Source organism: Oncorhynchus kisutch, linkage group LG12 (genome assembly GCF_002021735.2).
Source record: "Oncorhynchus kisutch isolate 150728-3 linkage group LG12, Okis_V2, whole genome shotgun sequence".
Classification (NCBI taxonomy): Eukaryota; Metazoa; Chordata; class Actinopteri; order Salmoniformes; family Salmonidae; genus Oncorhynchus; species Oncorhynchus kisutch.
Genome location: NC_034185.2, coordinates 37,387,607 through 37,530,467, shown reverse-complemented (window position 1 = coordinate 37,530,467; position 142,861 = coordinate 37,387,607). Strand labels below are relative to the sequence as shown.

Here is a 142,861-nt window from a genome sequence, read left to right as displayed (position 1 = left end):
CCCTCTGCAACTGGATCCTGGACTTCCTGATGGGCCGCCCCCACGTGGTAAGGATAGATAACAACACATCTGCCACGCTGATCCTCAACACAGGGGCCCCTCAGTGGTGCATGCTCAGTCCCCTCCTGTACTCCCTGTTCACTCATCACTCATGACGGCCAGGCACGACTCCAACACCATCATTAAGTTTGCCGATGACACAACAGTGGTAGGCCTGATTCCCGACAACGACAAGACAGCCTATAGGGAGGAGGTCAGACACCTGGCCTGGTGGTGCCAGAATAGCAACCTCTCCCTCAACATGATCAAGACAAAAGAGATGATTGTGGACTACAGGAAAAAGAAGACAGAGCACGCCCCCATTCTCATCACCGCGGCTGCAGTGGAGCAGGTTGAGAGCTTCAAGTTCCTTGGCGCCCACATCACCAACAAACTAACATGGTCCAAGCACACCAAGACAGTCGTGAAGACGGCACGACAAAATCTATTCCCCCTCAGGAGACTGAAACGATATGGCATGGGTCCTCAGATCCTCAAAAGGTTCTACAGCTGCAGCATCGAGAGCATCCTGACTGGTTGCATCACTGCCTTGTATGGCAACTGCTCAGCCTCCGACCGCAAGGCGCTATAGAGGGCAGCGCGACTGGCCTAGTACATCACTGGGGCCAAGCTTCCTTTCATCCTGGACCTCTATACTAGTCAGTGTCAGAGGAAGGCCCTAAAAATGGTCAAATACTCCAGCCACCCTCGTCATAGACTGTTCTCTCTGCTACCGCACGGCAAGCGATACCGGAGCGCCAAGTCTAGGTCCAAGAGGCTTCTAAACAGCTTCTACTCCCAAGCCATAAGACTCCTGAACATCTAATCAAATGGCTACCCAGACTATTTGCAGCCCCCCCCCCCCCCCCCTTCCTCTTTCCACCACTGCTACTCTCTGTTGTCATCTATGCATAGTCACTTTAATAACTCTACCTACATGTACATATTACCTCAACTAACCGGTGCCCCTGCACATTGACTCTGTATCGGTACCTCCCTGCATATAGTCTCGCTATTGTTATTTTACTGGAGCTCTTTAATTACTTGTTACTTCTATTTATTATTCTTATCTGTATTTTTTTGAACTGCATTGTGGGTTAGGGGCTCGTAAGTAAGCATTTCACTGTAAGGGCTACACCTGTTGTATTTGGCACATCTGACTAATACAATTGGATTTGATTTGAATCAAGGGATTGCCTGTTTAACTGTGTAAATGACTGTACATGTTTCCCTCTGTACACTTCATGCCTTATATGTGCACTTGTTTTTCTCTTGCATGTTCTCTCTGTGTGCATTTGTCAAATAAATACATTGAAATACCAGTGATATAATGAAGGGTGTAACTGTGAGAGTGTTTTACTTTTCTGTAGGGTACGACCTGTGGGGAGTAGCAGCGACACAGACGCCTTAGACTTTGACAGAATGAAGCAGGTAAGATGGCCTACAATCAGTCAGTGGCACATATGCTTTTTCAATCTGAAGAGGTGTTATACCTGTTATGATTAACTCGTTTGTCCTTGAAACAGGAAATCTTGGAAGAAGTCGTTCGTGAATTGCACAAGGTGAAGGATGAGATCATTGATGGTACGTCATCCTCACTCACCTCGACCAGAGAATGTCTCCATGGGAAATTGAGTGCAGTTTACTACACATACGTTTGTAACTGATCAAATGTGCTTGTTATTGTTAGAGAGGGAGAAGTGAGACGTATTATCCCCCAGAGAGCATCAGAAACAGAGAAACTGTAACTAATAATGCTAATATACTATTATTGGGCTTTGACAGCACCTTTTATGTTTATGACATGGCCTGTAACACTCCTCTTGTGTGTCACTTTTCTCTTCCAGCCATTAGACAAGAACTGAGCAGAATCAGTACGACATAATCTTTCATGTGATCTCAGCTTTTGGAACCATCGTCCCCCACGCCCAACTACTGTTAGGAAGCAAGGAGAGGATCAAAGGCCCGGACTACGACCTTTTATTTATTGTACATTGCTGTGATGTTGTAGCAACGTAACAATGTTGCTGTAAGACTACAGGAATGTTACGTTTGGTTTGGAAGAATAGGACGGATGGACACTCTCACTGCTTTTCTCTGTTTCTTTGGTTTAGGTTTTCTCTCTCTTTTTCCCTTCGATCTGTCCATCGGTAACCCATGTTTGCTGTTCTTTTTTTTCCAGTCTAAAAGGCAACATTTATTCAATTCAATGAAGTAACCTCTTGTTTTGTTTTTTTTTGAGTTTATTGTTTTGTTTCAAAAAAAATGTTGTTTGGGGTTATTATTACTACCATTGTCATTATTATGACTATTATTTTTATTATTGTAGATGTAATGGTGTGAACATGAATCGTAGTAGTTTAAGTGATGGCAATAGTAAAAATGACAAAATAATCATGATAATGATATGGATGATGATAATAATAATGCATAATTTTATGTCAGCCTTTTATATTTTATATTGTATTTTTTTTTCCTTTTGGTTTTGTTTTAAAATACAATAATAAGCACATACGGATTACTTTCTCATGACCTGACCTTGAGATTTTTTGAAGAGTTTTGTATCCTTTTTCGCCAACACAGTTTTGTGTGTGTGTGTGTGTGTGTGTGTGTGTGTGTGTGTGTGTGTGTGTGTGTGTGTGTGTGTGTGTGTGTGTGTGTGTGTGTGTGTGTGTGTGTGTGTGTGTGTGTGTGTGTGGAATCACTGACTGAAAGATTTTTAAAAACAGGTCTTTAACCTGAAAGGGAGGGTGGTATATAAACTATTGCTCTTTGGATATTGCAATCTTATGAAAAGGAAAACATCAATACACCAGAGTATTTGTGATGATGTTGTTAAAAATGTTTATTGGCTGCAAGAATAAGTAATTGTTCGTTTTATTATTTACTTTTATGACCAAGTGCTTCCTGGTTTAACATTTTTAAAACGACACACACTACATTAAAAAATGAATTCAAATAAAACTGTGAACAATGACTTGGATACACAAAGTGGTCTCTGATTGTGAGTTTTGTCTGTTTGTTTTTTTTTAGTTCTGCTTGATTACCTGCTTGATTCAGTGTTCATTCTCAAGTATTCACCTAGTCAGACTATGTATTCATACACTATGGGCCACTATGTACATCATTTGGTCTATCGGTTCCTTTCGGTTTTACTTTGTAACAACACATAATACTATCCTGGGTTCGAATTCATTGGGGATCAATTTAGAGCAGTGCAATGTTTAGGGTTGAATGATTCTCTACATAAAGGAGATCCTGATAAGAATAGACTCTTGCAGGCAGTAGGCGGGATAGGTATTGCAGATACATGACTGCACCACAAGAGACAATACAATATACTGTCTGGAATGTGGATTTTGTTGGATTTTGTCCCCATGTATATACCGCCATCTGGAGGTCAGATTAGGAAAGAGGTCAAAGACCAGCTACTGTATATAGAGTAACCTACTTTACAGTGAAGGTGTATTTGTAGAAAACCCAACAAACATAAATCAAGGGCAGTATTTCCCTTTGGATGTGTAGGGTAATATTCAAAAAGTATATGAAACGGTATGAAATACATCTATAGGATTAGATGGGCCAAATACCCGTGGGTATTTGAGGTGGCCGCTTCTCTACCAGGGCTTCCCAAACTCGGTGCTGGGGCTTTTTTGCCCTATCATAACACAGCTGATTCAAATAACCAACTCATCATAAAGCTTTGATTATTTGAATCAGCTGTGTAGTGCTAGGGCAAAAAAAAAAACATGCTCCTTTTGGGTGCCCCAGGACTGAGTTTGGGAAACCTCGCTCTATGAAATAGTCATTTTCTGCATTGAGAAAACTATTTAAGTCTTATGTTGCATTACGCATAGCAGTGAGTTGGTCAAAGTCTTTGTGGCCCTTCATGTTTTAGCAACCTAAAAAATATTCACCAAGCCATTCATTTATTAATTCATATGTGATTCATTTTATTTTTTGGTCTAAACATATCCCTCACCAGACACCCTGTTCTAGAAGTCTCGCGATGTTTGTGATAAAAAAAAAATGTTGAGCATAGTGGCGACGGGAATTGGTGGTGTGGGACGGAATTGAGTTAGATAGCTATTTGCGTTATCGTAGAGAGAGAGAGAGAGAGCGAACTGGAACAGGGGGTGTGTTTGTTGGGCAAACGAACACAGCACAGGGTGCGTGAGAAGCAAGCTGGCGGAATTCAACATGGCATCCGGCGATACGCTGTATATTGAGGCGGACGGCTCGGAGATGCCGGCCGAAATAGTGGAGTTGCACGAGATAGAGGTGGAAACGATACCAGTGGAGACTATAGAGACTACGGTGGTCGGGGAAGAAGACGACGAGGACGATGATGATGACCAGCCGATGATAGCACTTCAGCCGCTGGTATCAGACGACCCGAATTCGATCCACCACCACCATCAAGAAGTGATCCTAGTGCAGACAAGAGAGGAGGTTGTTGGCGGGGATGATTCGGATATGCATGCGGACGGGAGTTACGAGGATCAAATCCTCATCCCCGTCCCAGCACCCGGCGTCGAAGACGAGTACATCGAACAGACTCTGGTGACTGTGGCCGGGAAAAGCTCGGTGGGTCGGATGAAGAGAGGGGGAGGCGGCAGTGGCAAGAAAGCGGGGAAAAAGAGTTATTTGGGTGCTGCAGAAGCAAGCGGTAGAAAATGGGAACAGAAGCAGGTGCAAATAAAGACTCTGGAGGGGGAATTCTCTGTTACAATGTGGGCTTCGGGTAAGTGGTCGGTTGTATGTAATCTGTCAATTCGAAAAGTGTATCTCGCTCCCGGCATTGTTCGTTAGCCTGTGCAAGGGGCCTTGTTGCAGGGCGTTGTCCTTCTGCACCAGTCTATTTCCTCGGGTAGTTCACCAGGCCACGGTCGGGATCACTTTGAGTTGTTTTCGGTGCAGAATTGCCTGTCGGTTAGGTTGAAATGTTTTTGTTATGAAGGGAGGCCATGTTTTTAGATGTTGATGGGCGCCGCCATGTTCCCCGAGAACCAGTATGGCGGCCCGAAAAAATGGCGATAGAGCGGCGGGGCGAAGATGGCGGCGGTTGGGGGAGCAAGCGCGCTGTTGGCTCCAGAGACTAGGCCGCGGTGGCGTAGCCAGCTAGCTATTTTCCACTCGGTTAACTAGCTAGTTGGCTATGCGGACAATTAGTTAGCTGCCGCCGTGATTATCTAGATCAGTAACCCTGTAATTTAGCACCAGTTGAGTTTTAACTTAGATTTGAAATAGCTGGGCAAATATATTTGTTTGCTTAAAAACGAGTCACATTTCTAGTCTACGCCCACGCATTGATGCACACACTTTTCGTCTGCATAACCAGCTAACGTTAGCTAGCTTAAAATATATATATATTTGAGCTCTATTACTGTTAACAAATGTTCTATAAATTACAGCTAGCGAGTTTCCAACACAAGTAAGCCGTTCCTAAACACGAAGAACCTTCCAGTATTGAATGAGCAACGTGTATCCGCATTTGGATTATGCATGATTGATACATTAGAATTATAGTCCCCCGTTCGCTTGCTAGTAAACCCATTATAATGTGGCTACAAAAAATAAATATGCGACTACCATCAGGACTAGACATTATTTTGGCTGGTGCAGGGGGATTAAGGTGATGCATGATTGTATACATTGTATTTACTTTTGGTAATAACACAGCCAGACTAGGTACACTGTCTAGAAATATTGCTGCAGTATTGTTAACATGACTGTTTTCAAACTGCGGTGGTGTACCCCGGTCTTGTAAGGCTATTTTCGGTTAAGTCCCTGCATTGTATCCTAGATGACAAAAAAGACATCGACCATGAGTCGGTTGTTGAAGAACAGATCATTGGTGACAATTCCCCTCCAGACTACTCTGAATACATGACTGGGAAGAAGCTGCCCCCTGGAGGGATACCTGGCATCGACCTGTCAGACCCCAAACAGCTGGCAGAGTTCGCCAGGTCAGTGTCTGTCTGTTTAAACTCACCTGTCCATCAAGGATATATACAATGAACATACACAACTATTGCATAGCCTAAGCTCTGACACACAAATAATTGTGGCACACCTTGTAAAGTGGTATTTAGCAAGATGCCAGGATTTGTGATTCTCTTCATGTTGCCTGGCTACTCAAGTCTTGGAAGGTAGCACTTGATGTGGCAGCTTTCCTGTAGTAGATGTCGGAGGTATATAGCCTAATCTCCTTCCTAAAGGGAGTGATGAGCTCTTTCTGACTCCCGTTTGGATGTTGTGTTCTTAGCCCCTTCAGTAACTCTGCGGGTCCCTATGGTCAGAGCCCAGTGCGGTAAGTTCTAGACTTCAACCCACGCACTGACACAGAGCACCTGGACACAGTGAAAGGAGGGAACCGGCTGTTTCAGCCATGCTGAAACTCTTCCATGGGTGCTGGTTTATATTATTTGGTTAGCAATTGAACATGGTTACTTGAATTTTGTATATGGGCAACATTATTTGAGTTATGTTTCCTGTGAATGCAATAGAATGAAAGTTACCTCCATATCTGATGTTTTCTCAGGATGAAGCCAAGGAAGATAAAAGAAGATGATGCTCCCAGGACGATAGCCTGCCCTCATAAAGTAAGTAGTCAGTTTCCAGCAGTATCTTTCCTACCCGGTCTCTATCTCAGTTTATGCCCGACTTGACAGTTGTCTTGGTCCCCATTGAACCGTAAGGCGTCCCACGTGGCTCAATAACGGAACTCTCTCACTCAGGGCTGTACTAAGATGTTCAGGGACAACTCGGCGATGAGGAAGCATCTCCACACCCACGGGCCTCGCGTGCACGTCTGTGCCGAGTGTGGCAAGGCCTTCGTAGAGAGCTCTAAACTCAAACGCCACCAACTTGTTCACACAGGGGAGAAACCCTTCCAGGTACAATACCCAGACACTCACATAAAAGGAGAAACCCTCCCAAGTACTCTGTGTTTGACACTGTAGTGTAACATTTTTGCCGCGGGGTTTATTCACAAATGTAAAATAAGTCCCTTAACTTACATTGAGGGTCTGCGTACATTTTGCTAGGACATTGGCCCAAAAAGACTAATGCATGTTGAGCACTGAATTTAACTGCACACACTTACTATTAATTCATATATCCTAATAAATGTTTCTTGTTGTCCATCCATGGTCTCCTTTCTGTGTGCAGTGTACTTTTGAGGGCTGTGGGAAGAGGTTTTCGCTGGACTTTAACCTGCGCACACACGTTCGTATCCACACCGGAGACCGGCCCTACGTATGCCCCTTCGACGGCTGCAATAAGAAGTTTGCCCAGTCAACCAACCTCAAGTCTCACATCCTCACACACGCCAAAGCTAAAAACAACCAATGAGAGCCCTCCGACCTGCCCCAAATCCCACCCCCACAGCAGCATCTTAATGACACCACACGTCAACTTCCTTTTGAGGAAAGAAACAAATGGGTGGGGGGGGGAGAAGAATAAAGACTAAAGAAATTCAGAAGGTACTGAAATTCTCCCCCCCTCTTCTTCTCCTATTGGATAGGCTGACTAAAGTACAGCGGCACTCTTGAAAAATAATAAACCCTTCTCCCATCCCCCTCTCTCTCTCCTCCCTTCATAGTGGCATCATGTTGTTGCCAGAAATATGGAACTCATGGACAAACATCAGACTATTCTTTCTACAATGGAGCTGCGAGAGGGAGGGAGCAATCTGTTTGTTTTCCCACTTTAAATGAATTTCCACTGACCGGTCTTCATATTTACTGCATAGCTTTTAATTTTCTATTTCTCCAAGTGTGCATATTGTACACTTATTTTGGGATATGTTCAGTAAGACAATTTGTGATTATTATTGAGATCCGCTTACCATATGATAGTCCCTCAGACAAGACTTACTGTACCATCACATAGCTTCAAATAGTATTTTCTGTAAAAAGTTTTGGTTTGCATATTCATCCCTACTTTTGGTTGTATTCCTTCTAACCATTAAAAAATCTTGTATACTTGTATTGTATGGCTGTATTGAAATGATGTAGACCTTGATAGAGGTGTGATTTAAAAGTGTTAACCAATTTAACTTTTAGTCATGAGTTGCTTTCTTTTATATGGATTGTCCCCTTGCAGAGAAACGTGTCCCTACCGTTGATTCACTGCGAGCCTGTCTCTGTTGGAATACTGAAACACATCAAATGAAATCGCCAGCGTGACCATCAGTTTCTTTGTTAGAATGTAATGTACAGGCGTCCGTCAGCCATGAACTTTCTTTGTTGATATTTACACCCATGTATTTCAATGGCCCACAATAAAACGGTCATCCCAAATCCATTTTTTACTTTTCTCATTCCTTTTCTAGGCCTGGGGTGTAATCATTAGTCCAAAATGTTGCATTTGCAATTAAAACACTTTTTGGGGGGGCGGGGGGACAAATTCAGGTAGGTCCCTCCCTGTTTGTTTCCTAGTGAATAGATCCCCTGATGTGAGCCCGGAGTGTTTCTCGTAAGTGTGGTTTAAAAAAACATATTGCTTGCATAATACTGGAGACATGGGCTCAATCTTAAATTGACCCCTGTGTACTTCTGGAGATCTGATTTATTGGTATAAGCAATATGGTGAAACTTCCACCTAGTCTATCAAAGGGCAAGGTGGTGCTATTGCCATAATACTAACACCTGTGATCTCCACAAGTGTATAGGGATTGAAGGAATAATCCCATTCCACTTCCAACTATATTTAGTTTTTAGTTTTTTTCAATAGTGCACTGCTGATAATAGTCCCGCATGTCAGCAATCACATTTTCAAGATCTAGGACTTTCAAAAAGTAAATTGTGATTTTAGTGGTATTTTAGTTTCTACTCTATATTTTGTAATCTGATTAAGTGTTGGTTATTTCGATCCATGGAGTTTGAAGACCAAGCCAGTTGGTTTGCTAAATCACCTGAAAGGATAATTACTTCCCACTGGGCAACAACTTGTGGAATCAATGTTTCCATGTCATTTCAACCCTAAAAAAATCTATGTGAAGCCGTTGAATCAAAGTGGAAACCTGGATATTTTTTTCACCCAACTTTCAACATAATTTTACTGTGAATTCACATTAGTTGACAACTCAACCAAATGTAAATCAAAACTAGATGTTGAACTGACGTCGGGGCCCAGTATTGTTTTGATTTGAAATAAGAAGTGGCGGAGGCTTGTTGAAATTGAGCTGCTAATCTCTCAAGTGGTTATTAAACCTTTCCTGTTACTGATGTGCAGTGAGCTTCTGGCGCCCTAGCGGCACCTGGTATCACCCAGGTTGGTACTACAGAATGTTTTAGGGAGTGGTTTACCACAGACTACAGAGAGCGGCTGGGGATGGGGTGCCTTGATCAATGGCTTCAGATCTGTCCTCCGGTCTTCCCCTCCTGCTGGAGGTGACCACAATCTCCCTTGTTCAAACCAGCTTCATCGGGGCATTCAGACAATCCAGGGACTTTGAGGGGGAAGACTGTGCTCAGATAGTGGAGTTGAGACAGTCTGAGTCTAATATCTTACCATGCAAGCCCATAAATGATCAATTACTTAATTCTTGTTTTTGTTTCAAAGCGTCTTTGAGATTCTTCTAAATTAAATAATATATGATGCAAACCGTATCATCAAGGCAAGTTACAATTTGCTTTTTGAAAGTCATATATCTTGAAAACTTGATTGCTGACATTTAAAACATTTTGGGACTATGAATAGTCCTTCAAAAATACCAAAATATTGTTTTTGAGTGGATTATTCCTTTAAGGGTCGATATGAGATTAGGCAATAGTTTATTGCTTGTCAATACTGGTGAGAAAGATTAGGCTACCTGAGCAATCCTTTTAGATACTGAACAAAAATATAAACACAACATGTAAAGTGTTGGTCCCATGTTTCATGAGCTGAAATAAAAGATCCCAGAAATTTTTCATATGCCCAAAAAGCGTATTTCTCTCAAATTTGGTGCACAAACGTGTATTTCATCCCTGTTAGTGAGCATTTCTCCTTTGTCAAGATAATCAATCAACCTGACAGGTGTGGCATATCAAGAAGCCTATTAAACAGCATGACCATTACACAGGTGCACCTTGTGCTGGGGACCATAAAAGGCTACTCTAGAATGTGCAGTTTTGTCACACAATACAATGCTACTGATGTCTCAAGTGTTGCGGGAGCATGCAATTTGCATGCTGACTGAAGGAATGTCCACCAGAGCTGTTGCCAGATAATTGAATGTTCATTTCTCTACCATAAGCTGCCTCCAATGTCGTTTCAGAGAATTTGGCAGTACGTCCAACCGGCCTCACAACCGCAGACCACGTGTATAGCATTGTGTGGGCGAGGAATTTGGTGTCAACATTGTGAACACAGTACCCTGTGGTGGTGCGGTTATGGTATGGGCATGCATAAGCTACGGACAACGAACACAATTGCATTTTGTCGATGGCAATTTGAATGCACAGAGATACCGGTACGAGATCCTGAGGCCCACTGTCATGCCATTTATCCGCCGCCATCACCGCATGATGTTGCATGGTCGCAAGGAGATGTACACAATTCCTGGAAGATGGAAATGGCCCAGTTCTTCTTCGGCCTGCATACTTACCAGACATGTCACCCATTGAGCATTTTTGGGATGCCCTGGATTGACGTGTACAACAGCATGTTCCAGTTCCCGCCAATATCCAGCAACTTCACACAGCATTTGAAGAGTGGGACAACCTTCCACAGGCCACAATTAACAACCTGATCAACTCTATGCAAAGGAGATATGTCACGCTGCATGAGGCAAATGGTGGTCACACCAGATACTGACTGGTTTTCTGATCCACGGCCTGACCTTTTTCTTATGACCAACAGATGCATACCGTATCTGTTTTCCCAGTTATGTGAAATTCATTCATTAGGGCCTAGTGAATGTATTTCAAATTTCCTTACTGATTTCCTTATATAAACTGTAACTCAGTCAAATCTTTAAAATTGTGTCATGTTGCGTTTTATATTTTTGTTCAGTATACATAAGGTGCCCAGGGGAAGGGTTAGCTGGGTAGGTAGGTGCTAAGGGCCGATTTGGAACCGAGCCATGGTTGTTAATACAAAGGCAGGAGTTCTGTGCTGTTCTGCATGAGCTGCAGTTTTTTCCCACATACCTCAGCATTCTGCTGATCCTGCTTCCAGGAACTCTTGGCCTCATCAATGATCAAGTCTGACAGTAGTCAGTTTTACTGACACTCTGTGGTGAAGTTGAGAGAATGCATTAAAACAGACTATTCACAAGATCAGGGAATGTTTTTCCTCTTCCCCGCAGGGTGCAGTCTAGCAGCTTTACGGCCCTGTTACACGATAACCATCGGGAGTCCGGCATTGCCAGAGTACATCCTTCCTTTGAAATCAATGAAGGCTGCTATACTGCCTGTGTTGCGCTTGCGTTGCATCACGTCCAATGGCAGCGTCCAAGCTCAATAATCGCATTCATTCTATCTTGTGAATTGAAATAATGAGAGAGAAAGTAGATTTTTGGGTGCATATGGCCTCGACTATACACCACTGGTTATTGTACTAAGATTTAATGAAGTCAAGAAGCTATCTAGCAGAAACTCTAGCTAGTTCACAATGTAAACAAAAGCAAATTGTGTAATTAGAGGATCATTTACTATAACCACGAGCAACAATTTAATGAGTACTTGCGAAAAACTGGACCAAAGCTATTGTACACGCATAATCAATGAATATGGTATAGTATGGAAAATATCATTAAGGGTGCATTGGTAAATTCACCCTGGAGTGCCAGAGTGCGCTCTGGGCATTTATAGGGTTGATCCAAGCGTTCTGACCTCACAAGTGCAGTCAACCAGCGAAGCTAACTGGTTAAAGCCAGACACAAATGAGAGAACCTCACTCTGACCATTTTACACGCCCTAGCATAGCTGGTTAGGCTGTTTTCATGTTATAGAGAGCACTGGGGACTGCAATTATTGCTGTTGGCAACAATTTAATTACGCTTTTTTGCAGAGTTGACTGACACTGGCCATATTCATCGGGTGTTGTGCGTTCTTTAATTCATCAGTTATTCTGCGCTCGAGATTGCTCTGAAATCTGAGTAGATAGCCAGAGTGAATTTACAAACGCACCCATAATGTATCTAAGAGAGCATCATAGTGTTTTTTGGTTGAATACTAAATTGCCAAATGATCTACCCTACTCTGTGCCTCTAAAGAAAACTAATTGGGAGCTAGATCTGTTTTTGAGACACGGAAGATGACATTTCCACCATATGGTAAGCGTCTCAGCTGCAGTCGCGTATCCATTTTAAAGGATTACATCAGTGGTGGTGAAACCACTGAGTTATGAAGAACGGCTGAAACTCCTGCTGCGACAGCAGTGCTTCTACTGTATGTTCACATTTTCCCAGATGTCGTTGGTGAAAATCTATTGGATGCGGGTGGCGGGTTTTGGGGCTATTTCTAAATTGTAAGACGGCTGCTATGACAATTCTCTTAAAATAAATATACAGTACCAGTCAAACGTTTGGCCACACCTACTCATTCAAGGGTTTTTCTTTATTTTTACTATTTTCTACATTAAAAAATAATAGGGAATACATCACAACTATGAAATAACATATATGAAATCGTGTAGTAACCCCCAAAATAGTATTAAACAAATCAAAATATATTTTATAATCTTCAAAGGAGCCACCCTTTGCCTTGATGACAGCTTTGCACATTCTTGCCATTCTCTCAACCAGCTTCACCTGGAATGCTTTTCCAACAGTCTTGAAGGAGTTCCCACATATGCTGAGCACTTGTTGGCTGCTTTTCCTTCACTCTGCAGTCCAACTCATCCCAAACCATCTCAATTGGGTTGAGGTTGGGTGACTGTGGAGGCCAGATCATCTGATGCAGCACTCCATCACCCTCCTTGTTCAAATAGGCCTTACACAGCCTGGAGGTGTGTTGTGTCATTGTCCTGTTCAAAAACAAATTATAGTCCCACTAAGCGCCAACCAGATGGGATGGAGTATCACTGAAGAATGCTGTTGTAGCCATGCTGGTTAAGTGTGCCTTGAATTCTAAATAAATCACTGACAGTATCATCAGCAAAGAACCATCACACCTCCTCCATGCTTCACAGTGGTAACCACACATGCAGAGATCATCTGTTCACCTACTCTGCATCTCACAAAGACACGGCGGTTGGAACCAAAAATGTCAAATTTGTACTCGTCAGACCAAAGGACAGATCTCCACCGGTCTAATGTCCATTGCTTATGTTTCTTGGCCCAAGCAAGTCTCTTCTTATTATTGGTGTCCTTTAGTAGTGGTTTCTTTGCAGCAATTCGACCATGAAGGCCTGATTCACACAGTCTCCTCTGAACAGTTGATGTTGAGATGTGTGTCAATTTCTGAGGCTGGTCACTCTAATGATCTTATCCTCTGCAGCAGAGGTAACTCTGGGTCCTCCTTTCCTGTGGCGGTCCTCATGAGAGCCAGTTTCATCATAGCACTTGATGGTTTTTGCGACTGCACCTGAAGAAGTTCTTGACATTTTCCGGATTGACTGACCTTCATGTCTTAAAGTAATGATGGACTGTCATTTCTCTATATGAGCTGTTCTTGCCATGATATGAACTTGGTCGTTTACCAAATAGGGCTATCTTCTGTATACCACCCCTACCTTGTCACAACACAACTGATTGGCTCAAACGCATTAAGATGGAAAGAAATTCCACAAATTAACTTTTAACAAGGCACACTTGTTAATTGAAATGCATTCCAGGTGACTACCTCATGAAGCTGGTTGAAATAATGCCAAGAGTGTGCAAAGCTGTTATCAAGGCAAAGGGTGGCTATCGTTAGCTAATCGTTAGCTGTCTTATCGGCCGCTATCTGAATATGTCCATCTGACAATTTTCTTGGGTCACTATAACTATATCTATTTTGCCAATTGGCTTGGTCCCCTCTACCACACGGAACCCCACTAATCTACCGACGGAAACGCACGAGGTGGCTAAAAACAGACCTCCATCCTCTGCCAGCTTGCTACCCATGGCCCGTCTAGCTGTCTGAATCGCTGTGACCCCAGCCAACCTCACTACTCACTGGACCCTTATGATCACTCGACTAAGCATGCCTCTCCTTAATAGCAATATGCCTTGTCCATTGCTGTTCTGGTTAGTGTTTATTGGCTTATTTCACTGTAGAGCCTTTAGCCCTGCTCATTATACCTTATCCAACCTTTCACTTCCACCACCCACACATGCGATGATATCACCTGGTTTCAATGATGTTTCTAGAGACAATATCTCTCTCATCATCACTCAATGCCTAGGTTTACCTCCACTGTATTCACATCCTACCATACCTTTGTCTGTACATTATACCTTGAAGCTATTTTATCGCCCCCAGAAACCTGCTCCTTTTACTCTCTTCCAGACGTCCTAGACGACCAATTCTCATAGCTTTTAGCCGTACCCTTGTCCTACTCCTCCTCTGTTCCTCTGGTGATGTAGAGGTGAATCCAGGCCCTGCAGTGCCTACCACCACTCCTATTCCCCAGACGCTCTCTTTTGATGACTTCTGTAACCGTATTAGCCTTGGTTTCATGCATGTTAAAATTAGAAGCATCCTCCCTAAGTTTGTTTCATTCGCTGCTTTAGCACACTCTGCCAACCCGGATGTCCTAGCCGTGTCTGAATCCTGGCTTAGGAAGACAACCAAAAACTCTGAAATCTCCATCCCTAACTACAAAATTTTCAGACAAGATAGAACGACCAAAGGGGGCGGTGTTGCAATCTACTGCAGAGATAGCCTGCAGAGTTCTGTCCTACTATCCAGGTCTGTACCCAAACAATTTGAACTTCTACTTTTAAGAATCCACCTCTCTAAAAACAAGTCTCTCACCATTGCCGCCTGCTATAGACCACCCTCTGCCCCCAGCTGTGCTCTGGACATCATATGTGAACTGATTGCCCCCCATCTATCTTCAGAGCTCGTGCTGCTAGGTGACCTACACTGGGACATGCTTAACACCCCAGCCATCCTACAATCTAAGCTTGATGCCCTCAATCTCACACAAAAATCAATGAACCTACCAGGTACCACCCCAAAGCCGTAAACACGGGCACCCTCATAGATATCATCCTAGCCAACTTGCCCTCTAAATACACCTCTGCTGTTTTCAACCAAGATCTCAGCGATCACTGCCTCATTGCCTGCATCCGTAATGGGTCAGCGGTCAAACGACCTCCACTCAAACGCACCCTGAAACACTTCAGCGAGAAGGCCTTTCTAATTGACCTGGCCCGGGTATCCTGGAAGGATATTGACCTCATCCCATCAGTAGAGGATGCCCAGTTATTTTTTTTTAAATGCCTTCCTCAACATCTTAAAAAAGCATGCACAAATTTAGAACCAGGAACAGATATAGTCCTTGGTTCTCTCCAGACCTGACTGCCCTTAACCAACACAAAAACATCCTATGGTGTTCTGCATTAGCATCGAACAGCCCCCGTGATATGCAACTTTTCAGGGAAGTTAGAAACCAATTTACACAGGCAGTTAGAAAAGCCCAGGCTCGCTTTTTCAAGCAGAAATTCGCTTCCTGCAACACAAACTCAAAGTTCTGGGACACTGTAAAGTCCATGGAGAATAAGAACACCTCCTCCCAGCTGCCCACTGCACTGAGGATAGGAAACTCTGTCACCACCGATAAATCCACTATAATTGAGAATTTCAATAAGCATTTTTCTACAGCTGGCCATGCTTTCCATCTGGCTACCCCTACCCCAGTCTACAGCACTGCACATCCCAAAGCAACTCACCCAAGCCTTCCCCATTTCTCCTTCTCCCAAATCCAGTCAGCTGATGTTCTGAAAGAGCTGCAAAATCTGGACCCCTACATATCAGCCGGGCTAGACAATCTGGACCCTTTCTTTCTAAAATGATCTGCCGAAATTGTTGCAACCCCTATTACTAGCCAGTTCAACCAATCTTTCGTGTCGTCTGAGATTCCCAAAGATTGGAAAGCAGCTGCGGTTATCTCCCTCTTCAAAGGGGTGACACTCTTGACCCAAACTGCTACAGACCTATATCTATCCTACCCTGCCTTTCTAAGGTCTTCGAAAGCCAAGTCAACAAACAGATTACCGACCATTTCGAATCCCACCGCACCTTCTCCGCTATGCAATCTGGTTTCAGAGCTGGTCATGGGTGCACCTCAGCCACGCTCAAAGTCCTAAACGATATCTTAACCGCCATCGATAAGAAACAATACTGTGCAGCCGTATTCATTGACCTGGCCAGGCTTTCGACTCTGTCAATCACCATATCCTCATCGGCAGACTCGACAGCCTTGGTTTCTCAAATGATTGCCTTGCCTGGTTCACCAACTACTTCTCCGATAGAGTTCAGTGTGTCAAATCGGAGGGCCTGTTGTCTGGGCCTCTGGCAGTTTCTATGGGGGTGCCACAGGGTTCAATTCTTGGGCCAACTCTCTTCTCTGTATACATCAATGATGTCGCTCTTGCTGCTGGTGATTCTCTGATCCACCTCTATGCAGACGACACCATTCTGTATACATCTGGCCCTTCATTGGACACTGTGTTAACAACCCTCCAGACGAGCTTCAATGCCATACAACTTTCCTTCTGTGGCCTCCAACTGCTCTTAAATACAAGTAAAAACTAAATGCATGTTTTTCAACCGATCGCTGCCTGCACCTGCCCGCCCGTCCAGCATCACTACTCTGGACGGTTCTGAATTAGAATATGTGGACAACTACAAATACAGTGGGGCAAAAAAGTATTTAGTCAGCCACCAATTGTGCAAGTTCTCCCACTTAAAAAGATGAGAGAGGCCTGTAATTTTCATCATAGGTACACTTCAACTATGACAGACAAAATGAGAAAAAGAATCACATTGTAGGATTTGTTATGAATTTATTTGCAAATTATGGTGGAAAATAGGTATTTGGTCACCTACAAACAAGCAAGATTTCTGGCTCTCACAGACCTGTAACTTCTTCTTTAAGAGGCTCCTCTGTCCTCCACTCTACCTGTATTAATGGCACCTGTATAAACTTGTTATCAGTATAAAAGACACCTGTCCCCAACCTCAAACAGTCAAACTCCAAACTCCACTATGGGCAAGACCAAAGATCTGTCAAAGGACACCAGAAACAAAATTGTAGACCTGCACTAGGCTGGGAAGACTGAATCTGCAATAGGTAAGCAGCTTGGTTTGAAGAAATCAACTGTGAGAGCAATTATTAGGAAATGGAAGACATACAAGACCACTGATAATCTCCCTCGATCTGGGGCTCCATGCAAGATATCACCCCGTGGGGTCAAAATGATCACAAGAACGGAAATATCATGCTTTGGGGCTGTTTTTCTGCAAAGGGACCAGGATGACTGAGCTGTGTAAAGGAAAGAATGAATGGGGCCATGTATCGTGGGATTTTGAGTGAAAACCTCCTTCCATCAGCAAGGGCATTGAAGATGAAACGTGGCTGGGTCTTTCAGCATGACAATGATCCCAAACCCACCGCCCGGGCAATGAAGGAGTGGCTTCGTAAGAAGCATTTCAATGTCCTGGAGTCGCCTAGCCAGTCTCCAGATCTCAACCCCATAGAAAATCTTTTGAGGGAGTTGAAAGTCCGCGTTGCCCAGCAACAGCCCCAAAACATCACAGCTTTAGAGGAGATCTGCATGGAGGAATGGGCCAAAATACCAGCAACAGTGTGTAAAAACCTTGTGAAGACTTACTGAAAATGTTTGACCTCTGTCATTGCCAACAAAGGGTATATAACAAAGTATTGAGATAAACTTTTGTTATTGACCAAATACTTATTTTCCACCATAATTTGCAAATAAATTCATTACAAATCCTACAATGTGATTTTCTGGATTTCTTTTCCTCATTTTGTCCTTCATAGTTGAAGTGTACCTATGATGAAAATTACAGGCCTCTCTCATCTTTTTAAGTGGGAGAACTTGCACAATTGGTGGCTGACTAAATACTTTTTTGCCCCACTGTACATAGGTGTCTGGTTAGACTGTAAACTCTCCTTCCAGACTCACATCAAACATCTCCAATCCAAAGTTAAATCTAGAATTGGCTTCCTACAGTGCCTTGCGAAAGTATTCGGCCCCCTGGAACTTTGCGACCTTTTGCCACATTTCAGGCTTCACACATAAAGATATAAAACTGTATTTTTTTGTGAAGAATCAACAACAAGTGGGACACAATCATGAAGTGGAACGACATTTATTGGATATTTCAAACTTTTTTAACAAATCAAAAACTGAAAAATTGGGCGTGCAAAAGGTCGCAAAGTTCAAGGGGGCCGAATACTTTCGCAAGGCACTGTATTTCACAACAAAGCATCCTTCACTCATGCTGCCAAACATACCCTCGTAAAACTGACCACCCTACCGATCCTCGACTTCGGCGATGTCATTTACAAAATATTCTCCTACACCCTACTCAATAAATTGGATGCAGTCTATCACAGTGCCGTCCATTTTGTCACCAAAACCCCATATACTACCCACCACTGCGACCTGTACACTCTCGTTGGCTGGTCCTCGCTTCATACTCGTCGCCAAACCCACTGGCTCCAGGTCATCTACAAGACCCTGCTGGCTAAAGTCCCCCCTTATCTCCGCTCGCTGGTCACCATAGCAGCACCCACCTGTAGCACGCGCTCCAGCAGGTATATCTCTCTGGTCACCCCCAAATCCGATTCTTCCTTTGGCCGCCTCTCCTTCCAGTTCTCTGCTGCCAATGACTGGAACGAACTACAAAAATCTCTGAAACTGGAAATACTTATCTCCCTCACTAGCTTTAAGCACCAGCTGTCAGAGCAGCTCACAGATTACTGCACCTGTACACAGCCCATCTATAATTTAGCCCAAACAACTACCTCTTCCCATACTGTATTTATTTATTTTGCTCCTTTGCACCCCATTATTTCTACTTTGCACATTCTTCCACTGAAAATCTACCATTCCAGTGTTTTACTTGCTATATTGTATTTACTTCGCCACCATGGCCTTTTTTTTTTGCCTTTACCTCATCTCACCTCATTTGCTCACATTGTATATAGACTTATTTTTCTACTGTATTATTGACTGTATGTTTGTTTGTTTTACTCCATGTGTAACTGTGTTGTATGTGTCGAACTGCTTTGCTTTATCTTGGCCAGGTCGTAATTGTAATTATTCGCCTACCTCATGCCTTTTGCACACAATGTATATAGACTCTTTCTTTTTTTCTACTGTGTTATTGACTTGTTTATTGTTTACTCCATGTGTAACTCTGTGTTGTTGTCTGTTCACACTGCTATGCTTTATCTTGGCCAGGTCGCAGTTGTAAATGAGAACTTGTTCTCATCTAGCTTACCTGGTTAAATAAAGGTGAAATAAAAAATAATAATTCCATGTGTCATTTCATAGTTTTAATGTCTTCACTATTATTCGACAATAAAAAAATAAAGAAAAACCTTTGAATGAGTAGGTGTATCCAAACTTTAGACTGGTACTGTATATTACACTGTGACCTGCTGCTGCTAACTATCAGGCAATGAGCAGGCTGTTACTGAGTGAGTGAATGGTGGGGAGGGGGAGGGCCGGAGGGGTGTGGGATCACACCGACAGGGTCGTTGCATTTTGGTACACCATAAGTACATTCATTTCCAATTGAATTCTGCATTTGCCTTGCCGCATTGGTACAGAGGCAGTGCGTTCTGTGTGGTGCACACCTTGGGTGTTTCTGAACGTATCCGTCAAACTGGTATGCATAGGCTTGACAGAGAAGGTAGTAGAAGTTGAACTTTTGTTGCACACATATCCAGATGATGCTGCATACCATTTTGTGCAATGACTCTGTAGGTGTGATTAAGGCATGAGAGAGTGCTGCAGTTGAGGCTGCTGAGTCACGGAGACGGACATGTTGACACGGAGACAGAGAGACATGTTGTGACAACTTTTTACTAGTTTTAGCTAGGCTATTTATGCCTCTATCACACCGATAGCGTTATGGCGCAAAATGGTAAGCAGCATTATCTGGATTAATTAATGTCAACATTCACTTTCTGCTACCATTTCTGCCAAGCCTTCTTGCACATGCAGTTTGAAGCATAGGGTACTAGCCCCCCCAAGAACAATGTTGGGTTGCTGATGCAAAAAAGCAACGTTTGGGGCAAAAAAAGTTGTATTTGGATGAAGGTCATGCCTAGGCGAATTAACTTTAATGGGAAATAAATGGCTACAGTTTACTCTTTTTTTTTCTTTTTCTCAAGGGCCCATGCCAGTTATCCCGGTAGAAGATTATGGCATAGGGTTTTACCCAATTGTGTCTTGTGTTATTGTAAGTATTTCAATAGAATATGGGGGGGGGGGGAATGGTGTTACGCATGTCACCATTAATATCTGCACTATGAGGAGATTTGATGTAAAGTCCCTCTTTTTAACTCACTTGCACATTAATTGTCTTTGTTCTTTCTTTATTCCTTTTCCACACAATCCATTATGTACAATTGCACTAAATAGTACTTGAATAATGCAAGATTTAAAATCCCAGCAGTTTTTTAAATGACATAACAATAACACTAATTAACCCAGTGTAACATTGTTGCTACATCAATCTTATGCTCTTCTATTGCACAACTCTAATTTCTACATAGGTCACAAATAAAGCAATCCCCCAGTAAAATTGGAGCACAACTCATGAGCACACCTCCTGCACTGCTCACACCTGATTCCAGTCCCCACCTGTGACTGAAAACCCCCACCTGTGACTGAAAACAGGGGGAGAGATGCCAATTGAAAAGCTCTCTCTTAAAAACATAGCTAGCTATATGACATAAAATGCTGTGTAAAATAGCTCAAAGGCTATAAAGTAGCATTAACTGTAAAGCTATCAGTCACTAGTGGAAACATTTACAACTGCAAATAAGTTACGTTTTCTTTTTAATATATTTTACCTCAGACAATCTGGTAGTAAGGTTCCTAGCTAGCACCCCTAGCAGCTTATGCTAACTAGCTAGCTGGAGTGCTTTTACTGCTAGTGAAGTTGCTACTATTTCTGTGGATTATTTATCTTAAGGCTTTCCTACTTGTATATTTACAAAACTATTATAGCTCTAACATCATAGGAATAAATCTACAACTGTTTTAAATGTTAAAAAAATGTGCTCAATTTACCACAACATCGTTTTTGTTGAAATATCTCAAAGTTATGAAGACACAGAGGACATTTTTTGTTGAGCAAGAGCAGTGGCAGCCAGGGAAAGTGTTGGGGAAATAATTTGGTGACATTTTGTGGTTTTAATGTGAATTACAGGGGGGGGGGGTTACCCTAGGGGGCTGTACCCTACGTTCCATGAATCCAATGTATGCACCACACAGAAAGCACTGCAATTGCCTCTGCAATGCAATGCTGCAAGGCAAATACAGTGTTCCATTGGAAATTAATGTACTTCTGCTGTACCAAAATGCCTCGATCGGTGTGATCGAGGCATTGAATTGGTTATTATGGAGACACCCTTTTTCCATAAAACCTATTAACGCGCTAGATCTGATCATTTGAAAACAACTTTAGGCGTACAAAAGCTCTTTAGAAAAATTCGCTCATAGGTGGTTTTAGTAAACTGCATTCTAATGTCGACTTTGCTTATGGATAACAGTATCAAGCGAAGTGTTTTACTCATTTGAGCCCCACATTTTTAGCAACAAAAAAATATATGTATATAATATTTTTTGGCCTTGCCTGTTTTGCATGTTATTTTTGCATGAATACATGTCACATATCAGTTTGCCAACAATATAAAAAAATATATATAATTGAGTTAATGAAGCCTCATACAAACATGGTCTCTTGTTTTCTTGAGTAAGGCAGCTCCAAAATGCCAGTGTTTCAGCCTAGCTCAGTGCTTTCTGTGGTGGAGGGGCAACGCCAGCAGAAAATATGGAGTGTTGCGCCGTGATTGGCTCAGTGTTCTGTCACTCATGGGGACGCTACGTCACCGCCAAGTCTAAGGGTAGAGCTAGAAAATTCTAGCCCCTTGAGTGCTCCCATAGAGTTACATTAGAAGTGCCCACCAAGAAGACTCAAGATCATTGGCCACAGTTAAGAGGATGTCAAATCTCGTTATATGTATAGTAGCTTTGATTGGACTGATCATGTCAACATCATACTTTTAAAATCTTAGCCAGCAGGCATCATCATGAATCAAGTCGACAATCTACTGGCAAATCGTTTTTAATCCTTATCATATGAAGATAAATAATTAAGGGAAATTATAGATAAAAACATATAGGTGCTCATCGGCCATTGGACATAAACATTACACAACAAGTTGGAAATCGCAAATTCAACAATGAGTGGTTTGGAAGGAATCAGTGACAGTGGCTAACTCTGCAAGCATTTACAAAGCAATCACTAGCCTGCTATTCCGTGGAGTGGCTGTGTGGTCCCAAATCTGGGATTAAGGGGCTCTTAAGGGGCTCAAGTTTAAAATGATAAACATTCAACATTGGCCATGCTGTCAATGAAGCATGATTTGTGCCGTGCTCAAAACAACAGTTTTTTTACGTTAGGCCAAGTGTTTCTTGCACAGAGATTTCGAGATCCTCTGTCCAACTTATCACTCAAACTCACCTGTCAGAATTTTCTGTAGTTATGCACAAGCGCAAACTGGATTTATTTCAGCAAGGCAGCTGGCTCTCGAGGGAGTGTGGTGTATGGCCTGGAGTGCCTGGATACAGCCCTTAGCCATGCTATACTGGCAATATACCACAAACCACCGAGGTGCCTCATTGCTGTTATTAACTGGTCATCAACGTAATTAGAGCAGTAAAAATAAACGTTTTGGTAACATTGGTAACCCATTTATAATAGCAATAGGGCACCTCAGGGGCTTGTGGTATATGGCTGTTCTTTGTGGTATATGGCCAATATACCACAACTAAGGCTTATGTCCTAAGAACAGCCCGTAGCCATGTTCTAAGAACAGCCCGTAGCCATGGTCACACCCTGATCTGTTTCACCTGTCTTTGTGCTTGTCTTCACCCCCCACCAGGTGTCTCCCATCTCCTGTCCTTATCCCCTGTGTATTTATACCTGCGTTTTCTGTTTGTCTGTTGCCAAGTCGTCTTGTCCCGTCAAGTCCTACAAGTGTTTTTCCTGTGCTCTAGTTTTCCCAGTTCTGACCTTACTGCCTGTACTGACCCTGCCTGCCGGCCTGTACCTCCCTGACTCTGATTTGGATCACGACACTTTGCCTGCCTTGGTTTACCTTTTGCCTGCCACTTGTACCATAATAAACTCAGACTCGTTGTAGCGCTTTGTCGTCTGGGGAAGGAGAGGAGGACCAAGGTGCAGCGTGGTAAGTGTCCACATTTTAATGAACACTGAAAACAATAAACAACCAACGAACAGTCCTGTAAGGTGGAACACAACACTAAACAGAAAATAAACACCCACAAAAGACAATGGAAAACAGGCTACCTAAATATGGTTCTCAACGATTGACAGCTGCCTCTGATTGAGAACCATACCAGGCCAAACACAGAAATAGAAAATCATAGACAAACTAACATAGATAACCCACCCAACTCACGCCCTGACCATACAAAAACAAAAGACAAAACAAAGGAACTAAGGTCAGAACGTGACACTCGTACTATCCGCCTCCTGTGTCTGCATCTGGGTCTTAGCTTGATGGGAAATTATCTGGAGATTTTAATAAGGGTGATTTCTCTTCTCTTGCAACATATTGCTAAACTCGCAATAATTATTATTTTGATGGAAAATGTATTTTGTGTCTTAGCCTACATCACAAAAAATGGCTGATGTTCCTTCTTAATTTGCTCAATAACACTATGGAACAAGGGTTTATTGGATAAATGTAGCAGCCCCTCTCTTGCTGTGAAAAACATTTTTTGCCTAATTTTCAGGCCTTTGTGGGCCGGTTTTCTAAGGTCATTGGACTATACATTTTTGCTAGACCTGGCAAACCTGCACGACAGTGATCGCCAAATCCGAGCCAGTGTAGGCATTACTGCTGGTTTTCTTTACTCCCTAGTGGACCAATGGCGACGCATTATCTTCGCTTCCCTTTAAATCCCACATTCATAGAAAAACTGTGCTAAATCTTGCAATCGAAAGAAATGGCACTGAAAGCTAAGAAACAGACGGAGAAGGAAAATATCTGAGTAACCTAACTAAAGGTACGTGTAACTGCAAAATGGATTCAATAGGGTTGTTGGTAAAGTTTAACTGAACAATTTCTGCATTAGTTTTCAAATCATTTGCTCTAGCTTTTAAATAATTTGCTTGCAAGTGTTTTTGTTTTGCTTCCGATATCATTTTTGTATACAATTCTACTCATTTTGCTCTCAATTTATTAAATTTTTTATTTCAACAATCTATAATTTAACCTCTCCTCTAATATTATTTTTACACTTTCAACTTAATTTTTCATGTTTATGGTTCATTTTATTTTTAATTCAATACTTAAGGTGTGAAACCTAATATAGTTTATTCATATCACTGACTAGCAAGATTTCTCTCACCTGGTGTCCGAGTGCTGAATCAGTCCGTGATAAGAGGGCAGTAGGCCTTCTTCTGTTCTGACCTAGAGGTCTGGATTTGAGAAACGGTGCCTGGCTGGGCTATATCTGTGCTGCACAAGTCTATAAGCTCTGTTTGCTCTGATACAAAGGCTGGCATCTGGTCAATGCTTAAAAGAAAATACCCTTTTTTTTAATAAATCTGGATCATGGCTTACAGACAGAACAGCATTTTCATTCAACAACAACAGAAGGTATATTAGTTTATTTTCTTTTGTCTCTCCCCCTCTCTCTCTCAAATTCACCTTGTCTCCAGTGGATTTTTTTTAACTGAACTGAAGCGAGAATAAAATGATTTCAAAGATCACTGACATATAAAAGGGAAAGTAGGCTACTTATTTAATTATACCCCCTAAAGAAATACATCGTTTCAATTCAAGTGCATTCTTGATGTGTTGTCAGCTTCTTAAACATCGCAGAGAACTCACAGGCGCACCTCTGACACCTAGTTAATATTCACAACCTGTCTATCCATTCCATTGAATCTGAAGATGGCGCGTGGGATGCAACTTTCTGATTGGTGTTTAAAGCAACTGTGTTACTCCTACCTGTGTGTGTGCGTGGTTTTGTTTGTTTGTACTAGCGGGCCTATAATTGTAAATCTTGCTCAGGCATGACGACATGGGCGCCCAAGCATTTTGCTTATTTACGGAGCATTTATTCAGGCGATTGGACGTCTGATTGACAAAGGCAGGGGATGCTAAAGCGTGCTACTTGTTATGCAGCTAAAGTCTGTCAAGCCTCCAACACCTGCTCTCTCAGATGCTTATTTCATTAAGCACTTCTATCCCATGTTGAAGAGACTTCTTGTTTTTATGATGGATTGGTGGAAGGTTAGCCTGGATACCATACTGTCGCTCTCTGCTTCAGACAACTCTTCTAGATTGTTGTTGCCATGCCAAATATTCTGGCCTTCACCGCATCTAACAGTTGGACATTATATTAAAATGTGATTTGGTGTTGCTGTTTGTCCAAAAACTTTCACCTAGAGCACATAACAATACAATTTACACTTCGGTTCAAAAGTTTGGGGTCACTTAGAAATGTTGTTGTTTATGAAAGAAAAGACATTAAAATAACATCACAAATACAGTGTAGACATTGTTAATGTTGTAAATGACTATTGTAGCTGGAAACGGCAGATTTTTAATGGAATATCTACATAGGAGTACAGAGGCCCATTATCAGCAACCCTCACTCCTGTGTTCCAATGGCACGTTGTGTTAGCTAATCCAAGTTAATCATTTTTAAAGGCTAATTGATCATTAGAAAACCCTTTTGCAAATATATTAGCACAGCATTAAAACACCAGTTTCAACGTCAACAGTAAAGAGGTGACTCCGGGATGCTGGCCTTCTAGGCAGAGTTCATATGTCCAGTGTCTGTTCTTTGGCCCATCTTAATCTTTTCTTTTTATTGGCCATTCTGAGATATGGCTTTTTCTTTGCAACTCTGCCTAGAAGGCCAGCATCTCGGAGTCGCCTCTTCACTGTTGACGTTGAGACTGGTGTTTTAATGCTGTGCTAATATATTTGCAAAAGGGTTTTCTCATGATCAATTACCCTTTAAAAATGATTAACTTGGATTAGCTAACACAACGTGCCATTGGAACACAGGAGTGATGGTTGCTGATAATGGGCCTCTGTACTCCTATGTAGATATTCCATTAATTAGCCGTTTCCAGCTACAATAGTCATATACAATGTCAACACTGTATTTCTGATCAAATGTATGTCATTTTAATGGACAAAAATGTCATTTTCTTTCGAAAACAAGGACATTTCTAAGTGACCCCAAACTTTTGAACGGTAGTGTATATGGAATGGTTACCTATCAAAACCAATCCTAACTGGGAAGGAAGTATAAGCAAAACATACAGCACAAATCCTCCCCAGCTAATTTAAAGTAGGAAATCCACCAGGATTCGACCCTGAGCCCTTTTCTGATATATTATTTATAATTTAACATTTATTAATGATGTTCCTGATACTCGCGCTGCTCTGTGCTCTGCCTTATGAGTGCATGCATGTGCTAGTGTGGCAAATATCAATTTCCATTCCATACATTTGGTTACAGATTAGACTAATTCTCAAATTACATCATTTTCCCCACATAGTGCACCACTTTTCCTTTCAAATATGCACATGGAGTCACTTACCCGGCCTTTCACTAGGGGCCAGCTAAATAGCTTATCACAAATGACATGCATGAAGCGGATCACTTATGCCTGTCCAATTGCTGCAGTGATAACAGCGGTTGAGGTGTCTCTCTGTGAGGATCATTGCCGCTCTTGACACTGACACATAAATGTTGTGGTTGTGGTTCTTTGCGGTGGGAACAGCTCGCTTCTCTCAGATGCTATTTTCATGCAGAAATATGTTGCCAAGGTAACAGAGACGTTGAGAGGCTGAGTGAGCGCTGGGAAATTATCTGAATTCCAGGACTGCAGCAGTAATACGTTACTCTGCATCAAGAACAGGGCAGATAGGTTCACTGACAACAACAAAAAATAACATTAGGCCTACCATTGTGTAGCTTTGAAACATTGAAATGTCATATTTTAGCCTAGGTGTCTATGTGGCAACTTAGCCAAAATGTTCCTCGTAAGGATCAAAGTGTTTTTCTCATCCATCTCACTCTCAGTCTTTTGATGTAAATGCAAAGCGTTCAAATGAAATGCACATCACAAACATGTCAACCTTTTATTTGATTACTTCTATTTTATAATCCTTATCAAGTCTCGTCCTCATTCCACCCAGTTACCAAATGTGCCACGTGCGCTCCTCTTCAAAAGAGTATAGCTATTGCGTCTACATTTCAAATCAGCGGTCTCAAAAGCACTGAATAGCAATAGGAATGGCTGTATCCTGTAGCTGGTGTTACACAGAAAACATGGTCATGTTTCAGATCAAAATACCCTAAAATCCTTGTTTCTGATGAGCTAGCTGACATTTTCTCCTTAAACACATGGATTCCCACCTGCGGCACGGTGCCATAAACATAACCCAGTGAAAACTGATCAAACAAATTATTGTATTACTATTCGACTGATCAGTTCATTTGATCAGTCCAATTTTCAGTTTATTTAGACAAGTTAATGCAATATGACATTCTCCCAATGGGACATTGTTTGAGAATGGTTTGATATCTCAATTTACTATGCACAGTGGAAGAGGAAGCATCAGATATCAAAGGTTGTTTCTTCGAATCCCTGAGCCGGCAAGGTGTTAACATCCCGCCGAAATGACCAAGGCACTGAACCCTAAATACTCCAGGGTCACTGTCGATAATGGCTGATGTGTCACGACTTCCCCCGAAGTCGGTTCCTCTCCTTGTTCGAGCGGCTGTTGGCGTAGCCGGTCTTCTAGCCATCATCGATCCACTTTCATTTTCCATTTGTTTTGTCTTGTCTTCTCACACACCTGGTCTCAATTTCCCTCATTAAATGTTGTGTTTTTAACCCTCTGTTCCCCCCATGTCATTGTACCCATTTGTTTATTGTTCTGGTTTCCGGTGGTTTTATAAATAAAACTGCTCGGTTGATTAGCCAGTTTTGCTCTCCTGCGCCTGACTTCCCTGCCGCCAGTTACGCACTCCCTTACAGAATTCCGCACCACTAATGGAGTCAGCAGGAGCAGGTGCCCCTGGTATAGGGGTGGAGGAGCGCGTCCGGGAGCATACAGCGATGCTCCACAATCTTGGCACCGCCATGGACCGCGTTGTCCAATCAATGGATCGCTGAGAGAGTTCTTCCAGCTCCTCCACCAGCACAACTGGGGTCTCCACTACTCGTCCCCCCCCCCTTCTCCTGGGATTCGTCTCGCCCTTCCAGAGGATTCGTCTCGCCCTTCCCCGGGAATACGACGGGACGGCTTCGGGCCTTGAGAGGGTGTCCGCCCTCGACTCATGCCTCTCTGGTAAAGCCCTGAAGTGGGCCAACACCGTGTGGGGAGAGGGAGATGCAGCGTTGGACCATTTCGAAAAGTTCACCCGCCACTTCTTCAGTCTTCGCCACCCGCCCGAGGGTAGAGCGGTGGGTGAGCGCCTCTTCCGTCTGAGGCAGGGGACGAGGAGCGCCCAGGAGTTCGCCCTGGAGCTTCGGATCCTGGCCGCCGGCGCAGGATGGAACGACAGGGCCCTGATCGACCCTTATTGTTGCAGTCTGCGCGAGGACGTCCATCGGGAGATGGCCTGCAGAGACACCACCCTCACCTTCGACCAGCTGGTGGACCTGTCCATCCGTCTGGATAACCTGCTGGCTACCCGTGGACGTCCAGATCGGGGTTTGTCAGTTCCAACCCCCCGCACCACCTCTCCGCTGGGAGGTGCGGTGCACAGGGAGACCGGATGAGGTTCCAGCTCGTACACCATCTGTGGCCGCAGAGGTCACACTGCCGGACGGTGCCGGGTTGGTTCCTCTGGGGATTGAAGCAGCAGGCATGGCACTCTGGCGTCACCCCTGGTAAGCCGGCACCATTCTCACCCAGAGCCCTCTGTTTGCACATATGTTTTTGTATGTTACTTTTTCTGAGTTTTCCCCGCATTCCCATAAGGCGCTCGTCGATTCAGGCATGGCTGGGAATTTTATAGATAGATCGTTCGCCCATAGTTTAGGGATCCCCATTGTTCCCGTGGCTGTGCCCTTCCCCGTTCACTCCATAGATAGTCGACCATTAGGGTCAGGGTTGATTAAGGAGGACACCGCTCCTCTGGGCATGGTGATTCAGGGGGGTCACAAGGAGATAATTAGTCTCTTCCTCATTGACTCTCCTGCGTTTCCCAAGGTGCTAGGCCTACCCTGGTTAGCTTGTCATGACCCCACTGTTTCTTGGCAACAGATTGCTCTCATGGGGTGGTCGCGAGAGTGCTCGGGGAGGTGTTTAGGGGTTTCCGTTGGTCCTACCACAGTGGAAAGTCCAGACCAGGTCTCCACCGTACGAATATTCCGACTTGGCTCTCGCCTTCTCTCAAAAGAGGGCGACTCAATTACCACCTCATCATCGGGGGGGATTGTGCGATAAATCTCCTGGTAGATGCCGCACTTCCCAGGAGTAAAGTTTATCCCCTGTCACAGGCGGAGACGGTGGCTATGAAAACATATGTCACTGAATCCCTGCGTCAGGGGTTCATTCGGTCCTCTACTTCACCCACCCCCTCGAGTTTCTTTTTTGTGAAGAAGGATGGGAGGTCTGTGCATGTGTATTAACTCTCAAGGCCTGAACCAGTATAGCTACCTGCTACCGCTTGTAGCCACAGCGATTGAGTCAATGCACGGGGCGCGCTTGGCTATGGACGTGAAGGTTTATGTTTCCTCCTGCTCGGTGTGCGCCCAGTGTAAGGCTCCTAAGCACCTGCCCAGAGGTAAGTTACAACCCTTACCCGTTCCACAGCGGCCGTGGTCGCACCTGTCGGTGGATTTCCTTACCAATCTCTCCCCCCTCAGAGGGTAACACCGCGATCCTGGTCATTGTGGATCGGTTCTCTAAGTCCTGCCGTCTCCTCCCTCTGCCCGGTCTCCCTACGGCCCCACAGACTGTGGAAGCCTTGTTTATGCACATCTTCCGGCACTACGGGGTGCCTGTAGAATATTGTTTCTGATCGAGGTCCCCAGTTCACGTTGAGGGTCTGGAAGGCGTTCATGGAACGTCTGGGGGTCTCGATCAGCCTTACCTCAGTGTTCGCACCGGGGGACCGGGTCTGGCTCTCGACATGAAACCTGCCCCTCCCCCTCACTGCCGGAAGCTGGGTCCGCGGTTTGTTGGGCAATTTAAAGTCCTGAGGAGAGTGAACAAGGTTTGTTACAGGTTACAGCCTCCCCCCGATTACCGTATTAAGCCCTCATTCCATGTGTCTCTCCTCAGGCCGGTGGTGGCTGGCCCGCTCCAGGAGTCTGAGGTGCGGGAGGTTCCTCCGCCCCCTCTGGACATTGAGGGGGCCTCGGCATACTCCGTTCGATCCATACTAGATTTGAGGCGTCTGGCGAGGGGCCTTCAGTTCCTCGTGGAGTGGGAGGGGTACGGTCCGGAGGAGAGGTGCTGGGTTCCGGTCGAGGACGTGTTGGACCCTTCAATGCTGCAGGAGTTCCACCGTCTGTCTTCTAGCCATCATCGATCCATTTTTCAGTTTCCATTTGTTTTGTCTTGCTTTCTCACACAACTGGTCTCAATTTCCCTCATTACATGTTGTGTATTTAACCCTCAGTTCCCCCATGTCTTTTTTTTAACCTTTTATTTTTTATATAACTCAATTGTTTATTGTAAGTGCATGCTACGTTTTCTCTGGTGCGCGATGGGTTTTGTACCCATTTGTTTATTGTTCTGGCTCCGTTGATTTCCCAGTTTTGCTCTCCTGCGCCTGACTTCCCTGCCGCCAGTTACGCACTCCCTTACATGATGTGTCTCAGGGGGAAGTTGGGATATGCAAGAAACACATTTCCATCTCACACTTGTACAGGTTAAAATCACTTAAACAAGCAGTGAAACAAGACAAATATAAGCAACTAATTGAGCAGGCGGAGCTTTGGTGTTAATAAATAGTTTTACTGTATTTGTAATCGCAGGATAAACCAAGAGGGATGACATCCATATAGTGATTTGTTGTTAAATGACCCGTCTTCATATATTACATACGATCAGCAGTTTGCAGAGGATAGACCTATTTTGACATTGCCCATAGGCACAGATCTAGGATCAGCTTACCTTCCCTCAAACCTAACCTTAACCATTAATGAAGCAAAAATGCAACACTGGCCTCAGATCACCAGCTAGGGTCAACTTCATCTTACTCTGCATCACTGACTGCAGGGGCCTCTCTGACTGAGTTGTGTTTGAACAAAGAGAAATGGTCCCTGACTCCCCTAGCAGTCTCTATCCTCCAATATCCTCCATTACCGGAAATCTGCAGTGATAACAAGATTAGCATAAGCTTTGTCTTAGCAAGTCCTGAGAATGAAAGGGCTTCTTAGAGAGGATTAGTCTCCTCTCGCCCTTTGCCAGGAGCTGATAGTTATAGAGCTGACTCTGACTGACTGGCAGTCTGCTAGCCCATTAGGTAGCTCCTATTCACATTTCTCTATCACTGGCTAATCAATGAGGAATCCATCACTACAGGTGCTTAGGAGGGAGACAGAGACAAAATAACCTCCATAAGCGATACCAGCTATCAGGCAAATGGGCAGAAAATGGTTCCTAATGGTGCCTGGCTTGTCTGGTGTAAACTGCTGCCAGCCTCTTTACCCATCCCCCCCAGAGCAGATGAGGAACTGGGAGAGAAGGAGAGAGAGGCATAGACAGAGGATAAGAGTGATAGATACAGAGTGAGGGAAGAAGAGAGCATAATGAACACGGGGGTAGAATGATAGAGAGACAGGAGAGAAAGCATAATGAGAAAGAGAAGAAGAGACAGAGAGAGGAGAGATAGAGTCTGGGAGAAAGTATTTTGAGACAGACATCAAATCAAATTTTATTAGTCACATGCTCCCAATACAACAGGTGTAGACCTTACAGTGAAATGCTTACTTACGAGCCCCTAACCAACAATGCAGTTTTAAAAAATACAGATAAGAATGAGATAAAAGTAACAAGTAATTAAAGAGCAGCAGTGAAATAACAATAGCGAGACTATATACAGGGGGGTACCGATACAGAGTCAATGTGCGGGGGCACCGGTTAGTTGAGGTAGTATGTACATGTAGGTAGAGTTATTAAAGTGACTATGCATAGATAATAACAGCAGCAGCGTAAAAGGGGGGTGCATGCAAATAGTCTGGGTAGCCATTTGACTAGATGATCAGGAGCCTTATGGCTTGAGGGTAGAAGCTGTTTAGAAGCCTCTTGGACCTAGACTGGTGCTCCGGTACCACTTGCCGTGCGGTAGCAGAGAGAACAGTCTATGACTAGGGTGGCTGGAGTCTTTGACAATTTTTAAGGCCTTCCTCTGACACCGACTGGTATAGAGGTCCTGGATGGCTGGATGGCTGGAAGCTTGGCCCCAGTAATGTACTGGACCGTTCGCACTACCCTCTATAGCGCCTTGCGGTCGGAGGCTGAGCAGTTGCCTTACCAGGCAGTGATGCAACCAGTCAGGATGCTCTCGATGGTGCAGCTGTATAACCTTTTGAGGATCTGAGGACCCATACCAAATCTTTTCAGTCTCCTGAGGGGGAAAAGATATTGTTGTGCCCTATTCACGACTGTTTTGGTGTGCTTGGACCATGTTAGTTTGCTGGTAAGCCTGAGTGGTAGGCCTGATCACCGACAACGACAAGACAGCCTATAGGGAGGAGGTCAGAGACCTGGCCGGGTGGTGCCAGGACAACAACCTCTCCCTCAACGTGATCAAAACAAAAGAGATGATAGTGGACTACAGGAAAAAGAGGACAGAGCACACCCCCATTCTCATCACCGGGGCTGCAGTGGAGCAGGTTGAGAGCTTCAAGTACCTTGGTGTCCACATTACCAACAAACTAACATGGTCCAAGCACACCAAGACCGTCGTGAAGAGGGCATGACAAAACCTTTTCCCCCTCACGAGACTGAAAAGATTTGGCATGGGTCCCCAGATCCTCAAAAGATTCTACAGCTGCACCATCGAGAGCATCGAGAGTACTGCCCAGTACATCACTGGGGCCAAGCTTCCTGCAATCCAGGACCTATATAATAGGCGGTGTCAGAGGAAAGCCCATAAAATTGTCAGAGACTCCAATCACCCAAGTCATAGACTGTTTTCTCTACTACCGCATGACAAGTGGTACCGGAGCACCAAGTCTAGGACCAAAAGGCTCCTTAACAGCTTTTACCCCAAAGCCATAAGACTGCTGAACAATGAATCAAATTGTCACTATTACATTGACCCCCCCCCCCCCCCCCCTCCATTTGTTTTGTACACTGCTGCTACTCGCTGTTTATTTATACATAGTCACTTCACCCCTACCTACATGTACAAATGACCTCTAACCTGAACCCCCTCGGTACCGGTACCCCATGTATATAGCTCGTTATTGTTATGTTTTATTATATTTTACTTTTGTTTATTTGGTAAATATTGTCTTAACTCTTCTTGAACTGCGCTATTGGTTAAGGGCTTGTAAGTTAGCATTTCACGGTAAGGTCTCCACTTGTTGTTTTGATTTGATTTGATCACCTAATAAATAAAAACCTCACATGGCACTACTTCTGAAAAATTGAATTGGGCCGGATAAGCTGAAGTGGACTCTGCTCAGGAGTCCCCCGAGTCTCAAATGGAATAGGCCCGAGTCCAGCATGTTGACTGGGTATAGTACGCCACGAGACCCTAACCCGCTTTGGTGCGCTCTGACAGCTGTTTGCCAAGTGTGCTAAGCTGAATCATGCTGAAAAATAACATTAGTCCAATTTTGATAATTGCTGACTGCAGGAATGTCCACCAGAGCTGTTGCCAGAGAATTTAATGTTTATTTCTCTGCCATAAGCCACCTCCAACATCGTTTTAGAGAATTAGGAAGTCCAACTGGCCTCACAACCACAGACCACATGTATGGTGTCGTGTGGGCGAGAGGTTTGTTGCATGCTGCGTTTCTATTTTTGTTCAGTATAGATTGGTGTCTATTAATTGAGTAGTATTTAGATAACTGGTCTGTAGTTCAATCAGATTTCAACCAAAAACCAGATATCAACCAAAATAAGACGTGTTTTTCATGATGTCAAAAACAAGTAATGAAAATATGTCTTAATCTGGTTGTGATCTGGATATAAGATGTCCCGGACAGATTGTAACCAGTGAGAGACGTCTTTATCAAGTCGTATGCCCACTGGGAGGAAGTCTTTAGTTTTGATTTGACCATTTCAATTATCCATCTCTCCCTCCCCCCTCCCAGCGCAGGCAGGCTACTGGAGCTTCCCCGAAACAGCCATCACATTGACTAATAATGAGAAACGTTCATTCTGGACCCATTTACTGCTCTTAATAATGCATACGCTTTGTAATTGTCTTTGCATATACAGTATGACACTGTGTGCATGTCACACACACACACACACACACACACACACACACACACACACACACACACACACACACACACACACACACACACACACACACACACACACACACACACACACACACACACACACACACTCCATGTCCTTCTGCAAGACAGATCTCTGGTGGTTCAGTGATGTTATCTGTCTTGCCTCAGGCTTTATACTTTTAAGGAAAATATGAGAATGTATCATCAAATTAAGTGAAATCAAATGTTATTTGTCACATTCGCCGAATACAACAGGTGTAGCACCTTACAGTGAAACACGTACATACAAGCCCTTAACCAACAATGCAGTTTTAAGAAAAAGACCTACAAAATCAAAGAAATAAAAGTAACAAATAATTAAAGAGCAGCAATAAAATAACAATAGCGAGGCTATATACAGGTGGTACCGGTACAGAGTCAATGTGCGGGGGCACCGGTTAGTCGAAGTAATTGTGGTAATATGTACATGTAGGTAGAGTTATTAAAGTGACTATGCATAGATAATAACAGACAGTAGCAGCAGTGTAAAAGAGGGTGGGGGGCAATGCAAATAGTCTGGGTAGCATTTGATTAGTTGTTCAGAAATCTTATGGCTTGAGGGTAGAAGCTGTTTTTAGAAGCCTCTTGGACCTAGACTTGGCGCTCCGGTACCGCTTGCCGTGTGGTAGCAGAGAGAACAGTCTATGACTCGGGTAGCTGGAGTCTTTGACCATTTTTAGGGCCTTCCTCTGACACCGACTGGTATAGAGGTCCTGGATGACAGGAAGCTTGGCCCCAGTGATGTACTGGGCCGTTTGCACTACCCTGTGTAGTGCCTTGCGGTCAGAGGCTGAGCAGTTGCCATACCAGGCAGTGACGCAACCCGTCAGGATGCTCTCGATGGTGCAGCTGTAGAACCTTTTGAGGATCTGAGGACCCATGACAAATCTTTTCAGTCTCCTGAGGGGGAAAATATTTTGTTGTGCCCTCTTCACAACTGTCTTGGTGTGCATGGACCATGTTTGTTGAACTTGAAGCTCTCAACCTGCTCCACTGCAGCCCTGTCGATGAGAATGGGGGCATGCTCCGTCCTCCTTTTTCCTGTAGTCCACAATCATCTCCTTTGTCTTGATCACGTTGAGGGAGAGGTTGCTGTCTTGGCACCACACGGTCAGGTCTCTGCCCTACTCCCTGTCTCGTCATTGTCGGTGATCAGGCCTACAACCGTTGTGTCATCTGCAAACTTAATGATGATGTTGGAGTCGTGTCTGGCCGTGCAGTCATGAGTGAACAGGGAGTACAGGAGGAGACTGAGCATGCACCCCTGAGGGGCCCCCATGTTTAGGATCAGCGTGGCGGATGTGTTGTTACCTAACCTTACCACCTGGGGGTGGCCCGTCAGGAAGTCCAGGATCCAGTTGAAGAGGGAGGTGTTTTTGTCCCAGGGTCCTTAGCTTAGTGATGAGCTTTGAGGGCACTATGGTGTTGAACGCTGAGCTATAGTCAATGAATAGCATTCTCACATAGGTGTTCCTTTTGTCCAAGTGTAAAAGGGCAGTGTGGAGTGCAATAGAGATTGCATAATTTGTGGATCTGTTGGGGTGGTATGCAAATTGGAGTGGGTCTAGGGTTTCTGGGATAATGGTGTTGATGTGAGCCATGACTAGCCTTTCAAAGCACTTCATGGCTACAGATGTGAGTGCTACGGGTCAGTAGTAATTTAGGCAGGTTACCTTAGTTTTCTTTGGCACAGGGACTATGGTGGTCTGCTTGAAATATGTTGGTATTACAGACTCAGACAGGGAGAGGTTGAAAATGTCAGTGAAGACACTTGTCAGTTGGTCAGCGTATGCTCAGAGTACACGTCCTGGTAATCCATCTGGCCCTGCGGCCTTGTGGATGTTGACCTGTTTTTAAAGGTCTTACTCACATTGGCTGTGGAGAGTGTGATCACAGTCATCCGGAACAGCTGATGCTCTCATGAATGTTTTTGTTACTTGATTTTAGCTTGTCTGGTAGGCTTGTGTCACTGGGCAGCTATTGACTGTACTTCCCCTTGTAGTCTATAATAGTTTGCAAGCCCTGCCACATCCGATGAGCATCGGAGCCGGTGTAGTATGATCCCATCTTAGTTCTGTATCGAGCTTTGCCTGTTTGATGGTTCGTTGGATGGCACAGCGGGATTTCTTATAAGCTTTTGGTTTAGGATCGAACGCCTTGAAAGCGGAAGCTCTACCCTTTAGCTCAGTGCAGATGTTGCCTGTAATCCATGGCTTCTGGTTGGGGTATGTACGTACAGTCACTGTGGGGACGATGTCATCGATGCACTTATTGATGAAGCCAGTGACTGATGTGGTATACTCCTCAATGCCATTGGAAGAGTCCCGGAACATATTCCAGTATTTGCTAGCAAAACAGTCCTGTAGCTTAGCATGTGCTTTCTCTGACCACTTTTTTATTGACCGAGTCACTGGTGCTTCCTGCTTTAATTTTTGCTTGTAAGCAGGAATCAGGAGGACAGAATTATGGTCAGATTTGCCAAATGGAGGGTGAAGGAGAGCTTTGTATGAGTCTCTGTGTGTGGAGTAAAGGTGATATAGAGTTTTTTCCCTCCTGGTTGGACATTTAACATGCTGGTAAAAATGAGGTAAAACGGATTTAAGGTTCCCTGCATTAAAGTCCTCGGCCACTAGGAGGGCCGCCTCTGGATGGGCGGTTTCCTGTTCACTTATGGCAGTATACGAACAGGAAAACTAGGTTTGTATGCGGGCGTGTGTATGTTTGTATCTCAGGGGTTGTTCAAAGATGGAATCCGCAGTAGGTGGAAACAGTGCTCCACCACCCTTGTTATTGTTTTTGTTACTAAGCTGAGGAGCGTTGTGCAGCATGGTACAATTACAGTAGGCTATGTTGTAGCTACAATCTGATTTTGTCACCTTGAAGAAAGTCCTTGTTGATTTAAAATTGGTACTTAATGCAGGAAAAACTAAATGTAGGCCGTTTTCTAATTCTCATAGAAATATTTCAGATGGCTTACACATTTATGCATTGGATGGTTCTTTCATCGATCAGGTTCCCGCCAATAAATATCTGGGCTTTTGGATTTACACTCATTTTACGTTTAAAAAAACATATGGATGAGTTGAAGAAGCTCAGATTTAAAGTAGGCTAGCCTTCTTTTATAGAAATAGATCATAACTTCACTGTTAAAATGTACAAATATGAGACACCAAACCCGTTCACAGGGATGGTTAACTCTCGAGGTTCAACTAATATGTACCAGTAAATCTGCCTTCAGTTTTAGTGCCCCCCCCCCCCCCCCCCCCCCCACACACACACACATTTTTTAGAATAGATTACAAAACTCCCAACATGACTGGTGCTTCTATGGCAGTCTATGACTTTAATGTTGAATGAATTTAATGAGAATTGCAACTGTTTGGATTTAATGTGTTGCATTGTTGTCCTCAGGACACCAATGTAATTGGGAGCCTGGTCTCAGTTGGTTCCCCTGAATAAATATATATATTTTTTTTAAAAGTTGAACAAAAAGTAATTTACATATTGTGCTCTTTTATCGCACGTACAATGATGTCAGAGGTGGAAAAACTGTGTTCCTTGTTTGCAGGAACTTCTTTGTTGTAATTTAGCAAACGGATGTGCTGTTTCACCATTAAGGATTCCAGCTGTTTCACATATGTCTGACAGGTGATTTAGCCTACTCTATGAAGGGGTGCCAAGTGTTTACAGAACAATTTAATGCAACATTTTTAGCACCCCTGTCATCAACAGTTAAACATCTCTATCATCTTCTCTCTCTCTCACTGTGATCGTAATAGCCCGTTCACACTGAAACAGACTCAAAGATCACTTTAAACCATGCAATTGGACACAAATTGTTGCCATCAGTGGCCTGGTGGGATAGCTACTCTCCCTGTCCCAATTACAATTAGCAAAAGATAATTTCAGCGTCAGTAATCGTTCCAGTAGATTTCTTTCAGAATGTTAGCGGTTATGAACCAATTCTGAGAAACACATGTACAGCGAAAAAAAAAATGTACAGCGAAAAAATGTACAGCGAAAAAATGTACAGCGAAAAAAAAAATGAGAATGCCAATGCCATCACCTGTACCAGCAGGTAGTTAATGTAACAGGTATGATGAATATGTGAGAAATAATTGGTGGATCAGTTCCCCCCACTGACAAGTAATTGGCCAGCTTGCCTCTTGCTCTGACAGTTGGTTAAAGCCCAGTGATCTATGATTGACTGTTCAAACCCCTACTGAGAGGTGATTGGCTGTTTGACTGACTCTGACAGACTGGCAGGGCCAGTGACTCATGATTGGCGGGTGAGTCTTTCAGCGGGACAGCGATTGGGTCTAAGGGGCATTGCAGGTCAGGATTTGATGACAGGGCGGTGTTCAGTGAGGAAGAAGAGCCCTGTAGTGGATCAAGGAAGGATGGTGGGGAGCAGAGGGTGCAGGAGGAGGGAGTAGGGGCAGATGCGGGTTAACAAGGGAGGAGGGCCGGAACCCCGCAGTGTGTGAGGGGAAACGTGTGGTTCTGTATTTGGCTGCAGGGCACAATTCACTCGGCATTGGTCCATTGCCACCACAGGAGGTTGGTGGGAATTTAATTGGGGAGAACAGGCTCGTGGCAATGACTGGAGCAGAATTAGTAGAATGGTATCAAATACATCAAACACGTGTTTGATACCATTCCATTTGCTCCGTTCCGTCGATTATTATGAGCCTTTCTCCCCTCAGCAGCCCCCCGTGACCCCCCCACCCACCTCACTCCTGCAGAGGTGCAGTGAGTGCCGAGAAGCTGTAGGCTGCATGGCTGACTTACACAGATGCTCTTTTCTCTCCTTCTCACTTTCTCCGTGTTTCTCTTTCTGGCCTCTCCTTCGCTTTCTTTACCTCCCCACTCTCTCTCTTTCTCAAACATCCCTCTTCTTCCCTTCTTCCTGTCACGGTTCCCTTTCCTCCTCTCTCTTTCTCTATTCCCTCTTCTCATTCTCTCTCTCTCTCTCTCCTTCTTTCTCTGTCTCATTCTCTCTCTCTCCCCAGGAACTCATGTATTATTATCACACACCTCTGGCACCCTCAAGAGACTGAGTGGACGTCCGGACCCGGCTCCTCCACTACACGTTTATAATCATGCATAATGAGAGAGAAATAAATATGAAAAGACCCGGTCTGTTTGGATGACATTAATTCATTTATGTCTGACATATGTGCAGCACATCTTAACAAGCCTACTGTTTAATACTCAACTATGTTTTACCAGAGAGTTTCAGAGCGAAGGTAATGGGGTGTGTCTCTTTCTCAAGGTGCAGCTCTAATTCGGCGTTGGAGTCAGTCAGACCACATGAGAACATCTATCCAACATCAAAACCGTGGATTCAGAGCGCATACTGTCTAACAGCAGATATAAATACTGATCATATGGACCCCACTCTCCATGATCTGAAACATTACTGTGATTGCAGATTAGTTTCTGTGACTGCAAGGCCCATGGTGCCATGATTCCTACTGACCGACCGTCCATCTTTAGCGCCATCTCTCTCTCTCTCTCTCTCTTCCCCCCTCTTTCTCTCTCTCTCTCGGCAGTGCCTGACTGGTATCCTCCTCACGAGGCTCTCTCTGACTAGGAGTGTAGATGTGCAGGCGGGTAGGGGGAGGGAGAGGGAGAGGGAAAGGGGGAGTCCCAGGTGACTAGCATGGCCTCTTTTCATCATTTGCTTCCCGTTGCCTTTGAACAAACACAGGAGCTGAGAGCAGAGATCTGTCAGAGGTTTTACCGTTCTTTCTACTCTCAGTGAGAAGGAGGGGGGATTTCAAATGTTTTAAGATTATAATGAACCTTAAAAATCATTACAGACGAGATGACTCTCCTGGCTGGCTCGCCAGAGAAAAATATATTTCTCTTGTCAGTCATGACTCAAGACTGAAGGTAGTTTGAGATAGATTCTATCTACCAAAATGTGGGCTAGGTATCCCTCTGCATGTTATGTTGTCAGACCTCAGAAGGGTTAGTGTCAGACGGTGCCTGGAAAATGGAGCTGAAACTGAAATGACTTCTGCTGTGTCCTCAGTGTTGCATTACATGTTATAGGACTTAAGAAAGCTACAGTAGATACCTGGCAAATGGATGTCACAAGCAATAACTGTACAGGTATTTTCTACATTAGATAGATTTTTCTCATTGGTTTATTTATACTGGTAAACATCAAACAGAAACAACAGCAAAATCAAGAGCCGACTTCTCAGATAGCCAACTGTTTTGTGGCTTTCGTTTTCTCTTTACCAACCAGTCAATTTACAACGGTTCTTGGCCTGACATGACAAATTATGTCTTAATAATTGTAAAAAAACATGAAAATGGACCACTAATCCTTTATCGAGCCCCATCCACCTGTTGACGTACTGGAATCGCGCCAGTCATCCTGTCTGTGTTGGTTTAGACTGTCGTATCAGTTGCGACAGGAATCCTATGAGCGTGAGTCTTTAGGTGTAATTACGCGATAAAAATGTATCGATTCAACCCGGAGGGCAGTATTAGGCTCAATCACCACCGACGGGTTGCCATGAATGTTGCATTGTGCTGTGTGTCTGGTGCGGCTTGATGAAAAGATCCAGCTCTGTCACTAGACTGAGGAGTGCGGCCCAAATGGCACCCTATTCTCTATATAGTGCACTACTTTCGACCAGAGCCCTGGTCAAAAGGTTGAGCACTATAGAGAATCGGGCGCCATTTGGGACACACCCTGGATACCTTGTGTTCTACATCTCTGCACATTCACAATTCCTCCAAACGCTGCCGCCAAGTTAATTAAGACATGTCACCAACTGTCTGAAAAACTGACGACAAGAAGTATGTCCATTCATTGTCTACACAGTTATTGTAATCACTTTAAGTAACAGGCTTGATCATCCATCCCTTTTTCACCCTCTCTCTAAATGATGCTAGACCTCCAAGAATACTGCATTCAGTACTGTATGAACACTTACGGGTGAATCGTGTTAGCCTATATGTTACACAACTCAACATTTTTGTACATGAAGTTGCTTTATACATTTACTTTGTGCCTTTCATCAAAGTTATATCCGAAGTCGCAATACAGATGACTTTGAGAGGATATTTGCTTTTTAGGTAGAAAAACAAATGTGAAACATTTTTAAAACCCTGTTTTGCTGCCTTGTCTTCAGATATACAAGAGGAATCTATGGGTCTTGTAGATAAAAGACAAGGCATAAAGTTATTGTATGCTCCACGACGGGCCACAAATCCAATCCAGTAAAACAAAGAGCCTATAAGCCAGTAAAATCCAGATCATAGAGTGCTTTCAAGAAGCCACTCAGATCGGGACAGCTTGTCTCTGCCTCTGAGTATGTTTGCCATTGCACTCTCCAACGTGGGCAATTCTCCACTCATGGACAGACTGCGTTTGGAGCACAAACTCCCGCCAGGTTTTGGCTGCTGCTGTAGCAGGCTGACATAGCAGCGCTCTTTGTACGAGTCCACGTTCAGTGAGTGCCGCCGGTTCACCCTCACACCCCCTGTTGGTACCGTCATGTAATGGTGGGAGGAGGCTCCAGGGGGGCGCGGCCGCCTAGCGACCGGCGTCCATTTTGTGGAACGGGCAGGAACAGGTACGGCCAAGGCGGCAGCCATTTTGGCTTCCGACGAGTTATTACGGTTTGTGTTCTCTAACTCCACATCCGTCTGGCCTTCGGCTCGGCGGGCTTCTCCGGGTTTCGAACCCCCGGCGACAGTGAAATCGGCCCGTTTTTGCCTCAGGGTGACCGGGGAGGCAGGGTGCCAGGAGTGGCTGGCTGCGGAAGTAGAGACAGTGCAGTCGGGGATGGAGGGCTTGGTAGATGTGGTGGTGGTTGTGGCTGGGGGTTGCTGCTGCTGCTGCTTGACCGGTTTGCGAGGAGGAAGGGCCACCCTCAGAGACTCCTTGTCCTCCGTCTCTGGTTTCTCTGGCTGGAGGATCTGCTTGGACAGAGATTTGGACATGGCCTTGGGGACACCACAGCCCTGGAGCTGACCGTCACTGCTCAGAGATGGGATCTCACCCATCTCCAAAGCCTTATGAAAGAGATTGAGAGAGATTTTATTCATCCCCAGGGAGAAATGACCTCAATATTCATCATCACATCTGTACAATACAAATAATCCAGAGACAGTAGCCCCAAAGAAAAGAGTACCACTCAATACTCCTACCTTATCCTCATCGCCTTGGTTACACACTCGGTACCTCACGATGAGGAAGATGATGAAAGCTAAGACGGACGCCACGATGATCCCTCCGATGATGACCACGATGGTCCCTCCCAGGAACTGGGACTGCATGAAGTGGCAGCGGAGGTACTGTGGCTCGGTGGTGAAGCGGACACACCCCACCACCCGCGTGGCAGTCAGGGAGGTCACCAGGTCATCGTAGATGGCCAGCACACACAGGTCGTACTGTGTACCGGCCGCCAGGTTGTTCACCAGGATACTCTTACTGCTCGAAGGGATCATTCTGAAAATACAGAGAGAGAGATGGATAGCGTGGAATGAAAGAAGTGAGAGCATACTAGACCAACTGTAGACCAATTATAGTGTACATTATATTGCAATAACAAAGAGCACAGGGCTATGGCCTGAAAATGGTAAGAGATGAGAGAATGCCATAAACAGCATTGTCATGAGTGGACGAGTAACAGGGTTGCAGGGGTTCCAATGGTTTAAAAAAAAGGAAGTAGAATTGCTACTGTGCAGTGAAAGGGGTGAAAGAGGAAAAAGAATACTTTATTGTCCAAATGAGTTATTTTTACCCAACCCCCTGAGACACAAAAACCCCCACTGAGAAGTCGGAGGCATTAAAGATGAAAGATTGTATGCACACCCATCTCTCAGAAGAGAAAGTCACAATAGATCCAATGGCTCGGTTGTTGGATCATGGTGCTGTGTGCTTGAAAGACCCGGAGCTGTGGATTTTTTCATTCCCAAATGGATCTCTTACGATCAATATACTGTATGTACAGTATTTGTTGACTGTAAGTCGCTTTGAATAAAAGTGTGTTCTAAATGGTCACGTCATATTGTATCATGAAGATAAGCTTCAAATATGGAAAGAAACGAGTTGCCGGATGAAAGCACATTGTGTAGACTCATTTATCAGAAGGGGCCTGAAAGATCTTCAAAAGCTTTTTGTAACATTCTGGTTTCTCTTTCATCTCGGCTTCTCCTTATAGCTCAGTGCTAACATTTCATTTTGATTCTGTTGATTAGGTATACTACAGTGGGGCAAAAAAGTATTTAGTCAGCCACCAATTGTGCAAGTTCTCCCACTTAAAAAGATGAGAGAGGCCTGTAATTTTCATCATAGGTACACTTCAACTATGACAGACAAAATGAGGGGAAAAAATCCAGAAAATCACATTGTAGGATTTTTAATGAATTTATTTGCAAATTATGGTGGAAAATAAGTATTTGGTCACCTACAAACAATAAAGATTTCTGGCTCTCACAGACCTGTAACTTCTTCTTTAAGAGGCTCCTCTGTCCTCCACTCGTTACCTGTATTAATGGCACCTGTTTGAACTTGTTATCAGTATAAAAGACACCTGTCCACAATCTCAAATAGTCACACTCCAAACTCCACTATGGCCAAGACCAAAGATCTGTCAAAGGACACCAGAAACAAAATTGTAGACCTGCACCAGGCTGGGAAGACTGAATCTGCAATAGGTAAGCAGCTTGGTTTGAAGAAATCAACTGTGGGAGCAATTATTAGGAAATGGAAGACATTCAAGACCACTGATAATCTCCCTTGATCTGGGGCTCCACGCAAGATCTCACCCCGTGGGGTCAAAATTATCACAAGAACGGTGAGCAAAAATCCCAGAACCACACGGGGGGACCTAGTGAATGACCTGCAGAGAGCTGGGACCAAAGTAACAAAGCCTACCATCAGTAACACACTACGCCGCCAGGGACTCAAATCCAGGAGTGCCAGACGTGTCCCCCTGCTTAAGCCAGTACATGTCCAGGCCCGTCTGAAGTTTGCTAGAGAGCATTTGGATGATCCAGAAGAAGATTGGGAGAATGTCATATGGTCAGATGAAACCAAAATATAACTTTTTGGTAAAAACACAACTCGTCATATTTGGAGGACAAAGAATGCTGAGTTGCATCCAAAGAACACCATACCTACTGTGAAGCATGGGGGTGGAAACATCATGCTTTGGGGCTGTTTTTCTGCAAAGGGACCAGGACGACTGATCCATGTAAAGGAAAGAATGAATGGGGCCATGTATCGTGAGATTTTGAGTGGAACCTCCTTCCATCAGCAAGGGCATTGAAGATGAAACGTGGCTGGGTCTTTCAGCATGACAATGATCCCAAACACACCGCCTGGGCAACGAAGGAGTGGCTTCGTAAGAAGCATTTCAGTGTCCTGGAGTGGCCTAGCCAGTCTCCAGATCTCAACCCCATAGAAAATCTTTGGAGGGAGTTGAAAGTCTGTGTTGCCCAGCAACAGCCCCAAAACATCACTGCTCTAGAGGAGATCTGCATGGAGGAATGGGCCAAAATACCAGCAACAGTGTGTGAAAACTTGTGAAGACTTACAGAAAACGTTTGACCTCTGTCATTGCCAACAAAGGGTATATAACAAAGTATTGAGATAAACTTTTGTTATTGACCAAATACTTATTTTCCATCATAATTTGCAAATAAATTCATTACAAATCCTACAATGTGATTTTCTGGATTTTCTTTCTCATTTTGTCTGTCATTGTTGAAGTATACCTATGATGAAAATTACAGGCCTCTCTCATCTTTTTAAGTGGGAGAACTTCCACAATTGCTGGCTGACTAAGTACTTTTTTTGCCCCACTGTATATATACAAAAGTATTTGTATCAATTATGGACCCGCCAAGGCAGCAGCTACTATAGCCTGGGGTCCAGGAAAATTAAGGCAGTTTATACCATTTTAAAAACATTACAACACATTCACAGATTTCACAACACTATGTGTGCCCTCAGGCCCATACTCAACCACTTCCACATATCTACAGTACAAAATCCATGTGTACGTGTGTGTATAGTGCGTATGTTATTGTGTGTGTATGCAGGTGTATGTGTTGCTTCACAGTGCCCGCTGTTCCATAAGGTGTATTTTTATCAGTTTTTTAAATCTAATTTTACTGCTTGCATCAGTTACTTGATGTGGAATAGAGTTCCATGTAGTCATGGCTCTATTTAGTACTGTGCACCTCCCATAGTCTGTTCTGGACGTGGGGACTGCGAAGAGACCTCTTGTGGCATGTCTGTTGGGGTATGCATGGGTGTCTGAGCTGTGTGATAGTAGTTCAAACAGACAGCTTGGTGCATTCAACATGTCAATACCTCTCCTAAATACAAGTAGTGATGAAGTCAATTTCTCCTCTACTTTGAGCCAGGAGAGATTGACATGCATATTATTAATGTTAGCTCTCTGTGTACATCCAAGGGCCAGCCGGGCTGCCCTGTTCCGAGCCAATTGCAACTTTCCTAAGTCCCTTTCTATGGCGCCAGACTACACGACTGAACAGTAGTCCTTGTTGATGGTGATGTAAAGAAGGTAAGCCTTAAGAAGGCTGCTTTATTATGGACAGACTTCTCCCCATCTAAGGTACTGTTGTATCAATATGTTTTAACCATGACAGTTCAACTTGCTCAATTTCCACATTATTTATTACAAAATTGAGTTGAGGTTTAGGGTTTAGTGAATGATTTGTCCCAAATACAATGCTTTTAGTTTAATAAATATTTAGGACTAACTTATTCCTTGCCACCCACCCTGAAACTAACTGCAGCTCTTTCTTAAGTGTTGTAGTCATTTCAGTCACTGTAGTAGATGTATAGTGTTGAGTCTAGAGGTTGACCGATTAATCAGAATGGCCGATTAATTTGGGCCGATTTAAAGTTTTCAGAACAATCGGAAATCGGTATTTTTAGGCGCCGATTTTGCCGATATTTGTATTTATTTGTATACCTTTATTTAACTAGGCAAGTCAGTTAAGAACACGTTCTTATTTTCAATGACAGCCTAGGAACGGTGGGTTAAGTGCCTTGTTCAGGGGCAGAACGACAGATTTTCACCTTGTCAGCTCGGGGGATCCAATTTTGGTAACCTTACAGTTAACTAGTCTAACGCTCTAACCGCCTGCCTCTCATTGCACTCCATGAGGAGCCTGCCTGTTACACGAATGCAGTAGAAGCCAAGGTAAGTTGCTAGCTAGCATTAAACTTATCTTATAAAAAACAATCAATCATAATCACTAGTTATAACTACTCATGGTTGATGATATTACTAGTTTATCTAGTGTGTCCTGCGTTACATATAATCGATGCAACGCTGGGGGATGATTTTAACAAAAGTGCATTTGCGAAAAAAGCACAATCGTTGGACGACTGTACCTAACCATAAACACCAATGCCTTTCTTAAAATCAATACACAGAAGTATATATTTTTAAACCTGCATATTTAGCTAAAAGAAATCCAGGTTAGCAGGCAATATTAACCAGGTGAAATTGTGTCATTTCTCTTGCATTCATTGCACGCAGAGTCAGGGTATATGCAACAGTTTGGGCAGCCTGGCTCATTGCGAACTAATTTGCCAGAATTTTACGTAATTATGCCATAATATTGAAGGTTGTGCAATGTAACAAGAATATTTAGACTTAGGGATGCCACCCGTTAGATAAAATACAGAACGGTTCCGTATTTCACTGAAATAATAACATTTTGTTTTCAAAATGATAGTTTCTGGATTCTTAATTAATGACCAAAGGCTCGTATTTCTGTGTGTTATTGTGTTATAATTAAGTCTATGATTTGATAGAGCAGTCTGACTGAGCAATGGTAGACACCAGCAGGCTCGTAAGCATTCATTCAAACAGCACTTTCGTGCTTATTGCCAGCAGCTCTTCGCAAGCACAGCGCTGTTTATGACTTCAAGCCTATCAGCCTAATGGCTGGTGTAACCGATGTGAAATGGCTAGCTAGTTAGCTGGGTGTGCGCTAATAGCGTTTCAAACGTCACTCGCTCTTGGAGTAGTTATTCCCTTTGCTCTGCAAGGGCTGTGGCTTTTGTGGAGTGATGGGTAATGCTGCTTCGAGTGTGGCTGTTGTCGATGTGTTCCTGATTCGAGCCCAGGTAGGGGCGAGGAGAGGGACGGAAGCTATACTGTTACACTGGCAATACTATAGTGCCTATAAGAACATCAAATCGTCAAAGGTACATGAAATACAAATGGTATAGAGAGAAATAGTCCTATAAATACTATATTAACTACAACCTAATACTTCTTACCTTGGAATATTGAAGTCTCATGTTAAAAGGGACTACCAACTTTCATATATTCTCATGTTCTGAGCAAGGAACTCAAATGTTCGCTTTTTTACATGGCACATATTGCACTTTTACTTCTCCAACACTTTGTTTTTGCATTATTTAAACCAAATTGAACATGTTTCATTATTTATTTGAGGCTAAATGGATTTTTATTGATGTATTATATTAAGTTAAAATAAGTGTTCATTCAGTATTTTTGTAATTGTCATTATTCCAAATAAAAAATATAAAAAATATGCTGATGTATCAGTATTGGCGTTGAAAAATCATAATCGGTCGACCTCTAGTTGAGTCATCCGCATACAGAGACACACTGGCTTGACTCAAAGTCAGTGAGTGACATGTCGTTTGTAAAGATTTTAAAAAGTAAGGGGCCTAGACAGCTGCCCTGGGGAATTTCTGATTCTACCTGGATTATGTTGGAAAGGCTTCCGTTAAAGAACAACCTCTGTGTTCTGTTAGACAGGTAACTCTTTATCGAGAGTATAGCATGGGGTGTAAGCCATAACATCCCTTTTTCCAGCCGCAGACTATGATCGATAATGTCAAAAGCTGCACTCAAGTCAGCCCCCACAATCTTTTTATCATAAATTTCTCTCAGCCAATCATTTATGTAAGTGCTGTGCTAGTTGAATGTCCTTCCCTATAAGCGTGCTGAAAGTCTGTTGTCAATTTGTTTACTGTAAAATAGCATTGTATCTGGCCAAACACAATTTTTTCCAAAAGTTTACTAAGGGTTGGTAACAGGGTGATTGGCCGGCTATTTGAGCCAGTAAAGGGGCTTTACTATTCTTAGGTAGCAAAATTACTTTTGCTTCCTTCCAGGCCTGGGGGCACACACTTTATAGTAGGCTTAAATTGAATACATGGCAAATAGGAGAGGCTATATCGTCTGCTATTATCCTCAGTAATTTTCCATCCAAGTTGTCAGACCCCGGTGGCTTTTCATTGTTGATAGACAACAATAATTTTTTCACCTCTTTTACACTCTCACTTTACGGAATTCAAAATTACAATGCTTGTCTTTCATAATTTGGTCAGCTATACTTGGATGTGTAGTGTCAGCGTTTGTTGCTGGAATGTCATGCCTAAGATTGCTAATCTTAGGTGACTTTAAACGTTGCACCATCATAGGATGCCACCTTTCCAACATGTCTGTCCTATTAGAGCTGCCCTGGTCAACTGTAAGTACTGTTATTGTGAAGTGGAAATGTCTAGGAGCAACATGATTTTGGAATGAGATGTTTGACGAGCAGGTGTCTACATATATTTGCTCATGTAGTGAACATGTTTTGTGTAGGGTCGTTCCACGAAATGAGTGCCTTTTGCGTTCCTTTGATATTTTAGGAAGAAAGGACAAATCTAGAATTTTAAAAGCCCTTTAAATAAAATGCCCTTTTATATAGACTACATGGAAAATTCTATAAATCTTTCACTCATTTTAAGGCCATGAACTGAATTCTTTTCAAAAGAAACATTGAACATCGTATAGTCAAATCATAGTGTAAAAGCAGGTGAGCTGGTTTTCCTCTTTTAGGTAATTTTCTGGTGTTTTGTGGTGGAAAACGGAGTGAGTTGAGCATGACACGTCAACCCTGTTACCCATAGGTAGTCAGGCAAAAGACAATTAACAATGTAATATTTTTTGTGAAGCTTGCATTCAATTGCCACTCCCTGTTACACACAACAAGCTTCCATTCCCCCTGTCACAAGGATATTTATGGAGGATTTAAGATAAATTCATCAAAACTGTTACTTTATTTGGTACTTAATAGGCACTTACTATAGTCCTCTTTTTTTACCTCTTGAGATGTGGAAAACATGTTTTTTATTAAGTTGAACATGACAGAATGTAAACATTTTCTCCAAGTTATTCAAAAGGCACCTAATTGCTGGAATGACCCTGTACTGTATACGTACTGCAACACACTATACCAAGGTGACTTTTTAAGTCACTGAACAAGAATGTCAGTAAATTAATGACTTCATGCGGTTAGAGTAACAGCCCGTCAAACAATGAAACTTTGCACATTTGACATTTGAATACATTTTTCAACAACTTAAACACCCCTCAACACCATCGGGAATACTACAACAGACCATTGTGCCTAGTTCTTGTTTGTTCTGAGAGTCGAAATGAGGCATCAATATCACTCATCAAAAAACAGTCCCTATATAATCCAAGGCTCACCTGTAAACCAGAGAGTCATCGTAGGTTCCGTTGTATTGGATCTGGAACATTCGGATGCCTGGTATACTCCTCTGGAAGTTGAACCTGACCAGGACGGAGGTAGACGTTGCCTCAGTGATCACCACCTTCTTCTCCTGGCTCGTCTTCGTGTTTCCCAGTGGCACCATGCCTCCGCCCTCCCCACCACCACCCGTCTTCATTACCGTGGCGATATCAGAAGAACCTGGGTTCGGTTCCTTCTTCACAGTACTGTTGGTGATGTGTGGGAGTTTGACGATCACCAGGTCCACAGTTTGTTGAGCCTCCCCGGCCGGGTTGGAGGCGACACAGGTGAAGGAGCCTGATGGAGCGATTGAGAACTTAATTATTATTATTTTTTTAACCAAATTTGTATTTTTTGTTGGGGGGGGTTGAAGGTACATTATCCATGTTAAATGATATGTTTATTAAAACATGTACCAGTAGGCTACTACTCAAAAGAAGAAATAAACCCAGTAAGAAAAACAGCATGTTTACATGTTTACATATTTTCACATAATACTCATCTTGTATATACAGTTGAAGTCGGAAGTTTACATACACTTAGGTTGGAGTCATTAAAACCCGTTTTTCAACCACTCCACAGATGTCTTGTTAACAAACTATAGTTCTGGCAAGTCAGTTAGGACATCTACTTTGTGCATGACACAAGTCATTTTTCCAACAATTGTTTACAGACAGGTTATATCAATTATAACTCACTGTATCACAATTCCAGTGGTTCAGACGTTTACATACACTAAGTTGACTGTGCCTTTAAACAGCTTGGAAAATTCCAGAAAATGATGTCATGGCTTAAGAAGCTTCTGATAGGCTAATTGACATCATTTGAGTCAATTGGAGGTGTACCTATGGATGTATTTCAAGGCCTACCTTCAAACTCAGTGCCTCTTTGCTTGACATCATGGGAAAATCAAAAGAAATCAGCCAAGACCTCAACAACAAAAAAATTGTAGACCTCCACAAGTCTGGTTCATCCTTGGGAGCAATTTCCAAACGCCTGATGGTACCACGTTCATCTGTACAAACAATAGTACGCAAGTATAAACACCATGGAACCATGCAGCTGTCATACCGCTCAGGAAGGAGACGAGTTCTGTCTCCTAGAGATGAACATACTTTGGTGCGAAAAGTGCAAATCGATCCCAGAACAACAGCAAAGGACCTTGTAAAGATGCTGGAGGAAACGGGTACAAAAGTATCTATATCCACAGTAAAACAAGTCCTATATCGTCATAACCTGAAAGGCCACTCAGCAAGGAAGAATCCAAGAAAGAAGGAAGAAGCCAAAACCACCATTAAAAAAAGCAACTTTTTGGAGAAATGTCCTCTGGTCTGATGAAACAAAAATAGAACTGTTTGGCCATCATGTTGTGGGGGTGCTTTGCTGCAGGAGGGACTGGTGCAATTCACAAAATAGATGGCATCATGAGGAGGACAATTATGTGGATATATTGAAGCAACATCTCAAGACATGAGTCAGGAAGTTAAAGCCTGGTCGCTAAGGGTCTTCCAAATGGACAATGACCCCAAGCATACTTCCAAAGTTGTGGCAAAATGGCTTAAGGACAGCAAAGTCAAGGTATTGGTGTGGCCACAAAGCCCTGACCTCAATCCTATAGAACATTTGTGGGCAGAACTGAGAAAGCATGTGAGAGCAAGGAGGCCAACAAACATGACTCAGTTACACCAGCTCTGTCAGGAGGAATGGGCCAAAATTCAGCCAACTTATTGTGGGAAGCTTGTGGAAGGCTACCTGAAACGTTTGACCCAAGTTAAACAATTTAAAGGCAATGCTACCAAATACTAATTGAATGCATGTAAACGGTATGTAAACTTCTGACCCACTGGGAATGTAATGAAAGAAAGAAGGAAGCTGAAATAAATCATTCTCTCTACTATTATTCTGACATTTCACATTCTTAAAATTAAGTGGTGATCCTAACTGTCCTAAAACAGGGAATTTTTACTTGGATTAAATGTCAGGTATTGTGAAAAACTGAGTTTCAATGTATTTGGCTAAGGTGTATGTAAACTTCCAACTTCAACTGAGTATTCTGTCCTATTCTACTGTATCTTAGTCTATGCAGCTCTGACATTGCTCGTCCAAATATTTATATATTCTTAATTCCATTCCTTTACTTTAGATTGTGTGTATTGTTAGATATAACTTGTTATATATTACTGCACTGTTGGAGCTAGAAAAACATGCATTTCGCTACAGTCGTAATAACATCTGCTAAACACGTGTATGTGACAAATACAATTTGATTTACAGCGTTTAAGTGATAATAAATTCAGTATAAACAGAAAAAGCTAAACAAAAAAATAAGTAGGCCTCCAGCCCAAGCTCCCATCCCATTCCCCCAATCCCACCCAGCCAACATGTCTCCATCCAACCCGCCCCACCCACTACCCCCACTCCCAAATAAACCATAAAGGAAAAGCAGCCAACAAGCGCTCAGCATATGTGGGAACTCGAGAGAATGCCAACTTGAGAGAATGCCAAGAGTGTGCAACGCTGTCATCAAATAATAATCTTAAATATAAAATAGATTTGGATGTTTATCCCTTTTTTGGTTACTACATGATTCCATGTGTTATTTCATTGTTTTGATGTATTCAGTATTATTCTACAATGAAAATAGTAAAAATATAGATAAACCCTTGAATGAGTCGGTGTATATACAGTGTATATATAGAGAGAGAGAGAGAGAGAGAGGGAAAGAGCGAGATGTGTTGGGCTTAAGCCAAGATTATTCTTTACAGAGTCAAGGATATTTGTCCAGGGCTCAATTGTTCCTTGACCATTTATTCTCGCTGTCGATAATTCTAATGTTATAGCTTCTAATAGTAACTGTATTCACTTGTGAATTGGAAGAGAGTGAGGTGATTGCAATCTAAGAGCCAACATCTTTTTTGCAGCAGCAGCAGCAGTAATCGTCTTTGATTGAGAGATTCAAGGAGCTATCATAGTTAAGTACCATAACAGACGCAAAGCATAGAATATTTACATTCATATAATTCATAATGAATTTTGTGACTTTTCCCCAGAAGCATTTAACTGCAGGGCATTCCCACATCATATGGAGGAATGTTCCTACCTGATTTAGGGGACACAGTGAACAGTTGGTGTTAAGTACAGTCTGTAAACAAACTTAAAATGTATATGTTTATGGTTCGGGTTACAGGATGCCAAGGTCATATTTTTTTTCCATATTCTGCTCAAGTTAAAAGGTTGTTCAGATTAAAAAAGGTTGTTTATATATTATAGAGATCAGTCCTTTTCGAGAGCCTAGATCAATTATTTATAAATCCCATCATTGGACAGTTCAGTATTTGGGTTTCCCAATAGGCCAGCATTGCTGTAAATATATAAATAAATGATTTGCCTGGTAATGGGTGAAATATTGGCGGATGGGTGTATGGATAATTGTTTTTCAATGTTGAAACTTCATTAACATTCACAACTCTATGAACATTTATTAGCTCTCCTGTTTCCTTTAAAACAAAAGGGAGAACTAAATGTAGTGGGAGAGCAGAGGTCATCGTAGGATCATTTTGATACAGATCAAAACTGAAAAACCAGAGCATACAGACAGAAACAGTCAACATAGTCGACCACAACAGACGTTTCAATGACACCCACCTGAGTCCTTCACAGTGGTGATGAGGATGTCCAGAGTCCCGTCACTGTGCACCACGGCCCGGGAGGAATTGGACATGAGCCGGCCGTCCGGCGCAATCCAGTGGATGATGGGGTCTGGGTCGCCCCTGGCCTTGCAGCGCAGAGCTACACTCTGACCCTCCAGCGCTCGCAGCTCCTGGAGACGGTTAGATGGTGGTAGGGTTAGCGATATTACCGTGATAGGTATTGAATTATCCTGATTAAAACAGTTATCGTGGTTAGCAGTAGCATGATAATCATTGCAATAAATGTGTTTATTCTGGAAAGGGATGACATGATGATCAACATTTCATTCATTATCATATTAAAAAAGTGTGTTCAGTGATATACAGGATAGTTACTTTTTTGTCAGTGTCAAATAGCATGATAAAAACAGTTATAATGTTTCTGTTATCAGTGGATTATTGCAATCCTATTGACAAATGATCTTATTATCATCTCAGCCTTACCTGGGAGTGTCTGGTGATGAGAGGCGGCTCACAGAGGAACTCTTCTTCAGACACGGTCCAGAAGTACCGACCAGCCAGGTGCTGCGGAGCCGCACACGTCTCCAGATCATCCTCCCGCCTCAGCCTCCTCAGCCACAGCAGCTCACAGTTACACCTCAGTGGGTTCCCCCCAAAACTCAACGCGAATGACGACGGACCCATGCTTCCTGACGTGGCTAGAACCCCAGCCCGCTGGAACACAGGGTCTGGCGGAAGCTTCTGGAGCTTGTTGGAGGTGACGTCAAGCCGTTTGAGCTTCTGCAGGCCGGAGAAGGTTCCTATAGGGATGTAGCTAAGCATGTTGTGGTCCAAGCCCAGGGTGTGGAGGCTGGTCATTCTCTGGATGGCCACCCAGGGGGTGCTTTCCAAGTTGTTGTAGGACAGATCTAACTCCTCTAGAGCCGTGAGATCATTGAAGGCCCCAATGTGGATATGAATCAGTTGGTTGTTGTTAAGAATGAGATGGTGAAGTTTGGACATCCCACTGAAGGTGTCGTTGGTGAGCCTCGTCAGACGGTTGCTGTCCAAGTGCAAGGCCCTGAGGTTCTCCAGATCTTTAAAGGCGTGAGGCGAGATGGAACCGATGGTGTTCCGAGACAACGTCAGGTCCTGAAGCTTGGTCATGTTGGCAAAGTCCCGCTGTTTGATGCTCGTGACGAAGTTGTCGCCCAGACGCATCTCGACGGTGTGCCGGTCGATGTTTGGCGGGACGAAGAGGAGGCCCTTCTTGTCGCAGAGGGTTGCCAGGTTGGGGTTGAGCATCTGGCAGACACAGCGTTTTGGGCACAGCTGGACCTTGTGGGCCTTTACAGCCATGCCAAGGACCATCAGGTAAACTAGCAGGGTCTCCATCAGGCTTTCCAGTCAGGCAAACACACCTGGCCAGATAAGAGAGAGAAAGAATTGTAATATCCTACGTGGAGTTGGATAGAGATAACCCCAAGACACTGATCTAAGGTAATTTCCGCCTAAATAGGAGACAACATAGAAAGGATATTAATTACATGCAGTTGGATCAAGTTTCACCAGACTGATCTAAGGTCTGTTTTTTTTTCTTCTCCTGATAGGATGGCTGCGTACGCTGGAGTAGAGACTGGAGAGAAAAGATTGCATTTGTTCATTTGGGTACAGCTACTCTTCCTGGATCCTGAGGTCCACTCAAATCACAAAACAAAGCAATCATATACACCCACACAAAAACAACGAAGTAGAGACGAGAGAGACAGAATTGTATTTGGATTTCCATTAGCTGTTACTTTATCCAGAGCTACTCTTCCTGGGGTTCAGACAAAACAATCATACACCCAGACAAAAACAATGCCAGAGACCGCAAAGTATTCTACTCTGAATCCTTAGACCTTAGAAAAAGAGCTCCGCGGGTAGTCTGGTGAGTAGCGGGGGATACTGCAGCTGGAGTGCAGAGAGAGTTCTCCTAACTACACCTGCTCATAATGAGTTATATAACTCATTCTTATTGGCTACATGTACAGTAAACATGAATCTACCATGCGTGTCTCATGGTTCTTGATTACGGGAGGAAGGTGCAATGTCCAACGCCTAAAGATCTCACAACAACAGCACAACTCAAAAGCCTAACCTTTAAAGACAGAATGTTTTTCCTGCTTTGTCATCATTGGTTTTTCTTTGGTCCTCGGGTGGCAGGTAGCCTAGTAGCTAGAGCGTTGGGCCGCAAGGTTGCTGGATTGAATCCCTGAGCGGACACGGTAAAAATCTGTTGTTCTGCAACCTGAACATGGCAGTTAACCTACTGTTTCCTGGTAAGCTGTCATTGTAAATAAGAATTGATTCTGAACTGACTTGCCTGGTTGAATCATTTTTTAATTTTTTTAAATAGCTGAGGTTATATCTCTGCGTCTTGAATAATGTGTCAGTATAAATGCGTTTTTAGCCGACTAAAGGCCTGGAAGCTCTCTGTACACCTTCAAAAGCTTTTTCCACCCGCAAGCTTTTGATATAGAATCTGTAAAACAATAACCTTAACTGTCAAAATAGTTTGAGGAATTTGAAGAATGTCTCGAAATTCTCCGAATGTGTCAGGGAAGGAAGGATTCTGCAGATGGAACATGAGTGACAAACTGCCATGGGGGAACGTTCTGTTGGAACGCTAACGGAGACTGAGGCCTGGTGGGAACATAGTGACAACACCTGTCATCCGACAGCTGTAAAACACATCCCGGCCTGACGACTAAAGGGAAAAGGTTGCCGCCTAGGAGTGTGAGGGCCGACAATAAAAACGGGAACACAGTGATATCATTTATAGAGAGAGCAGAGCACACACTGTCTCCCTGGTCTGACATTTCAATGAACGCCACTCGACATAAAAATCACACTTTTCTTGGAGAACAGGTTTATGCCCTTGTTTTACAGGACGTTTATTACCACGACTGAGTAACATAGAAATGTGTTGCCTCTCGCTCCCGTGTTGACTGGCTGGTGCTGGTGAGAGGGGAGTAGTAGCCCTAGCAGTGAGGGCCGAAGTAAGTCGATGACAAATGGACTGTGGTGTAATTGTTAAATGGACAAGTTATGACACTCCTTAAGCATGGCGAACGACTGCCAGATCGTGACCCAAACTGAGGAAAGACGGCTGGTGGTGTGTGGGTGAATGTGTGTGTGTGTGTGTGTGTGTGTGTGTGTGTGTGTGTGTGTGTGTGTGTGTGTGTGTGTGTGTGTGTGTGTGTGTGTGTGTGTTGAGGGGTTAGGTGTTTGTCTGTTTTTGTGATAGTGATTGCGTGTGTAGGTGGGTTTGCATGTGTGTAGGTGTGTGTGCTTTTCAGTGTGTGAAAGAGAGATCGCGAGTTAGTATGCGTGTGAGTGTGTGTTTATGCGTGCGTGTCAACCAGCCTTCTGCTTTGCTCCGGATGGCACAGCCTCTGGATGTGCAATGAGGCAGAGAGGGCCTGCTCCTTCCCGACTCAAATGGCAATGGAGACGCGATATTGATTCACTCCGTAGAGATGGTGCTTTTTTCGCCGGTGATAACTCAGCCAAACGTGAAGAGAATGGTTGAGACGGTTATCACTGCGAAATTCGTTTTGTGAGGACAAAAGTACAACCCCGTCGCCAAGACATGATGAGCAGCAGGAAATACATGTCGGCGCCTGTCTACCTAATTTGCATTTAATTACGGTGGGGTTTCTACACAGCAATTTGCATAGCAGGTCACATTCATCCCCTAGATGAACAAATAACTAGATAATCAATCAATGATTTAAGCAATGCTTTACTCAACCTTAGAATGTCAAACCTTAGATAATATAGAGAACACTTTCAGACACACACACACACACACACACACACACACACACACACACACACACACACACACATGGGTGGATTATTCCTAATAGAAAGCAGCTTGGTAGACATCAACCTTTACAGTGACACTCAAGCGCAATGGCAGCAGCAGAGGCATACTACTGTTTTAGTGGAGGATATCTATGCTCTCCCTGGGGCAGCGATCATCCAGAAAAGCCTTATACAGCATCCTACACACACACTCTCTCTCTCTCTCTCTCTCTCTCTCTCTCTCACACACACACACACATAAACACACTTCTGCAGCAGGCAGGCAGCTGGGCCAGTTGGGTCATGAGGGATCTGTTTTCAGATGGTCTAACGTATGCTGGGCCTCATATAGAGAAAGCCTCTACTGCATCATCACATTGCTGCTGGGCTGTGGGCCCTGGGCTTGGATCTGGGGGGGGGGAGAGAGAGAGAGAGAGAGAGAGAGAGAGAGAGAGAGAGAGAGAGAGAGAGAGAGAGAGAGAGAGAGAGAGAGAGAGAGAGAGAGAGAGAGAGAGAGAGAGAGAGAGAGAGAGAGAGAGAGAGAGAGAGAGAGAGAGAGAGAGAGAGAGAGAGAGAGAGAGAGAGAGAGAGAGAGAGAGAGAGAGAGAGAGAGAGAGAGAGAACAAATGCTTGTCATGCCTACAGATGAAACTTCTGCATAGTGGCCCTGTCTCACCTAGGTACTGCAGAGACACAGCTAGTTACTGCATTCTCCATCGGAAGGAAAATGCTTTCAGTATATGTATTGAGGTTGTGGTACGAAACTGATATTTCATATGTTATAAGGAGAAACACATTAGGGGCTTGGTAGCATTACAGATACCCTCATGCTGATATAAACACTTTCTGATTTGTTGACCTGGAGGGAATTGTTCACCACATGAAATGAGTTAGTGTTTGATTCAAAACATTCCTTAATTAAACTGGAAAATTGCTGTTGAATGGTTTAAGTATGTCCTGAACACACCATCAGCCTATGTGTGTGTGTGTGTGTGTGTGTGTGTGTGTGCGTGCGTGCATGCGTGTGTGTGTGTGTGTGTGCACATGCGAGAGCGAGTCAGAGAAAGAGTATGTGTGGGTGGGTGTGTGAGACAGAGAGTGTGTGTTTGTTGGAATACCAATTTACATCAGTGTCTGCCAATGCGATGTGCTAGGTCTAGGGTGACATCCTTGATACCATGGCAACACAAAAACCTCACTTTGGGATGGCATGTATTTAAAGGTTCATTCTCAGACAACCGAATACTGCGTTGAGTCGGTACTATTGTCCCACAGTGTTCATTGGCCTATTTGATTCCAATGCTACTATGGCAGGTCCATAAATAACATCTGGTGTTTTGTTTGCCATTGGGGTCATACTTTGATGAGGCCCGAATTATGGAGGAAAAGGTAAATTACATTTAGCGTGGCCTAATGAATGGGGTGACTGAATCCAACTGATCTTATAGCTCTCTCTCTATTTCTCTCTCTTTCTCTTTCTCGCTCACACACACACACACACCGTCAGATCGATCTACACAGAGGCATAAAATAATGCTTCAATCCTTTCCTTTACTTCCCATTGATATTAGATAGGTACCGTAGGTAACATGGCTGAGGTGACCTAAACCGTGGATGTAATGAGCTGCCAGCTACGTTCTCCAGTCGAGGAGATCCCAAAGAACTGTGGGGTCTGAGGTGGCACGGGTTAAGTTTCAGAATGAAGAGGGACGTCGTAGCAAGCTGAGTGAACAGTCCCCTCTCTATCAATAGAATTGTCTTCAGTGCTTTTAGAGTCTTCTTTTTTCGGTGTGAACCCTCCTTTTCCCTTTTGGCGTGAAGATCCAAAAATGCATCTGTTGTTTTTCACCCTTTAGAAGGAATAGATTGTTTCTTCTGGCAAATACATCCAATCCTATGAGCCGACTAATCAATAGGCCCACTGTTTGCCCCCCCCCCTTTCTTACTGAATATGCTGTGCATTCAGCAAGGCTACTGTGAGGTAAAGCAATGTAAATTAGGTCGATGTGCTCACTCTACTGTAGCCCAAGCCACAGCTCCTTGGATGCGTTGGTGGTGGAAGGAACTATACTACACAGCCCTTTCTTTTTAGACTATGAATCATGTTGGTGAAAGACATAAGCATTGCCTTCAATGGAAAGGCTACGCCAGAATGAATGTTTCGGCGTGATATGGAGTGTTGTGATCAGAGAGCGTTGTAGCCTTTCGAGCAGTCAGCAAACAGAAGCATTATAATCAGGCCTACGGGGTGCTTTGGTGTGGCAGTTACAATGGTGCCTCAGGCTACCATGAATAATCAAATAGATGATAACCAACACCAGACATAAAAATATGAAACACGTTGATAAGTTATTAGGGCCACATATTCACATTTCAGAGAACTGTATCAACATACATCCGTGTTGAACTGTACCTTGTCCAATCTTTCATTGAGTTACTCAATCCAGGCTGTTTTATTAAACAAGATAACAAGTGAATGACTCATTTGCATTCCAGTAAGGGCTGTTTATGGCTAATATTTTGTTTGTGGTCATATTTCATTCTCTCTTCCACTCTGCAAGTTATTTTGGTTGGACTGACAAGAACCCATATAATGCCGAGCACAAGCGCAGTCATTTCACATCTTAATTCAATCTGATGTGATCCACCATGCATCTGTAAGTGGACAAGACGATAATTGGTACATTACATGATTTTCAGTTTCAACTAGACAAAAAACCTCAGCATGCAAGCACGGGGGTTCTATAAATACAATTTGTAATCTGACCGTTTTGCTCATCATCTGATGGGATTTTTTTTGACCTTGCGGTGTTATAGCCTAGCTTTTCAAAGATCTAGGCGCATGACAGCTGTCTTTAGGAGATTCCTCACCTTTTCAGATACCCCGCCGTGAGGCAGTGAGGATGGAAGCCTAATTGCAGTAAAACCCGTACTGCTGCTCCCCATGCAATTTCTTCAAATCCGATTACCCAAAAGAGTTCAACAGCAATGCAATGCATTTAAGGCTATACAAATATTGCTTAAAGTTTACCTTGAAGACGGAGCATCAACCCTGTTCAATCTGGGGTAGTAGGCCTACCGCGTAAATTCTTCCGCAAATGCTGTTATGAGCGCCAAAACATTTTGACAGAATTCTGTGTAATGTAAATGGTGGTTCCTTGAGCCGACTCAGGTCTCCCAAAAATGTGCGCTGGATCCTAATATAGTCTGTGAGAATGGCCTTCGAAACCAGCGATGCCCTTCAAGAAATCCATGACCATAGAAAGCAACATTCCAACGCCTTACTTACTTCCCCCGGTGTATCTACGTGGGAAATTCTCGCTTGGTGTTGGCTATCTAAAAGAAAACTGCAGGAGGATGAGGTCCCGCTATCGCTTTGAGTCTACAGCTTTCCAGCTACACCACACTCGGACGGCATGAACCGTTTAATAGCAGAGAAAACGCCTTTGTAGCGATACGACGCTGTCTACTGACTGCTGGTGCTGCATTCGGATCGCGTAGAAGTCAGATGTTCGCATCGCTTTTTCTCAGCAGGTCCGCAGGTGACATGCGGGCTCAAAGCAACCTAGTCAGACTGACACCCCGCTAGATCCCCTCTGTCCTCCGGTCCGGGCGTCACACAAGTCGTGGACTATACTATCAACCTTTACCCGCCAGCGAGCCAGCTCAATTTCGCGGGTGACCAGAGGTGCACTGCTGTGCTTGGAATGGTAATCGAGGGCGCCCCCCAGCACTAGGGCCATTTGTGCATTCATCCACAGACAGACAGACAGTTGCAATGCCTCCCAACACAATCTTGCACCTGTATACTGATTATTTAAATTAGTAGGCTGTATGAACTCAGCTTCACATCTGACAATGCAGTGTCCCTATAGTAGGCTATATGGAAATACTGTATTAATCACCATGCTGTTATTCATTTATCATCACAATGATTATGAGCTGAACACATTTATAAGCAATCATTAAGCCAATTAAGCTCAACGATTTGATGCAGTGACATACAAACACATTTTAAGAATTGATCTGGTGCATGCACCTCTGCAAACAAGCAAGCACACAAATAACCAAAAATGTATAGGCTATTGAACATGTGGTGAAATAATAGCCTTAAAATGTGTATGATCAATTGGCAAACTGAAAGATTACCATATGCTAATTTCAAAAGCTTTCAAGAGATGCCCAGGTAGTTGGGTACCAACATGACTACTTCTGCATTCGATGAGGTCACAAGAAAATGGCAGGTTGGCTGTAACCATCTTGGCACTCTCTGCCCTGTCTTTGGCACCCACTCCTCAGGCTAAAGCACAGGGCTAGCCAAAGGCTACTGCCGCTGTGGTTATGTAACGGAGGTGGTTCAACTCATGGGGCGGCAGGGTAGCCTAGTGGTTAGAGCGTTGGACTAGTAACCGAAAGGTTGCAAGTTCAAATCCCTGAGCTGACAAGGCACAAATCTGTTGTTCTGACCTTGAACAGGCAGTTAACCTATTCCCTAGGCGATCATTGAAATTTAGAATTTGTTCTTAACTGACTTGCCAAGTTAAATAAAGATTAAAATCACAACCTTGCTTGAGACCTAAATATTTGTGTATCTAGGTTTTATCCCCGCAGGCTTACACGGTATTGTGACGTGCCGAAGATGACCTGGGATGATACACCGTAGGTCATGTCATCTTCTGATCTTATTCTGCACTTCTTCACGTTGACAAAGGCCATGTGTGTTCTCTAAATACATTCTCTTAACAGGAAATACCATCAGACTCGCTGTTTTTGTCCTCAAAACAAAGCCCTTAGCCCAGCTCCTCATAATTCACAAGGTGTTGGGTTTCATCTACTACAGCATTGCACTGAGGAGTTCTACTGCGAATCAATATATAGCCTCATTCAGCCACTGTATACAGGCAGGGTTCAGATCAATAGAGACAATGTATGCCCAAGGTGTTGGAACGAAGAAATCTATGGTGATTCTAGGAGCCTTTTCCGTTTTTGTGTGTCTAATATATTCTTTAGAATGCAGAAAATGACATCCTGTTGTTGTAGCTTTCATTACCTAGTTAATCAATAAAGGACATTTTGACAAGGCAACTGTGTCCCACTTGTTCATGGACCAATGGAGTATTACTATTCTCCAATCAAACCTTCCTACTCTATTGGACCATGAATAAGTGGTCAATCTGGAGATGGAAGATACGCAAGCCTGGTTAGGCGAAGTGCTGGCTAGCGGAGTAGAACGTATTTTTAGAAAGAAAACGAGAATAAGTGGAAAATAGCCTTGGGCCCTTGGCTAAGGATATGTATCTGTTATGCATACTATGCCAGGAGGTCTGGATCCTATTGGCACATGTGGTAGTATAATAACTACAGGGTCATAGTCCTAAACCCTGCACTGAACCTGGTGTTACTCCTCAATCACTATGATATTACAAATGAAATAATCAGAAAAACATTCATACAGTCTCCACAACACCAATTTAATCACAAAGCGCCTTACAAACCCCTGTCGTTGCAATCAACGTCAACATCAACATCTGTAATTGATTGGAACGTTATTGCTTCGTCATACACAACTAAACCACTCCTCCTCCCTCCAAGGGCAAACTGCAACGCATTGACCGGTCTGCGGAGAGGGTCATCGGCTGCCACCTGCCCTCCGTCGAGGACCTGCCCCCCCCCCCCCCCGGGGTAAGGAGGCGTGCAGAAAATATCATTGCCGACCCCGCTCACCCCAGACACCCCCTCTTCCGAACACTCCCCTCTGGTAAACGGTGGAGATCTGCGATGCTGGGGCTCCACATCGGCTCTGAAATCCCCAGAAGCTCACGCACATTGGCAGAGATGGGGGGGGGGGGGGGGGGGGCTGAGCCAAGCCATAGGCTAGATCTAAGGGTCATATTCAGTAAGGTATGTTGTAGAATCTTCAGATAGAAATGTATTGTATTTTAGAATAGACATGTCCCTCTGCAATGTACAGAGTTAGGAAAAAATGGCCGCTCTATTCATAGTATTTCTATCTGCAATGTTCAGTAAGGTTGCACCCTTCTATTTACAGGAATGTTCAGTTGTGCTTGAAATGTAGGGATAATCCTAACTTAATAAAAGGCTATAAATTATGATATGACCATGCACATTAGAAATATAAACCCAGGGTCCAGTTTAGATGCTACCCTCGTTAGTTGGCCTATGAAATATGAATTATTCTCAGTGCTGAATCTGATTGTCTGCATTTGGTTGTGTATGATATATCATGTTGTGCGACCCATCTTGAATAATTAGCCAACCACCGAGATGGGAAGATTGCCCAATGTTTTCTTATTTGGGTTGGAACAATCCTGCATACATTCATGGTGGCGCTTCCAGGACATTTTAGTGCCTTAATGCAGAGATTACTGTAGTCTAGCCTATTTCTACTTTACATTTAGACCTTTTCAATCAACATCACTCTACCGAAATTGCTATAAGTATCCAATGCAGGCTTAGAATCTGAAAGCTTCTCAGCTTAATTTCCCTTTACCTTCATATCCTCAAAGTCTGTGATTCCTAATCTTGACAGATAGTGGTAATTTACATAAATCAGCTTTTTACCTGTGATGAGGTTCTCAGTGAAACAGGCCTGGGGTGGATAAAGACAGAGTCGTTGACTAGTCGCCATCAGCAAAGTGGACTGCTGTGCACTAATGTTAGGCTAGCAAAAAGAAAATGGAAAAGTTATTTGGCATTGTAAAGAAATTAGTAACTTCATAAAATAATGTGATAGATCACTCACTGTATAATGTGGATATCCTAAGGATCCTATCCATTTTGTCAAGGCCTGGCAACTCCAGTGAAGGAATGCCATGGTGTGTGTGTGTGTGTGTGTGTGTGTGTGTGTGTGTGTGTGTGTGTGTGTGTGTGTGTGTGTGTGTGTGTGTGTGTGTGTGTGTGTGTGTGTGTGTGTGTGTTATCATAGAAACGGTCACTTGTCAAGCTAGGTTGAAAGTGTTTATGTCATCTTCAACCTAGCTGTAAGGAAAGAAGCTATCGTAGCTCAGCCACAGTTTTCCATTGGGTCAAATTACTTTGCTCACGCCTAAATATAGCATGTTAGGTATAGAAATAGGTAACTTAATTATAGCATAAAAACCAAGGCCAATGTAAAAAGTGTCTGTCACATTATAAAAAGTGGAATCAGGAATAAAGTAATGTAGTGACTTATTGACTATGGTCTATTCTATACTATTATAATGTATTCTACCTTATTCTATAAAGTTAAATTTACTTAATTTAATGTATGTTCCGAAAAAAAGACCAGCTCTCACATGATACTTTAAGCTCTGTTGGATAAGAAAAAAATGCATAAGGTGAAATGATGGACTCGATTTTGCACCAATGAAAGACATGTAACTGAGCTGGGGTGGGCACTAATTGCAAGGGTAGATTATTTAGCATGGCTCGGTGTCCTGGGTGTTTGGCGGAGTTTATACATTTTAGACCATTCCATTGGTCCTTACGTGAAATCCACTCGGCCGGAATACCGGACCGTGTAAACGAATTCACCCAATGTCAACGACGACTGGTCCCTATCATGAAATGCCAGCCAATCCGCTTCATACATTTTGGGGCGTGTTTTTGTTTTCGCCAACTGATTGGTTCTCGTCCAAGCGTTTGTCCCTCACATGTTGCGTCCTCTTCACGGGACTCTAGCGTTTCCATTTCACAGATGAATAAAGTATCTGCTGCATTCATCAACGTAGCCTAACTTTGCTGTCTCATTGAAAGATCAAATAAAAGGTGCAGCTTTTGCGTTTTCTACGTTCTCAGTCTGTTTGACTTCATCAACGTATAACTGCTAGATAGCTGACATTATAAATGGCCAGAGGTGTCTGTGTTTAGGGACTGTGGTGTGTGTACTTTGGGCTGAAAGCAATCACAATCTCTTCTACCATGGCAGGGATTCTAGCGAGATCGTTATGGAGCAAAAAGGTCAACCACATTCCCCGTGCAGCTTTTCTAGCTAAATGCATTGCTTTATACTTGATTGGCTAGCTAGCTATATAAATTGCTAGCATAGTAGCATGGCACGGTAGCTAGTTAGCTAAGTATCGCCACACTTTTGGGGAAAAAAGTCTAAGCAGTCATGTAGGATTATATCCTTTTTGCCATTGCAACGTTAGCTATATTCTGTAGCATGCGGTCAATGCATGATTAACAGGTTGAACGAGTCAACTAGCTAGCTAACTAGCTTCAATGTCACAGTTAGTTAGCTTAGCTAACTAGTTAGCTAGCAGAAAGGTAGGGTTTTGGATCTTAGCTAGCTGGTCAATGGCAATGGAAACGTAACGTTAAATTGATCCTCGTGTGTCCTCTCTTCAGGTACCACTTCAGATGGGTCTCATGTGTTATTCATCATCATCAGTGGTGAGTTAACATCTTGCAATCGTATAATAACTAGATTTATGAGTGGTCGTATGTATACTGTAGCTCGCTATCTAAAACTTATATGCTCATGCAATCTACACCTGCACAGACATGTTTGACATTGTCGATGGCATGTCCATTGTGAGGTTGTCATTTACTGTCTTCTTGCAGCCCACCACCAAGCTGTTCATTGACGGCAAGTTTGTAGAGTCCAGCACCTCAGAATGGCTGGACATTCACAACCCTGTAAGTGTCAATGCTTACACACACACACCACAACAGGTGTACACAATGTATAAGCCGGTCGGGTCGGAAGATGAATATGTCTTGAGGGTGTCATATTTTAATCTGTATGATTTGCAAAGTGTAGAAATGGAAGCCTATTCTTCACAGCCAACTGACCCGTGACATGTTTATGCACTAACATTAACTACAACTCTGCACCTACTTCAGGGAAACTTGCTGTTGACTTGCTTTTGGCAAGGCAACTATATACTGCTGTTGAATGCAGAATCAGCTACACACCCAGAAGACCATAAATCTCTTCCCTACAAATAATTTCATTTAAATGTTAGCCTAAAAATGATTTATGTATTATTTATAATGCTAAAAACCTTGGTAAAAGACAGAAAAGTCCCCCTCAAGCATTCAGTCTCACTAAAAAGACCATAATGAAGCGCTATCTGACTCCACTGCCTATTCTACATGTCATGATATAACGTTATACCTGTACACAATCAATTTTTACGTTACACCCTTCTGGACAGGCCCCTTATGTAGTGTGTCTCTGTTCACAATGACATGATTATTAATCTATTGTCCTTCTCACCCTACCTCAGGCCACTAACGAGGTGGTGGGTCGCGTGCCCAAAGCCACCCAGACAGAGATGTTAGCTGCAGTAGAGTCCTGCTCCAGGGCCTACGCCTCCTGGGCCGAGACCTCCATCCTCACCCGCCAGCAGATCTTCCTCCGATACCAGCAGCTCATCAAGGAAAACATTGTAAGGAAAGACCCTGGTCTGAAAATGGGCCTCCATAGGAATGGTTCCCAATATTTTGTTCAATATAATGCCTTTTGAGCTGTATTGAAAATCGTGATCCAAAAAATAAGCTACAAACGCGTTTCTTTGCAACAATCGGGGCCTAAAACATGAATGTTCATCAAAGATGTTTGGTTCATTTATTTATTTTCATCTGTGTTTTCAGAAAGAGCTAGCCAGGCTGATCACCCTGGAGCAGGGCAAGACTCTGGCTGACGCGGAGGGAGACGTCTTCAGAGGATTGCGTAGGTAGACCAGTCATGCTAAGTAGGCATGGGAAAACACGGGAGAAAATGTTTGAACTGGCTGAAACGGGGAGATACGACAACAACTTGTCTCTGTAGTCTGTATTGAAATCTCTGTTCTGCAATCGCTATCTCCTTGCACCACAAATATTTGACCCTCTGCCCACCACTTCTATGTCTTTCACTGCTACTCTTATCTCTAAGAGTAGCAGTTTGACCTTCTGCTTCCTGGCTTTTACTCACCGTCTCTCTTCCCCCTAGAGGTGGCAGAGCACGCCTGCAGCATCACCTCCCTGATGCTGGGGGAGACCCTGCCCTCCATCACCAAAGACATGGATACCTATACCTACCGCCTGCCCATCGGGGTGTGTGCTGGTATCGCCCCCTTCAACTTCCCTGCCATGATCCCTCTGTGGATGTTCCCCATGGGTATGGTGTGTGGCAACACCTACCTGATGAAGCCTTCCGAGCGCGTCCCAGGATGCACCATGCTGCTGGCCAGGCTGCTGCAGGACGCAGGGATGCCCGACGGGACCCTGAACATCATCCATGGACAGCACGCTGGTAAGACCAGGGGGCGTGTGTGTGTGATGAGTCTTTATAAAACATGCTATTGAAGTGTCCTGTTTCCCAGGATGTAAGGAAAAACCAGGCTGTTCTGATCATGTGTGTTAGCTAGTGCCTGAGGTATATTGGTAGTCTTTGAATGTCCTGTAGACCCAGCACTTTATGTTAAGTAAACGCTTTGCCTAATGTGTGTGTAGGTAAATGTGTTTAAGTGCCGTAGGGGGTAGCAGTCCATATAGGAAACACTGTTTGTTTTGTTGCAGGTTTCATTTCCAAGGTGATTACACCTCCATCTTGTGCCCTTACAGTGCCATGTTGAGGAGTGAAATAATATGACCTTTGACCTCTTTCCGTAGCTGTGAACTTCATCTGTGACCACCCTGCCATCAAGGCCATCAGCTTTGTGGGCTCCAACCAGGCAGGAGAGTACATCTATGAGAGAGGATCCAAGAATGGCAAGCGAGTGCAGTCCAACATGGTAAATATGATAACCGAATAGGGTCAATTGGGGACTAAACGAATGAAGGGAACTCTTAGACACTTAGGGAAATATGTCTGCCTTAAATAGTCTACAGTGCCCTTAGCCATACTGCAAGATGAATAGTTCTACCACATTATCAATCCTGAACCATTAGATGGCTAGTCCCTTGAGTTTCTTATTGCTTCGGTCTATGTCTTTGCACATTCTGAAAACGCATGTCAGTAAACCTACCAACCCTTGTATTCTGCCTCGTAGGGAGCTAAGAACCACGGTGTGGTGATGCCTGACGCAAACAAGGAGAACACTCTGAACCAGCTGGTGGGCGCAGCCTTTGGCGCTGCAGGACAGCGTTGTATGGCTCTCTCAACCGCCATTCTCGTAGGCGAGGCTCGTGAATGGCTCCCAGAGCTGGTGGAGCGCTCCAAAGCCCTGCGCGTCAATGCAGGTACAGTGCCTTGCGAAAGTATTCGGCCCCCTTGAACTTTGCGACCTTTTGCCACATTTCAGGCTTCAAACATAAAGATATAAAACTGTATTTTTTTGTGAAGAATCAACAACAAGTGGGACGCAATCATGAAGTGGAATGACATTTATTGGATATTTCAAACCTTTTTAACAAATCAAAAACTGAGCGTGCAAAATTATTCAAGTTAATACTTTGTAGCGCCACCTTTTGCTGCGATTACAGCTGTAAGTCGCTTGGGGTATGTCTCGATCAGTTTTGCACATCGAGAGACTGACATTTTTTCAAGTCAGTGATTTATGTTGAGTATAGGTTGCGGAAATACAAATATAATGTGACTAAAGTGAAAGGGCATTACGTTTATTAAAATGGCCCACTGTTTGTCATTTTAGACAAACTAGTCTAAATCATCATCAAACATGTGACAGACTTAATTATATTTGAGTCAAAATGACTAAGACTAAAACTAAAAAAGAGTGCCAAAATGAAAACAACTGAAATGTACTGGCTTGGGACTGTTGTGACCGTGCAGTGTGAAACTGAAACTAGGGATCTTTCCCTTTCAAGACCATTTGATACGTTTCTAGATGTACAGTGCCTTGCAAAAGTATTCACCCCCTTGGCGTTTTTCCTATTTTGTTGCGTTACAACCTGTCATTTAAATGGATTTTTATTTGGATTTCATGTAATGAACATACACAAAATAGTCCAAATTGGTGAAATGAAAAACAATAACTTGTTTTTTATTTTAGACCACAGAAAAGTGGTGTGCACATATGTATTCCCCCCTTTTGCTATGAAGCCCCTAAAATAAGATCTGGTGCAACCAATTACCTTCAGAAGTCGCATAATTAATTAAAGTCCACCAGTATGTGTATATATCATACATACATACATACACACCTGTTCTGAAATGCCCCAGAGTCTGCAACACCACTAAGCAAGCGGCACCATGAAGACCAAGGAGACCAACCCATGAAGACCAGGGTTGGGTTATAAATATCAGAAACTTTGAACATCCCACGGAGCACCATTAAATCCATTATTAAAAAATGGAAAGAATATGGCACCACAACAAACCTGTCACGAGTGGGCCGCCCACCAAAACTCACGGACCAGGCTAGGAGGCCATTAATCAGAGGCAACTGAGAGACCAATGAAAACCCTGAAGGTGCTGCAACGCTCCACAGCAGCGATTGGAGTATCTGTCCGTAGAACCACTTTAAAACCCCTTGGGGATAGGGCTGATTGCTGCCCCCTTTGGGGTGATTGCGTGCCCATAGTAAACAGAAAAAAAATCTGTCAAAAATTGCTAATATATGCAATTAAAAATGATTATTGAATAGAAAGCACTCTAAAGCTTCTAAAACCGTTAAAATTATGTCTGTAAGTAAAGCAGAACTCTCAGGGCACTCATTCTCCCAAACTCTTGTCATCATAAAAGTTGGCCCAACTTTGACGTCATCGCCCCCACCCTTCCCAAGCACCTACCTTCCTGGGAACAGTTTCTATGCCTTCAGCGCGATGTCCGCTTTCAATGGGGCTTCTCATTGTGTGAATCGCCCGTTCACGAGAGTTTTGGCGGGCCGAAACCTTTCGGTCACGCGAGAAAACAGGTTACTCTCATGCGCGTTCTGCTCCGGTGATGTCTTTCTTCCAAGATTGATTAAACGATGTGTGTGTTACTGTTCGTCCTGAGAATTGCTGTGAAGCTATATAACATGCTAACGCTGTGTTCTGAACATAGTTTGACAAGTTTAGTCGACATATAATATGTAATTTCAACGTTTTGGTGCGCACCCACTTTACTTTTTGGCTGCATTTCAACCGAAATATGTCGTGTTTGATAACCGAAAGAGACAGACTTCAAAACTAAAGCTGTTTTTGGTAAGTATAAACCCTTCCAGGTCTTCTGATGGAAGAACAGCAAAGGTAAGGGAATATTTATGTGTTACATTTGGGTTTCTGTGGACTCCGAGATAGAGGAGCCAAAATGCTAATTCCTGAGCGCCGACTCATATTATAGCCTAGTGAACGAAATCTGTAACGTTAAAAATAAATGTAACACAGCGATTGCATTTAGAAGAAGTGTATCTTTCTATAGATATGTAGAACATGCATATTTAGTCAAAGTTTATGTTGTGTATTCCATGTTAGCTGACGGCATCTGCTGAAGCCATCGTCATTTCTCCGGACATTTGAGTAGCATTTTTTTAACATGGCGTCATTGTAAACAGAGATTTATGGATATTTATAGCATATTATTGAAAAAAACATAAATGTACTGTGTAACATGTTATATTACTGTCATCTGATGAAGATTTCAAAAGGTTAGTGAAATTATTTTTCTTTTAATCCTGCGTTTGGTGATTGCATATTTTGTTCAATTTGGCTATGGAAATTAGCTGTGTCTTTGGAGTGTCTTCGGTGGTGGTTTGACATAAATATGTGCTATGTTTTCGCCGTAAAACATTTTAGAAATCTGACTTGCTGGCTAGATAAACAAGTTGTTTATCTTTCATTTGAGCTATTGGACTTGTTAATGTGTGGAGGTTAAATATTTCTAAGAATATTTTTGCATTCCGTGCGCGACCGTTCCAGCTGACGGTGGGAGGGCTGATCCCCAATTGGGAACCAACATCTTTGTCAGATGTAAACTCCACAGAGCTGGGGTTTACAGAAGAGTGGACAGAAAAAAGCCATTGCTTAAAGAAAAAAAAATAAGCAAACATGTTTGGTGTTCGTCAAAAGGCATGTGGGAGACTCCCCAAACATATGGAAGAAGGTACTCTGGTCAGATGAGACTAAAATTGAGCTTTTTAGCCATCAAGGAAGACACTGTCTGGCACAAACCCAACACCTCTCATCCCCACAGTGAAGCATGGTGGTGGCAGCATCATGCTGTGGGGATGTTTTTCATTGGCAGGGACTGGGAAACTGGTCAGAATTGAAGGAATGATGGATGGTGCTAAATACAGGGAAATTCTTGAGGGAAACTTGTTTCAGTCTTCCAGATATTTGAGACTGGGACGGAGGTTCACCTTCCAGCAGGACAATGACCCTAAGCATACTGCTAAAGCAACACTTGGGTGGTTTAAGGTGAAACATTTACATGTCTTGGAATGGCCTAGTCAAAGACCAGATCTCAATCCAATTGAGAATCTGTGAGAATCTGTGGAAGATTGCTGAAACACCAGCAGGAACCCATCCAACTTGAAGGAGCTGGAGCAGTTTTGCCTTGAAGAATGGGGAAAAATGCCATTGGCTAGATGTGCCAAGCTTATAGAGACATATTCCAAGAGACATGCAGCTGTAATTTCTGCAGAAGGTGGCTCTACAAAGTATTGACTTTGGGGGGGTGAATAGGTATGCACACAAGTACATTTTTTGTCTCATTTCTTGTTTGTTTCACAAGGAAAAAAGATTTTGCATCTTCAAAGTGGCATGTTGCGTAAATCAAATGATACAAAAAATCCCCCCAAAAATCTATTTTAATTTCAGGTTGTAAGGCTACTAAATAGGAAAAATGCCAAGGGGGGTGAATACTTTCACAAGGCACTGTACCTCTCACTCTTTTACTTAAAGGGACTTTCAATGCCTTGTGTGGATTTATTACTTTTTTTCCTCCGCAAAACTTCTTACAAATCAATGTTTTCCCCCTATGTGTGAGAACATTGATTTTAATTAAACATTTCAAATAGTACATTCAATATGACCACCAGCGCCAGTCCACATAGTGTATGTCATAGAATAGAGTTTTTTAATTGTGTGTTTTCTTCCTCTGTGTGTATTTAGGTGACCAGCCGGGTGCCGACGTGGGTCCTCTGATCTCCCCTGAAGCCAGGGCCCGTGTTGAAATGTTGATCCAGAGCGGCGTGGACGAGGGAGCTACGCTGCTGCTGGATGGACGCAATGTCCACGTCAAAGGATACGAGAATGGCAACTTTGTAGGGCCCACCATCATCGCCAATGTTACGGTAAGGGGGGGGGGGGGGTGGTGTGTGTGTCTCTATAACCAACCTGGCTTTGAACCCAGGTTAGCTGAATGATTTACTGGTTTTTAAAATTTGATTAAAAAATACTTTAGGGTTGGATCAGCTTTAATATTAGAGCTGATCCAACCCTAACGTAATTTTAAAAAAAAATATTAAACTGTCTTAGGTCAGTTAGGATCACCACTTTATTTTAAGAATGTGAAATGTCAGAATAAATAGTAGAGATTTATTTGAGCTTTTATTTCTTTCATCACATTCCCAGTGGGTATTAGTATTGTATTAGTATTTGGTAGCATTGCCTTTAAATTGTTTAACTTGGGCCAAATGTTTTTGTTAGCCTTTCACAAGCTTCCCACAAAAAGTTGGGTGAATTTTGGGTCATTCCTCCTGACAGAGCTGGTGTAACTGAGTCAGGTTTGTAGGTGTCCTTGCTCGCACATGCTTTTTCAGTTCTGCCCACAAATTTTCTATAGGATTGAGGTCAGGGCTTTAATGGCCACTCCAATACCTTGATTTTGCTGTCCTTAAGCCATTTTGCCACAACTTTGGAAGTATGCTTGGGGTCATTGTCCATTTGGAAGACCCATTTGCGACCAAGCTTTAACTTCCTGACTGATGTCTTGAGATGTTGCTTCAATATATCCATATAATTGCCCTCCTCATGATGCCATCTATTTTGTGAAGTGCACCAGTCTAACCTGCAGCAATGCACTCCCAGAACATGATGCTGCCACCCCCGTGCTTCACAGTTAGGATGGTGTTCTTCGGTTTGCAAGCCTCCCCCTTTTTCCTCTTAACTTATTGATGGTCATTATGGCCACACAGTTCTATTTTTGTTTTGTCAGACCAGAGGACATTTCTTCAAAAAGTACAATCTTTGTCCCTATGTGCAGTTACAAACTGTAGTCTGGCATTTTTTTATGGGGGTTTTACAGTGGCTTCTTCCTTGCTGAGCAGCCTTTCAGATTATGTCGATATAGGACTCATTTTACTGTGGATATAGACACTTTTGTACCGGTTTTCCTCCAGCATCAAGGTCCTTTGCTGCTGTTCTGGGATTGATTTTGCACTTTTCGCACCAAAGTACGTTCATCTCTAGGAGACGGAATGCGTCTCCTTCCTGAGCAGTATGACGGCTGCGTGGTCCCAGGGGTTTATACTTGCGTGAACGTGGTACCTTCAGGCGTTTGGAAATTGCTCCCTAGGATAAACCAGACTTGTGGAGGTCTGCAATTATTTTCTGAGGTCTTGGCTGATTTCTTTTGATTTTCCCATGATGTCAAGCAAAGAGGCACTGAGTTTGAAGGTTGGCCTTGAAAGACATCCACAGGTACACCTCCAATTGACTCAAATTATGTCAATTAGCCTATTGGAGGTGTGGCTGTATTTCAAGGATTGTGTGTTCCTGGTGTAACTTGGGCAGTTGTTGCCATCCTGTACCTGTCCCGCAGGTGTGATGTACTGATCCTGTGCAGGTGTTACACGTGGTCTGCCACTGTGAAGACGATCAGCTGTCCGTCCTGTCTCCCTGTAGCGCTGTCTTAGGAGTCTCACAGTACGGACATTGCAATTTATTGCCCTGGCCACATCTGCAGTCCTCATGCCTCCTTGCAGCATGCCTAAGGCACATTCACGCAGATGAGCAGGGATCTTGGGGCATCTTTTTTTTGGTGTTTTTCAGAATCAGTAGAAATGCCTCATTAGTGTCCTAAGGTCACAGTTATGAGAACTTAGGACACTAACAGCTTACAGACGGTAGGCAATTGAGTCTCAACGCCCGTTCCACAGGTGCATGTTCATTAATTATTAATGGGTCAATGAACAAGCATGGGAAACGGTGTTTAAACCCTTTTACGGTGAAGATTTGTGAGGTTATTTGGATTTGTACGAATGGTCTTTGAAAGAAAGGATCCTGATAAAGGGATGTTTCTTTTTTGCTGAGTTTATATATAACATTTCAGTTTGCAAGAATTGTGTCGTTTTAAGTTTTGATTGACTGTTAGCACGCTCAGCTAAACCCTAGGTTTCCACATCTACAAACTATACAGGTTACTGTATTTCATAGATCATGTACATTTTGGTGAACCATCTCCACTACACTTGGAAGGGTCATGCACATCAGTGGAGTATCTCAGAACAACGTTGAACCTTGGTACAGTGGAAATTACACTGACAAAAGTACAAACAAATATATACAAACTTTTGACATACCAGTGTTAGGTTCTAAATGAACCTTCTAAAGTTTCATGGACGTTTAATAAAGCTCAAGCCAAGTTTATAACCCCATTGGGTCAAACAGCTGCATAAGACAAAAGACATTCATTCACACGAGCACTGATATTTATCCCTTTCTCCTAGGCTGAGTCTCCTCCTACACATCTGAACAGCCAATGCATCTCTGTTGCTAGACAGAACTTTAGTGATATCTGTTCTTCCTCACTTCATCTGACCTCTGCCCCAAAGTGCTCACTCCTCTCCAACTCACGGCTGTTATGTTGACTCGTACCAGACTGTCTTTTTTTCCTCACATAGGATCCCTGATGGCTAACAACATACCCGGACAGAATGTAAACGTTATACATTCCCCTCTCTCCCTGAATAAGTATTTCATATTCTCAGAACCCAACACGACAATCTAGGGCTACAAAACCTAGATAAATATTTTAAAAAGTCAACTAGCCCATGTCAGCTGATCTGGACATTTCTGACAAGTTATAAATGGCTCTCTAAAGTATGCACTGATGAGGGAAATGACGAGGAAAACTGATGATGCACTACTTAATCTTAGGCTTTTTCCTCCCCTCCCCAGCCAGCGATGAAGTGCTACACGGAGGAGATCTTTGGGCCGGTGCTGGTGGTTCTGGAGGCTGACACTCTGGATGAAGCCATCTCCCTGGTCAACAACAACCAGTACGGCAACGGAACCGCCATCTTCACCACCAACGGCGCCACCGCCCGCAAGTACACACACGAGGTGGATGTCGGACAGGTGAGCCGTAGTTCAGAGACTTCCGGTAGGTGCTTGGGGGAAGTAAGACTTGTGTGATTGGCGTCCAAAAGTACAAGTAGTTTCCTATTTAACTTCATTTCTAGATGGATGGGTAACTATGCAGTGATTCATAGCTTGTGGTAACTCTGAGGATAATTTTAATGCAACTTTAATGACATTTTAGTTATTTAGCAGATGCTCTTATCCAGAGCGACTTACGGTAGTGAGTGCATGCATTTTTAATTCGTACTGGTCCCCCGCGGGAATCGAACCCACAACCCTTTGCAAGTGGCATGCTCTACCAACTGAGCCACACGGGGACATCTCTTGTTTACCGCACTATTTTTGTTGTGTATGCAAGTCTTTTTCATGGGTCGTTGAAGGTGTAATTTGTAGGTTAACGTTGGGCATTGTTTTCCTTTTCTATCTTTGGTTAATTTTGTTGGTGTATTGGACGAGGGATGGGTGGGGTTCTCAGATGGTTGAGGGGACGCTCTTAGTGAACTGGGGTGGGGGGGGGGGATCTTGGAGGGCTGGTTGGGAGTTTGGGCTGATGGGTCGCTGGTTTGTGTCCCCATTTTTTTGATCTTGTGGGAGATCTGTCGACGTGTCCTCGAGCAGGGCGTTGACCCTGGTTGCTTCTGTGTCACTCTGGATGGGAGTCTGATAGATGACTGATTTGTGTATATATTCAATAAAAAATACATTTACTTTGAGCATGGTATGATCTTCGGTGTCTAGGGTTTCCTGAGAATGGTGCGACAAACCAAACATCCGGTCAGTCAGCGGCAGTCCTGTGGTCAAAAACAGCTTGAAGGAGAATGGCAAGAATCGTGCAAGCTAACAGGCGGGCCACAAACAGACAAATAAGCGCCACTTCTGGAAGAAACCTGGCACCATCCCCATGTTGAAGCATGCTGGTGGCAAGGGACTGCCGCTGAAAAACATCCCCACAGCACAGTTGCCACTTTAAATTGTTTAACATGCTGTGGGGATGTTTGTCAGCGGCAGTCCCTTGCCACCACCATGCTTCAACATAGGGATGGTGCCAGGTTTCTTCCAGACGTGGCGCTTGGCATTCAGGCCAAAGAGTTCATTCTTGGATTCATCAGACCAGAGAACAGTATTTCTCATGGTCAGAGTCCTTTAGGTGCCTTTTGGCAAACTCCAAGCGTGTTGCCATGTGCCTTTTACTGAGGAGTGGCTTCCGTGTGGCCACTCTACCCTAAAGGCCTGATTGGCCTTTAGAGGTGGTTGTCCTTCTGGAAGGTTCTCCCATTTCCAGAGGAACTCTGGAGCTCTGTCAGTGACCATAGGGTTCTTGGTAACCTCCCTGACCAAGGCCCTTCTCCCCACGATTGCTCAATCCTAGTCAGGATTGACGGAAAGATGAACAGAGCAAAGTATAGACAGATCCTTGATGTCAACCTGCTCCAGAGCATACGAATATTTTCAGTAGTGTATTTTTTTTCATTTGTGTGTGTATATACATATGTATGTATGTATGTATGTATGTATGTATGTATATATATGTATATATATATATATATATATATATATATATATATATATATATATATATATATATATATATATGTGTATGTGTATATATATATGTATATATGTATATATATGTATATATATATGTATATATGTATATATATGTATATATGTATATATGTATATATATGTATATATGTATATATGTATATATATATATATATATTTATATATATATATATTTATATATTATATATATATATATTATATATATAATATATATTATATATATAATATATTATATATATATATATATTAAATAAATGTTTTTTTTTTTTACTAATATACTAATGGAATGGCTTTTAAAAAAAAAGTCTTTTTTTTTAACTAGGCAAGTCGGTTAAGAACAAATTCTTATTTTCAAGGATGGCCTAGGAACAGTGGGTTCAGGGGCAGAGCAACAGATTTTTACCTTGTCAGCTCGGGGATTAGATCTTGCAACCTTTCGGTTACAAGTCCAACACTCTAACCAGTAGGCTACCTGCCGCCACAACTGCATCCTCTTTAGCGGCTTTGAACAACATATTGCCACAGACAATGAACGCAGCAGTATTTGTGATGTTATGTGAAATTGTTCTGAAAAGTGGAGGGGGAAAAAATTAATCAAACTTGGTGTGACTGGTTCAGTGCGTTGGCAAGGAACCCCCCCCCCCCCCCCCCCCCCCCAATCTGAAACGTCTTAATTTGTATAGTCGACTAATATTTAGAGAACATGGATAATAGTAATGCTACTGATAACGTAATAGTAATGTAATGGTGAAGTTTCAGAGAAAAGCCACGTTTTCTTTTGTCTGATATGCGCAAATCCCCCCCCCCCCCCCCGCCAATTACCGTAACTTAAATTTCAAGACCGTCACAGCCCTAATCACAACTGGTGAGAGGATATGCTGAGAAAGAAGGGCAAATTAGCAGATATTAGGCCCGTAGGCTACAGCATAGCTTCTATACATTTTAATTGCTTACTATATGTGCAGGCTACACACAACCTCTCGACGCAGTTATGGTAGATAACGTTCAATCTCCAGCTCACATTGAAATCCCCAAACTAACGTGTGACACTGGCAGAGGCTCAAAATATAAACTGTTGCTAATCACAAAAGTGCTTGAGGAAATGTACATTTGCAACATTGTTTCATGATGTTATGCTAACAAAAACAAGCGCACTGTGGGCCAATTGGTTAGATTTGCGATCAACTGCGACATCTGTGGTGCTGAAGCTCCACTGGCCTAGGGCTGCTATTAGTTTATCTGATTTATTTAGGGGATAATCTGAGTCACCACAAACGGGTTATCGTAAAGTAAAAATAAGCCAACAAGCTGTCTGACATATTTTTCGGGGGAAATATTAAACCCTACTCGTGTGTGTGTGTGTTTCTCATTTAGATTGGTGTGAACGTGCCCATCCCCGTCCCCCTTCCCATGTTCTCCTTCACCGGCTCCAGAGGTTCCTTCAGGGGCGACACCAACTTCTACGGCAAACAGGTTAGCTCGCAACAACCAGCACAAGCCCACAACTGTTTCTCGCCCATGGTTTTTTATCATATGACCATATTGGTCCTAATTTAATAGTTTCTGCAGTCAACTGTACAGTATGAGGTGGCCATTTTTTCTAGTGTTGACTGTCTGCGCCTCTTCTGTGTTGTGTGTCTCTACAGGGCATCCAATTCTACACTCAGGTCAAGACTGTTACATCACAGTGGAAGGCTGACGACGCCACCACGAAGAGCCCAGCCGTTACCATGCCGACCATGGGACGCTAAACGGAACGTTCACTTGTTAATGTGGTGTTCTCTACCTGGCACAACGTTCCACATACTGACTGACATGCGTTAACATTCAGAAGGGGTTAGCAGCCAAGGGGTACGAACAACTGATAAGTCTATTACAGTCATGGAATATGTTTTATACTGAGTGTACTATATGAGAAATGTTTTTGTATTTGAGTTTGACCCTGTTACTGAAATTGCTTCCGGTAGGGTGATGGCAGATTTTAATCTGACATGTACTGTTACTTGTAGCAACAAATCCTCTGTTCAAGCACTAGTCATATGCTGACCCTGGGCGTCACATTGGAAGGATGGACTAGGTGGAATGCAATGGGTGAGAGAAGGCTGGTGGCAGCTAGTCTAGGTGGTTAGAGTGTTGGGCCAGTAACCGAAAGGTTGCTGGATCGAATCCCCAAGCTGACAAGGTAAAAATCTGTTGGCTGCCCCTGAGCAGGCCACTGTTCCCTGGTAGGCCGTCATTGTAAATAAGAATGTGTTCTTAACTGACTTGCCTAGTTAAAAAGGTTACATCTGAAAAATATTTTATTTTTAAAATCTAAGATGTTACTCCGCTTGCATCCTAACTACAACTATTAGGAGGGGAACAGCGGGACACCATAGATAAACGGCTTCACCCAGTCCCTTGTGGGCATTAGTGCTCCCAATCTGTGAAACGGAGACACTAGCTAGGTTTCCATCCAATTGGCGATGGATTTTAGAATATTCGCATCAATGTGAATTTTCTCACCAGAGATGTTTCCATCACGTTGACTTGTTGCCGATTTTTTAAAGGCTGTGGGTTAGGACGTAGTGCACATAAAAAGAAAAACTTTTGCAGTTAAATTCCCATGTACCAAATAAAAAATACACTGTACATTGGTTTCCATCGCATATAACTCTGATGGTTTTGTCACATCAAATGTAGCATTATATAGCGAATGTGCCCACTCCGGTTTTGGCACGTGCACTCTAACCAACAGTTTGCAGTGCGGATACAGCCGACAACATGAGATTATTATGGACAAAGGAGTGAGATTGACAAAAAATAAACTGCAGCCAAGCATTGATCACCATGTCACAAGAATCTTCATTTTTATTCAAAAGGAGCATCAATCTCATCACCGTGCACTTCCATCCACCATGTGAAGTTCACTTATTTCATCTGTAGCCCAGGAGCGTAGCCATAATTAGTATTTAAAAAAAATAAAAAATAAATTCTACTTAATTTATCTTGCGACTTGCACCGTATATAATTTCGTAATACAATAGTTTTATACTAGTGCATAGTACTTAGAGCAACCTTGTTACATATACAAATAATGACCTATCCCAGCGTCTTAAAATAAAACTCACTTTAGAACATTTGCCAACAACAAACTCTTCTTCAGACACACTTTAATTTTGATGGGTAAGCAAGCCTGTATTTGATGTTACAATTTATACCACGGTGGGCAGTATTATAAAATGGTACCGAACCTTTAGTAGACATAAATCATAAGTAGAGGTCGGCCGATTTAATTAGGGCCGATTTTTTTTGGGGGGGGGGGGGGGGGGGATTTTTTTTTTTTTTAAATCCAGTTTCAAAACAATCGGTAATCGGCATTTTTGGACGCCAATTATATTGCAATCTATGAGGAGACTGCGTGGCAGGCTGACCACCTGTTACGTGAGTGCAGGCAGCAAGGAGCCATGGTAAATTGCTAGCTAGCATTAAACTTATCTTAACATAATCACTAGTTAACTACACATGGTTGATGATATTACTAGTTTAACTAACTTGTCCTGCGTTGCATATAATCAATGCTGTGCCTGAAATTGTCACTTCTCTTGCGTTCAGTGAAAGAGTCGGGGTATATGCAGCAGTTTGGGTCACCTGGCTCGTTGAGAACTGTGTGAAGACCATTTCTTCAGAGACCGTAATAAATTTGCCAGAATTTTACATAATTATGACAATATTGAAGGTTGTGCAATATTTAGACTTAGGGTTGCCACCCGTTTTGATAAAATACGGAACGGTTCCGTATTTCACTGAAAGAATAACAGTTTTGTTTTCGAAATGATAGATTCTGGATTTGACCATATTAATGACCTTGTGTGTTTTATATTAAAATTAAGTCTATGATTTGATATTCGATAGAGCAGTCTGACTGAGCGACGGTAGGCAGCAGCAGGCTGGTAAGCATTCATTTAAACCACACTTTCCTGCGTTTGCCAGCAGCTCTTCGCAATGCTTGAAGCACAGCTCTGTTTGACTTCAAATCTATCAACTCCCGAGATTAGGCTGGCAATACTATAGTGCCTATAAGAACATCCAATAGTCAAAGGTCTATGAAATACAAATGGTATAGAGAGAAATAGTCCTATAATAACTACAACCTAAAAGTTCTTAACTGGGAATATTGAAGTCTCATGTTAAAAGGAACCACCAGCTTTCATATGTTCTCATGTTCTGAGCAAGGAACTTAAACGGTAGCTTTTTTACATGGCACATATTGCTTTCTTCTCCAACACTGTGTTTTTGCATTATTTAAACCAAATTGAACATGTTTCATTATTTGAGACAAAATATATTTTATTTAACATCAGAACTAATTTATTTATATAGCCCTTCGTACATCAGCTGATATCTCAAAGTGCTGTATAGAAACCTAGCCTAAAACCCCAAACAGCAAGCAATATGCAGGTGTAGAAGCACGGTGGCTAGGAAAAACTCCCTAGAAAGGCCAAAACCTAGAGAGGAACCAGGCTCTGAGGGGGTGGCCAGTCCTCTTCTGGCTGTGCCAGGTGGAGATTATAACAGAACATGGCCAAGATGTTCAAATGTTCATAAATGACCAGCATGGTCAGATAATAATAATCACAGTAGTTGTCGAGGGTGCAGCAAGTCGGCACCTCAGGAGTAAATGTCAGTTGGATTTTCATAGCCGATCATTAAAAGGTATCTCTACCACTTCTGCTGTCTCTAGAGAGTTGAAAACAGCATGTCTGGGATAGGTAGCACGTCCGGTGAACAGGTCAGGATTCCATAACAGAACGGTTGAAACGGGAGCAGAAGCACAGCCGGGTGGACTGGGGACAGCAAGGAGTCCTCATGCCAGGTAGTCCTGAGGCATGGTCCTAGGGCTCAGGTCCTCTGAGAGCGCGAAAGAGAGAGCATGAGCATTCTTAAATTCACACAGGACACCGGATAAGACAGGAGAAGTACTCCAGATATAACAAACTGACTCTAGCCCTGACACATAAACTACTGCAGCATAAATACTGGAGGCTGAGACAGGAGGGGTCAGGAGACACTGTATTATATTACGCTAAAATAAGTGTTCATTGTTCATTCAGTATTGTTGTAATTGTCATTTATTACAAATATATAAAAATCGTCCGATTAATCGGTACAGAATTTTTTTGGGTCCTCCAATAATCGGTATCGGTATTGAAAAATCATAATATGGTGATGATTTCATCATAATCCAATGTATCTGAGTTCCACCTCAAAAGACAGCAAACTGAAGTGGTTCAGCCGGGCGCTTGTCATTGAAGTGCGAAGACGATTTTTAAAATCCTAGTTGTGTCTCCACACTGCATGATGTCATTGGAAGTGTGACAATGATCCTTAACAGAGTTTATATTAGGGAAAATATCATCAGGGCAGCTGTCGAGTACACTCATTATGGAGGAAAAGTCACTCTTTCCCATGTTCATTTTGAAACTCAACTGCTGAATAAAAACAGTGAATTCAGCATCCTCAATTTATAGTGCATAATGATCGCATGTGGTTTGCAGCTGCTCTTTAAGGCCGCAGGTTTGGTAGTCTTTGGAAAAGGAGGCTGCCGCTTGCATGATTTGTATGTGTATTCTTGAAATCTTGAGTTCAACTCAGTAATCTGTCTGTCTAGAATATTGTTACAAAGTTGCCTCAGGTCACTGTCACTCTTGATGCTGAATGTTTTCCCTAAATGAAGTTGACTACACTGTAATCAGCAGTTTCCATAAACCCAACAGCATTTTCTTGAATCATTCTACAATGAATGCATCGGATGCACACATCAATAAGTTCTCGTTTAGATTCCCTTGCATTTCAAAGAAGGTACCAAACAATACAAAAGTGTTGTTTTTTCTTTTGTGTTATCTTTTACCAGATCTATATTCTCCTACATAACTTTCACATTTCCACAAACTTCAAAATGTTTCCTTTCAAATGGTACCAAGAATATGCATATACTTGCTACAGGCAGTTAGATTTGGGCATGTCATTTTAGGCGAAAATTGGGGAAAAGGGGCGGATCCTTAGGCCTGTTTTCTATTTCTGAGTCCCACGATTTCTAGGCCCATGGGTCCAGTTTTTAAATCCTTCTCATATAAATCTGAATTCGACATTTGCCCCAGGAAAGTGCCTACAAAACTTACAATAAATTATATATTTCGCTTTACTATACTCAATCCACACGAACTGGTCATAACACCTTGAAGAGAAGCTGCATAATTTGCCAGCTTTTGGGAACTTTGCTAGCTTTTGGTTGACATGCTGGTTCATCAACGGGAGACAAATCTGTCGGTGGACCTACTGCAGGTTCACCGCAGCATCAAGAACGAGAGGAGACCGTGGGGTAAGGCAAGCATGCCTGGCTCAACGTGGCATTGGCGGTTGTGATTGCGGTTGTTTCAATCCTGGAGCCACCTGTTAAATGTTTCATTCTGGAAGCTATCGGTAGATTGATCCAAATAATTTTCTGGCACACACTCCTTTTACACACTCCATTTGGTTTACCATTGCTAGAACTACTAAATTACCTTAGCTGGTGAGTCGATTCGAGTAAACTAGCGTGGTAGAGTGTGCTAGTTTATGCGCTACAAAGGTTAGCCATGTGACGTTGCCAGGTTGTTGCGGTAAACCATCGTATGACATTTTTTTTAGGCCTATCACTGGCTGCGCGGCTGCTGTAAACAGCATGTTTTCTTGAGTGGTAGTGGAAGGACCACACAACATCACGTTATTCCAAGTTTACTGCGATATAATGGCTATTATATTCATATTTGCGCATAAAGACGTTTCCACCGGCATTTCTAATATAACTAATTGTACAGATACGAAAACATCTCACCTTAACTAGTGTATTTTCTTTTGTCGACATTAGGAAAGTTTACTGACATTTTGCTGTTTCCATCATGTTTTTATCCGAAATGTGCATTATTCACATAAAAAGGTTTAATGTGATTTCTACAAATGTATTTTGTGCTGACAGGTCTCTGTTAGTATTTCAGTGAGTATTCATTACAATAATACAATTTGTGATGTTAGTGCCTAGACTTCTGCTCCCGAGTGGCGCAGCAGTCTAAGGCACTGCCTCTCCGTGCTAGAGGTGTCATTACAGACCCTGGTTCGGTTCCAGGCTGTATCGCAACCGGTCGTGATTGGGAGTCCCATAGGGCGGTGCACAATTGGCCCCGCGTTGTTAGGGTAGGGCTGGGATAAGAATTTGTTCTTAACTGACCTGCCTAGTTAAATAAAGATAACATAAAAATGATGCAATGATGCACCCTGTTTTACATGGAATAAAGATTTCCATTGAATACTGCTGCTAAAGACACTTCTTCCTATGCCTCATCGATGAGCTCTATATATTGCAACTATAACTAAGTATAACAGATTCATGCTCTCTCAAGCATGAATCTGGGGGAAACAAGTTTTGTTGAGAAGTTGTACATTTACGAGTCAGACACCTTTTAGAGCCACCCTTTGATGAGTGGTTAAGCTTTGTGGTCCCTGAAGTTCTTGATTATATGTTCTGTAGGCCACAGAATAACACATGCGACTGGTACGGAACTTCATAAACAAGCTTTGACAAGGCTTTGCTGTTGTTAAAGTACAGAATTAGACATGGATGTATATGTTTATCATAAACATTTGACAACACTAGGTAGTCAGATTACCATGGGGTTTGCTATGTTTTTTGGGGCTACAGAGCTTGCTTTTCTATTCATCAATAGCGGAGTCCTGAACAGGGCACAGAGATTTTCCTAGCAATCCTAAATCTGCTGTCTGGTGGTTATTTTGGTTGTGAAAACCCTTTCATGTAGACATTGTGAACAGTAAAGCGGCAGAGTTTCAAACTTTAAGCAGTAAAACTGGTAATTGGCTGCCTAAGAAATTCCTATGTTTTGACAGACAGACCATGGTACTTGTTGCAAAATCCCAACAATAGAAATATGCTTCTGCTGTGCTGGCACAAAACTAATTACAGTGAGTTTCCCTTGACTGCATTGAACATGCTGAAAATTGGTATTGTGGGTTGATTATTTAGTTTCCTCAGCTTGTTCATTCTTTCGGGATTAACCTTTATGGTCTTCATTTACATTGTCAGCAAGATTACCTAAATGTATGGAAAACACCAATCTACATGAGAATTATACATTTTTTTTTTATCAGTGGTTTGACAGATGCCACGGGGAGGAGCTCCGAATGGGGAAAAATAGTTTTGAACGGTCAACCAACTCGGAATTCCAAGAGGGAAATTCTGGCATCTTTCTAGAGCTCTAACTGTCCTACCTGAAGATCACCAACGTTATGATTTTATCTGCTTTTTTCCCAATTGTTTTGCAGCATGTTTTTTTATATTAGATTTTTTAATATATATATTTTTAAATGAACAACAAATCAATACAGGAAGTACATGTGGGAACACAAGTATATATAAATAATATACAAAGGACAATTGGGCTGGAGGGTAAAATATTTCATTACACAAGGACCTTTAAGGGACATACATACACTTATTATTCTAACAGTTTTTTTGTTAGTAGAGTATTTAATTGTCTTAAAATACAGTTCAATTTCCTTTTGTAAGGTAAGAAAATGTGGTGTTTTGTTTGTAAATTTACATTTGTGAATATGAAATTTGGCCAAAAGAATAATGAAATTAATGACATAAAAAAATGTTCAGCTTATTTCTATCGTAGGCAAAGAATCCAAGCAGTACATCTCTCCACAACAGTGTAAGATTTTCATAAATGTGTTCAATTATAAATCTACTGATGTCTTGTCATAGTTTTCTTACATGAATACAATGCCAAAGAAGATGCAACACTGTTTCTGGGTGGTCATTACAAAAGGAGCAATTAGAGTTGATGTTTTCCAACATTGATGACGTAGGTACGCCCTCCAGTTTAGCTGTAGCAGGTGGATGTTGACATGAATAGTAAAATCATTAGCTAGCTAGATATGTATTTTTTTCTTATGGCTGTGACGACCTGTATTGCCCGAGAAGAAATGTATATCATTTTGTTTGATTTGCAGTACATTTTGTGGTCTCTTCGGGAAGCGGTCACTGGTTAGCCTAGTTAGATAGCTAGCACGTTAGCTGTCAATGGTAAATCGTGCAACGGCATGGGTCAACTGCTGTCAGAAATGAGCTCAATATAAACTTTTGTGCCTATTTTATTCCCAGCATTTATTTACACAACATGCCACTATATAGGTAGCAGCTATCGTTTCTTTATTTGCATGCAGTGTAAGTTAGCTAGCTAGCACAAAAATGTGTTAATTAAAGAAATGTAGGCGAGTCGACAAGGCAGGACCATGACATTATCAGAGGTAAACTGGCTCTGGCAGCCAAAACAGTCAAATTCTCCCTCTAAACATGAATCGATTCTCAATTGCGATATGGTTCTAGAAACATAAGATATACTTTCATAACACATCAAATTATTTCTCAAATGCAAAATATACACTTACTGTACTCTTTTAGTTCAGTTCAGTTACAACACTTCTGGCGTCCTTTCATTACACACAGGCGTTTGGTGACGCTATAGTTTACTAGAACGGGTCAACAAGCGCTGTAACATGGACATGTGGGAACCCAAACGCTATACAGGTGTGTGTCGTAATTCAACAATTTGTTTAATGAAAAATCTTTCTGGATTATAGTACATTTCCAAATGTTTTCAAAATCGCATTGAAAACAAGCATTATTAAAGTGTAGACAAAACTTCGGGATTATTGTACACAATCCCATGCAGTCTTCAATGCATCAACTGAGAACCAAAGAGGTAGCCCTCTGGTGAACGGTGGCTAGCAGCTAGCTATCATAGTCTTGGGAATTTGACAGCACTGCACTGGAAATTTGAACAGAGTAGCCTTTTAACAGCCTTTTTCTTTAACATGATCAGTACAGAACTGTTTATATTCTTGACAGCTGCAGCGTTGTGGTTTCACTTGCAATACTGTAGGTTTCCCATGGGGTTAGTTTATATAACATGAGGTTATAACATGTTGTTTATGCACTATTAAAAACCAATAACACATTCCTTTAAACAAGGTCAATCAATCAAATGTATTTTATAAAGCCCTTTTTACATCAGCAGTTGTCTCAAAGTGCTTTACAGATACCCAGCCTAAAACCCCAAAGAGAAAGCAATGCAGACAGAGGCAAAGTGTCTAGAAAAAAAATCCCTAGGAAGAAACCTACAGAGGAACCAGGCCCGGAGGGCTTGCCAGTCCTGTTCTGGCTGTACCGGAACCATTTTCAGTATACGTGGCCAGATCGTTTTTCAAGATGGACTGCATGGACAGGAGAGAGGGCCTCTGAATTTCTCACAATAGTCTATAGTATTTGTCACACATATGATAGTTGGTTCTTTTTATTTTATTTGTATTTATTTCACCTTTATTTAACTAGGCAAGTCAGTTAAGAACAAATTTTAAATTTACAATGACGGCCTACCCCGGCCAAACCCTAACCCGGACGACGCTGGGCCAATTGTGCACCACCCTATGGGACTCCCAATCACGGCGGGTTGTGATACAGCCTGGAATCAAACCAGGGTCTGTCGTGACGTCTCTAGCACTGAGATGCAGTGCCTTTAGACCGCTGAGCCACTCGGGCGAAACAGTTGTAAGGGGAGTACTGTACATTTGTCTAACAATCCTGCTTGGTGGAAGTGTCAACGTCATCCTCCAGAAGGCTCCCTTCTGATTGGTGAATGGCTAGTTAGGGTGTGGTTAAAGTGCATATAACTGCATGCTATTGCTTTGGGGCTCTTCTGTTGGTTGTTGCTTCTATTTGTGACCTTGTGTCGTCTATCCAGTTAGGTCAGGACTCAGGAGCAGTGTCAATTATCTAGCGTGCTGTTGGCTAAACTAAACTTTCCTCTGCATGACTGCCTCAGTGTCCACTCTCCTATTAGTTGAGTCGACTAAGATACCCTTCAGTCCCTCAGTTTTAGCCTAATCCTCCTGGCCTCGTACCCATCAGAGGGACACTCATCTCCTACTCCTTCCCCAGAGATGTCTTCCCAGGCTTCTCTCCGACCTGCGGTGGTCCTGTCACTGGTTCTGGTTGTGTGGGCATTGACAGGGCTGACCCATGCCCAGCCCAAGGCTTCTGTCCTGGACTTCTCAGCCAGCCTGGGTAACCTCCTCCCAAGCCTCAGCCGACCAGCCAACTCCAGCCGGATCTTCTATGGGGTAATGTTTGACGCTGGCAGCACTGGCACACGCATCCACGTCTATACCTTCATACAGAAAGACCCTGGTGAGTTATGCTAAAACTACTGGAGAGAGCGGTGTTTAGATGCTCCCTGATGTGTTACTCTGCGCAATGTAGTGCTATTGAATTGCCCGTTTACTTCAAGCAAAATTGAATTGGTATATTATTAAATGCTCATCAATAAACATAACTCTATGCACATCTTCATAAAACATTGTTAATGTTTGCAAATTGTAAATGAAATGCTTATTGCTTCAAGTGGATTGTATGTTTTTTTGTTGTTGACGGATCGTTCATGTGTATCTTTTGTCTGACAGAGGAGTTACCAGTGCTGGATAATGAGATGTTCCATTCCATCAAGCCTGGTCTGTCAGCATATGCAGACATGCCTGAAATGGTGAGACAGCAGCGGTTGTAATTGTCGATGCAGCAAGTGGTATTCAAATATTTCAAAAACACTTAAAATGGCTTGAGTCCCTAAAATGCACATCATAATCATCATCTCCACCACCACATTCTCTCCCCAGGGTGGGTACACAGTGAGGCAGCTTCTGAAAGTGGCTAAGAAAACCGTCCCCCGGCTGGAATGGAAGAGAACCCCGCTGGTCTTGAAAGCTACAGCAGGACTCAGGCTTCTGCCCTCAGAGAAATCCCAGGCTCTACTGGAACAGGTATGGGTGGGAGCTAGGGCACTCCTAGATCTGATAGGGGGCTGGAGCACTTCTAAATCAGGTATGGCACTGCCATAGGTGTTGACACCGCATTCATCCTTTCTACTGTCATCTCACTGTCTTCCCACTCCACCCCACAGGTGCAGGATGTTTTTGATGAATCTCCCTTCTTCGTCCCAGACGATAGCGTCAGCATAATGAATGGTACAAATGAAGGTAAAGTCTCGTCTACCCATAACCCGTAGTCAACCTCCAGTCAGAGCTATTCATCAGCACTCCGGAGGCAGGCTTCAGCAGTGCTCGCGTCTTGGTGGCATCAGTCACTGTTCTCCTTCGACAGCTTGCAAGACACTTTCTTAACCCCGATCTGTTATGATGACGCTGTAGAAAAAGAGGGTTGTTGTTGTTAGTCTGTCTTGGTTACACCTCAAAAAGGTGTAATTATGTGGTGAATGGATTTAGTGGTTTACCAAACCTTGTGTGGTGTAAGTGATTTGTCAGCATTTTGTCTCAAATGATTAGCCCTCTTACACAAACTAATGTCAAACTAATGCTTATGCATGTCAAACAAGGGATGAGTTAACTGCACTGTCAGATCAGTATTAACCTCACTTGAATTATACTTTTTTGTTCTTGTAGGAATCTTGGCGTGGGTTACTGTGAACTTTTTGACAGGTGAAGCTTGTAACTTTTTGTCATAGTACATATTGTAATGCATTATTGTCACTTTTCCCAAAAAAATGTTTATGCTATTATATTATCAGGTTTGTAGGGTCAGCTATAAACAGGTAACTGCCAAAATAATGGAAACAAAGTATGTATATTGAAAACAAGTGCTTCCACACAGGTGTGGTTCCTGAGTTAATTAAGCAATTATCATCTCATCATGCTTAGGGTAATGTATACAAATTCTGGGCAGGCAATTATTTTTGCTACCATGGTTATGCCACCATAGGATGACAATGCCCCCATCCAAAGGGCACGAGTAAACAATATGCCATGGCATTATCAGACACCAGTTCTCAACCCAATTGAACACTTATGGGAGATTCTGGAGCGGCGCCTGAGATGTTTTCCATCACAAACAAAACACAAAATAATGGAATTTCTCGTGGAAGAACGGTGTTGCATCCCTCCAATAGAGTTTCGGACACTTGTAGAATCTATGACAAGGTGCATTGAAGCTGTTCTGGCTCGTGGGGCCCAACTATTAAGACGCTTTATGTTGGTGTTTCATTTATTTTGGCAGTTACTTGTATATACACACAAATCAGACAGCTGACTCCCACCGTCTTCAGAGGGAACTTGTCAATAAAGTTGGTTCAAATGTGAAGCATGTTATTTTAGGTCACCTGTATGCTGAGACCAGGGAGACAGTGGGGATTCTGGATCTGGGGGGAGGATCAACTCAAATCACTTTTCTTCCTAAATCCAAGGTTAGTGTCCATTTGTACAAGTTGATTCATTTTCAATATTGTGTTTCTATATTGTGTTAACAGTTTTTATTGGAATGGTAATAACGTTTATTGATTGATTTTTCCTGTGCAGAAAACCATTGGAAGTTCTCCTGATGACTACATTGCCAGAATTGACATGTTCAACTCGACATATGAACTCTACACTCACAGGTATACAATCTATATCCACTGATGCAGCAAGTATAAACAGTAATATTTCTTTGTAACAAATCCATAAGGTAGGTATTTGTAAAACTGTTTTCCAAGTAAGATTGATTGATTGATTGATTGATTGATTGATTGATTGAATTGACAGCTACCTGGGTAATGGACTGATGGCAGCTAGACTGGCAGCCCTAGGAGCACTGGGGGCAGACGGTACAGGGATTACATATTTTACATATCATCATCAGCATGTTATCTTCATTTAGACCAAATAGGTTTCAGAACATGTATCAAATATTTACTTTGCCATGTTATTCATAGACCCCCATATATTATTGTGTTACTTTACACTCCAGGGTTAGAGTGGAGAGTGTTCAAAAGCTCCTGCCTGCCAAAGAAGTTCAGAGAGGAGTGGAGCTTTGGAGGACTCACCTACATAGTCAGTGGGAAACCTGATGGTGAGAGTCAGCCAACTCACTATATCTGCTAGAAGTACAGTCAAATATGTACCATAGTAGATCAACCTTGGAACAGTTCTTTGGATGGTAACACAAAACATAGCATGCTGAGGTACCGATCAATGTGTCCTCTATGCAGGATGGTAAGGTTTACCTGAGTTTGCTCATCGGGGTATTAGGTCTCGGGTGCTGTTGAGCAGTTTGTCACAAATGTGTGTGAAAAGTGCTCTACACATGCATTTCATTGATTGATTGAAAACTTGTCATAATAGTATCCTGTTTCTGTCCCTGTCCCAGGTTATGTGGGATACAAGCTGTGTTACCAGGAAGTGCTGAAAGTGGTAAAGGACATAGTTCACCAGCCCTATGAGTTGAAAGACACCAGTGTGTTCTACGCTTTCTCCTATTACTTTGACCGAGCCGTGGATGCAGGCCTTATTGGTGAGAGGAAGCACACACTGACATACACACAATACTTCAACCAAGCAGTGGAATTTTCAGTGAGAGGACACACACACACACACACAGTTAATATAATTACTCACTGCTAGATTTAGATTTATTCACCTCCTCCCTCAACAGGGAAAAAAATACTCATTGCTGAGGTGATTGACTCCAGTGTTTTCCCTAGGATTTCTTTCAGCAGCAGTGGCAAAGTTAGAGGGTTGGGGGTTCATGGTAGTGGGAGGGGCCAATGCATGGTTTTAGGGCAAATTTCCTGCAATTCTATACATTTTGCCATTGGGCAGAGGACATTTTACAGTTTTAAAGCTAGTTTCCTGCAATTCTACTGGTTTTGTCCTGAGACAAGAGAAAAATTTCAGTTTGAAATCATATTTGAAAATATATTGCGCCATAATATTTTCTATATACTATATCTGGTTTTAGTAGTTTAAGTTTACACTTCAATATTTTACCATCCCCGAATATATATTTTCTTGCATTGGGTGGCAACGATTTTGCAGTGGCGTGCTGCTGCTAAATGCATTTACAGAAGTTTACATAAACGAGTTTTAATGACCACAACCTAAGTGTTTCAACCACTCCACAAATGTCTTGTTAACAAACTATAGTTTCGGCAAGTCGGTTAGGACCTCTACTTTGTGCATGACACAAGTCATTTCTCCAACAATTGTTCACTTATAATTCACTGTATCACAATTCCAGTGGGTCAGAAGTTTATGTACACTAAGTTGACTGTGCCTTTTAACAGCTTGTAAAATTCCAGAAAATGAAGTCAATGCTTTAGAAGCTTCTGATAGGCTAATTGACATATTTTGAGTCAATTGGAGGTGTACCTGTGGATGTATTTCAAGGCCTACCTTCAAACTCATTACCTCTTTGCTTGACATCATGGGAAAATAAAAAGAAATCAGCCAAGACCTCAGAAAAATAATTGTAGACCACAGGTCTGGTTCATCCTTGGGAGCAATTTCTAAACGCCTGAAGGTACCACATTCATCTGTACAAACAATAGTACGCAAGAATAAACACCATGGGACCACGCAGCCATCATACCGCTCAGGAACGAGACGCGTTCTGTCTCCTAGAGATGAACATACTTAATTCAATCGCAGATCAACAGCAAAGGGCCTTGTGAAGATGCTGGAGAAAACGGGTACAAAAGTGTCTATATCCACAGTAAAATTTGTCCTGTTAACATAACCTGAAAGGCCGCTCAGCAAGGAAGAAGCCACTGCTCCAAAACCACCATAACAAAAGCCAGACTATGGTTTGCAACTGCACATGGGGACAAAGATCGTACTTTTTTCAGAAATGTCCTCTGGTCTGATGAAACAAAAATAGAACTGTTTGGCCATAATGACCATTGTTATCTTTGGAGTAAAAAGGGGAAGCTTGCAAGCCAAAGAACACCATCCCACATGAAGCACGGGGGTGGCAGCATCATGTTGTGGGGGTTCTTTGCTGCAGGAGGGACTGGTGCACTTCACAAAATAGATGGCATTATGAGGAGGACAATTATGTGGATATATTGAAGCAACATCTCAAGATGTTAAAGCTTGGAAGTTAAAGCTTGGTCTTCCAAATGGACAATGACCCCAAGCATACTTCCAAAGTTGTGGCAAAATGGCTTAAGGATAGCAAAGTCAAGGTATTGGAGTGGCCATCACAAAGCCCTGACCTCAATCCCATAGAAAACTTGTGGGCAGATCTGAAAAAGCGTGTGCTAGCAAGGAGGCCGACAAACCTGACTCAGTTACACCAGCTCTGTCAGGAGGAATGGGCCAAAATTCACCCAACTTATTGTGGGAAGCTTGTGGAAGACTACCTGAAACGTTTGACCCAAGTTTAAACAATTTAAAGGCAATGCTACCAAATACTAATTGAGTGGATGTAAACTTCTGACCCACTGGGAATGTGAACACTATGTTGAGCTTACACAATTGATTTAGTACGTCTCACAATAACAAATCCAGGTAGCTACATGTACTTTCTTTTAATAAAACTCACGATTTGTATATCGGTCTTATTTCTTTGGAAAGTCACCTGATAGTTATTTGAAATAAAAGCCTAAATAAATCACTCTTTACTCTTATTCTGACCTTTCACATTCTTAAAGTGGTGATCTAAATGATCTAAGACAGGGAATTGTTACTGGGATTAAATGTCAGGAATTGTGAAAAACTGAGTTTACATGTATTTGTATGTAAACGTCCGAATTAAACTGTAGGGGAAACACTTGACTCAGTGGTGCGTTAAAGATGTGGAGTTATTACAGTGGTGTCCTTGGTTGTCGACTCAGTGAGTGAGATGAAAGGTTGCAGGCCCAATTGTTAGTATGATGGAGATGTACTGTGTAGCCCTGCTGTCATTATGAATGATAGTGTGATAAGTGTTTATTTCTGATGGAAAGGTTAACGACCCCAATCGCTCCTCTCATTCAGACAGGACCCAAGGAGGAATGCTGGAGGTCAGGGACTTCAAGAAGAGAGCTAAAGAGGGTGAGAACCAGATAAGCCCGAATCATGATATGCATAGCAATGGATTTATCATTACTATTTAGTAAGAGACTTGCTTCTCTGCGCAGTGCACTTCAGACATGCCATGCATGGTAATGTATTATACCCATATCAGTCTTACTGCGCGGTGTACTGGAGAAGTCTCATTGGCTGAAAGTGTCTTCCCCTCCTCTTTCCTTTACTGCACTGATCTGGAAACTGATTTTTGTTTCTTATTCCAGTGTGTAACAAGATGTCTAAGTATCGTCCGATCAACCCCTTCCTGTGTATGGACATGACCTACATCACCTGTCTGCTCAAAGACGGCTTTGGCTTCAAGGAGAACACTGTACTGCAGGTGAGACAGTAAAGCCGTAATGCACAATAGTCCCTTTTGGCAAGCCAGTAAAGCAAAACAACCATTTTTAAAGACAGGATCAGTTCAAATGTTTTATTTATTTAAATAAATACAAAAAAGACATGTTGAGTGATTTGGTGCGTGTTGTCTCTCTTCCCTAGCTGACTAAGAAAGTCAACAACGTGGAGACAAGCTGGGCTTTAGGTGCCACGTTCAACCACTTCCAGAACCTAAAGATCCACAGATAGACAAGGAGCCACGGGTCTGGGTGGGCAGGAGGGGAAAACCACTGGATTAGATGGTGCTCAAAAATAAATGGACTGAGGAACTATTGTTGTTTTAAACATAACAGCCTTCGTTCCTGCCTTGTTGTGGATTGTAATGTCTTAAAAATATGCCTTGCATCTTTGACTTACTATTTGACTATCAAGATTTGACATTTCTGAGATAACATTACAATTGTTCCAACTATTTTTGTTACCCAACACCTAAATGGTTGGTCCTATAGTTCAGTAGGTCTGTTGTTTTCATGTGACTGGTTGCTATAGCACAGTGGTCTCATATTATTTACATCTCTATTAAAGCACTGGGGGCTGTCGCTGACTGAAACGCCACTTAGTTGTGTTACTGTATAAAAGGTGGATATTTTGACCGTCTGTTTAATATCACTTGGGTGTGATCTTTATCTTCATTAAAAAAATAAACTGGTATGAGAGTGTGCTTTGCAAAAAAAGTGTGTTAAATTGTTCTACATGCAGCCCCCTCTGTGCATCAAATCTTACTGCGCTTTAGTTCCAATAGCAGCTTGGGAGTATGGAACTGATTTCAACGTTTCCTTTCTACGAATGATGGAGGACGGAGCACATTGCTGTGGAGCACATTTAATGTCCTTTTCATATAGTCTTACGTCAGCTATTGACTTGATTCATTTGTGAATTAAGCTAAAAGCAACAGCCTTAATATTGTTTTACAAATCACTGCATGTTGAGCTTACACAATTGATTTAGTACGTTTCAACAATAACAAATCCAGGTAGCTACATGTACTTTCTTTTAATAAAACTCACGATTTGTATATCTGTCTTATTTCTTTGGAAAGTCACCTGATAGTTATTTGTATTTATAAACTACAGAAAACGTCTTTGTACAAGTTCTAGAACATTTCATACTGTCTTTCTCAAAATAAAACCCTTAGTAGCTAATTACAGATATCTACAGGGCTAAAAGTGAAGGATGCATCTATGTACAGAGAGCTTTGCCTCAAATGCCTGAGATTTGCCCAACAGACTTGACTACAACAGGGCCACCACATCCTCTGGGTATGTGTGGCTTGCTGTTGTCATGGTGACCAGGTCATGGGGTTGAGAGAGAACAACCACCGAGTCTGCCGAGCCTGGAAAGGAAGAAGAGGATGGAAGGCATTAAATAACTAACATGGTCATAGACTGTTCCCATGGTTTTGGACAGGAATATAACAGCGTCGCTAACTGTTGGAGAGTATCGGGGTTTTGCATTTGTGACGGGTTGTATGACAAGGTGTGAGAGTGTGTCTACCTTGGGCTCGCAGCATGGCATGGTGGACGTTAATTGGATCAACCCCTGTAGTCATGGTGACCATGGTGTCGACGGGCGACCCGTCGGCCTCCAGTAAACTGCTATGTGTCAAAGCCTCACCTGTCAATAACACACAGGGGACATACTGTACATTACAGGTATGTTTCGGTGCCATATTTAACATTCCAGATGGTAAACAACGGGCTGGTTCCACACACACACACCAAGGCTGCGGCTGAATTAGGTGCGTTTATGCTGGGTTGGAACTGGAAGAAAGAACGCTCGTAACCACGCTTGGAGACCACTAGCCTAGTTTGTGTGTGTGTGTGTGTTACCCGTTTCTCTGCCCTCGTTCCCCTGGGCCTCCTCTCCATGTCTCTTCCTCATGTGAACGTTCCTGCTACCGCTCTGAGAGAACGTCTTCCCACAGATCCCACACTGGTGGGGCTTTTCTCCTGCAACACGATAACACATATCAGTGGTTGCATCTTAAATGGAACTCTATTCAGTGCACTACCTTTGCACATAAGGCCATAAGGCTCTGGTCAAAAGGAGTACACTATATAGGGAATAGGGCGTCATGAGAGACAACCAGTGACACACACTGAAGCTAAAGTTATGTGTTTGTAGACAGTAGGAACTCGATTTCCACATATTCAGTTGACATATATAAACGAAGCTAACTGTTGTAATTTCACTATATATAGACTGAAAAGCTGAAACTGGCGTGTTGTTCTCACCTGAGTGTACGAGCATGTGTTTGCGTAGACTGGAGTACTCAGCGAAGGACCGACCACAACCATCTGCTTCACACAAGAAGGGCTTCTCCCCTGCAGACAACACACACACCAATTAATGATCACATGTTTCCCACACACACACACACACACGCTTGAAGGCACAAACAGTTTTAAGGCTTCTCACCTGTAGACAACACACACTGTTAGCACTGAGGTGTTGTGCCCTAGCAGGAAGACCACTGTGTGCAGCTCACCCTGCGCTATCAGCTCCAATGTAAATAACATGAGTAAGTCTACTTCTGATAAGCTTCCCAGTAAAGAATGAAAGACAATCAAGCAACCCAGAAATGCTCTAAAAAGAATTGCCCATATTAACATATGTAGCCTAAGACGCAAGGTCCATGAAGTCCATAACTTGCTTGTTAGCAGATGACATTCATATTCTGACTATCTCTGAAACTCACTTAGATAATACCTTTGATGATACAGTGGTAGCAATACATGGTTATAACATCTACCGAAAAGGGGCGATTTTGCAGGAATCACATTCCTGTAAAGCTTAGAGACGATCTAATGTTAAATAATGATGAAGTAATATGGTTACAGGTTCATCTGCCTCACCTAAAGCCCATTATTGTGGGAAGCTGCTATAGACCACTAAGTGCTAACAGTCAGTATCTGGATAATATGTGTGAAATGCTTGATAACTAATGCTGCAGAAATTTGCTTTAAAGCAGTATCCAAATCCATAGGATGTAGTGATCACAATATAATAGCCATATGTAGGAATACCAAAGTTCCAAAGGCTGGGCCTAATATAGTGTATAAAGAGGTCATACAATAAGTTTTGTAGTGATTCATATGTTGATGATGTAAAGAATATTTGCTGGTCTGTGGTGTGTAATGAGGAGCAACCAGAAGCTGCACTTGACACATGAAATTGCTTATTCCAATCACTAATGAGCACACACTCATTAAGAAAATGACTGTAAAAACTGTTAAATCGCCTTGGATTGATGAGGAATTAAAAAATTGTATGGTTGAGAGGGATGAGGCAAAAGGTATGGCAAATAAGTCTGGCAGCCCAACTGGCAAACGTACTGCAAATGAAGAAATCATGTAACTAAACAAAAATACAAATAAAATATGAAACAAAGATCAATTATATATAGAATGATAGTAAAAAGCTTTGGGGCACCTTAAATTAAATTTTGGGGAAAAAAGCCAACTCAGCTCCATCATTCATTGAATCAGCTGGCTCATTCATCACAAACCCCACTGACAACCCCACCAAACTACTTTAATAATTTTTTTTCATTGGCAAGATAAGAAAACTTAGGGATGACATGACAGCAACAAATGCTGACACTACATATCCAAGGATATCGGACCAAATTATGGAAGAGGAGATTTTTTAAATGTTGTCTATCAACAATGAAAAGCCACCGGGGTCTGACAATCTGGATATAAAATTACTGAGGATAATAGCAGACGATATTGCCACATCTTCAGTTTAAGCCTACTAGAAAGTGTGTGCCCTCAGGCCTGGAGGGAAGCGAAAGTTCTTCCACTACCCAATAGTAGTAAAGCCCCATTTACTGGCTCAAATAGCCGACGAATCACCCTGTTACCAACCCTTAGTAAACTTCTGGGAAAAAAATAATATTTGACCAGATAGCATTGTATTTCAAAGTAAACAAATTGACAACAGACTTTCAGCACACGCACAGTACATAAATGACTCATGATTGGCTGAGAGAAATTGATGATAAATTTACTTTGGGGGCTGTCTTGTTAGACTTGAGTGCAGATTTTGACATTATCAATCATAGTCTGCTGCTGGAAAAACTTGTGTTTTGGCTTTACACCCCCTGTTATAATGTGGATAAAGAGTTACTAGTCTAACAGAACACAGAGGATGTTCTTTAATGGAAGTTGCTCAAACATAATCCAGGTCAAATCAGGAATTCCCCAGGGTAACTGTTTAGGCCCCTTGGTTTAAAAAAAAAAAGTATAGGGCAGCACGGCTGGCCCTTGGATGTACACAGAGAGCTAATATTAATAATATGCATGTCAATCTCTCCTGGTTCAAAGTGGAGGAGAGATTGACTTCATCACTACTTGTATTTATGAGAAGTTGAATGCACTGAGCTGTCTGTCTAAACTACTGGCACACAGCTCAGACACCCAAGTCCAGAACAGACTATGGGAGGCGCACAGTACTACATAGAGCCATGACTACATGGAACTCTATTCCACATCAAGTAACTGATGCAAGCAGTACAATTAGATTTAAAAAACAGAAAAAACACCTTAAGGAACAGTGGGGACTGTGAAGCAACACAAACATAGGCACAGACACATGCATACACACACGATAACATACGCACTATACACACATGGATTTAGTATTGTACATATGTGGTAGTGGTGTAGCAGGGACCTGAGGGTACACAGTGTGTTGTGAAATCTGTGAATGTATTGTAATGTTTTTAAAATCGTATAAACTGCCTTCCATTTTGCTGGACCCCAAGAAGCGTGGGGATCTATAATAAATACAAATACAATGATTACACTTTTTTCTCAGACCAAGCATTATACCACTCTCTCCCACACAAATACACTTATCCCATGTCCTCCCACAGCACTGAAAACCGCACTGAAAACACATAATATACATTCAGTTTACTTCTATGCCCTACTACTGGATAAAGAGCAAACTAAAAGAGATGTCCTTCCTGCGTATGTGCACTTGAGCTCTAGCACTGTGTACCTCTTTGTGTGTGTGGTGTGTGTGTGTTTCTGACTGTCCCCACCTGTGTGTGTGCGTTTGTGGTTCTTGAGGTTTCCTGCGGTGGTGAACTTCTTGCCACAGTTTTTCTCTTTGCAGATGAAGGGCTTGTCGCCATTGTGAGTTCTCATGTGGACCTGCAGACGCTGCAGCACGTAGAAACTCTTCCCACAGCCCTCTGCCCCACACCGGAACGTGCGGTCGTTCCTGACACACACACACACGCACGTATATGAACAGTTGAGGTGAATATTTGAATATGGAGAATATGGTGTGTGTGTGTGTGTGTGTGTGTGTGTATACCTGTGTGTTTTGAGGTGGTATTTGAGGTGAGCAGGCCAGGTGAAGGTTCTGTAGCAGCCCTCAAAGGAGCAGCGGAGGATCTGTTTAGACGACAGTGTACGATTGGGCCTCGCCGGCTGTTCTCTCTTCGCCCCCTCCGATAGGAAGCTGGGCAGGTGGTCACCTAGACAACAAAAGCAGAAATGGGATGCGATACCATATACTGATGTCTTCCTTTGCATTATAGTGCACATGAAGAGTAGCTGCTGCTTTTGCAGCGGCTAATGGGGATCCTAATACATACCAAATACCCAGTATCAGCTAAAGTATCAGCGATAACACTTGCTCTTCAGTGGTTAGTTGGTGACAGTAAATAAGGGCTGACCCCATTTAGTCGACGGGTCGATTGTATGGTTAACAGGCTGTTGGTCAACCGAGGTTTCTTTAGTCGAGCAGTCACAACTCATTTTTTTTCCATGGTGCACAATACAACTATTTGATTCACGCCTGTCTCGTGGACTAATCAATTGCAGAGACCACAGGGATGGCACAGTCCATCACTCTAAAATATGCGATGCTGAAATTGTATATGGTTATAGTATGTAAAAAAATAATGGTGCACTCTAATATAATTTTCCAACAAATGCACCTTCTCCCTCGTTGGATATGGTCGCTGTCCGCGGTTCTGAAACAAACTTCAGTGCACTGTAGAATTGGCGCCTTACCCCATGTTGCTATGTGCATAATAGCTAAATTAAACAGCATATTGGGATTAAGAACAATGCGGCAGAGGCAGCAGCAGCAGAAACGGCCCTGTCCTTAAACCCTATTCGGACTGGATTAGTTTTACTGGGGAGGGGAATGTAATTACGTGTACCAGCGCAAAACACCACATCTGTCATTTTAGTCCTGTACCAATCTGCCATGTCAGTAATTTGTACATTGCAAGAGTAACAATTCCAGCCAGAATAACCTACTGTTTTTTGGCGATAATACTAGTCCCGTGCGAATCGCCATCTCTGTGTTTTGAGAGAAATTTCTGTTTGACAGGGGTTGCACAAGGTTTGAGAAGAAAACAATAAGTGATTTGATAAATTGAACAAAGTGCTGCACATAGCCTATATATGAAGGGCCTCCATGTTTACAGTGAATGCTGTTGTTCATCTGTTTTGTGTGTATGAATTATGAATTTAATATTTCCAAATGCATCAGTGCATCAGCGGATATTTAATGTAACTGACCTAAACATTTGTAGTTCACTTTCACATCCATAGCCTTAAAACGCATCTCAAGTGCAAGTACACTGTTTAGCTCACATCTGAAGGCTGGGGGGGCATTTAGGACGTCTACTGCAGATCGCTAAAATATCCTAATGATTATGATCACATTTTCTCAATTCAAATATTATGGAGACACTATGCCAAAGCTGGTTTGGTACGGTTTAGAAACTTGTGAACCAAGCTGGAGTTATCAGTGTATCCTGTTATCGCCTGGAGGTGTTGAACTATCTTCACACCAAGAAAAAAACTGTCAATTTATTGGGGAAAAAGAATAACGGGGCAGTTTGGATAAAATATAATCCCATCGGAGTCATCCTCTGGAATAACAAACATTCTGGGGTAATAATTACGTAACCAACTTTCTCTAGTAATACTAGTCCCGTGAGAATTATTTATTTTGTACACATTTTCTACATTGTGGAATAATAGTGAAGACATCAAAATTATGAAATAACATATGTAATCACGTAGTAACCAAAACAAAGCGTTACACAAATCAAAATATACAGTTGAAGTTGGAAGTTTACATACACTTAGGTTGGAGTCATTAAAACTTGTTTTAAAACAAAACAAATTTCTTGAAAAAAATTGTAGACCTCCACAAGTCTGGCTCATCCTTGGGAGCCATTTCCAAATGCCTGAAGGTACCACATTCATCTGTACAGACAACAGTATGCAAGTATAAACACCATGGGACCACGTAGCCATCATACCGCTCAGGAAGGAGATGTGTTCTGTCTCCTAGAGATAAACCTACTTTGGTGCAAAAAGTGCAAATCAATCCCAGAACAACAGCAAAGGACCTTGTACCTGTTTCCTCCAGCATCTATATCCACAGCAAAACGAGTCCTATATCGACATAACCCGAAAGGCCGCTCAGCAAGGAAGAAGCCACTGCTCCAAAACCGCCATAAAAAGCTAGACTACGTTTGCAACTGCACATGGGGACAAAGATCGTACTTTTTGGAGAAATGTCCTCTGGTCTGATGAAACAAAAATAGAACTGTTTGACCATAATGACCATCGTTACCTTTGGAGAAAAAAGGGGAGGCTTGCAAGCCGAAGAACACCATCCCAACCGTGAAGCACGGAGATGGCAGCATCATGTTGTGGGGGTGCTTTGCTGCAGGAGGGACTGGTACACTTCACAAAATAGATGGCATCATGAGGATATAAAAATTATGTGGATATACTGAAGCAACTTCTCAAGACATCAGTCAGTCAGTTAAAGCTTGGTCGCAAAAGGGTCTTCCAAATGGACGATAACCCCAAGCATACTTCTAAAGTTGTGGCAAAGTGGCTTAAGGACAACAAAGTCAAGCTATTGGAGTGCAATCACAAAGCCCTGACCTGAATCCTATAGAAAATCTGTGGGCAGAACTGAAAAAGCGTGTGTGAGCAAGGACACCTACAAACCTGACCCAGTTACACCAGCTGTCAGGAGGAATGGGCCAAAATTCACCCAACTTATTGTGGGAAGCTTGTGGAAGGCTACCTGAAATGTTTGAGCCAAGTTAAACAATTTAAAGGCAATGCAACAAAATACTAATTGAGTGCATGTAAACTTCTGAACCCCTGGGAATGTGATGAAAGAAATAAAAGCTTAAATAAATCACTCTCTCTACTATTATTCTGACATTTCACATACTTAAAATAAAAAGTGGTGATCCTAACTGACATAAGACAGGGAATTTTTACTGGGATTAAATGTCAGGAATTGTGAAAAACTGAGTTTAAATGTATTTGGCTAAGGTGTATGTAAACCTCCGACTTCAACTGCATTTTAGATTCTTCAAAGTAGCCACCCTTTGCCTGGATGACAGCTTTGTCCAATCTTGGCATTCTCTCAACCAACTTCACCTGGAATGCTTTTCCAACAGTTTTGAAGGAGTTCCCACATATGCTGAGCCCTTGTTGGCTGCTTTTCCTTCACTCTGTGCTCCAACTCATCCCAAACAGTCTCAAATGGGTTGAGGTCAGGTGACTGTGGAGGCCAAGTCATCTGATGCAGCATTCCATCACTCTCCTTATTGGTCAAACAGCCCTTACACAGCCTGGATGTGTGTTGGGTCATTGTCCTGTTGAAAAATAAATTATAGTACCACTAAGCGCAAACCAGATGGGATGGCGTATCGCTGCAGAATGTTGTGGTAGCCATGCTGATTAAGTGTGCCTTGAATTCTAAATAAATCACTGACAGTGTCACCAGCAAAGCACCCCCACACCTCCATGCTTCACAGTGAGAACCACACATGCGGAGATCATTTGTTCACCTACTCTGCGTCTCACAAAGACATGGCAGTCGGAACTAAATATCTAAATTTGGACTCGGACCAAAAGGACAGATTTCAACCGGTCTAATATCCATTGCTTATGTTTCTTGGCCCAAGCAAGTATCTTCTTCTTATTAGGGTCCTTTAGTAGTGGCTTCTTTGTAGCAATTTGACCACAAAGGCCTGATTCACACAGTCTCCTCTGAACAGTTGATGTTGAGATGTCTGTTAATTGAACTCTGTGAAGCATTTATTTGGGCTGCAATTTCTGAGGCTGGTAACTCTATTGAACTTATCCTCTGCAGCAGAGGTAACTCTGGGTCTTCCTTTCCTGTGGTGGTCCTCATGAGAGCCAGTTACATCATAGCACTTGATGTTTTTGAGAGTGCACTTGAAGAAACTTTTAAAGTTCAAGACATTTTCCGGATTGACTGACATGCCATTTCTCTTTGCTCATTTGAGCCGTTCTTGCCATAATATGGACTTCTTCTTTTACCAAATAGCACTATCTTCTGTATTCCACCCCTACCTAGTCACAACACAACTATTGGCTCAAATGCATTAAGAAGGAAAGACATTCCACAAAATAACAAGGCACACCTCTTAATTGAAATGCATTCCAGGTGACTACCTGGAATGCCAAGAGTGTGCAAAGAGTGTGCAAAGAGTGTGCAAAGCTGTTATCAAGTTAAAGGGTGGCTATTTTGAAGAATCTCAAATATAAAACATGTTTAGATTTTTTTAACACTTTTTTGGTTACTGCATGATTCCATATGTGTTAATTCATAGTGTTGATGTCTTCACTGTTATTCTACCATGTAGAAAATAGTAAAAATTAAGAAAAATCCTGGAATGAGTAGGTGTGTCCTAACTTTTGATTGGTACTGTATATCTACAGAAATAAGAAAGTTATTGCTTCAGTTGCCTCTGAGTGATTCTTTAATAACCTACTGCGCACCAAGCCACATTTTTTCGTTAGAACAGACTGGTATGGGGCCTCCCGAGTGGCGCAGCGGTCTAAGGCACTGTATTGCAGTGCTAGAGGCGTCACTACAGATCAGGGTTAGATCCTGGGCCGTGTCATAGCCGGCTGCGAGCTTTGAATAATTAGCCTAAACAATAAATAAACTGCAATTCACGAAGGCATGCAACTGTTTTTCATCTGCTGTAGCAAAGGCTTTAAATATCTTGTTTTTCATTAGAACAGACTCTCTGGTCCACTTATTTACCGAATGCGGTTTACACTGTTCCAAATGGCCAGAAAAAAATGATATTGTAATCTTACAGCAACTTTTTGGCACACTCGCAATGCTTGCTCCTATACCCTCCTTTTTCTGGATCTCCAGTAGTTTCCACAACTAAGTAAAATGTCTTCCACAGATCTGACTTCCCCTTCCCTCCTGAGAAACCAGTAAACATTCGCCCATTTGAGTTTATTTTCACATCTTCCGTATCCATTCTGCTGTCGACATTACCGTGTTCGGAGTTTGTTATAACCAATTTATTGATGTGATTATGATAGGATATTGGTCAGGCCCTATTAGTCACATGCATGCCATTCTTACATGTTTCATGTAAAGAGAGCAAGGGTTGAGGGAATAGGAGATGCTTTTCAGTCAGAAACAAGTAAGACCCTAAATGTCTGTAACTATGTTGCAGCTTCAGCACGGACAGAGGAATAAACACTTGCTGTGCTGTGGTGTCTTTTCGATGCAGTAGGGAGGAGAGCGAGACAATGTGCGCCAGTCACACAGGCACTCACTGTCATTTTTTTAACACAGTGTGACCATCGGGCTCTTTCTTGGGTCATTTGTGTGTCTTAATTATTGAATCAGACATATATGTAGTTGGTTTTATTCAGATAGGGTGTGTCTATATATGGAAAAATAGGTTTAAACATTTCAACCAATCGAATGGTCAAAAGAACAGGAGAACTCTTGACTGACCAATAATTTCTTTTGTCAGGGACAGCCAAACAGTAAACCATCATTAAAGTCAACCCACCACCATAAAAAAAACTTTAAAAAAAGAAGAAGTGACATTACTGTTGGTGCCATTCCCAGCCCTAGCGTCCTGGCTAGCCTTGGCATCTTTAGCCAGTTGTGCCCGCGTGGCTGCGATGAGGCTGTCGTGCGCCAGCTCCTGTACCCTCAGGTACCAGGGGGCAGTGCCATCCACGCCACAGTCCCCGGACGAGATCACCTCTTCTTCCTCTTCCTCTGCACCATCTGCTGAGAAGATTAGGGGCTCAGAAGAGGCTGCTAGACCTGGGAGAAGAGGGAGGGAGGGGAGGGAGAACAGAAAAAGGAGGGTGGAGGAGAGAGAGAGTTTGTCAGGGCATGATGAAGTGTCCTTGTCACGTTATCTCAATCCTACAAAGTAAACAAAACAAGGTCATAAGAGAATAATTGTGATCATTTGCCAGACAGAGACAGAGCATGGCAAAGACAGAGCACCCAGAGATGAGATAATAAACACTTGTCAGTGCATTTGCATGACATTTCAAAGCTGCTTTGTCACACCACAGTACAGATAACAGTTAAATACTGCATTTCAAAACTAGGGATGGCCACGGTTATTCTAATACCCAAACGGACGTTAGTATTCGATTACTTGTGTGAATACTTTTGTTGTTGTTGTTGTTGTATAGGCCTATTTTAACAATGAAAGGCATTGTCTAAATTAAATTAAAATATCCATGTGACATTGTTATATACCATGACATTTGAAATTCTTAATTTAATAAAACTGAATGTAGTTTTTATGACGTGTGCCCTATAAAAAAAAAAACACATAGGTGTTTTGGTCAGCCTATCAAAGCACCACTACAGTCAAAGAGGATCCATGTGCAGTAAGTAAAGTGAGAGATGCAATGCAAAAATGGAATTAAAATTAAGGAATTCAAAGTTAGCTAAATGAGAACGAGCAGACTGTAGGCTACACTGAGCAAACATCAGGTAGGCTGTTTAATCTGAATGGACTCGTTGGTTTTTGTAGACAAGCTCAGGGAGCGCAGCAAATGCTGCCTCGCCTAGCTAGCAAGTTTTTTCTCTCAGATTTGATGCAGTCAGGCACTGTATGTCCTCACAAAGCGAGGGCCATACAGAAATGGTTTGTCAAGATCGGTTTGAAAGAACTTGACTGGCCTGCACAGAGCCCTGACCTCAACCATATTAGAGATGAATTGGAACACCGACTGCAAGCCAGAACTAAATCGCACAACATCAGTGCCCGACCTCACTAATGCTCGTGGATGAATGGAAGCAGGTCCCCGCAGCAAAGTTCTAGTGGAAAGCCTTCCCAGAAGAATGGAGGCTGTTATGGAGGCAAGGGGGGGGACCAACTCCATATTAATGGCCATGATTTTGGAATGAAATGTTCGATGATGTTCACACACTTTTGGCCATGTAATGTAATCAAAAGTTTAGCATTTGTCCCATATTTCTAACACACAATGACTACATCAAGCTTGTGACTCTACAAACTCGGATGCATTTGCAGTTAGTTTTGGGTTATCTAAATACTGGTCACTATTACTCTTCTTTACATGTATATATTACCCTAAGTGTTTATATATTCCAGCTTCCAGTCACTTTTCAGCCCTGTTTACATGTACAGTTGAAGTCAGATGTTTACATACACTTAGGTTGGAGCCATTAAAACTAGTTTTTCAACCACTCCACAAAAACTATAGTTTTGGCAAGTCGGTTAGGACATCTACTTTGTGCATGACAAAAGCTATTTTTCCAACAATTGTTTAGACAGATTATTTCACTTATAATTTACTGTATCACAATTCCAGTGGGTCAGAAGTTTACATACACTAAGTTGACTGTGCCTTTAAACAGCTTGGAAAATTCCAGAAAATGTCATGGCCTAAGAAGCTTCTGATAGGCTAATTGACATAATTTGAGTCAATTGGAGGTGTACCTGTGGATGTAGGATGTATTTCAAGGCCTACCTTCAAACGCTGTGCCTCGTTGCTTGACATCATGGAAAAATCTCAAGAAATCAGCCAAGACCTCAGAAAAACAATTGTAGACCTCCACAAGTCTGGTTCATCCTTGGGAGCAATTTCCAAACACCTGAAGGTACCACGTTCATCTGTACAAACAATAGTACGCAAGTATAAACACCATGGGACCACACAGCCGTCATACTGCTCAGGAAGGAGATGTGTTCTGTCTCCTAGTGATGAACGCACTTTGGTGCGAAAAGTGCAAATCAATCCCAGAACAACAGCAAAGGACCTTGTGAAGATGCCGGAGAAAACAGGTACAAAAGTATCTATATCCACAGTAAAACGAGCCCTATATCAACATAACCTGAAAGGCCACTCAGCAAACCGCCACAAAAAGGCCAGACTACAGTTTGCAACTGCACATGGGGACAAACATCGTACTTTTTTGGAGAAATGTCCTCTGGTCTGATGAAACAAAAATAGAACTGTTTGGCCATAATGACCATCATTATGTTTGGAGGGAAAAGGGGGAGGCTTGCAAGCTGAAGAACACCATCCCAACCATGAAGCACGGGGGTGGCAGCATCATGTTGTGGGGGTGCTTTGCTGCAGGAGGGACTGGTGCACTACAAAATAGATGGCATCATGAGGAGGACAATTATGTGGATATATTGAAGCAACAGCTCAAGACATCAGTCAGTCAGTTAAAGCTTGGTTGCAAATGGGTCTTCCAAATGGACTAGCTCCCTCACTAGCTTTAAGCACCAACTGTCAGAGCAGCTCACAGATTACTGCACCTGTACATAGCCCACCTATAATTTAGCCCAAACAACTACCTCTTTCCCAACTGTATTTAATTTTAATTTATTTATTTATTTATTTTGCTCCTTTGCACCCCATTATTTTTTATTTCTACTTTGCACATTCTTCCATTGCAAAACTACCATTCCAGTATTTTACTTGCTATATTGTATTTACTTTGCCATCATGGCCTTTTTTGCCCTTACCTCCCTTCTCACCTCATTTGCTCACATTGTATATAGACTTGTTTATACTGCATTATTGACTGTATGTTTGTTTTTACTCCATGTGTGTCGACACAACTCTGTGTCGTTTTATCTGTCGAACTGCTTTGCTTTATCTTGGCCAGGTCGCAATTGTAAATGAGAACTTGTTCTCAACTTGCCTACCTGGTTAAATAAAGGTAAAATAAAAACTAAAATAAATAAATGGACAATGACCCCAAGCATACTTCCAAAGTTGTGGAAAAATGGCTTAAGGACAACAAAGTCAAGGTATTGAAGTGGCCATCACAAAACCCTGACCTCAATCCCACAGACAATTTGTGGGCAGAACTGAAAAGGCGTGTGCGAGCAAGGAGGCCTACAAACCTGACTCAGTTACACTAGCTCTGTTAGGAGGAATGGGCCAAAATTCACCCAGTTTATTTTGGGAAGCTTGTGGAAGGCTACCAATTTAAAGGCAATGCCACCAAATACCAATTGAATGTATGTAAACTTCTGACCCACTGGGAATGTGATAAAAGAAAATATTAAATAAATCCTTCTCTACTATTATTCTGACATTTCACATTCTCTAAATGAAGTGGTGATCCTAACTGATCTAAGACAGGGAATTTTCACTCTGATTAAATGTCAGGAATTGTGAAAAACTGAGTTTAAATGCATTTGGCTAAGGTGTATGTTAACTTCTGACTTCAACTGTATATATCCTACTACCCTGTCACTTTTTATGTATAAACCAACCTCAACTACTCCAGTATCCCTGAACATTGAATAAGGTACTAACACTGACCTGTATATACTTGTATTCTCTTGTTTCTTCAACCTATATCGCACTTCTGGTGGTTTTTTCCACTTGATTATATTTACTATTATTATTACTACTATCACTGCATTGTTGGGAAACAGCTATCGAGGGAAGAATTTCACTGTATTGTTTTACACCGGTTGTGTCCTGTGCACATGGCGTACAAACGTTTAAACTTGAAACAATAGGAACTGAATGGTGAATGATGACTGGAGTAATTCTCTTTCTATGCGAGTAGATAATGATGAGTGAGAAAGTCACTGATTTAAACCAGTTACAGATTTAAACCAGAGACTTGTTGGTTACGGGCCCAACACCCTCAACCTCTAGGCTACATCATTCATCATGATTATCCCATAATCATAGTAGCATAAACATTTATGTAGAAGTGTTCACAAACATGTTCGATAATAAAAGTGACTCCAAAATGACACTATACATTTTTCACCATTCACTTCCTATTGGACAAAACATAATCTGAAACACAACCAAAAGAAGCTGTGAATGCATCCAACAAGTGTGTAGAATCGCAAGCCTGATGTAATAATTGCATTAGGAATATGGGACCAAATACTACATTTGACTACTTTAATACACTAAAAGTGAAATTTGTTCAAGTACTTAGGTCAGCTCCCACTTAGACCAGTCAAAGCTATTTTCTGTCCTGGCACCCCAATGGTGGAACCAGCTTCCCCATGATGCTAGGACAGCAGAGTCTATGCCCATACCAGAAAATGTCTAAAACCCTACCTCTTCAAAGAGTATCAACATCTCATGATCACTTTACAGCACCACATGCAGGCATGGCCTGGAAGAAAAGGTAGCTGTCTATTTAGAAATATGGTGATAGAAGTGTTGTTTTTTATGCCTGGGGCCTGCGTCTCCATACCTTTGGCGAGGTTCAGAAGGACATAGGAGGTGTTCTCTGACCGTTGCAGGTCATGGAGGACGGGAGGGGGGCTGGGGGGCATGTGAGGGCTGCGGGCTTGGTGGTGCACCACCATGGGGCTCCGCTCTGCACCTCCAAACTCTGAACGGGACGGAGACCTTGCTGACACATGGCTGAGACCACCCTCTGAGGAATAAAGTAACAGATTACATTAGTGGAGTGGTTAGTTGCCTGAGGACCAATGACAGAGCAGGTTCAGAGAGATTTAGTCCAAGTGGGAATATATAATATGAAAAACACAAGGTATTTTTATGGTCTATGAGGATTTCCAGTCATTCTCTTTGATAGCCGTCTCATGCTATCTGTCTGACCTGTCAGACCCAGCTGTGTGCACAGGGAGCTGTCTGCGGGAGCCAGCAGGGGAAGGCAGATGTGTTTGGGCTCCGAGTCCTCCAGACCCTGCCCCAGAGGTATGGATGCGTTCTGGACAAACTGAACCAGCAGCTGCAGAAGCAGAGGGGGAAGTGAGGAAGAGAGAATCTATCAAGCTGTTATGTAGCTACGGGTGGATCTATAAGTGCAAATGGAAGACTCCAAATAAATACATCCATGCATTCATGTTGGCAGGTGAATAGTGTGTTGTTACCTCAGGTTTGGAGTCAAGCTCATCTGACAGCATGGATTACACCTTGAGAGATCTGTTGGGATAAATCAAACTATGCATTAAACTGGGGAGGAATTTTCATCCTTACAAAAACGTATTGTACTTTACTGTCCATTACTTACCCCCAAAATGAGCTTTTAAGTGAGATGTCCTATTAGGGTTGGGGTGAGAATTATCATCTCGGTTTCATCAGTTTCCATTCATGAAGTCGTCATAAACCTAAATAGATTATATAAACCTCTTTGGTTGAATGACTTGTTGAAGCTAGCAACCAACATCTCAACAAAAGTGCGTGCGTCTATTAGTTAACTGAGCTGTTAGTCCGTCAACTCACTAGGAATCACAACAAACTTTGCATAATCTGTGAAGGCTAACTAGTTAGCTGGCTAACTAGCACAGCCTCTATGTTTAGCTAATGCAACATCAATAATGTTGGTTGGTTGGCTGGCTGCATAGCAAGCTACCACCAGCACAGCAGCTACTGTTTCTCCAAACAGAATATAGCTATGTTACCAGTTATGATAGATGAACAGTAAGTAACACAACGGTAAAAACTAAATACACAGAGTTTCTAAACAGAGTCGCAACATCGCGAGACTTCCGGGAACGCTTGCGAAACAGACCAGGCCGGGGTTTGGAGAGTTAAGAAATCAATGTGAGAAGTCAAAAATAATTCCTTAGTTGGTCATTTTCTCAAAATCTACAGGAACAATCTATATTCGAGAAAATGTTTTAAGAATTTGAATATGTCATTACTCCACCTTCCTGAAAGTGACAAACTGACAAGTTTTCAATTTCGTAAAAAAAAAAACACTATATCGAAGGTGTGCCTTCGATTTGACGGTCTGCACTTGGAAATTCGGCACGAGACGACCGTTAGACACGATGACGTAAAACTGCGCATGAGCAGCTAGCAATCATCGCCTACAACCGTGATTTCTATTGGCTAAGCAGTTTCTGACTATCTTCATACAATACGATATTTTTTTATTCCCATTGCAGCTAAAAAAAAAAAATTAAAAACTGGATCGAAAACTGTGGCTATTTTAACGTTAGCTAGTTGGACGGTGAGTTTGTTAACATTGCAGTTAATAGCTTGCTAGCTTCTTATGCCAAAACAAAGCTTCTCAACAGTCAATCTACGTCGCACATCAACACTATAATCAAAACACTAAGACAAAACATTAATTACTAAAGATTCATTTAAACATTTTACCTTGTTTTCTTATTTGTACATCAAATAAACGTACCAGCCAACCCAATTCTACGGGACTTCCTGAGAGACAAAACTGGTACTTCCGCATTTCAGTTTTGGAAACGGCAGTTGATATCCGCTGGTTGCTGTGTGGTCAGCTGTAGTCTCGCGTTGCCAGACCTCAAAAACCTTGTCGTCATGCCTCCCCTTCCCGTTTAGAGAAGCCTGCTTTTCGAGCAGAGGCTTTTCTAATTATTTCAGGGGATTTTAATGAAACACCCGATGCATCTCCTGATCCGTGTCCTCCTAGAACGAGTCAAAGCCCTCAAAATAGCAATATTATCACTACATTATGCAAGGATATATGTGTTGAGGATGCCTGGCGTTATTTCAATCCGGATGCAAAGGGTTCTACTTGACCAACAAAACTATGTCACGTAAATCTAGAATAGATATATTCCTAATTTCCCCCTTTTTGTTACAATTTGTTATAGATGTAGATCACCCGTTGGTTCCCTTTTCTGATCATCACTTGATTTCCCTGAGTTTATAAGCTACTAAAAAAATCCAAAGGATATTGGAAATTAAACAACACACTTCTTAAAGATACTACGCTCTTTGAAAACATCAAATCGTTAGCTAAAGATATTTTTTGCAAGATATGATTCGGGTCATGGAAGTAGATGGGAATTTTTCAAATATAAAGTCAGTGGTAGCCATTAAACGGGCGAAGAGCTGATGCACTTAAAGAACCTTAGAGAAAAAGAGATGATGAGCAAGCCTGACAGTTTTCTAAAGAAAGATAATCTATCTGAAGAAGAGGAGTCTGTATTGAAGTCTTTACAACTAGTATTAGAACAGCTTTACACACATCTTGCAAAGGGTGCCTTTGTAAGGTCAAGAGCAAAATGGATTGAAGAGGGAGAAAGAAACACAAGTTACTTTCTTCCGCTTGAAAAGAGAAACTACAAAAGAACATCTGTAACTGCACTTAAAATGAACAATGTTTTATGCAAAGATCCCATTACAATATCATCATTTGTCAATTCCATTTATGAAAACCTTTACAGCTCTCAATTTCAGGAAGATGGGTGTGAAAGCTACATTTGCCACATTCAGAATTATGTCCCTGTAATTGAGGATGATTTCCACTCAGTTTGCGATTCACCTGTGTCAATTGAAGAAATGAGAGAGGCTCTGAATTCAATGGAAAAAAGGAAATCACCTGGCCCTGATGGCCTGTCAGTTGAATTCTATAGACAGTTTTGGGAGATACTAGAAGACCTGATTTTTAATGTTACAAGATTGCATTAAAAGTGGGGAAATGGTCTCCACTATGAAACAGGGCCTTATTTTTATTGATTCCGAAGCCCGATAAAGACCCTTCTCTCATTGACAATTGGAGACCAATTACTTTATTAAATATTGATTACAAATTGATTGCTCTGGTTTATGCCAAAAGATTAAAGAAAGGAATAGATACCATTATAAATGAGACTCAAACAGGATTTATGAAGGGCCTAACATTTGTTTAGTCTTGGACCTTATAGATTATTCAGATGCGGTTGTCTTATTTTTGGACTGCTGTAAAGCCTTTGACATAATCAAACATAAATTTCTCTTTAGGTCTCAAACTTGTTGGATTCGGTGAAAATGTTATCAAAGTAATGTGCATGTTTTCCAAAGATATAAATAGTTCTGTGTTACTAAACCTTAATACTTCCAAAAGATTTAGTATCAACAGAAGTGCACGACAGGGATGCCCAATTTCGCCATTTTATTCATTTTGGTTGTGGAACTTCTATTTCTAGATATTCAGAATAATGCACATTTGTATGGCTTAACCATTTTTTACAAAGAAATCTACATTTCCCAACTGGCTGATGATACTACTCTTTTCTTAAGAGACAAAGACCAGGTCGCCCATGCCCTTAATGCTGTAACTGCATTTTCTATTGCATCAGGATTAAAATGGAATGTTTCTAAATGTGAAATCAAATGTTTATTTGACTCTGATGATAAAGAAATAGAAAATATTCCTGTAAAGGACTGTGTTAAATATTTAAGAATACATCTGTCAAAAAAACACTTAGTCAGACAACATTTGAAATTCTCTCCTAAAATTAATACAACCAAAACTATATTTAATAATTGGCTACAAAGAGATCTTTCTACACTTGGGAGAGTACTTTTGTCCAAGGCAGAGGGACTGTCTTGTTTTGTGTACCCCTCATTATCATTATTCAATGGAAAAAAGGAAATCACCTGGCCCTGATGGCCTGTCAGTTGAATTCTATAGACATGTGTACTTGTTAAGAGATCAATAAGACCTTTCTTGACTTCATCTGGAAAAATTAGTCTCACAAACTTAAAAAGTCAGTCCTTTGTAATAAAAAAGCTGAAGGCGGTCTGGAAGTGTTGGATTTTGTTGACATAAATAACACTTTCAAGATCAACTGGTTGAAAAGATGTTTGATCAGTACTGATTCAATATGGTATTTCATTCCAAATAATGTGTTTAATAAGTTGGGAGGTCTTCAGTTTTTACTGAAATGTAATTATATTCCTGAAAGATTACCCGCTAAATTGTCTAGCTTTCACCAACAAGCTTTAATGGCCTGGAAAATATGTTTCCTGCACAATCTTTCCTCACATAAAACACTTTTTTGGAATATTTCAGACATAACTGTCAGGAATAAGTCATTGTTCTACCCCAGCTGGCATGAGAGGAATATTGACTTTGTTCTTGATGTTTTCAACAACAAGGGTAATATTCTCACATATGAACAATTTATAACATTGAAAGAGTTTCCAATACCTTTCAGAGAGTTTATTTCTGTGATCAAAGCCGTTCCTAGTGGTCTAACTACACTAATAAAAACTAATCTTAGCTTTGGTAATGATCACAAAGTTTATCCAGAACTCAGATTGGAAGGCGTGTGCTTACTTGAGAAATCTTGTTGTAATAAATATATAAGACAAATTCTTCATTCACACAACCAACTTACACCGAGAGAAACATTTTTATGGAACATGCTTATTCCTGGTTAAGGCCTTACAAATACTGTATACCAAACAAAGTTAAGGAAGTGCACTTTAAAATTTGACATAAGATATATCCATGTAATTCTATGATATCCACATTTGTGGCTATTGATGATATCTGCGTTTTTTGTGAGAAAAAAAAGTGAGAATCTGTCTCACTTGTTCTTTGAATGTAAATTTGTGTCAGAATTTTGTGAAAACCTTGCAAAATACTTATTTACCATTATGAACACTACCCATGTTTTTGACATGAAAGATATAATATGTTACTATTGCAATTATAACAAGACCATTGAAATGATTGTGATTTTTAAAAATTCTTGTTGCCAAATACTTTATACACAAACAAAAATTCCATAATTCTATACCAAAATTACACTTTTTTTAAATATTGAATTTAACTATTTTATAAAACATTAACCCTAGTGAATAATAACAAGAATAACATTTTCCAAAATCATTACAATAAGATTTCTTTTACCAATTACCAATTGCACTAGACATTTTATTTTTTATTTTTTAAATATTTATAGTTTGTTTTAGTATTTTCTTAATACCTGCAGTCTGTTTTGTATGATGTAAGAATGAATGTAAATAGTTGATCTGTATTTTGAATAAAAAACATAAAAAATTAAGTAAAAATGCTGCTTTTCGACAAGCTGTTCTAAATACTGTACTATCACTCCCTTCGCCAGTAGAAGTCAGTATAATTCAAAATGTTCAGGAGAAAAGTGCTTTTTTTTGTGGGATGGTCGATTCGCAGCAGCTGCCACCGCGAATTGCTTATTTTTTAAACAAATACAGCTACATGAATCAAAAAGATTAGGTCTCGATGTCTTGCCTAGGCTGCACGGCAGCATCTACTCACAGGTATTAAATCAAATCAAATCAAATTTTATTTGTCACATACACATGGTTAGCAGATGTTAATGCGAGTGTAGCGAAATGCTTGTGCTTCTAGTTCCGACAATGCAGTAATAACGAACAAGTAATCTAACTAACAATTCCAAAAAAACTACTGTCTTATACACAGTGTAAGGGGATAAGGAATATGTACATAAGGATATATGAATGAGTGATGATACAAAGCAGCATAGGCAAGATACAGTAGATGATATCGAGTACAGTATAACATATGAGATGAGTATGTAAACAAAGTGGCAAAGTGGCTAGTGATACATGTATTACATAAGGATGCAGTCGATGATATAGAGTACAGTATATACATATGCATATGAGATGAATAATGTAGGGTAAGTAACATTATATAAGGTAGCATTGTTTAAAGTGGCTAGTGATATATTTACATAATTTCCCATCAATTCCCATCATTAAAGTGGCTGGAGTTGAGTCAGTGTCATTGACAGTGTGTTGGCAGCAGCCACTCAATGTTAGTGGTGGCTGTTTAACAGTCTGATGGCCTTGAGATAGAAGCTGTTTTTCAGTCTCTCGGTCCCAGCTTTGATGCACCTGTACTGACCTCGCCTTCTGGATGACAGCGGGGTGAACAGGCAGTGGCTCGGGTGGTTGATGTCCTTGATGATCTTTATGGCCTTCCTGTAACACCTGGGTGGTGTAGGTGTCCTGGAGGGCAGGTAGTTTGCCCCCGGTGATGCGTTGTGCAGACCTCACTACCCTCTGGATAGCCTTACGGTTGAGGGCGGTGCAGTTGCCATACCAGGCGGTGATACACCCCGCCAGGATGCTCTCGATTGTGCATCTGTAGAAGTTTGTGAGTGCTTTTGGTGACAAGCCGAATTTCTTCAGCCTCCTGAGGTTGAAGAGGCGCTGCTGCGCCTTCTTCACGATGCTGTCTGTGTGAGTGGACCAATTCAGTTTGTCTGTGATGTGTATGCCAAGGAACTTAAAACTTGCTACCCTCTCCACTACTGTTCCATCGATGTGGATAGGGGGGTGTTCCCTCTGCTGTTTCCTGAAGTCCACAATCATCTCCTTAGTTTTGTTGACGTTGAGTGTGAGGTTATTTTCCTGACACCACACTCCGAGGGCCCTCACCTCCTCCCTGTAGGCCGTCTCGTCGTTGTTGGTAATCAAGCCTACCACTGTTGTGTCGTCCGCAAACTTGATGATTGAGTTGGAGGCGTGCGTGGCCACGCAGTCGTGGGTAAACAGGGAGTACAGGAGAGGGCTCAGAACGCACCCTTGTGGGGCCCCAGTGTTGAGGATCAGAGGGGTGGAGATGTTGTTGCCTACCCTCACCACCTGGGGGCGGCCCGTCAGGAAGTCCAGTACCCAGTTGCACAGGGCGAGGTCGAGACCCAGGGTCTCGAGCTTGATGACGAGCTTGGAGGGTACTATGGTGTTGAATGCCGAGCTGTAGTCGATGAACAGCATTCTCACATAGGTATTCCTCTTGTCCAGATGGGTTAGGGCAGTGTGCAGTGTGGTTGAGATTGCATCGTCTGTGGACCTATTTGGGCGGTAAGCAAATTGGAGTGGGTCTAGGGTGTCAGGTAGGGTGGAGGTGATATGGTCCTTGACTAGTCTCTCAAAGCACTTCATGATGACGGATGTGAGTGCTACGGGGCGGTAGTCGTTTAGCTCAGTTACCTTAGCTTTCTTGGGAACAGGAACAATGGTGGCCCTCTTGAAGCATGTGGGAACAGCAGACTGGTATAGGGATTGATTGAATATGTCCGTAAACACACCGGCCAGCTGGTCTGCGCGTGCTCTGAGGGCGCGGCTGGGGATGCCGTCTGGGCCTGCAGCCTTGCGAGGGTTAACACGTTTAAATGTCTTACTCACCTCGGCTGCAGTGAAGGAGAGACCGCATGTTTTCGTTGCAGGCCGTGTCAGTGGCACAGTATTGTCCTCAAAGCGGGCAAAAAAGTTATTTAGTCTGCCTGGGAGCAAGACATCCTGGTCCGTGACTGGGCTGGATTTCTTCCTGTAGTCCGTGATTGACTGTAGACCCTGCCACATGCCTCTTGTGTCTGAGCCGTTGAATTGAGATTCTACTTTGTCTCTGTACTGGCGCTTAGCTTGTTTGATAGCCTTGCGGAGGGAATAGCTGCACTTTGTATTCGGTCATGTTACCAGACACCTTGCCCTGATTAAAAGCAGTGGTTCGCGCTTTCAGTTTCACACGAATGCTGCCATCAATCCACGGTTTCTGGTTAGGGAATGTTTTAATCATTGCTATGGGAACGACATCTTCAATGCACGTTCTAATGAACTCGCACACCGAATCAGCGTATTCGTCAATGTTGTTATCTGACGCAATACGAAACATCTCCCAGTCCACGTGATGGAAGCAGTCTTGGAGTGTGGAGTCAGCTTGGTCGGACCAGCGTTGGACAGACCTCAGCGTGGGAGCCTCTTGTTTTAGTTTCTGTCTGTAGGCAGGGATCAACAAAATGGAGTCGTGGTCAGCTTTTCCGAAAGGGGGGCGGGGCAGGGCCTTATATGCGTCGCGGAAGTTAGAGTAACAATGATCCAAGGTCTTTCCACCCCTGGTTGTGCAATCGATATGCTGATAAAATTTAGGGAGTCTTGTTTTCAGATTAGCCTTGTTAAAATCCCCAGCTACAATGAATGCAGCCTCCGGATAAATTGTTTCCAGTTTGCAGAGAGTTAAATAAAGTTCGTTCAGAGCCATAAATGTGTCTGCTTGGGGGGGGGATATATACGGCTGTGATTATAATCGAAGAGAATTCTCTTGGCAGATAATGCGGTCTACATTTGATTGTGAGGAATTCTAAATCAGGTGAACAGAAGGATTTGAGTTCCTGTATGTTTCTTTCATCACACCATGTCACGTTGGCCATAAGGCATACGCCCCCACCCCTCTTCTTACCAGAAAGATGTTTGTTTCTGTCGGCGCACCACTTCGGATAGCGTCTCTCCGGTGAGCCACGTTTCCGTGAAGCAAAGAACATTACAGTCTCTGATGTCCCTCTGGAATGCTACCCTTGCTCGGATTTCATCAACCTTGTTGTCAAGAGACTGGACATTGGCGAGAAGAATGCTAGGGAGTGGTGCACGGTGTGCCCGTCTCCGGAGTCTGACCAGAAGACCGCCTCGTTTCCCTCTCTTTCGGAGTCGTTTTTTTGGGTCGCTGCATAGGATCCGCTCCGTTGTACTGTTTGTAAGGCAGAACACAGGATCCGCGTCGCGAAAAACATATTCTTGGTCGTACTGATGGTGAGTTGACGCTGATCTTATATTCAGTAGTTCTTCTCGACTGTATGTAATGAAACCTAAGATGACCTGGGGTACTAATGTAAGAAATAACACGTAAAAAAACAAAAAACTGCATAGTTTCCTAGGAACGCGAAGCGAGGCGGCCATCTCTGTCTGCGCCATTATCTATTATCCCACTACTGGACAGCACGGGGGATTTGACCTGCTTCGTTTCCGACCTGGGCCGGTTCACCCCTCCTTAGACAACCTGGTGGTACCGGGCTCCCCCAGGAACACCATATCGATACCGAACTTAGCGTGGACACCCGTTCGATATAGCGTGCTACAGCCCAGAGCTCCTCAGCTCACTTGATCCACCAACCTCGGCCTCCCAGTGACTTGGATTACAGGCACATGCCACCGCACCCGGCGAGATATTCAGCTGCAGGTAAAGGTGATAGAGGTAGGATAGTGTAGCGTAATTTCGAAGGAAGGCTGTCGACAATAGATATTTGATCTACGATCGGTGTACAGCCCACTGCAAGGAAGAAGTTAACTGTAGCTTATAATAAAATGTTTAATGTTTATTTGATATTTTAGTTCTGTCTCTGAAGTCTATGTGTCTTGTCAAAGCAATGAATTTGATGTGTATTTATTAACTGATCATACAGTATGTGTGACAGGGTAGGAACTGAGGCAGTCTTTTCGATGCCACACTGATTAGTTAAATGTATAAAAACAGAGAGGAAGAGACTTTACTCTCCATCTTTACTTTTATCTCAACAAAGGCAGAATACAGTTTTTAACCTTTCTACTGTCTGGGTCAGCTCTAAAATAAATGTAAATTACTTTCTGAAAGAAGTACTGCCTTCGTATGTAAGTATGGACTTATCCCTCTTGTGCCATGCTTGTAGTGTTGACAGTGTGTAAAAGTGAGTAAAACCACAGATAGAACAATGAGCCAGATATTTCACCGGATATGTGAGTGTGAATAATCCGGTTGGACACGCCCACTTCACAGAGTAGGCATTCCATAACGAAAATATTCAAATGCATGCTAGAACACGCCAATAGGATCTTGCTAGCTCGTGCTTTGCTCTGGGGCCCCTCCTTGCTTGTTCTGCCCACTACGGCTCATTTGTTCCCATTGGAAACGACAGGCTGTAGTTTTCTTGGGTTAGTTATCACAAATCTTTGGTAAAGCACATCCGATCCTCTCTCTGGATTGTTAGTGTAGAAAAGGTCCATGGAGTTGGTGGAATCGTCCTTTAGTTCATGGCCACTTGCTGGCCCAGTGCGCTTTAATTGGGTCAGGTGGAAATGGCTGCGGAGCACTGCATGGAGCGCACGCTTCAAACCTACTGTGTTTTTAAAAAAAAACATTTTTCACCTTTATTTAATTAGGCAAGTCAGTTAAGAACAAAATCTTATTTACAATGACAATGGACAATGATCACGGCCCTACAGATCATCACAGGCCAATTATCCCATTGACATATGGTTAAAATGTAACGAAATGACATGTACATATATGAAGACAAACCTGGAAGGATGAAATTTGAAACGTAATTAATATTTGCCGAATTGATAAATCCTGATATCAAACTGATTGAGATTACTGATTGAATAATTGATAACTGGTTCGATTTATTTGCATTATCATTCTCATGATTATGAATAAATGGTTATGATCCTAAATGACTCAATCATCATTCCTATTGGTCTGAATTGCTGAATTAACTAATTATGTTAATGAGAATGATTGTTATTATTTGACTTTTGTGATTTTGAATTTGATTGGATACATGTTATTCTGTTTCCTTTTTATACAGCACAGACAAACTACCCAGTAAATATACCACTTTCTGGTTAAAGGAATTCCTGCCTCAGTCTCCTCCATTCCTTTCAGTCACCTGACCCGTGACCTGACCACCTGTTCACCTTCACTATTGTCAGTCATCCTACCTGTCTAGCTACCCACACAGATTCCAATCATCTGTCAGTATGTTTTATTTTACTGTCAATGGTCTGTTCACGTGGTTTCCTCGATCATGCGTTACTTATGTTGTTGCAATATAACATATAAAGGAGTCAGCAGTGTGTGTGATCTCATCCATCATCTCTGCTCAATTATATTGACTTAGATATTATCGTGCTTCATCACCACAGACAGAGACCACGTTCTTGGAAATAGCGTTTATTAAGCAAGCAATGTATCTTCTAAAAAACTGAACAAAAAAAAGTTCACTTGAGCAACACAAACACAGATACTGCATTTACTAACCATCATTCAATTAAAGGATCCTGATTTGCATAGCTGCAAAAAAGAAAAATGTGTTTTAGGAAGTCAACATCATCATCAATTTATTTTTCTGCAGCTTTTACATTGTTTATATTTTAAATTAAAAAAATATTGGTACAGAATCTGTTAAGCATTATTTTCTCATTTTGTTATCAATCACAAGCTACTACTGCTGTGCTATTGAAACATTGAGCTTATAATATTAATATAATTACATTTCATTTATGTCCTTGCGATGAGGAGCCAGGTTAACAATGATAGAAAAACAGCTGCAAACATTTAAATATAAGACAAACTTTTACAGTTTTTTTTTAACCTATTTGAACTGTGGTAACAAGCACATACAGGTGTTATGCAGTTCTTATAGATGAGAAATTCAGGAAGCTCAAGTTTTAAAATGGCTTCCCCGAGGCCTATTACTACTTACACTGAAGATAACATGTACTGTTATTTGCATTTTAGGCAGTAAAGCACAAATGATATCACCTTCTTTGAATTTGTAACAACTTCGAGGCACTCCGATGCTTTGCAGGACAAAATAACAAGATATATCACTAAGGGCTACTGTACGTCTGACAGTCTGTCTTCTTATGGAGAACTCCTTATTTGAAAAATAAAATAAAATAATTGAACACCACATAATCAATTGTCTAAATAAGGCCATGAAAGTAACATAGGACAGGGAGATATGATGCTTGGTCTATTACAAAAACACAATCGCAGGTTTAAAAATAACTTAAACCTCATGATAAATTGTGCCAACTTAGTCTTACTTGGGAGTAACTTCCCATGCAAATACAATACAAGGTTTTAAATAAAGTTCTGCTTTTTGATAAGGCCCTGAAAATGATCATATGTCAGTCTTTGTTGTTTAAAAAAAATGCTTTGATGAACAGAATCCTCACTGGAGTCCTGAAGGAGTCTTTAGGTAAAGCACCGTCTTTCCTTGTCCAGAGGTTCATGAATTCACAAAGAGGAAAAAAGTATTCTGTGTTGCCTGCTTTCCATTCTTCTTAGACATTTTACAGTGGAAACCTACTGGCTCTTGTAAAGCATATCAATAAAGATCTTCATTTTAAATTTAGACCATACATTTTTTTTTTTTTAATTGTTGTTTGTTTGTTGGGTTCAGTTCAGGTACCCATTCTAGCACTCTCACTAGCCATACCACGCAAGCTTTCCTCAAAATAGGCCTATTTTACTCAGCATGCCCAATTTCAAGTCATAACTATAACTGGTTAAAGTATCAGTTGGTGGACACTTACAGCTTTCAGTAAAACAGCCCCATATGGCTTATCTCAGAGATAGCCAGCATGACAAGCACATCCATAACATGATGCTGCCACCACAATACTTGAAAATACAGAAGATCAACAACATTTGCATTCACTCCACATTACTGGCCTGTATGACAAATTGAAAAGAAGGAAGCCTGTGTTAAAAATCCACTTCAAATCATCCATTCTGTTTGCAACAAGGACGTTGAACAAGACTGCAAGACAACACACCAAATAAATATAAAAATACACTTTTTGGCAGCATCATGTTATGGGTATGCTTGTCACCGACAGGGACTAGGGAGTTTGTCAGGATCAAAATAAATATTAAAGGAGCAAAGCTCAGGTAAAAAGTTAGAGGGAAACCCGCCGCAGTCTTCTGAAAACCTACGCTTGGGAGTTTTATTTTTTCCGCTGGACAATTAAACAAATGTTAATGTCGAAGAATGTCTTCTTCCTAATCTCTTTTTCTCCCCAATTTTGTGGTATTCAATTGGTAGTTACAGTCTTGTCTCATCGCTGCAACTCCCGTACGGAGTCGGGAGAGGCGAAGGTCGAGAGCTGTGCGTCCTCCGAAACACAACCCAACCAAGCCACACTGCTTCTTGACACAATGCCCACTTAACCCGGAAGCCAGTTGCACCAATGTGTCAGAGGAAACCCCATACAACTGGCTACCGTGTCAGCGTGCGGGCCTGGCGCAGGAGTCGCTAGTGCCAGATGGGACAAGGAAACCCCTGCCAGCCAAACCATCCCCTAACCCGGACGATGCTGGGCCAATTGTGCGCCGCCCCATGGGTCTCCCGGTCATGGCCGGCTGGGACAGAGCCTGGACTCGAACCCAGAATCTCTAGTTGCACACAGCTAGCACTGCCCCCCAGAATGGCTTGTGTTGAATGTTCCTGAATGGTCCAGTCTCCTTCCTGTTTAAATTGGCTTGAAAACCAGAGACAATGCTTGAATATTGGTGTCTCTGCCCAGTCTAACAGATGAAACCCTGCTTTTACTTAGTTCAGATCTAATCTGTATCTGCCTTTAAGCTGCTCTGCTGCCCACTGTCCTTCTCTTCCTGTTCTTCCTGGAGGCTGGTCTGCAAGCTTGCTCCAGATGCTGGTATCTCTGGTCTGCAGGGCCTGCAGGAAGAGGTTGGTGTGCTCCTTGAGCCGGTCCAGGTCTACCTGGGTCCTGCGGTTCTGACGAATCAGGTCCTTGGTACTCAGGGTGATCTCCAGCAGGCCAGACTTGGACAGGATGTTGTACGTGTTGCAGAAACGCTTGCGCTTTATGTCATGGTCATCGCCATTGTCGTCGTGGTTGCTGTCATCGTGGCAGCTGTTGTCATTGGTTGTGGCGACGGTGGGTTGTGGGAGGGAGAGGGTCTTGGTTTTCTCAGGGACCTCAGAGGTGAGGGTGTCTGAAGGTGTTATGGTTAAGGCAGGGGACGGGGCTGGGGCTGGGGAGAACTCTGATCTACTGACGGCGAGAGAGGATCTTGCAGGGCTGCTGCAAGCACTGGAGTCTGTGAGGGAGGGGGTGAGCTTATGCTGGGGAGAGGGGGACAGGGAGCTAGAGGGAGGAGGGAGACTGGGGGTTCTGGAACCAGAAGAACCACAGCTAGAACTTCTAGACTGGTGCCTCTGCTGTTTGTTTCTGTGGTTGTGATGGTGTTCCCGGTGGCTAGAGGCAGAGGGGGATGAAGCGGGGAAATAACAAGAGCTTACTCCCCCGGAGGAACTCGAACTGTCTCCAGGGTGAGGGGCGATCTTCGGGTAGGACCTGAGGATAGGAAGATTCTTCTTGGAGCGCCAGTGTTTGGAAGTGGCCTCCTTAGGGTTGGATGTGGTGCAGTGGGAGACCACAGGGGAGACAACGGGCTGGACGAAGACCACCTGAGGCTGCTGGACCATCTCCACAGCTGGGCTAAACACCCATGGCTTCTGAGAGGGAGGGTTGTTCCCAGGCTGGAGAGAGAGAGGACACAGACACAAAACAGAAAGATTAGTTCATGAACAATACTATAAGAGAGTACCAAAAGGCTCAAGACAGAGGACACAGTCAATCACAATACAGACTAGCCCATGAACAATACTATAAATATTATAGAAGGCTACATAGAAATCAGTCCCAATACACAGATTAATAATCCATGATTAGGATAAAAGAAGGTGGAAAATGCAAAGACAGAATGTTCTTACACCCTGGAAATGATTTGAAAAAAATAAAATTATAATTAACCATCAAAGTAATACAAATAAAATCAGACACTCCAAGAAATCATGAATAGCTACAACTTCACTGATGGTTTAGTGGGACATTTCTAACATACCTGTTTTAGGCAGACATTTTTCATGATCATGGGGGACATGTTGGAGTAGGACCCCCCAACACAGCTAGCTGTGAGGGATGAGACCCGGACCCGGATGCAGGGCGCTGGGCCTCTCTCTTGGACACGGTGCGAGATGAGTCCTCAGAATCTGTCAGGTCTATGGTGCTGGCATCTGTGGAGGGAAGGAGAAGATCGATTCAGTGTTTTCGGGACCAGAAAAATAAAGACAACTTCAATGATATGGTGGGGGAAGACAGTTGGGAATCAACAAAGGGAAGTATAGTAGAAAGCACCCTTCGAAGCTAAAGATGATGAAGATGGTAGTAAAGACATCAGAACGAAGGGACTCAGTGAGGGACTAACCTGAGAAGCCAGAGTCTCTCTCCGAGTCTGTTCTGGAGCTTCCAGACTTCCTGGTCCTAGATTGCCCTTCTGCTTTCCTCTTGGTACTACTCATCTTGTTTCTTTTCAATGGTCTTGTCAGTCACTCAGACTACTACACCCACATCAGTGTAGTAGAATGGATAGGAAACCTGGGATGCACCCCCCCCCCAAAAAAAAATCTGCATTATTATATGGTTCGTTACTACATATCTATTGCAACTCCTTCCGTGTTGTAGGGGTGCAATACTGTTCTGGGGGTGCAATACGCTTTCTATTCTGTTAGAATCTAGCCGTTTCTGTGTCCCTCCTACTAGGATTATAGTTCAGTAGCTAGCTGCAGTTTTAGCATAACTGCTAGCTACTCCAATTTCTGGATTTTGAAATTAACTAACTAACGTTGGCTACTTGATTGTCACAGACCACTAGCTAGCTATACCAACTACGTTAGCATGTCTGAATGCAACGTATCTAGTTACATCTTTCCTTTGGACGTATTAGCTAGCAACGATTACAATACAGAACAATGCATAGACATGATTGATACAATACAAATGTACCCAACTTCGTGTCCTTGCTCAGTCCTAACTTGTGGTCTATCGTCCGCTCGCAGTCTCTCCGCCACAGTCTGTCGGTCTGGTGTGAGTGTGTAACGTTAGTCGGCAAGGTAGTACACATATACACGGGGCTAGGCTTCTGGTACACTCCTGCCAGCTAGCGCACATGCAGCGAGGAATTCCAAGAGAATCCAATGTGATGCGATTTTCTTGATCGAGACGGTGCAGCAACACCACAGGGAGTGAGTGAGTAGCTAATGTTCCGAATGATCAACAATGTTCTCCCGGCTGTGAGAAACCGGATGGGACACGATCTTCTCGTCTAAAATCTGTGTACCTCAACCTATTCATATTTGGAAGTTTGTGGCTGTATCGTCGTGTTCTAAGCATTTTTTTGTGCTGTCTAGCCCACCCACAACTATATTTCACCCGTATGCCATCTGACAAAATTGTGTTCAACAGTGAACTATGGGAGTTGTACCACAGATAGAACAATGACACATATATTTCACCGGATGTATAAATGTGAAGCATCCGCTTGGCCTTTCCAAATACGGTAGTGAGAGGAAGCCCTCTGGCTGGCAGTGGGAGAAGATGGAACGAGATGGATTTTGGCCGACCTTCTGCAGATGTTCTCATCGATGAAACATTTGATCCCAATACAGTTTTCTGTTTTCAAAACTAAAATCTGGACTAAGTTTAGTAGACTTTATTTAGCCTTTTTTTTTTTTTAAACAACGTTTATAATACAAATTTCGGCCGTCACTAGTTACCACAGCTACAAAGGCAAAAAAACGCCCATTTCTACAATTTGTTAGAAATGTAACCATAAACCTAACCGCACTGCTAACCTTATGCCTAACCCTAACCGTAGGACTAACCCTGACCATAAAGCACATTTTTGTTTTCATGAATTTTCACGATATAGCTAATTTTGACTTTGTGTTTGTGGTAACGAGTGGAAACCTGGCATTTCGCCTGTATGGGGACGACCCACCTGAGGAAAAGCTTATATTTACTCCTTTTCAAGAGAGTCAGTCAGACACATCATGACACTCAGTAAATGAACACAGCACACTCCCAAGACAAAGATGTCATTCTAACATGAACAACTCAAAATGTAATTCCCAGATGCCATTTCTGATACAGTGATCGCTATAAACTTATTTACATTTGTATATATTTCATTTTCATATATAATACAGTGGAAACCATGTGGATTTGTTATTCTTCTCTGTCTGATGAAAGTTAAGAGATATAAACATTACAGGTCTCGATATAACCTACAGTATGTCCATCCCTCCCTTTGATCATGCACTTCAGTTCAGACCATTCTCTACTGCAATGCGATCATCATGGGGAGAGGTATACTGTGAAGGTGTCCGTTCTCTCCCGAGTTCAGTCCACACCCATTCTGCATCTGTTTCAGCCTTCTTCGTTGTTGTTCCATACTCGATTCAAGCTATATCCATTTATTGGCCTACTGCTTTTCAAGAACACTGCCTGTAAAGGTGCGGCTTAATCCCGTTGTCCCTTGGCGATTGCTTATCTCCTGTCCTGCCACCCCTCTGTCCATCTCCTCTATGTCCATGAGGTGGAGCTACTGTATCTGCTATTACAGTGGGAAATCATCCGCGTAAAAGCGTAAAAGTATTCTCAAGGCTGATATTGGGGATCCAGTATCAGAAAACTAAAGTTGTTATTACTCTGGTATAAATTGCAGTTTGGGGTTAGTGTATTTTCATGGACAATGAGTTGAGGCATTTGTGTATCTGGGGGGTAAACAAGTAGGTGTGTGGCTTCCCCCTATGCTGTCTTCATTCCACAGCTGAGTGGTGATTGGACAGCGGACTGGAAGGACGGGGATCCAAGTATCCTACTAACTGTGTGGGTGCTGACACCTGCAAAGAAACAGGCAGAGTAAATGCTCCATCATCTGATGCTCTGCTCACACTGTCAAAAGCACTTCTCTGTTCCTCTTCTCTATTCCTCTCTTCTCTCTTTCTCTGTCTCACTCTCTCAATTCAAGGTTGCTTTATTGTCATGAAATTCAGGCAGTATGTATGGCCAAAGCATACAAAACATTTACAATACAAGACGTACATTACAGATGACGTACATTACAACAACAACAACAACAAAATATATATATACATGTATATGAATGGGAGTGTGTGTTGTCTTCGACAGTGGGAGGTCTGGGTCGCTGCGTAGTTCAGCTCCCACCCTCGAACCCACCACCACGGCGTGAGTGTCAGTATCATGGGTAGGCAATTAAGTTTCTCTCTCTCTGTCCTCTCTCTCTTCTTTCTCGCTGTGTGTGTGTGTGTGTAAGACTTCCCATCACCAGCTGAGGGCAGTCTAGTGACACTTACTTGCCACAGTCTTTGGATCTTTTCCTGTGCTTCCTCCTCCTGGGATGGATCCTGACTCTGGGACTGCTGAAAAGGAGGGAAAGGAGTGGGGCTTGAGTTAACAAATCTACAGAAACAAACACGTAATTCCTAGGTAGTTACTATGTGATTACCATTTCACTATTACTGTACTGTAAAATAAAGTGCTACCCAATATCAGACCTGTGACCATAGAAGCAATCATTCATTTACTCACCTCTCATTCAAGTGCATCTTCCTGTGTCTAAAAACAAAAGGACCGGTGTTATGAGTCTCATCAAGGTCATTCATATTCATTAGTGCGCGCAATAGCAAAACATTTGACAACGGAAAATGAAAACAAGCATTTCTTATTCAATACGGTCAGGGTAGTCCCTTCCCGTTTTGGCCTGATTGCTTCCGTTTCGTTCCCAGGGAATTACAACCCAGTTTTTAAGAGAATTTGCCTGGGTGAAAGGGCTGTTCGTATTTTGAATGACTTAGATAGCATTACATGCCAGATGATATTAGGCTTTATTACCTGCACTCACAAGTCTGATGCTCCACAAACGTCAGCTCCACGTAGTGCCCTGTCCTCTCAGTCGGAGTTATCCTCATCAACTGACACACATACAAACACACAGAGGAAAACACAAACACATGCATTGAGGTGTCCATGCGCTCAAAGATGTGGACTGACATTGGGTGTTTTACCGGAACATATATCTCTTTAAGGTTGGAAGAGGGTAGCCCAAGGCAATATGTGGCCTCCTGACACAAAGTGACCCCCACCTGCATGGTGACGTTACGTGTGAGGGTGGGGTGACACTCCAGGTTCTCGTCTCCACAGCAACCAGCGCATCGCCACAGGGGCACGCAGGCAGGGCTAAAAATATATTCCACTCCTCCAGGGTACTCCTGCTCCACCTCCACCAATCGCTCCATCGAACGACACAAACTCCGCCCCAAAACCTCCCGGAACAGCATCACTGCAACAAGAGTTGACCAATGAACTATCACTCAGACCCAGGTTAATTGACAGCGGACCAATGTCTTCACTGTCTCTAAGAAATATTAATAAGACAGTTACTTAACTTAAGGAACAAGAGAGGCACTTACCTCTAGAGTGTGGTTCCACTGGGGAGTGAGAAGTCTGGAATAAAAAGAAGGGGGAAAAATGCTATGTTATATTTCAGATAGAAGGAAATGATCACAGGTAGACATCACTGTGAACAACATAGTCAATACATAGCGACAGTTGACGCCCACTCAGTCAGTCACAGAAACTTTGACTCTGAACATATTTATTGGGCAGCTGATGAGCGTACTCTTGTGGTAGAAAGAGAATGCTACAGCTGTGAGCAAGCAAGAGTTCTGTTACAGCCTATTTTCAGCTCAACCAAGGCAGAGGGGGCAGACATAATAATCTTACAGGGCCTCAGACTCCAGACCATAGACTTATAACCAGACTAAAGCAGTGCAGTTGGATACTGTAGGATAGCAAGATCATCTCCAGTAAGAGAGAGAGAGAGATCTTTCTCCTCAGGACCAAAGATTTTCTCTCCTTATTTTCACTTACTGATTTCACCCACTCTGGGGCTTTTTGAGTTCCAATGAGAGTTGACAGTTCCGGTGAAGCCATGGTTTGGATGAACCCAAAGTTCCAATGCAGAATGATACCCCGTGCTGTTTTAATAAACTGTTACATTATGTTAATCAAGCTGTTTTGTGAACTTGAAGCCATGGAAAGGATAGTCTTGCTGACACAAGCTCACGTTGCTTGCGTCAGCCGGGTTGATGGAAGGAAGCCATGGTTTCAACAGACCTTTGGCCATGCAATGAGAATGTCTGTCTATAGGAGACACGTTTTCCTCGATGTTACAGTGCTGCTGAGCAGCAACAAGGAGCGGTGATGTGGCAAAACTGCAGCCATCCATCTCTGTCGCCATAGTGACGCTGCATAACCAACCATAGCCAACGATACATGACCATTAGTCTCTTCCCACTGACCACTAAAGCACAAGTACAAAAAGGCATCCCAGGATGTCTCTACTGTAAGTCTTTGTTTGGACACAGTGAGAGACATGTCTCCGGTCAGGAACTATGAACACAAACAAACACAAATACAAGCCCAGACAGTGAACAGGCAGCTCACAGAGACAATGGGAGAGAGACAGTTTTGGAGTTCTCACAGTAGTTTGCTAGCCATCCTTGACCTCACGTGGTCTCTCTTTCTCTCTCTCTCCTCCTCCTCACTCGATTTCTTCCTGTCCTTTCTCTTTCGCTCTTTTCTCATCTCATCTCTCTCGCTCTCTCTCTCTCTCTCTCTCTCATAAGTTGTATTTTATAAATGTCAGTTTGTATCTCTGGATCCAGTGGTCCCATCTGGGCTGGTTTCAATGGCTCTAATAAATCTCACCATTAGCCCCTTTTTAACTGACCTCCATTACATGTATCCTGTTGACACTAAGAGTTAGTTTCTCTCTACGGGTTTCAGCGGGTTATTTTATCACACACAACCCCCCGAAGTGAGACGGAGGCGGTGTTCAGGTTTTGTAGTGATTTAGGTAGAAGAGTGGAAAGTCCCGGGCCCGGTTTACGAGTGATGTAACATGCGTTTCCCAAAACACCATGCTGAGAGAACGGTCGCTAAGTGGGACAGAGAGGGAGAACTGTTCTCAGCTTTCTCCATTCGAATCTAAATTCAAAATAAATTGCGCACCATAGAATGAACATCAGAATCATTTTTACGACCACAAATAACCATAACTGTAGTGACCCTGTGTTTATAAACGTGGATTTCGACTTTGCCACTTCAGCCTGCTTTTGTGGCACAGTCGATGCCACGTAAGGGCTACGGGCCAGAAGTTTAAGGGTTTGCCAACCACCACTAACGAGCTCACTCTCCCTGCCTGTTTCGTGACAATGCGATCAGAGCCGGATGCAGACGATGATTAGTTAGGGGGAAATCAGATTTTTAACATTTCGATGCCATATTTACAATCGTATAAAATATATGCTACACATTTTCCACCAAATGGTTTCTGTGCCAATGCACCACACAACCAATAAACAGAGCATACTGACTTTGGGCTCTTCAATATCACGTTTTGCGTTTTCAACACCACAATAAGTAGACTTTGTCAATCTCGACAAACAGAAAATACATCCCTCCCTACATGGTTTAGCTGCACAGTTTGGATTGATTTAATTCTTGATTTTATATGTGTCATACATATACTGAACCAAAATTTGTATGCAACATGTAAAGTGTTGGTCCCCTTTTTCAAGAGCTGAAATAAAAGATCCCAGAAATGTTCCATACGCACAAACATATTATTTCTCTCAAATGTTTTGCACAAATGTGCTTACATCCCTGTTAGGGAGCATTTCTCCTTTACCAAGATAATCCATCCACCTGACAGGTGTGGCATATCAAGAAGCTGATAAACAGCATGATCCTTAGACAGGGGACAGTAAAAGGCCACTCTAAATTGTGCAGTTTTGTCACACAACATAATGCCACAGATGTCTCAAGTTTTGAGGGAGTATGCAATTGGCATGCTGACTGCAGAAATGTCCAACAGAGCTGTTTCCAGATAATTTCATGTTAATTTCTCTACCATAAGCCGCCTCCAACAAGGTTTTTATAGAATTTGGCAGCACAACCACATAGTATGTGTAACCACGCCAGCCCAGAACCTCCACATCCAGCTTCTTCACCTGCAGGATCGTCTGTGGAGGGGGGATGCTGAGGAGTATTTCTGTCTGTAATAAATTCCTTTTGTGGGGGAAAAACTCATTCAGGTTGGCTGGACCTGGCTCCCAAATGAGTGGGCCTTTGCCCACCCATGGCTGTGCAACTGCCTAGACATGTGAAATTAATTTATTTCAATTGACTGATTTCCTTATATGAACTGTAAAATCTTTGAAATTGTTGCATGTTGCCTTTACAGTGTCTCCTGACCCCTCCTGTCTCAGCCTCCAGTATTTATGCTGCAGCTGTTTATGTGTCAGAGGCTAGGGTCAGTCTGTTATATCTGAAGTATTTCTCCTGTCTTATCTGGTGTCCTGTGTGGATTTAAGTATGCTCTCTCTAATTCTTTCTTTCTTTCTCTCTCTCTCTCTCTCTCTCTCGGAGGACCTGAGCCCTAGGACCATGCCTCAGGACTACCTGGCATGATGACTCCTTGCTGTCCCCAGTCCACCTGGCCGTGCTGCTGCTCCAGTTTCAACTGTTCTGCCTGCGGCTATGGAACCCTGACCTGTTCACTGGACGTGCTACCTGTCCTAGACCTGCTGTTTTCAACTCTCTAGAGACAGCAGGAGTGGTAGAGATACTCTGAATGATCGGCTATGAAAAGACAACTGACATTTACTCCTGAGGTGCTGACCTGTTGCACCCTCGACAACCACTGTGATTATTATTATTTGACCATGCTGGTCATCTATGAACATTTGAACATCTTGGCCATGTTCTGTTATAATCCCCACCCGGCACAGCCAGAAGAGGACTGGCCACCCCTCAGAGCCTGGTTCCTCTCTAGGTTTCTTCCTAGGTTTTGGCCTTTCTAGGGAGTTTTTCCTAGCCACCGTGCTTCTACACCTGCATTGCTTGATGTTTGGGGTTTTAGCTGGTTTTCTGTACAGCACTTTGTGACATCAGCTGATGTAAGAAGGGCTTTATAAATAAATTGGATTGATTGACCAGCCGGTGGGTAGTTTGAGTATATATCTTTTTTTAAAAGGCTATAAAATAAAATACAACTGAAACAAAAACAATTTTTTTGGGGGGGGGGGGGGGGGGGGTGAACCCAATATACTTTAAAATGACTAAAAGCTCATCGAAACTGTGTAGAAATGATAATGGACTTTTATTCTTGACAGTCCAGCTCGCTAATAATCACTAGACAGTCAGGGATAATCTCAAATGGAAAAAACACTGGATAGACTAAATAATTTAGCACATTTTGACTGCAAGGAAATATAACCAATTTTCAGTGCAGCCCTCCGGACCTCGACCAAATGTGACCCACAGGAAAAATAGGTTTGACACCCCTGCTTTAGGGTGTCTATAGCCAGGTTGCCATTAAAATTGTGACAGATTTTCATGCGAATATTCTAAAATCTGCATAAAAACACTATGCACATTTTCCCCTCAGAGTTGTGTTTCCATCAAATTGACTTGTTGCGGATAAAAGTCTGTGTGTAAATACATAGTGTACAAAAAAACTATACTTTTAAGGTTACATTTCCATGCACCAAATAAAAAATACAAGTTCAATGCGTTTCCATCTAATTTTCAACTCAAGGCCTACTGATGGTTTTGTCACTAAAAATGTTGCATATGTATAGCAAATGTGCCCACTCCGGTATTGGCACGTATGCTCTAGCCAACAGCTTGCAGATACAGTGCAGGTTTAGTTTACTACATGATCAGATTATTATGGACAAAGGTGTGATATCATTTTTATTTGTCAAATAGCATCCACGCCTTGATCATCTGGTCACCAGAATAAGACCCTCAATATTTATTGAAAGGAGCATCAAGCTCATCACCTTGCACTTTCACCCCTCCGTGAAGTTCATCATAATGTATTTCATCTGTAGCCTAATAAAATGCATGGTTTCCAAAGTGGGAGGAACACTCACCATGTCATCACGCGTGACTCCAAGTTTAATTCAATATGTTGGTTGTGATTAGAGGTCGACCGATTATGATTTTTCAACGACCAAAAAAGCCGATACCGATTAATTGGACGATTTTTTAAATTTATTTTTATTTGTAATAATGACAATTACAACAATACTGAATTAACACTCATTTTAACTTAATATAAAACATCAATCAAATCAATTTAGCCTCAAATAAATAATGAAACATGTTCAATTTGGTTTAAATAATGCAAAAACAAAGTGTTGGAGAAGAAAGTAATATGTGCCATGTAAAAATGTGCGCCATGTAAAATATGTGCCATGTAAAAAAGCTAACGTTTAAGTTCCTTGCTCAGAACATGAGAACATATGAAAATTGGTGGTTCATTTTGACATGAGACTTCAATATTCCAAGGTAAGAGGTTTTAGGTTGTAGTTAATATAGTATTTATAGGACTATTTTTTTCTATACCATTTGTATTTCATATACCTTTGACTATTGGATGTTCTTATAGGCACTATAGTATTGCCAGTGTAACAGTATAGCTTCCGTCCCCCTCCTTGCCCCTACCTGGGCTCGAACCAGGAACACATAGACAACAGCCACACTCGAAGCATCGTTACCAATCGCTCCACAAAAGCCGCGGCCCTTGCAGAGCAAAGGGGAAGAACTACTCCAAATCTAAAAGCGAGTGACATTTGAAACACCCTAAGTCTAAATATTCTTGTTACATTGCACAACCTTCAATGTATGTCACAATTACGTAAAATTCTGGCAAATTAGTTCGCAATGTGCCAGGCAGCCCAAACTGTTGCATATACCCTGACTCTGCGTGCAATGAACGCAAGAGAAATGGCACAATTTCACCTGGTTAATATTGCCTGCTAAACTGGATCAGTAGTTATAACTAGTGATTATGATTGATTGTTTTCTATAAGATAAGTTTAATGCTAGCTAGCAATTTACCTTGGCTTCTACTACATTCGCGTAACAGGCAGGCTACTCGTGGAGTGCAATGGTTAGAGCGTTGGACTAGTTAACTGTGCGGTTGCAAGATTGGAACCCCTGAGCTGACTAGGTAAAAATCTGTCGTTCTGCCCCTGAACAAGGCAGTTAACCCACAGTTCATAGGCCATCATTGAAAATAAGAATGTGTTCTTAACTGACTTGCCTAGTTAAATAAAAGGTATAAAAAAATATATTTTTTAAAAATATATTTAAAAAAATCGGAAATCGGCGCCCAAAAATCGGCCATTCCAATTAATCGACAACCTCTAGTTGTGATATCGATATGTTCACATAAAGGCGTTCTCCAACCTCCATTTCTCGCATAATAGCTTTTATCGACGCAAAAAAGATCCCACCATGTCTAACGACCAAATGATCTGTTGGCATTCATATAACTGTACCGAAACTTCCTGTTTCCATCACAGATGTCATGATTATTTTATATGGTACGACTTTACTCGCATTAAAACTGGATGTCAAGCCATTTTGAGGATGCTGGAATTATGTTTTGGATGAATGTGCGCATGTCTACAGGATACATTTGATGTAGCCTAAGCAGACTAAAACATTGTGACTGGTTGTGTTTAAAAGGTGAAATGATAAATAGTTAGGCTATAATGAAGAGTTAGGTTCTAAAGGTGCTTGAGGTATAGCTGCTCGGATTGGAGAGGAGGCAGAGGGGGCTTGAAGCTTTCCTGAATAACTGGGCCTGTCAGAAGCATATGTGGCCACGTTATTATAGGACGACTTGGGAGAATGATGATCTGCAACAGACAGCGTATCTCAGTATCAGAAGTAAATTTTAAAAAATACAGCCAGGCTGGCCAGCTATTGTGCCTTTCTAGATCGTATAAACTGTTGAGAGTAGACCCACCCACTGATCCAAATGGAATGAAACATTCAAATCACAGGGCTTATTTTCAAAATACATTTTCACTGCAGCCTAGAGTAGAATTGTGTACTCACTTGGAAACAATAATGCAATTATTCATTGCATTGTGGGGTTGTAGGCTGCTAGGATAATTGTATTGTCCCTAAACAAGATCAGTGGGGTACCTTTTTGAGCTGCGTGTCTCATGTCTTCACTGTTCTTTCATGAGCAATGTTGCACCTGGCCTCCACCTACCACTACTGTCACTATGAATGGTGGATAGAGGCCAGGATAAACAGTTCGACTGGTAGACTATATTGACATGTGGTATAGTAAAAGTTCGAGGCAGAAAAGCGGTGTGCATAAGGTAAGTACCAAAACACCATGATATTGGGGAGGTGCATGTAAGCAGATGAGGAAATTAGGCTAGGATGGAAGAAATTATATAGTAAAACCTGCAAAATAGAGAATGTTAAACCAGGGGAAAAACGCACTACCCTCCCGTGCCCAATAAAAAAAACATACAACCCTCCCCAAACAAAAACCAAAAAATTGACAACCCTCCCCTATTTTGGACCATCGTATACACTTCACATACATGGAGGCTACAGTGGTACAGTTCCTCGCTTGAGCAGTAGTGTGACAATGACACTGCACACCCTGCTGAGTGCATCGCAATAATGTGGGTTCAACATCTCCTCTCGTTTATCTGTACTGATCTGAAAACACTGGTCAGCTGAAAGTATCACCAGTCCTGCTGTTCCACAAGGAGAGGAGGAGAGGATGCCACTTTTGATTGTTGAGAGTCTGTTGAAAGTCTCAATAAGGGTCAGGCGTTGCTACAGGAAAAGGAAGCACCTGCGTAGGGTAGCCTAGTGGTTAGAGCATTGGACTAGTAACCGGAAGGTTGCAAGTTCAAACCCCTGAGCTGACAAGGTACAAATCTGTTGTTCTGCCACTGAACAGGCAGTTAACCCACTGTTCCTAGGCCGTTATTGAAAATAAGTGTTTGTTCTTAACTGATCTTGCCTAGTTAAATAAAGATAAAATAAAATAATGAGACTATTACTGTTATGTCCCTGAGGACCAGCCCATGTCCCTCCATCTCTCCCTGCCTGCAACACCATAGTGCTTTCATTGTGTATGAGAGTTATACTTTACATGTAATAAAGAACACATTTTATGTATTTTTACCCTCTTACTTAGGACGTCCTCCTATTCCACCGTGTGATCGACGGGTCTCTATCTCTCCTCTGATCCCAGCTCCCTCCACCGACAATATCATGATTTGCTTTCACTATCGATCCCCAACACACTCATTGTGTCTTACATTCCCAGCTACAACATTAACTCATCATTACGGCATTATTTGGTGCGCCCTGTCCACAAAGATATTGCACCAAATTGTGAGCTGTTCTCGCATTCAGACTGTAGCGTTTAGAAATGTAAATATCATCCATCTTTTTGTTGTTGTTGACATATCTGCTCCGTCCCAGGTGGGCTAGCCAGCAGCTGCAGATGGGATGTCTGTTTCTGTGACTTCTGCTGCTGTAAATATCTGCTCGCATGACTAATTAGCAATACGCTGTCACGATAAACAGCACAAAGCATCCCTGTATAAACTATTACGTCGGTATAAACATGAAACGACATTTCCCAGAAAACCTCAACAGCCCAATGCAGGTGGTCACCACTCAGTGTCTGTTGAATGTGTTGCTAGTGCGTTTGTAGACTAACTACTGTAATACCCTGAGAATGATCCATGATTTACCTTGATGCCACTTCAGTATTAGGGGGTCAATATACGCTAGGAGATGATCAATTATATTTTAATTCTCCCTAATGTTGTAAAAGTGAGGCGTGATGACAAAAAGTGAGTTACAGTACTAGAAAAGAATAGCTCTAAATGTGACTCTAATGACTTTTTCACGTGAAGTCGTAATGGGAGTCACATTTAGGGGCCAGAGAAGAAATTGGAGATACAGACAAGTGAAGCAGTTACGAACTCACCTTTTACAGAGAGTCCAGTTTGGAACATTGCATACAATAAAGTACAACATTAATAAGGTGCTACTTGCCATATATGAAAACTAATAGGAATATATATATAGCCTATCATTATTTGTTTCTGAGTACAGAGGTTTTCAAGGAGGCTGAACCATTGTCTATCAAGAACTAAAGCCGAATGATATCACCACAACATGACAAAATGTATTGAACATTTACACGACACATGTTCGCTATTGTCCCTTGATAATGACAGGATATAAAACAGTCGCACTACTTTACCTGAGTAGGTGCCAAGTGGAACATAAGAGTTGCCAAAATCTGCGAGACGCCGACGAGAACGTGCATCTTGAAGGAAAAAGTGTACATTTTTTGCACACAAATTTTTACAAAACAATTTCACTGAATCTGAGTAGCTGTCGGCATTGACAGTCTTGAGTCAAGGTAAAGAGATGCGCGTATTATCGACCGCTGTAGAAATGACGCGATTGAGAACAGATTGAACGAACCTTGGATGACTATCGCTGTCGGTGAAGAGCAGTCAGAGTAGGACTGACTTTTTGTAAAATACTATATTGCAGCGCTTGGACATAGCCTAATCTGAAGGTGATTAGTGAAATTCAATTAGGTTACTTTTACTAAGGTGCTTATCAAAGCGTTCCAGTGTCCCATAATGTTATGTCTTGCCCCAGACCCCCCCTCTCCCCTCTCCCACACGAACACTTTCTCCCCACTTACAGTACCAGTCAAAAGTTTGGACACACCTACTCATTACAGGTTTTTCTTTTATTAAAAAAAACTACTATTTTCTACATTGTAGAACAATAGTGAAGACATCAAAACTATGAAATTACCCTTTTAGTCATGTAGTAACCAAAAAAGTGTTGAAAAAAAATCAAAATGTATTATATATATTTATAAATATTTGATTCTTCAAAAAATCCACCATTTGCCTTGATGACAGCTTTGCACACTCTTGGAAATTACTCATTCACTCCGAATCCCTTTGCGTGAAGAATAATTAATACAGCAGATGTGTGATTATAAGCGATAGGGTATGATACTTAGTGATTTTCGATGAAGGAATGAACATGATAGGTCATTATTGAGACACGTCCAAGAGAGATATGACAGCATGCCAGTCCTCCCTCGCACTAAAGTCTAATTGTTTACCTTCAGCCTCGACAAATTCTCATCATCCATTTATTTCCCGAGATAATGAATGAATTACGATAATGAAACAGATATTTTGCTCTTTCAAGTGCTCAAAACACTTCATACGGAAGGAAAGCACGACATCGACTTCCAAGCTACGCAGAATTCTCAGAGCTCATTTACCACCCAAGTTAGAGTGAGTTGGTGCTTCTGACCCATCGCAGCGGCGAGTCTTTACAGTGGGTAAGGGGGAGTAGATTAGTACCCTCGTCTGCCAGTAGACACAAACACACCTTATCTGTCTAGACGTGTGATGGTGATGGTGCGTTTACACGACTGCAGGAATGAAGGAGGAGGATCCCTTTCAGACATTCTGCTCATATTTGGAGTGGTGCCATGATAACCTCATCATGTCTGGGGTAAGACCAGACAGGGACCACACTCTGAGGGGCCAGTGTACATACACAATTCACTGTGCATGTGTAACTCATAGGCCATGCTACTCACACCTAGAGGGAAAGATGACCTTCCATCTCCGTCCATGATAATGGTACAGCTCTGTTATTAGTTCAAAGAACAACTCTCACACCCGATGATGATGAATATAACTACGGGGCACAGACGTCAGTTCAACATCTATTTTTTGCTTACATTCGGTTGAGTTGTCAACTAATGTGAGTTCAATGTGAAATCAACAAACAAATTCACCATCACATTGGAATTTGGTTAAAAGTTGGGTGAAAAAAAAGAAGAAATTTCCTTACGTTGATCAGTTTTCCACATTGATTCAATGTCATCACAGACATTTTTGCTTGAAATGTGGAAACAACATTGATTCAACCGGTTTTTGCCCAGTGGGCAGTAACTTGTAGTGGGCCTGTGGAATCATCATACATTTCTGCTGTTAAAACCAGAGTGATAGACAACCAGATTAATTGGTAGTTTTGTTTTGAATGACGAGAGATAACCAGGATAGATGATCCCTCCATCTTACACATCTCACTTATCACATACTCTGGGGTGTTTGGTGTGTATACAAGAGTGGTAGACACTGTTATCCTTCTGAGTGATGTATAGTGTATACAATGGTTTGACTCTTTCACCACAGCCCTATAATTCATTGAATTGGGAGAAATCCACAATATGAATGAAAGAACAGTATAGCAGTCAGTCGGTCAGCTTTTTACTCAGGGAGGGCCCTATAGCAGGGGTCAAAGTTAACAGCTGTGACTTTCTGTCCCTGGGAACTGAGTTGACGCCCAAGTCCCACTCCCAGCCCAGCCTGAGTGACTTGTGATTCCCCAGTCTCAGAGGGGGGAAACCGGGAAATGGAGACCAGGCTTGGTGGAGTTTCCCAGGATAGAGCAACAGCAGGTGGGACTAGCGTTGCAAAAGTCTGGGAACTTTCAATAAACTCCCTGGTTTTCCCCGAAATCCCAGTTGGATGCCTGGAATCAGGAGGGAATAAGCAGGAAACCTGGAATCAGGAGGGAATAAGCAGGAAACCTGGAATCAGGAGGGAATAAGCAGGAAACCTGGAATCAGGAGGGAATAAGCAGGAAACCTGGAATCGGGAGGGAATAAGCAGGAAACCTGGAATCAGGAGGGAATAAGCAGGAAACCTGGAATCGGGAGGGAATAAGCAGGAAACCTGGAATCAGGAGGGAATAAGCAGGAAACCTGGAATCGGGAGGGAATAAGCAGGAAACCTGGAATCGGGAGGGAATAAGCAGGAAATCTGGAATCAGGAAGGAATAAGCAGGAAATCTGGAATCAGGAGGGAATAAGCAGGAAATATGGAATCAGGAGGGAATAAGCAGGAAATCTGGAATCAGGAAGGAATAAGCAGGAAATCTGGAATCAGGAAGGAATAAGCAGGAAATCTGGAATCAGGAGGGAATAAGCAGGAAACCTGGAATCAGGAGGGAATAAGCAGGAAATCTGGAATCAGGAGGGAATAAGCAGGAAATCTGGAATCAGGAAGGAATAAGCAGGAAACCTGGAATCAGGAAGGAATAAGCAGGAAATCTGGAATCAGGAGGGAATAAGCAGGACATCTGGAATCAGGAGGGAATAAGCAGGACATCTGGAATCAGGAGGAAATAAGCAGGAAACCCGGAACCAGGATTTCTGGAAAGCAGGGAATTTTGGTAAAGTTTTGCAACCCTAGGTGTGACTGTTCTATATGAGTGTCTCCTTGGGATACCCATCTCCATATACCCAGATGTGGACAGAGACATTAAAGAGAGAGAGAGAGAGTAGGAAGGCACTCAACAAATTAAGACGGATATGTGCCGGGGAATTGTGCGCAATCTGTTTCCTGGGACATATTTAAAGGGTGAACGGGCAAGACAAAATATTTAAGTACCTTTGAACGGGGTATGGTAGTAGGTGCCAGGCTGCCTGGTTTGTGTCAAGACCTGCAACACTGCTGGGATGTTCAAGCTCAACAGTTTCCTGTGAGTATCAAGAATGGTCCACCACCCAAAGGACATCACTATTCGGAAGGTGTTCCTAATGTTTGGTATACTCAGTGTCTATCATGTGTATATAACGAATAAACAAACTTGAACTTGAACTCGAGAATAGAGTTTGCCAAGAAGTGCTTAGTCAGATTTCTCCTAACATGGAGCGGAAGCTCAGGAGAACAGGCGAACAGGAGTGTGACCCTTGAGGGGTCTGGGTCAGGGAAGTCCTGTTGGGTTCACTGTCACTAACGTATAGAATAGGTGGCTCTGTAGGGGCACAGGGGAGTCCCCCACAGAGATAGCTCCGGGGCTGACGAAAGAGAGAGAGAGAGACATGTTGTGTGTGTGTGCGTGCACTATTGGTGTGTCCATGTGCATGTGTGTATATCGGCAACAGATGAAGTCAAACTGGTGATTGGACTCGGAGTCTGAGGTGCAGCAGAATTCCCTAGTCTGCCAATCTTTTGAGTAATGACGCCACATCAGTTCCCAGACAGACACAGTAGCAACCACCTAAACAGTTTATGGTTTATGTGACCTCTGAGGGCAAACAACCACAACCTCAGACAGACACACACACACACACACTTTGGTTTCACTATGGCGCCTCCTTGTGGGCGATACATGTTGTACCCAAAACTTGAACATTTTGGTGTTTGAGGTCATTTTCCCCAGACAGTATATGGATCCCAATGCCCATATGGGATCTATAATCAACTAGAATGACCAAACCTGATCAGACAGGTACATTCAGAGTTGATTTAATGATACAGTCAAACACAGGCACATGGACACCAAAGGGATCTCAGCTATATGATTGCATGTCATTGTGGAACTCGGGAGTGTGTGTGTACGTGTCTGTGTAAGCTGATATGAATGCAGGAGGATAGAGAACCTCGTAATCAATAACAGTCACATTGCATGTATTGCACACAATCATACGCTATGACGGTGCCGTCCTTTTTTCATGCCAGAAATAGATCATTCGTGTTTCAAACGTAGTGTAAGCACA

General features: G+C 42.5%; 8 protein-coding genes across 29 annotated transcripts in view; 4 read left to right on the top strand and 4 right to left on the bottom strand.

Annotated features, from left to right (window-relative positions):
* LOC109900966 (ena/VASP-like protein) overlaps positions 1-3,022 on the top strand; it is a 68,639-nt gene extending 65,617 nt beyond the window's left edge. For all 8 annotated transcript variants that reach the window (XM_031837493.1, XM_031837489.1, XM_031837492.1 and 5 more), the window contains exons 11-13: positions 1,410-1,470; positions 1,566-1,623; positions 1,887-3,022. In XM_031837493.1, coding sequence (XP_031693353.1) covers positions 1,410-1,470; positions 1,566-1,623; positions 1,887-1,924 — 157 coding nt within the window. In that variant the 3' untranslated portion in view covers positions 1,925-3,022. The remainder of the gene's footprint in view (positions 1-1,409; positions 1,471-1,565; positions 1,624-1,886) is intronic.
* A 1,020-nt stretch (positions 3,023-4,042) lies between these two features.
* LOC109900963 (transcriptional repressor protein YY1-like) lies at positions 4,043-8,349 on the top strand. Of its 6 annotated transcripts, XR_002256665.2 has the most exons (7): positions 4,071-4,783; positions 5,846-6,008; positions 6,308-6,352; positions 6,584-6,644; positions 6,780-6,938; positions 7,213-7,526; positions 7,646-8,349. XR_002256665.2 is itself a non-coding variant. In XM_020496895.2 (6 exons), the coding sequence occupies exons 1-6, from the start codon at positions 4,240-4,242 to the stop codon at positions 7,393-7,395; spliced, it is 1,143 nt and encodes a 380-aa protein (XP_020352484.1). In that variant the 5' UTR covers positions 4,043-4,239; the 3' UTR covers positions 7,396-8,349. The 6 variants fall into 6 exon arrangements, 4 of the variants coding, with proteins under 4 accessions (XP_020352484.1, XP_020352483.1, XP_020352485.1 ...); XM_020496895.2 differs by having other exon boundaries at positions 4,043-4,783; positions 5,858-6,008; positions 7,213-8,349; XM_020496894.2 differs by having other exon boundaries at positions 4,043-4,783; positions 7,213-8,349.
* A 31,529-nt stretch (positions 8,350-39,878) lies between these two features.
* On the bottom strand, positions 39,879-61,541 carry LOC109900962 (leucine-rich repeat and fibronectin type-III domain-containing protein 5). The gene is made up of 6 exons (XM_020496892.2): positions 60,804-61,541; positions 54,425-55,341; positions 53,937-54,111; positions 50,249-50,588; positions 42,891-43,191; positions 39,879-42,755 (listed from the first exon to the last, which is right to left on the bottom strand). Exons 2-6 carry the CDS (start codon positions 55,313-55,315, stop codon positions 41,994-41,996), a joined length of 2,469 nt encoding a protein of 822 aa, XP_020352481.1. The 5' UTR covers positions 55,316-55,341; positions 60,804-61,541; the 3' UTR covers positions 39,879-41,993.
* Positions 61,542-65,566: 4,025 nt separating this feature from the next.
* On the top strand, positions 65,567-80,347 carry LOC109900961 (methylmalonate-semialdehyde dehydrogenase [acylating], mitochondrial-like). Its single transcript, XM_031837482.1, has 12 exons — positions 65,567-65,731; positions 66,122-66,166; positions 66,338-66,412; positions 67,006-67,167; positions 67,373-67,451; positions 67,713-68,015; positions 68,375-68,496; positions 68,755-68,944; positions 72,758-72,939; positions 75,767-75,946; positions 78,890-78,988; positions 79,162-80,347. The coding sequence occupies exons 1-12, from the start codon at positions 65,693-65,695 to the stop codon at positions 79,264-79,266; spliced, it is 1,581 nt and encodes a 526-aa protein (XP_031693342.1). The 5' UTR covers positions 65,567-65,692; the 3' UTR covers positions 79,267-80,347.
* Positions 80,348-83,564: 3,217 nt separating this feature from the next.
* LOC109900958 (ectonucleoside triphosphate diphosphohydrolase 5) lies at positions 83,565-95,897 on the top strand. 2 transcript variants are annotated; one of them, XM_020496879.2, is made up of 14 exons: positions 83,565-83,876; positions 88,551-88,799; positions 89,072-89,151; positions 89,282-89,425; positions 89,566-89,641; positions 90,065-90,100; positions 90,773-90,861; positions 90,974-91,053; positions 91,199-91,260; positions 91,404-91,505; positions 91,803-91,946; positions 94,412-94,468; positions 94,708-94,823; positions 94,985-95,897. In XM_020496879.2, the coding sequence occupies exons 1-14, from the start codon at positions 83,792-83,794 to the stop codon at positions 95,069-95,071; spliced, it is 1,407 nt and encodes a 468-aa protein (XP_020352468.1). In that variant the 5' UTR covers positions 83,565-83,791; the 3' UTR covers positions 95,072-95,897. The 2 variants fall into 2 exon arrangements, with proteins under 2 accessions (XP_020352468.1, XP_020352469.1); XM_020496880.2 differs by lacking the exon at positions 83,565-83,876 and adding an exon at positions 86,410-87,140 and having other exon boundaries at positions 94,985-95,531.
* znf410 (zinc finger protein 410) lies at positions 94,903-112,430 on the bottom strand. 5 transcript variants are annotated; one of them, XR_004211939.1, is made up of 12 exons: positions 112,303-112,430; positions 111,209-111,305; positions 111,069-111,120; positions 110,794-110,926; positions 110,423-110,608; positions 107,704-107,846; positions 105,788-106,009; positions 100,211-100,373; positions 99,933-100,114; positions 97,117-97,206; positions 96,377-96,831; positions 94,903-96,215 (listed from the first exon to the last, which is right to left on the bottom strand). XR_004211939.1 is itself a non-coding variant. In XM_020496884.2 (12 exons), exons 3-12 carry the CDS (start codon positions 111,099-111,101, stop codon positions 96,115-96,117), a joined length of 1,350 nt encoding a protein of 449 aa, XP_020352473.1. In that variant the 5' UTR covers positions 111,102-111,120; positions 111,209-111,305; positions 112,303-112,429; the 3' UTR covers positions 94,903-96,114. The 5 variants fall into 5 exon arrangements, 4 of the variants coding, with proteins under 4 accessions (XP_020352473.1, XP_020352476.1, XP_020352475.1 ...); XM_020496884.2 differs by lacking the exon at positions 107,704-107,846 and having other exon boundaries at positions 96,377-96,496; positions 96,712-96,831; positions 112,303-112,429; XM_020496887.2 differs by lacking the exon at positions 107,704-107,846 and having other exon boundaries at positions 96,377-96,496; positions 96,712-96,831; positions 112,337-112,428.
* A 9,220-nt stretch (positions 112,431-121,650) lies between these two features.
* LOC109900311 (CLOCK-interacting pacemaker-like) lies at positions 121,651-126,886 on the bottom strand. Of its 2 annotated transcripts, XM_020496001.2 has the most exons (4): positions 126,316-126,886; positions 125,738-125,907; positions 125,375-125,546; positions 121,651-125,009 (listed from the first exon to the last, which is right to left on the bottom strand). In XM_020496001.2, exons 3-4 carry the CDS (start codon positions 125,411-125,413, stop codon positions 124,056-124,058), a joined length of 993 nt encoding a protein of 330 aa, XP_020351590.1. In that variant the 5' UTR covers positions 125,414-125,546; positions 125,738-125,907; positions 126,316-126,886; the 3' UTR covers positions 121,651-124,055. The 2 variants fall into 2 exon arrangements, with proteins under 2 accessions (XP_020351590.1, XP_020351589.1); XM_020496000.2 differs by having other exon boundaries at positions 125,738-126,886.
* A 120-nt stretch (positions 126,887-127,006) lies between these two features.
* LOC109900957 (vascular endothelial growth factor A) lies at positions 127,007-138,958 on the bottom strand. Of its 4 annotated transcripts, XM_020496876.2 has the most exons (7): positions 138,509-138,958; positions 129,804-129,837; positions 129,477-129,673; positions 129,226-129,305; positions 128,923-128,949; positions 128,688-128,753; positions 127,007-128,213 (listed from the first exon to the last, which is right to left on the bottom strand). In XM_020496876.2, the coding sequence occupies exons 1-7, from the start codon at positions 138,593-138,595 to the stop codon at positions 128,192-128,194; spliced, it is 513 nt and encodes a 170-aa protein (XP_020352465.1). In that variant the 5' UTR covers positions 138,596-138,958; the 3' UTR covers positions 127,007-128,191. The 4 variants fall into 4 exon arrangements, 3 of the variants coding, with proteins under 3 accessions (XP_020352465.1, XP_031693339.1, XP_031693340.1); XR_004211938.1 differs by having other exon boundaries at positions 129,236-129,673; positions 138,509-138,940; XM_031837479.1 differs by having other exon boundaries at positions 129,226-129,673; positions 138,509-138,940.
* Positions 138,959-142,861: the final 3,903 nt, after the last annotated feature.

Bases quoted from the DNA above. Each gene is read 5' to 3' on its own strand.
- znf410 (XM_020496884.2), bottom strand. From the start codon at position 111,101: ATGCTGTCAGATGAGCTTGACTCCAAACCTGAG. The intron at 100,374-105,787 runs GTAATGTCACTT...TTTGTTGTCTAG, and splicing joins GGCTGGGAATGGCACCAACA to GTGACCACCTGCCCAGCTTC. The intron at 96,832-97,116 runs GTGAGAACAACA...ATCGTGTTGCAG, and splicing joins ACACATGCTCGTACACTCAG to GAGAAAAGCCCCACCAGTGT.
- LOC109900957 (XM_031837479.1), bottom strand. From the start codon at position 138,595: ATGTACACTTTTTCCTTCAAGATGCACGTTCTCGTCGGCGTCTCGCAG. The intron at 128,754-128,922 runs GTGAGTAAATGA...CCTCCTTTTCAG, and splicing joins AAGATGCACTTGAATGAGAG to CAGTCCCAGAGTCAGGATCC. The intron at 128,214-128,687 runs GTAAGTGTCACT...GTTTCTTTGCAG, and splicing joins AGATCCAAAGACTGTGGCAA to GTGTCAGCACCCACACAGTT.
- LOC109900958 (XM_020496879.2), top strand. From the start codon at position 83,792: ATGCTGGTTCATCAACGGGAGACAAATCTGTCGGTGGACCTACTGCAG. The intron at 88,800-89,071 runs GTGAGTTATGCT...TTTGTCTGACAG, and splicing joins CTTCATACAGAAAGACCCTG to AGGAGTTACCAGTGCTGGAT. The intron at 91,947-94,411 runs GTGAGAGGAAGC...CCTCTCATTCAG, and splicing joins CGTGGATGCAGGCCTTATTG to ACAGGACCCAAGGAGGAATG.
- LOC109900311 (XM_020496000.2), bottom strand. From the start codon at position 125,413: ATGTCCCCCATGATCATGAAAAATGTCTGCCTAAAACAG. The intron at 125,010-125,374 runs GTATGTTAGAAA...CTCTCTCTCCAG, and splicing joins AAAATGTCTGCCTAAAACAG to CCTGGGAACAACCCTCCCTC.
- LOC109900963 (XM_020496894.2), top strand. From the start codon at position 4,240: ATGGCATCCGGCGATACGCTGTATATTGAGGCGGACGGCTCGGAGATG. The intron at 6,353-6,583 runs GTAAGTTCTAGA...ATGTTTTCTCAG, and splicing joins TATGGTCAGAGCCCAGTGCG to GATGAAGCCAAGGAAGATAA. The intron at 6,645-6,779 runs GTAAGTAGTCAG...TCTCTCACTCAG, and splicing joins CGATAGCCTGCCCTCATAAA to GGCTGTACTAAGATGTTCAG.
- LOC109900962 (XM_020496892.2), bottom strand. From the start codon at position 55,315: ATGGAGACCCTGCTAGTTTACCTGATGGTCCTTGGCATGGCTGTAAAG. The intron at 50,589-53,936 runs GTGGGTGTCATT...TCGCTCCATCAG, and splicing joins CACCACTGTGAAGGACTCAG to GCTCCTTCACCTGTGTCGCC. The intron at 42,756-42,890 runs GTAGGAGTATTG...CTCTTTCATAAG, and splicing joins ACCAAGGCGATGAGGATAAG to GCTTTGGAGATGGGTGAGAT.
- LOC109900961 (XM_031837482.1), top strand. From the start codon at position 65,693: ATGGCAGGGATTCTAGCGAGATCGTTATGGAGCAAAAAG. The intron at 66,167-66,337 runs GTGAGTTAACAT...GTCTTCTTGCAG, and splicing joins GTTATTCATCATCATCAGTG to CCCACCACCAAGCTGTTCAT. The intron at 66,413-67,005 runs GTAAGTGTCAAT...ACCCTACCTCAG, and splicing joins GGCTGGACATTCACAACCCT to GCCACTAACGAGGTGGTGGG.